The sequence below is a fragment of the Rhipicephalus microplus genome, chromosome X (assembly GCF_043290135.1).
Source record: "Rhipicephalus microplus isolate Deutch F79 chromosome X, USDA_Rmic, whole genome shotgun sequence".
NCBI lineage: Eukaryota > Metazoa > Arthropoda > Arachnida > Ixodida > Ixodidae > Rhipicephalus > Rhipicephalus microplus.
Genome location: NC_134710.1, coordinates 117,870,746 through 117,985,049, shown reverse-complemented (window position 1 = coordinate 117,985,049; position 114,304 = coordinate 117,870,746). Strand labels below are relative to the sequence as shown.

Below are 114,304 nucleotides of genomic sequence, written 5' to 3'. Positions count from 1 at the left end.
CGGCATTTACGTTGCCACAAAATGATGGATCGGTCGCTTGCGAATGACCTCTGCAACGTAACAAAACGCGCTTAATTCTAAAGTGAACTTTAAAGGGGCCCAGCAACATTTTTTTTCGCGTGGTCAGAAAACACAACCTCTTGGTAGTCGGGAATTCTGAGAACACACGAGCGCCCCGCTGCGGTCGGCTGTGGGGCAATCCCGGCTGTACCGGCTGCATTTTCGATGAAGGCGAAAATGTTGTAGGCCCGTGGGCTCAGATTTGGGTGCACGTTAAGAACCCGGGGTGGTCGAAATTTCCGGAGTCCTCCACAACGGGGTCTCTCATAATCATAAGGTGGTTTTGGGACGTTAAAGCCCATATATCATCATCAATACACTAGCCAATATTATAGCGCAGCACGCGTCCCAGAATTTACAGTAAACTCTCGAAGTCAGCGAAAGATTGCTTTCTCTTTTCTCGACAAATAATCTTGCCAACTGCTTCTTTCCTATATGTGCCTTCAGCACGAAGCTCTTTATGCCAGTTGAAAAACACCATGGTTTACCATGCGTACCATGTGCACGCACTTTCACATCGGCTTAACAAAACCGCCCAGCGGTTTGGCTCGAAGGTCGTTTTTTCTGCTCATAACAAGCCAGGTAGACTATGTTGAATGGTCGGCAACAAGCGTTACAAGGCCGGGACGCGCGGTTGCTCCATCAATCACAAGGTTAGATTCGCGTCGTGTAGGGCAACGTCGTCTATTGCATCCCTCTGTCGTGTGGTCGTGTCTACGTGGGCCAGACAGGCCGATGTTTAAATATTCGTCTTAATCAGTCTTCCTTGTAGGGAAGACCCCTTTCGCACCTGGCCATGCACTGCGCTGAGTGCCAGTGTGAAGCGCTATTCTCCGCCACAGAGATATTATTTAGACACGATCACACGACACGAGAACTTTTCGAGGCCTGTGTGTAACGCGAGGGCTCCCATGTTCGTTAGCAATCCTTCTTTGGCCTTATTGGATAAGGAAGTCCCTCTACTCATGCAAAGGGGGTAGACCGGTGGGGAGAGGGGTGCAGGACGTGTGTTCTTGGTATGAGTTATTGCCTTTTGTTTCGCCCACGACGAGCATGCGCGAGATTTAGTCGAGCACCAAGTGCAAGTGTTATATATTTTTGGTTCAAGCATTACAGCTTTCAGTTGTGAGTAAGCACTTGTGGTGTGCACTTTGTTGTCCGTGTCTTTTTCGCGCTGCATTTACGCTGTTATGAATTCATTTCATGGCTACTTAAAAAAGTGTTGCAGGGCCCCTTCAAAAATTTTTTTACATAACCAGTAAATAAGTCACCACTTTTTAAGTACTTACTAATTTATATAATTAGTAACTATATAGTACCTATAATTAAACGTTATATAGGTAGTTATTTGTATTCAGTCACGGTTAACCAGCATACTTTTTTTAACTATTTGGTTCTGCATGCGGGAAAACTCTTGTACGTATATACGAAGAGGAAAAGGAAGGAGAAGTTGGAGTTTATTATATAGAAGCTATGAGCGGCAGCTATTATTAAGTGCATACGAACAAGTCACCTGGAGATTACTATTTTTAGCATTACAAAACTGTTTTCGTTACTCTTAAATAGCTACGTTAATAATATTCTTTATTATACAAAAATGTTTCCTCTGACGGCGCGTTTTACAAAAACAGTGTCATGTGTTAAAGCACTTCGAGGGGTGGTTCTTTTATTTTTTTTTTTGCAGTCTCATTGGTGCACCTGTGCCCATTGTACAGGATATGCTAGATGCACAGGATACGTCCAGGATGTGCCATTGTACAAGATGTACAGGATACAACAAGCGCATATGATGTACATGTGCACATTTCCAAGGCTTTATGATGGAAGCGAAAATACTGTAGGCCCATGTGCTCAGATTTGGGCGCACGTTAAAGAACCCCAGATGATCAAAATTTCCGGAGCCCTCCGCTACGGCGTCTCTCATATTCATACTTTGGTTGTGAGACGTGCAACCCCCCATATCATTATCATCATCATGATCAACATGATCATCATCACTACGTACAGGATGTGCATATCCTTCATGGCCACTTCTGTCAACCATATTCTCATGGTGCGAGCCCTTAGTTACTGTAGGTGGTGATACCATTTGGCGAAAATCAATCGTCCAGTAGAGAAGCCTAGTGTGGAGCCCACGAATGGCGTGAGGGTTTTGCGATATACCGAGCGATAGTGAAAGCATCTTGTTACACAACAGTGCGCTCACGGCCGAGTGCACGGGAACAGGCATAGAAGGTCAAGGTGCGATTTAGCATCAATATGGGATTTGTATGGGCAAAGGCGTATCTTTATCATTCTCTTAGTGGAGCAAATGGAGGAGGCGATGTCATTGCCTCGTTTCTCGCCGGGCGGAACTTGCTTGGAATTCAAATTTGGAAGTTGTAATATGTTGGTCATTCCTTATGCGTGATGGACATTTACATATTGTTCATTATAGAGGTATACTTATACACCTATAATATAATTCGGTCGGCTGTTGGAGCCACCTGAAGTCAGTGGAGCAGAGGTTCTTGCCCTTTTTCTCGTAATTGATGCCTCTGTGCATGTGGATGGATTGCTTATGCGATGCGAAAAAAAGTTTTGTGCCAGACGATAGTCTTTCAATGTTGCTGAGAAACACTGAATAGATGAAGCACACAAAAATGGTATAGACAGAAGTTCGTAAACGGTGGAAGCTTGAAAATATATGAAACATTCGTGAACACGGAATGTCGCTAGAGCCGACGTTTCCAGAGGCGGATTTGTCTTCAAGGCTACAGCCAAAATGGTACAGAATACTCAAAGAGCTTGTCGATCAAATAGCAAGCCCGATACAGAGCAAGCGAAAACTTTATTGAAGAAGTCCGACGATTGAAGTCCGACGTTTTCTAGAAGGGTGGCTTGTCAGAATAATGTTTCTTAGAATAAACACGCTACTAAAAGTGGACAACTAGCATCGGAGCAATGCGTTCGATTGAGAAGTGGTGAACGTTGAAGAATTCGGTTCGTTGAGCAAGTGCAAGGACTTGCTCTTTTTCTTGCCAGCCCCTTTTTACTGGTTTCTGACATCTTTCCAACGTTGTAAACTTAATGCTACAATTTTCAATCTCGTATACGAGAGTGAAAATAGTAGCATTTAATAAGTTTATAACATTAAACCTACAGTATACAGTATCGGATTTTGAGGTTTCATAGTCAGTCGTTTATTTACTGCTCTATTTTTTTTCTTTAAAAATGCTCACCTACCTACCCCTACATCTGTACATTGCACAACATTGTAATTGGCGAAACCGTGACCTCGTGCTCAGCAGGGCACCACCATGACCACCATGATACCTTGGCTATTTCTAAATAATGAACTCTATACCCATCACGGTGGTCTATGAGTTACATTGCTTGACTGACCCAAAATATGCTTGAGGCCAGTGCACATTGATTCAGGTGCACGTTAAAGAATCTCGGGCGGTATAAATCTGCGAAGCCCTTCATTATATACGGAGTCCTTCAGAATCATATCATGGTTTGGGGCGTTCAATTCCAACAATGAATGAGGAACTCTTTGGTGGGTGAATTCGTTCGTGAAAACAAAATGGCCCCGTATCTGCATGTTTTACTGCAAATGTCGTCGAAGGACGATAGTCTTGCGTGCGGAGAGAGTGAACAAAACGTTTATTTGATGTTCTGCGCGAAAAAATGGGTGAATTGTATTCTGGAAGCACTGTGTTAGAGTCTCGATCCGTGAAGCTAAGGCGAACGAGCGCATCGAGGCGCGTTAGACACGAGCGCCATCTGGCAGTTATCTTCAAAAATAAAGGAAGGCGTGAGCACCCGCGGAGAAAGATGCGTGCCTGTCTCGGAAGCGATAAGGAGTAAAACGCAAAGCGACGGGCAGGTGCCACCACCGTGTCGTCTTAACCAAAGCCAGAGGCTTTAGTCTTAGCAAAGCGTTGGAAACACTTGCCTTTTTTGAGCGTCGCGTTGCACTGTCAGCGCAGCGTGATAAACGCTATAGGGTCCATAGAATTACTTGTGTGTGCCTTCTCTAGTATAAAACACACGTACAAAATATTGGTGTGTTGTTATGGTGCCTCAGATATGCACAATATTTGCTTTTTAATTGACAATCGCACAAGTGTGAACGCTGAAATTTTAGCACTATTTGTGGGCAGTGTGGATGGGGAGGCCGTTTGAAGTATCAATTCGTTGGGTGCCTTTAGGGGGATCATCACCACGGACAAACAGACAAATGTACAAACAGAAAGACAGACAGACAGAAATTTTGGCGTCGAAGGTCCCCAAGAAAGGCTATCGTCTTTAAATAACTCACAAGGCACAATGCTAGTGACAGGCACAACCATCGTCTGTCGAAATCTGTTGACGTCCCTGTGGGTCGAGAGCGTCGGTTACACATAACTCATCATTCCGGTGCAATCGCTGATAACGGCGTACGTTCCAGCATATACAGTTGTACACTACTAAAGCACCACGCATTGAAGTTTCTAAGACTGCAAAACAGCGACAACAGTTCTGATAGGTGAAAGCGCGTCATGCACCGGACGATTACGCTATACAGCTGCGTGCCAGGCTAATAAAAAAACAATACCAGAAATTTATAACAATGGGCGCGTCTCAACACCTCCCTCTAAGACCTAACGTTATTAACACCTTACGATGGCTAGAAAAAAATTTAAGATGAAAAAGAAACTCACACAAAAGGATAAAAACGGAGCATGTTGAGAACTTTCTAAGCTTGTGAAGGCGAAAGCTGCCGAATTTGTTGCTAATGTGTTGAATTGTATGATGAAAGCTCTGCTGCTCTGTTGTTGACGCTATAATGTTTAAATAATTATTGATTGATATGTGGGGTTTATCGTCTCAAAACCACCAGATGATTATGAGAGACGCCGTTGTGGGGGGCTCCGAATATTTCGCCCACCTTGGGTTATTTAACGTGCGCCCAAATCGGAGCACACGGGCCTACTGCATTTTCGCCTCCATCGAAGATGCAGCCGCCGCCGCCGGGATTTCATACCGCGACCTGCGGGTCAGCAGCCGAGTACCCTAACCCCTAGACTACCACGGCGGGGTGAACTTAATGTTCAACTTAGTTCTGATGTACTGCTGCCGAACTCTGTAGAGGTATTTCTGTCATAATTTAAATTGAAATTTAGTTAAAATTTCTGTTACCCTTCTGAATAACTTCTCATTAACAATCATATACGTTCTGCGAACGTTAATGAACTGTTCTATTGACGATTGGCGTCGCGAGGGTGTGGATAGTATTTCTTTTCGGGTTTGGGCCTACAGCATCGGGTCGGACATGTCCTTCTTTTGCTGGACGATAGTTTTTACTTGCAATAAAAGACATATGAAATGAGCATATTAGGCATCAAACACTTCCTTGAAGACGTGGTGCGTCTTCAGAAAACTGCCAATTTAAACGGATTTATCAGCACAAAAAAGACGGAACCCTTAGAGAAGAAACACACACAGCGCCTACTGATCACAGAAAATTAGCAATTTTTTATACATATATGATGAAAACTTTAACGAAATGGACGAACATAAGCACCTCAAATTTCCATTGAAACCTCAGTGGAGTCAGTCGAGAAAGTATGATGTTGGTATTGCCAGATTTTGATGCCATGTTCTCCCATTAAATTTATATTTACACAGAACTGGCCTGGCCGTCTATGTCCATTCTGCGAAGAAACAGACACAATTCAACATTATTTTGTATCATGTCATAATTATAGTATAATTAGGAAAATACTTCTGGTTATACCGTTTTTAAAGGTAGATGTTTAACTGCAGAAACTGTTCTTAATATTGGTGTCTCCATTTCGAGATGTCGTCACAGAGACGTATTTGATGCGATGCGGAATATTATTGAAGCCACTAAACGTATTTCGATTTCCAGCATATTTTCTATTTTAATATATTCTCCTGAAATATTTTTAAAATGTGATAAAATGTAAGACATTGCGAATTGATCGGTTCGATTAAACACAACTGTCTGGTCGGCTCAAGAACTCAAGCTTTCATTATATTATTAGCACTTATTTCTTTTCGTTTCTCACTTTTTCCCTCTATTGTTAAGCTTTTTTTTACATTTTTCAATATATTGGTAAAAAATGGGCACTATATGTTTTCTTGGCCAATACTCCAGAGTGATTGATTGATTGATATGTTGGGTTTAACATCCCAAAACCGCCATATGATTATGAGAGACGCCGTAGTGGAGGGCTCCGGAAATTTTGACCACCTGGGGTAATACTCCAGTGTGAGTATATGCCAAAGTTCCAAGGGTACAAATAAACAAACGGCATCAAACGAGTTCAAAAGAAGAAGAGCTAAAGCACTTTTCAAGGCGCACCTTTTGCCAGGATGAACCACTCGCTCTTCATGTCTGCTCATCATAATAACGCCCGACGGAAGCACACGGATGACGTAAATTTTATCACAAAGTATTGCAATGCCATACGTTCAAATCGTTTTAGGCGAATTTTGCAAGCTCATCCAAGCCCATATCAAATGTTTCAACTTTTAAGAGCCCAACACAAATTTATAGTGGGTTATGTATAAATTTGAGGTATTTAAGGTAAAAGAACACACTGGCAAAAGTTGTTGGAGCAGGCCCCAGCATATTGTAAATAGCGAAAAAGTACGTTTTTCTGTTCCAGTCAAAGTTCATTTAGCTCTTCTTGAAAAAAAATGCCGCATTTACCAGATATGGGAGAGGGAAAGGGAGAGCTAGATTGGATTGGGGGGGGGGGGGGCTATATTGGGCCTTAGGGGGCCGCAACACTAGAAGACCAGTCCACCTCACTGGTCTGTACATGCCAATTTATGCTCCTTAAAAGGCCACTCACACCAAATTTAGGAACTCGACATGCTTGTATTATTTGAGAGTCCCGTATGCGGGGGCACGTCTGACCAATTATTAAGGACAAGCATAGCCATTAAAATAATTTTATTTTTTTAATTAAAAGTACGTGCTCGTCCGAGTATTCAGGTGCAATTGGCATTTTTGTGTGGTTTGACGTATACACGGGGCCCCTTCATGACGTTGCAGAGGTCAAGCAAGTATTGGCGTCAGAGAACTTTTGCGGGGTGCGCACAATACCCCGGCTTTCACCCGGCGAAGACTACTGTTCGCCACCCCTCTCGCTCTGTTTTCGAGCTGCTCTCAAGGTCATTTTGGCTGCTTACGCCAGGAATGCTTTCTTTTTTTTCCCAACAATTCAGATGCTGTAGAGGAGCTAATAAAACGATGGAACATGTTCTGATTGAATGTGGCGATATCCACCCAGGTATACGTGTGAGTTGAGCCTGCGTGAGGCCTTGGGTTTCAGGGACAGTCATGGAAACCTGAACACGTCCACTACAGAGGCTAGTAAGAGACAGTTATTGTATTGGTGGCAGAAAAGAAGAGATAAAAGACAGAAATAGTGGGAAGAATGATGCCATTCTGCCTGAAGACGCGGAGGACCGTGAATTCATATTTTTGTTTGCTATAATAAGATAGAATAGAAGTAGATAAAGCAATATGCCAACATGAAAAGAAAGCTTTCTTTTTTCCGAGCCTGGTGGCACACGTTTCACCACCACGTTATAAAGGGGGCGTTGATAGCATCCATATATCGAGGGGGACATGCTCAAAGCATCCATATCATTTCATTCTTCGCCCCCCCCCCCCGCGGGTCCCCATATTCTAAAACAGCCCGTCCAGCGTCACTGAAGCTTGAGCCATGGTCTCCGAGATTAGCTGGTGGAACACCGTTGCTACGGCTGCCCCATTCGGCACGTAATGAGCGAAGAAGTGTAAGCATTGCCTTCGAGATGGAGGCAATGAAAGGTGCGCACGGAACCTTTCACTTAGGCCGTCACAATGGCGCAATAATCGCCTGAAGAGAGCGTGCACGGCCGCTCGATGACTGCGCACTGCACCCCGTATGGTGCGTAGTCATCCAGCGGCCGTGGAGCGTGTTTCCAGAGGTGGGCTTGCGCCTCTCTTCGCACCGCGGCGCTCCCAAACGGGGGATCGAAAAGGCTGTCGCGCTGTTGACGTAGCTTGTATGTGACTAGAAAAAATTGATTTCACGCTTTTGTGTAACTTCGCTTTCACTTGGATATGTCGGGTCAAGGTGTAAGAGAGGCAAAGTCAATGTATATATTCCCAAATGGGCTTTCTTTTTGTTTGCTGTAGATTTGCACCGCACTTATTAGTGCGATGCATCTGCAAGAAATCTGCATGTGCTGAAAACTTACCATACTTCAAAGTTTGCGGGTTGTATAGTATGGGGGGACACTGGTGAAGAAAAAAAAATGACAGCTTGATCCGCAAGCGAAGTCAGAAGAGTGCCCCGTTTTACGCCCTCTAGTTACACTCGATCGATTAAATGGGTTCCTTTTTCTTTCCTTTCACGAAACTAGCGCTGCTTTTCATTGTAAAGCCGTTTCGAGAATTCTTGCAGACGCGCTGATGTAATGAGGGTGTTCGATGGATATGCTGGTCAATGTAAGAACGAACGTCGAGATTTTTCGCTTGTTCAAGAAGAACGCAGCACGCGTTCAGAATTTGGTGTATATGGTATGAAACACTGCGCCTTACATAGCAGTGACAATTTGCACTTCATCTTTCTTCCGTAGCCCCGCCGCAGTGGTCTAGTGGCTAAGGTACTCGGCTGCTGACCCGCAAGTCGCTAGTTCAAATCCCGGCTGCGGCGGCTGCATTTTCGATGGAGACGAACATGCTGCAGGCCCGCAGTGGGCTCAAAATTGGGTGCACGTTAAAAAAACTCCTGTTGTCAAACTTTCCGGAGCCCTCCACTATCGCGTCTCTCATAATTATATATGCTGGTTTTAGGACGTTAAACCCTACATATCGATAAATCAATGTCAATCATTCTTGCTTCGGTAGTCTACCTCAACGAATACTTAGTTTTCTTCAGATATACATTATTCTGCCACAAATGCGACCCTTTGATTTGAATGCAGTCGAGAGTACAGTAAATAAACACAATACTGATATTGTAATTGTGCTACCAAAACAGAATCAAAATACAGAGAACGAGAAAGGAGACGATGACAACTCGCAAAATTTATCTGTGAAAGATGTGGGGAGTAACTGTAGGTCGGCAAATCGAAGCCATTTATTCCAGCAAAATTACTTATCACCATCACCTTACTTCAGTAATATGACGAGGGCACTCATTTGTTTAAAGCGTAACTGTGCTTCGGTTGACCACCTCATAAATATCCAAACGCGATAAAATAGTAAAACGATGTGTCTCAATATGAGGGCAATATGATTCAACGACGATAATTAGCCTAGCTTTCACCCAAACGCATCTCCAGAAAGGAGGAATGCTAGAATGCCTCTATCTTTCTCAAATGGAAGTATTTAGCCCAGAGATAAAATGGACCGTAGTGAAAAAAAAGTTATACTGTCACAAACAAATTTATACCACCGTACAATGATCTATATCAAGAAAATTCTAGTAGTTGTTATTCTTTCCTTCGTAAATTGGACCAAAATAAATGCAATAAGAGAAAAAATCATAGTGTAGCCACGGAGTGAATGATGAGTGGGGCGAAGCGTCCACCCATCCGTTTGTCTGTCTGGCTACGAGCACGAGCCACCGCGGCATTCCGCACCCACCACTCTGCTTCGTCCCACCAACGATCCACCACGTACGGCGGCGATCTAGACGACTGAAAGAGGCGCTCGTTCCCCGCGCAGAAGCCAATCGGAGAGTAGGGGTACAGCGTCATATAAAACATCTTCACTCCACTGCACTTTGTATGTACTTCTATGAGACAGCGTCATCTCTTATACTGTTCGGGAGATACTGCTTCCTTTTTTTTTTCTCGTTTGCTTCTTCCGCTGGTTACGCCTGACGCAGTACTAGGTTAAACTAACAAGAGCTCCACTCCCAACCCTCCAAAAAATATTTGCCTTCAGTGCAGCCAGAAGATTCTGACAGTGACTTTTGCTCGAACGCGGAAAAAAGAAAAACCACGCGCACTATGTGACGTGCATGATTGTGACAGAAACTCTAACCATGTTCTTAACAGTGTTGTCTCCCTTGGTGCTGACGCATGAAGTACCAGATGAGTATTTCATAAGATTCCTTCACCTCGAGCTGTATTTGTCGCCAGTAGGAGTATGCTGGAGCTACGAACCGCGAAGAAATAAACCAGTTCTTCCGTTCACGTCGGCTCACTCAAAATTGGTAGATCATGCGGTGATAAATTCCTGTTTTCAAAATTCACTGGTAAAGTCGTGCCACCACAAGCTTGATGCAAGCTTGTGGGCTCAAGCTAAACGTTTATTGGATTCTGATTACACCATGCGCCTGTTAACCGCCGTCGCCGAAAATATAAGCAGGAAAGGAACGGCAAACGTCAGAGACCAGACAGCCGCCACTAAGGCAGCCAAGGTTGCTGTAGTGCCCTACATACATGCCATTTCGCATAATTTGTGAAGGATAGCGAGAAAGTCTGGTGCGGGTGTCATGTTTTCTGCTCCCGAACGGTTGCAAGGAACGTGCAAAAAGGTTAATGCAGACAGCTGCGGAAAACGGGAGTGTAAGATCAAGCACCGGGAAAAATTTGTGAATTGTTGTCGTGGTGTTGTCTATGGCACTCCTTTGACTTGTGATTGCGTGTACATTGGCCAATCTGGAAGGTGTGTGAACAAAAGACTTAGGGAACACAAGTACAACGTAGAAAAAGCTGTATCTGGTCATTTGGCCCTTCACTGTCAGAGGTGTGGTTGTGTCCCTGTGTTTCAAAGCACCCGTATTCTTTTTATGGCCCGTGACAGAACTACACGTGAAATCATTGAAGCCTTTGAAATTGACAGAATGAAAGAAAAATGTGTGAGTGTGGCATCTATGGCTTTGTCAGCTAAAAAAAATCAGTACCTAGAATCTTCACTTTAACGTTGGCGAGTGCATATTCTCGCAATCGATGATGACGCGTACTTGAGGCGCGCTGTATCTTAGCATGATATGTTCCAGGTTAATAGCGCTGTGTATGTGCGCGTCTCTCTTGTTGCGTCCTTGTCGTGGTGCGCTATGCCCTTATAAATGATGTAATACCGGGCACACTGCTGGCTGCCGCGTTCACTGCTGCCGCCGGAATCCACAGTGAATGCGCCCTCTCGCGGTTGCCGGGCGGGTGTGGAGGTCGCTCGCTGGATTCCGTGCCGACCGGTTGTGCGCCCGCGCGCTCCGCGCGCTCGCGACCTTCGGCGTCATCGTAGCTCTGGCCGACTGGGCTCGCCCTACGTCACCTCCTGTCGCCGACGACCTTCGACGACAGTGTAGCTCTGACCTACTGGACCTGCTCTACGCCATATACAGACGCCGACAACATCTCTCGCAAGGGTACCCCGTCCTCGGACTCCAGTGACCGTGCTTCCATCTTTCCTGTCTCTCCTATCCCCTCAGTTTGTTGTTGCTTTTTCTTCCTCTTTTCTATACCTTTACTCCTAACTTTTATATCCCTCCTCACCCCCATTCCTTGTGAGCCCTGTGGCGGTGTCGCTCACTGAAGCAGACAATAACGGGGCTCACTTTTCTCTTCCTTTCTCTTTCTTAAGAACCACTACGCCGGGCGGGTGAGGCGATACTCGTTGGTTTTGCTGGAGAGCGCGGCCATTGGGACGGCTGGAGATAAACACGCCGCGCGCCTGCCGTCTCGGAGGTAATGGTGCAAGCATGGCCTCCGAGATGGCAGGTGCGTGGCGGATTTCTCTTCGGCCGTCCCAATCACACGGAGAGAGCGTGGTTTCCAGGGGGGGGGGGGGGGAGCGTGGCTCGCTTTTTTCTTCGCACAGCGGCGCACTTTCATGCGATCAAAAAGGCTGTCGTGCTGTAGGCGAAACTTGCATTTGGCAAGAAAAAAATTGTTTTGCGCTTTTATATAACTTCGTGCTGATTTGAGAATGTCGGGCCAAAGTGTACGAGAGGTGAAGTCAATGCTTGGACGTATAAATTCTCAAATTGACTTTTTTATGTAGATTTGCGCCGTCCATATTAGAGCGGTTATAATTGCTATGACCCTGCAAGAAATCCGGATGTGCTGTAAGCTTATTATACATTGAAGTTCGCAGGATGTATAGTAGGGAGGGCACTGGCGAAGAAAAAAAATGAAAGCCCAATCAACAAGCGAAGTCAGAAGAGTGCCACGCCCCATGCTCACCTGTTACACTCAAATAAAAGGGTTGCTTTTTCTTTCCTTTCATCGAACAAGCGCTGCTTTTCATTATAACGCCGTTGAAAGAGTTCTCTCACCAAGCCGCAAAGCAGGATACAGGGAGGAGGATGCAGGCGGTCGCCATGCGTCTAGACTATGTCTAGACTAAAGTCACCGGTTCTGCGCCGAGACGACCACGGGCTGGTTACAGGCACGTTTGGTCGTTTATGGTCACCCATTCGCACTGTGAATTTTACGGTGTTCAATGAATATGTTGGCCAATGTGAGAACGAACATTTAAATGCTTTGCTTGTTCAAGAAGTACGCAACACGCGTTCAGAGTTTGATGCACCTGGTAAAAAACACTGCGGTGTAACATAGCAGTGGCGATTTGCTCGTTTTCTTTCTTTAGTAGTTGTCACAGAACGAGCGCTAAAAATGGGCGCGCCGCCAAATTCTTGCGATAACGGGCGGGAGAAACGCCGCGAGGTCAAAAGAAAAAAAAGAAAACAAACATCCAAGGCTCCCCGGGCGCGCACTCTCCCCGCGGAGCGTGGCTTCGCCGACGAACCTCCTCACCCCACAGCGGCGGCCGGGCAAGCACTGGAAAGTTCCAGAAGCAAATAGGCGTGGTCATACCGAGTTGAGTCATCGGTCGGGGACGGCCCTCGTACAGTCTCGCGCCTCTCCCCAGCCTTCACTGCGTATCGCGCCGACGAAATGACGAGAACCTTCTGGAAAGTCGCGCGGAAGGTATTTAACCGAGCAACCGAGACGAGAGAGCAGGAGAAGACGGAATTTAGTGCCAGAGTGCGTAGGGATCCCGCCATGTAGTCGGCGAAGGTTTTGTCCGTAGGGACGAAGCAGGAGATGAAGAGGATTTCCACCTGAGGGGTGAAGGCTCGAGCTACAGGCAAGAGCGTGTGTCTACCGCTATCGAGCGAGGACGCGTGGCAACAGCTGCGTGTGTGAAGCCGACGTGTTCGGGCGAAGAAGTTTGAAGCTTGGAGAGTGGCCAATTGAAGACGCGAGGTTTCCTGGAAGAGAAACTTCGAGGGCGCGGAACGACAACAACGCTGGACTTTGAGTGAGTGATTCTCGGAAGAGTATCATCCAGACTTTGGATCCAAGAACTTTGGACTGGATAGGTTTTCTATCTCTTTAGTCTTTAAGTGTCTTGGTCGTTCAATGCATGCGACTGCATTGTGGTATGTATTGTTGTCTGTGTCCATTGGTTCGAGTGTGGCTGATTGTACTGTGTAGTACGTTGTTTGATTGGAGACATATTGTCCTCATCTATATTGGAGTGTGCATTCTTGTGTATTGTTTTCGATCTGCCATTTTTGAGAATATAATATTTGTTTTGTTTATCAACTCTCGGCTCTGACTTGTTCTTTGGGCCACAGCCGGCGTCCGCTGGCGCGCCAAAAAGGACCACTTCTAAATTGTCCACGCTTTCGTGGTGCGGTTCGGGGGGCCCATACTTCGGCCCTTGGAATTAGCCCGGCGATCGCCTCCCGAATTAACGGGACCGGTGTGGCAATTAATCTGGCGTCCGCGACAGGACCTTTGGTGCACAGTGTGTCTAAAGTAGTGAGAAAGAGCCTCGAGTTGTGATAGTGCTATCGGAACGATTTTGTGTGTTGTTCAGTGTTCTTGTTAACGAGTGCAGGGGAGTGTTCCGATAGACTGATTTAGGCAGATACTTTTTGCACGCGGCAAGGTTTTATTTGCGAGTTGCGAGTGTCACATAACGAGCGCTAAAAACGGGCGCGCCGCCAAATTGTCGCGACGAAACGCCGGAGTGGCGCCACGAGGCCAAAAGAAAAAGAAAACAAACATCTAAAGGCTCCCCGGGGGCGGGCGCGCGCTCTCCCCTCGGAAGCGTGGCTTCGCCGACGAACCTCCTCGCCCCACATCGGCGGCCGAGATAGCCCGCGATAGTTCTAGAACGAAAGGGGCGTGGTCATACCGAGTTGAGTCATCGGCCGCGGAGGGCATTCCAACCGTCTCGCCCTCTTCTCAGCCTTCGCTGCGTATCGCGCCGACGAAATGACGAGAACCATCTGTAATGTCGCGCGCAAGGTATTTAACCGAGCAACCAAGACGAGAGAGCAGGAGAAGACGGAATTTAGCGCCAGAGTGCGTAGGGATCCCGCCGTGTAGTCGGCGAAGGTTTTGTCCGTAGGGACGAAGCAGGAGATGACGAGGATTTCCACCTGAGGGGTGAAGGCTCGAGCTACAGGCAAGAGCGTGTGTCTACCGCTATCGAGCGAGGACGCGTGGCAACAGCTGCGTGTGTGAAGCCGACGTGTTCGGGCGAAGAAGTTTGAAGCTTGGAGAGTGGCCAATTGAAGACGCGAGGTTTCCTAGAAGAGAAACTTCGAGGGCGCGGAACGACAACAACGCTGGACTTTGAGTGAGTGATTCTCGGAAGAGTATCATCCAGACTTTGGATCCAAGAACTTTGGACTGGATAGGTTTTCTATCTCTTTAGTCTTTAAGTGTCTTGGTCGTTCAATGCATGCGACTGCATTGTGGTGCGTATTGTTGTCTGTGTCCATTGGTTCGAGTGTGGCTGATTGTACTGTGTAGTACGTTGTTTGATTGGAGACATATTGTCCTCATCTATATTGGAGTGTGCATTCTTGTGTATTGTTTTCGATCTGCCATTTTTGAGAATATAATATTTGTTTTGTTTATCAACTCTCGGCTCTGACTTGTTCTTTGGGCCACAGCCGGCGTCCGCTGGCGCGCCAAAAAGGACCACTTCTAAATTGTCCACGCTTTCGTGGTGCGGTTCGGGGGGCCCATACTTCGGCCCTTGGAATTAGCCCGGCGATCGCCTCCCGAATTAACGGGACCGGTGTGGCAGTAGTCTACCTCGGCGAATACATAGTTTTCATTAGAAGGGCGCCGTTATGCTACATGTTCAACCCTTTGATTTGGATGCAGTCGAGAGTACTAATACTGCCATTGTGCTACCAATACATCATCAAAGTTCACATGACGGAAAAGGAGACGATCACAACTTGGGCTATTTCACTGTTAAAACGTGGGTGGTGGTAATGGTTAAAAGAAGAAGAAGGCGCCTAATTTCTGCCGCCCGCTTGAGAGCCCGGCGCAGCGCCTTTAAAAAACGAAAAAAAAACGTGGGGAGTGAATATAGGTCGGCTAATCGAAGCCTTCTACAATATTCCGGCAAAATTACTTCTCACGTACTTTACTTCAATGACATGAAAAGGGCACTTGGTTATCTAGAGCGTAACTGCACATCGGTTGATCACCTCACAAATATCCGTACGCGATATAACAGTAAAATTATGAGACAGGATAGGAGAGCAATACGATTCAATGACAATAATTAGCCCAGTTTTCCCTTATACAAGTCTCCAGAAAGAATGGAATGCTAGAATACCTCTATATTTCTCAAATCGAGGTATTTAGCGCAGAGCCAAAGCGGACCGTAATGCAAAAAAAAAGTTAATAATGCCACAGACAAATTGATATCTCATTACAATTGCCAAGCAAGAAAATGACGCACTTGCCATGTTTTTCTTCGTAAATGGGAGCAAAATAAATGCAGTAACAAAAAAATACTTTCCTTTCATTCAGCCAGAAGATACCCGCGATTATTCTTACTCGCACGCGGAACAAAGAAAACATGCGCATGCTGGAATCCCATAATCCCATGCACTCTGCTGTCTGCCGCGGTGTCCACGGACGGACGGACGGACGGACGGACGGACGGATGGATGGATGGATGGATGGATGGATGGATGGATGGATGGATGGATGGATGGATGGATGGATGGATGGATGGACGGATGGATGGATGGATGGATGGATGGATGGATGGATGGATGGATGGATATGGCTGTACCCTTAGATCGGGCGGTGGCTAGCGCCACCAAGCCGTAATACTTAATGAACCAAAAACTACATGTTTTTTTCTTTTAAATAGTGAGGTTGAGGATTCGTACCTTGCAGTGAAGGGTTTATTTTCACTCGTGCCGTGACTTTAACCACCATTCAGATAACTTTCTTCTAGTTAATTCTACCCGCTTAAAGTCTATTTTGCCCTCCCTGTCCCTAAACCCAAGTGCTTTGAAAAACTCTGCGCCATCATCCTGAACTATAGGGTGAAGCCCTCTACATAACATTATCAAGTGTTCGGCAGTTTATTCTTCCTCTCCACACGCACTGCATACCGTGTCTACCTCTTCGTATTTGGCTCGATATGTCTTGGTTCGCAATACTCTCGTCCTGGCCTCAAACAGTAGAGAACTACCCCCTGTATTATCATAGATCCTTTCCTTGGCAATTTCCTGCTTGAAAGTTCGATAGATCTCTAGGGCGGACTTCCTAATCATGCCGATTCTCCACATATCGGTCTCAGCTTCCTTCACCTTCTTCTTAACCAATAATTCTTTTTAGTTTGGCCCCCTGCTGATTTCCAAGTATTTACCAGTCAATTTTCTGGTTCGCTTCCTCCATTTCGTATCGACATTCTTCATGTACAAGTAGCTGAACACCTTCCTAGCCCAACGCTCCTCCCCCATTTCTCTCAACTACTTCTCAAATTTTATCTTGCTGCTAGCTTCCCTGCCCTCAAATGATGTTCATCCCATATCACATTGTACTCCCTGATTTGGTGTATCCCCGTGAGCACCTAAGACAAGCCTACCTATTCCACGTTGCTTAATTTTTAATCTTGCTTGAACTTCTGATCTCATGCACAAGACTGCATTGCCGAACGTCAGACCAGGAACCATGACCCCTTTCCATATTCCTCTCACAACATCATACCTATTGTAATTCCACAGTGCCCTGTTTTTCTTTACCGCTGCATTCTTGTTACCTTTAGTCGTCACGTATATTTCGCGTTCCCATAGGTACTCGGCCCTATTGCTTATTTATACGCCCAGATATTTGTATTTATCTGTTATCTCTAGCGTGACCTCCTGTATTCTAAGCTCACTACCTTCATTGTCATTAAAAATCATGACTGCTGATTTTTCCTAACTGAATCTGAAATCTAACCTATCTCCCTCATTACTGCAGATGTCCACCAATCTCTGCAAATCTTCCTTGTTGTCGGCCATTAGCACTATATCATCTGCGTACATCAATGCTGGTAGTGCCTGTTCGATGAGTTTTTCTTGTTTGAAGAAAGAAAGGTTGAAGCCCAGTCCACTTCCCTCTAATTTGGCCTCTAATCCTTGTAGGTACATCATGAATACTGTGACAGAGGACACCCCTGCCTAAGCCCTCGTTTTGCCTCTGCAGGCTTGGATACCTGTTTTTCCCACTTTAAACCTACCTTGTTACCTTTATAGATATCCTTTAAAAGATTAGTGACTACATCTTCCACGCCTAGTGTGTCCAGTATTCCCCACAATTAATCTTGAACCACGCTATCGTACGCTCCCTTGATATCCGAAAATGCTAGCCACAGGGTCCTGTGTTCCTTTTCTGCTATTTCGATGCACTGCGTCAGTGAGAATAGATTGTCTTCCAACCTCCTGTGTTTTCGAAACCCATTCTGCAGTTCCCCCAGCACCCCCTCATCATTTATCCATACCTGCAGTCTTTCCTTTAAATATCTGCATCACCAGCCTGTAGACCGCTGATGTCACTGTTATAGGACGGTAGTTGTTTATGTCAGCTTTGTCCCTCTTTCCTTTATAGATCATGCTCATCCTGCTAAGTTTCCATCCATCGGTGAACTTCATCATCGATTATTCTTTTGCTCACTGCCTCTCTCAAAGCCTGCTTAGACTTCGGACCTAATGTCTTTATCAGCCTAATTGGAATGCCATCTGGGCCTGTTGATGTACTACTAGGAACCCTTTTCTCAGCCCTTTCCCACTCTCGTTGTGAAAATGAAGCCATTGTGCCACTTGATTCGTCCTTGTCTATTGTGGTGCATAAAGTACTTCTTTGTTGAAATTTTTCTGTCACCTTTGTTCTTATATATTCAATAGCTTCGTCCCCTTCTAGCCTGGCACCTTGGGCTGTAGTTATAAAACTCTGCTCTAGGCTCGTCTCATTTCTTAGGGAGTTTAGAATGTTCCAAAACTTTTGCAGCTGCTTTTCTATCTTTTTTATGTACTTCTGCCAGCCACTGAGCTCCCTTTCTTCTAATCTTTTCATTGATCAGAAGGGATGCATCCCTTCCACAGCTTAGAAAGGTTTCCCATTTTCTTTCAACATCATCTGTCAGTTCACCCCGCTGCTTAGCATGTCTGTGTTCCCTAGAGGCTTCCTGACGTTTTGCTATGGCTCTCTTAACTTCCTCATCCCACCAACTTTTGGGTTTGTGTCTTCTTTTCCGGGGTGACTTGTCTCGCGTCTTAGCAAGTTCTAGCTCAAACAGTCTAATTAGATTCGTGTATGTCCACACTGTTTTATTATCCTCCATGATTACTTTCTCAATTTGTTTTGTGGCTATTTCAATTTGCCTTTTTGGATAAAAATTTTCCTGTAGTTGCTCATCTTGTCTCCTTCCCACTTTCACTGCTCTTCCAAAACTTATCTTGATACGGTTGTGAGCACTACCCAGATTTCTGGAGCCACATTCATCTATGTGCATTCCCCTGAGCTTATCATACATCCTGTGTGACATCAGTGCATAATCTATCGTCGACTGCAGCCTTCCTACCTCCCATGTTATTTGCCCTTCACACTTCTCGGTACTGTTGCAAATGATCAAATCAAGCCTTTCACACATATCCATGATCATTTTGCCTGTCGGGTCGGTATATTCATCTATATCTTCTATGTGTGCATTCATATCTCCTAGTATAATTATCTCGCACTCTCTTCCTAACTCCTGAATGTCCTTTGATATACACTCTACCATTGCCTGATTTTCCTCTCTGGCCTTTGCTCCCGTCCACAAGTACACGAAACCAAGGAGTGTCATTTGCCCTGCCACTTTCCCTTTTAGCCATAAATGTTCCTTGCACTCCTGCTTGACCCTTTGCCAGTCTGTACTTTTATGAATGAATGCACCAATACCCCCCCCCCCCCTTTACGCTGCCTTCTGTTCTATTACAATATTCCCACGCGTAGTCCGGATTGTTCGGAGGTTGTTCCATGTCCCTGAGATGTGTTTCTACACCACCGCCGCCAGAATCCGCACCCTCTTGCGGTAGCCGGGCGGGCGAGGCGATACTCGTTCATTTTGCTCGGAAGCGCGGTGATTAGGACGGCCGGAGAAATACCCGCCGCGCGCCCGCAATCTCGGAGTCCATGGTGCAAGAGTTTATCGCCTCCTGAAGGCACCGCGAGCTGGCGACCTTTCCCCATAAGTCGAGCTGGGCTTGTTTGCTTGGTAGTGCTTGCAAGTATCCGCGAAACCGGCTATCCGGTAAAACGTAGCAAAGTGAATTCGTCTCTGAAAGCTGGTTATCCAGATTTAATGAAACGAGTATTCTGCTGACCCCGTTTTAGTGAACCTGCACCTGTTATTCGAATATTCTGAAACAGATATGGTGCCACTTTGCGTACATGAAAAATTTAGCTTCTAATGTGAGGTTACCACTAGCCCAGTTCCAAGAGAGGTTATCACTAGAATTTTACAGGACGTCAACACATTTCGCAATCTGAAATGGGCTATTTCAACTAGCCAAAATGCCTAAAAAATTTCTTTTTTACCAGGCCTCCATCACAATGTGGTGACGTTACCACTATTGATTCACGGGTTATCACCCCTCTTGACTTCCATAACCGATTTCGCGCAATCTGCCGACATGCGTATCACAGATTTAGCTTTGAAGGGGTATTTCTCCGCATTTATCACTATTTCAAGTGATCCTATCACTACTGATCGGATCACTTGATATTGCTACTCCTCCCTTCCACGAATGCGCTCGCGCCCCCTACTATCATGCGTGTCTAGCAAAAGAAGCTCGTGAGTGCTTTCTGATGGCACGTATGTCGTGACAACGCCTCCTATACTTTGAGATGCCTGGCACGTCGGCCGCTATCCTATTGTTCACCCGCGGCCACCGTGTTTTACCAGACTGCCGCGAGGCGGCACCAGCTTCTGACACTACGCTCCGCCACAGAAAGTCACTACGCTAGTCGCTCTGTGGAGCTTCGCAGCGCTCATCTTTGTAAAAATTTTGTCCATCAAGGTTTTTAGGGCTTAGCAGAGTAAATATAAAGTCAAGAACGAAAATAAAAAGTAAATCAAGTGGAACTACAATAGCACAATATTTATTCACTGCAGCAAAAGGCCAGCCTAAGCATTCTCTGCCAAGAGCTGGGGTGTGCTGCAAATAACGCAATATCACAGTACGGTAATAATACGAATAGATATTGCTTCAACATAAAAAAGAAATAACATCGATGTAAAGCAAGACCAACTGCAGGTTCATGCACATAATGGCTAGAAAATTGTAAACAAAGAAAAGGGAACATGTATATATTTTATCACAGGAGTAAGTGTCACAGCCATACAAAATAGCAGCAGCCTCAGCTGTGAAGAAAAAAATTCAAAATATTGGTAGTCAAAGAAAGTGTAAAGCAGAAAATCACTTTGTTGTCACAGACAATGGTAAAAAACGAGGGGCATCATCATGCATATTTAGCGAAACTAACAATTTAAAGCGAATAGGGTGGAAGAAGAGTTCCCCAATCCATGACACTGCTATCACAGTTGATGTCTGCAGTCCAAAGAGATCACTTCACTGAAAAAAATCAAAGAACAGAACCAATATATGCCGTTTCAAAGCTTAAGTACTTTGCGTGACAGCGGCTTGTTGTGATACATCTTAGCCACTGCATTTCTGTCACTTATGTCTAATGCATGGTTTGAAAATAGGGGCTTCATAATTTTTTTGCATATTACTTTAACAAAAGCCTCTCTCTGGTCATCATTGCAGCTTTTACATTTCAACACAGGCAAGCCTGTGATTGCACTGACACTGTGCTGCAAACACTGCTCCATTGGTTTCAGGAGAGCTTTTCTGTCTGACAGCATTATGTCCACGTATTTCTTCAGTCCATAAAGAACTGTAATGAGTTCTTGTGTTGGGTAGTAGAGGCCACCCCTGTCTTGGTGGGAAATCAACCCATCCACAGCAGAGTTTCCTTTTGGTTTTCTAACTAAAGACACACAGTTCTCACACGCATTTCTTTCGCTCTCTACGCGAGCTATGTAGCCCCAAACAAGGGATATGGCTGCCATATCGGGAGTCGGCGAAAAAGACTTCGATGACAAGCAAACTTCTCGCAGCACTTGTTGCGCCCTTTTGGCGTTCGCACAGACAGCTGTTGTGCTGCCCCTCACTTCACTTTCACTAACAGCCCGGGAAGAGCAGAAGGAAGTAGAGCTGTTGACGTTGCTTCTGTCGGATGATGCGACTATTCCTGTCTTCAAATTTTTTTCTAGTCCAGAAACAGCCCTTCTCACATCCATGACGTCATTGCAACCGGCAGTCCTTCTTAGAAATCCAAACAATGATTATATTGGATCGCTTGAGAATTTGCTTGTGAGTACAAACGTGAAGTCGCACTCATTCAGCAAAAACTGTATGCATTGCACGTTGGAAACTGGTGAAAACTAGGGCATGGTAGGTTTCCTAGGTGAGAAAATTTTCGGGTGAGCTAACTTCCTTTAGCATTTCAATGTACTCGAAAAAGACGAGCTCCAGCCAGTGAAGTCTGGGATCTTCTGCGTCTGAAAACTGCCTAGTGTCAGGGTTGTTCTGGTGGATATGCTGCTCACAGTTGCTCACATCCATTAGAACAAACCACCTGTACACGTTCGTCATAAACTCCACTGTAGGTGCAACATTTGCAAACTTGGAATCACATGTGTGCCCTGCTTGGTCCTTCAAGAAGCTCAGAGCAAAAAGTAGCACGTGGCACCCTGAGAAAAAAATGACCAACAGCATTAGCGCTCACTCCGAACGAGCTACCGCAAAGACTGCGCGGGCGCTCGCCTGCCGGCAAGGCGCACGATGGATGGATGGATGGATGGATGGATGGATGGATGGATGGATGGATGGATGGATGGATGGATGGATGGATGGATGGATGGATGGATGGATGGACGGATGGACGGATGGATGGATGGACGGATGGATGGATGGATGGATGGATGGATGGATGGATGGATGGATGGATGGATGGATGGACGGATGGATGGATGGATGGATGGATGGATGGATGGATGGATGGATGGATGGACGGATGGATGGATGGACGGATGGATGGATGGATGGATGGATGGATGGATGGATGGATGGATGGATGGATGGATGGATGGATGGACGGATGGATGGATGGATGGATGGATGGATGGATGGATGGATGGATGGATGGATGGATGGATGGATGGATGGATATGGCTGTACCCTTTAGATCGGGCGGTGGCTAGCGCCACCAAGCCGTAATACTTAATGAACCCAAAACTATATTTATTTCTTTCCTTAAAAAGTGAGTTTGAAGATTCGTACTTTGCAGTGAAGAGTTTAATTTTCACTCGTGCCTTGACTTTAGCCACCAATCAGATAACCTCCTTCTAGTTAAGTCTACTTGCTTAAAGTCTATTTTGCCCTCCCGGTCCCTAAACCCCAGTGCTTTGAAAAACTCTGCGCCATCATCCTGAACTATAGGGTGAAGCCCTTTACAGAACATTATCAAGTGTTCGGGAGTTTCTTCTTCCTCTCCACACGCACTGCATACTGTGTCTACCCCTTCGTATTTGGCCCGATATGTCTTGGTTCGCAGTACTCCCGTTCTTGCCTCAAACAGTAGAGAACTACCCCGAGTATTATCATAGATCCTTTCCTTGGCAATTTCCTGCTTAAAAGTTCGATAGATCTCTGGTGCGGACTTCTTAATCATGCCCATTTTCCACATGTCAGTCTCCGTTTCCTTCACTTTCTTCTTAACCGATAGCTCTTTTTGGTTTGGCCACCTGCTGTTTTCTAAGTATTTAGCAGCCAACTTCCTGGTTCGCTTCCTCCATTTTGTATCGACATTCTTCATGTACAAGTAGCTGAAAACCTTCCTAGCCCAACGCTCCTCCTTCATTTCTCTCAATCGCTTCTCAAATTTTATCTTGCTGCTAGCTTCCCTGCCCTCAAATGATGTCCATCTCATATCACCTTGTACTCCCTGATTTGGTGTATTCCCGTGAGCTCCTAAAGCAAGCCTACCTATTCCACGTTGCTTAATTTCTAATCTTGCTTGAACTTCTGATCTCATGCACAAGACCGCATTGCCGAACGTCAGCCCAGGAACCATGACCCCTTTCCATATTCCTCTCACAACATCACACCTATTGTAATTCCACAGTGCCCTATTTTTCATCACTGCTACATTTCTGTTACCTTTAGTCTTCACGTATATTTCGTGTTCCCTCAGGTACTCGGTCCCATTGCTTATCCATACGCCCAGATATTTGTATTTATCTGTTATCTCTAGCGTGACCTCCTGTATCCTAAGCTCACTACCTTCGTTGTCATTGAAAATCATGACTGCTGATTTTTCCTAACTGAATCTAAAATCTAACCTATCTCCCTCATTACCGCAGATGTCCATCAATCTCTGCAAATCTTCCTTGTTGTTGGCCATTAGCACTATATCATCTGCGTACATTAATGCTGGTAGTGCCTGATCAATAAGTTTTCCTTGTTTGACTAAAGAGAGGTTGAAGCCCAGCCCACTTCCCTCTAATTTTGCCTCTAATCCTTGTAGATACATCATGAATTATAAGGGTGACGGGGGGCACCCCTGCCTAAGCCCCCGTTTTACCTCTGCAGGCTTGGATACCTGTTTTTCCCATTTTATAACTACCTTGTTACCTTTATAGATACCCTTTAAAAGATTAGTGACTACATCTTCCACGCCTAGTGTGTCCAGTATTCCCCACAATTCCTCTTGAACCACGCTATCGTACGCTCCCTTGATATCCAAGAATGCTAGCCACAGGGGCCTGTGTTCTTTTTCTGCTATTTCGATGCACTGCGTCAGTGAGAACAGATTGTCTTCCAACCTCCTGTGTTTCCGAAACCCATTCTGCAGTTCCCCCAGCACCCCCTCATCTTCTATCCATGCCTGCAGTCTTTCCTTTATAATCTGCATTGCCAGCCTGTAGACCACTGATGTCACTGTTATAGGACGGTAGTTGTTTATGTCAGCTTTGTCCCCCTTTCCTTTATAGATCATGCTCATCCTGCTAAGTTTCCATCCATCGGGAACTTCACCATCGATTATTATTTTGCTCACTGCCTCTCTCAAAGCCTGCTTAGACTTCGAACCTAATGTCTTTATCAGCCTAATTGGAATGGCATCTGGGTCTGTTGATGTACTACTAGGAACCCTTTTCTCAGCCCTTTCCCACTCTCGTTGTGAAAATGGAGCCATTGCGCCACTTGATTCGTCCTTGTCTATTGTGGTGCATAAAGTACTTCTTTGTTGAAATTTTTCTGTCACCTTTGTTCTTATATATTCGATAGCTTCGTCCCCTTCTAGCCTGGCACCTTGGGCTGTAGTTATAAAACTCTGCTCTAGGCTCGTCTCATTTCTTAGGGAGTTTAGATGGTTCCAAAACTTTTGCAGCTGCCTTTCTATCTTTTTTATGTACTTCTGCCGGCCACTGAGCTCCCTTTCTTCTAATCTTTTCATTGATCAGAAGGGATGCAGCCCTTCTACAGCTTAGAAAGGTTTCCCATTTTTTTTCAACATCATCTGTCGGTTCACCCCGCTGCTTAGCATGTCTGTGTTCCCTAGAGGCTTCCTGACGTTTTGCTATGGCTCTCTTAACTTCCTCATCCCACCAACTTTTGGGTTTGTGTCTTCTTTTCCGGGGTGACTTGTTACTCGTCTTAGCAAGCTCTAGCTCAAAGAGTCTAATTAGATTCGTGTATGTCCACACTGTCTTATTATCCTCCGTGATTACTTTCTCAATTTGTTTAGTGGCTATTTCAATTTGCCTTTCTGAATAAACATTTTCCTGTAGTTGCTCATCTTGTCTCCTTCCCACTTTCACTGCTCTTCCAAAACTTAGCTTGATACGTTTGTGATCACTACCCAGACTTCTGGAGCCACCTTCATCTATGTGCATTCCCCTGAGCTTATCATACATCCCATGTGACACCAGTGCATAATCTATCGTCGACTGCAGCCTTCCTACCTCCCATGTTATTTGCCCTTCACACTTCTCGGTACTGTTGCAAATGATCAAATCAAGCCTTTCGCACATATCCATGATCATTTTGCCTGTCGGGTCGGTATACCCATCTATATCTTCTATGTGCGCATTCATGTCTCCTAGTATAATTATTTCGCACTCTCTTCCTAACTCCTGAATGTCATTTGATATACACTCTACCATTGCCTGGTTTTCCTCTCTGGCCTTTGCTCCCGTCCACAAGTACACGAAACCAAGGAGTGTCATTTGACCTGCCACTTTCCCTTTTAGCCATAAATGTTCCTTGCACTCCTGCTTGACCCTTTGCCAGTCTGTACTTTTATGAATGAATGCCCCAATACCACCTCCCTTTCTGCTGTCTTCTGTTCTATTACAATATTCCCACGCGTAGTCCGGATTGTTCGGAGGTTGTTCCATGTCCCTGAGATGTGTTTCTACAAAACCGTATACCATCGGCCTCTCTTCCCTTAGCTGTTCTTCTATCTCTTCCCACTTCAGCCTGTTCCTACCACCCTGCATGTCAATATACCCTATGTCTGAATGGACTCGGCACTCGTGGCTACGTCTATTTATGCCCCGGACTCTACCTATCTTAGACATTGGTGCCACTTTGGAATCGTATCTGTCCATAACACCTGTCGAAGAGTCTCCCTGGTTGTTTTCCTCGTTACTAGCTATCCTGCACCCTGAAGGGCTCGCTTGCCCCCTAAAAAAGCTACTGCGCGTCCTGCAAGTTGCCAACCCACCTCATGACCTAGCCGCCCATCGAAGTGAATTCTGTCTCGTTGAAAACCACCCCACCTATGCACCTCTCTGTTTATTTCCACCACCTCAAAGCCTTTCTCTCGACTGATCCGCCATATCTCTTGGTTTGCGTTGACAACCGCTCTTTGCAGGTTGCTATCACGCACCGGTACCTCCGGTATCGTGCATATCACTACCTGTACCTTAGGGGAAGTGGCTCGCATGTCATCGACGCCTTTCGCCAGTGTGGCTGCTAGTCCTGCTGTATCTTCATTTAAGACATCATTTAAACCGCCTGAAATTATCACGATGTTTCGTCTATCAGCTGTAGTTTTGAGTTTTGCGCTCGCTTGCCTCATGACTGCTTCAAGCTTGCGTCCTGGGAACGCTCTACTGCAACCCTCTTGTCACCTCTTACCCTCTCTTTTATGGCTTCTGTGCATCGATTTAAATTCGAGTCCCCGGCGATTATCACATGCTGTGACTTTTCAGCTGGAGCGTCCTGCACCTGGGGGCTACTGGCACCTGTGACGCCGGCTGCTTTGTCCCCTCCCAGCCCCACCACTACCTCGCTGAAGCTGGGCCTTGCGACAGTTGAACCGGCTAAACCTGTTTTTTCCAAACTTGCTTGCTCTTCCTTCTCCACCGTTCTGGTTGCCGGTTTTCTACTGTTCTCTCCGTAGGCCACTTCTTTGTTCAGCTTCGCTAGTGTTTCCTCGGTGGACTTCAGTCTTTTTCCCATTGCCCTCGTTTTCTCTTGCTCTGTCGCCAACGCAGTCTCGAGCTCATCGATTCTCACCAGCAGTTCACTTTGGGCAACCATCATTTCCTCCATTTTTTCCTCGACCTCACATTGCCTACACTTCGCGTCAGCCTCTTCTCCATCCGCTTCTACGCTTGGGTCCACTTTCAAACCCACTCCACATCCTGAACACTTTACAGTCTCTTTAACCATGTTTTTCTGACATCAATTGTCCCTATACTCGATAATTACTAAACTCGAGCCGTGCACTACGAAAAAAAAGGAAAGTCTAAGCTCTACTACAAAAATTTGCGTGTTCAATGTACGCGCACCTCCCCCACGGGGTGGCGAAAGAAAAAAAACAACAACAAAAAAAAATTTCAAACACACACACCCGCACTAACTAATAAATACCTGGTGACTGGCCCCCGAAAAAGTCGTACCATAAAATAAGTGCTACGAAGATTTCAACCGCTGCCTTATAATTATAAAGACAAGCTCAAAACATGCAAAAACGCTTATCTGCGCAGTCGATCCGGAGCGCTCGAAAAACACGTCCATCCACCGTGACAACCCAAACAGAACGATGATGGATGGATGGATGAATATGGCTGTACCCTTTAGATCGGGCGGTGGCTAGCGCCACCAAGCCGTAATACCTAATGAACCAAAAACTATATTTATTTTTTTTCCTTAAAAATGAGTTTGAGGATTCGTACTTTGCAGTGAAAAGTTTAATTTTCACTCGTGCCTTGACTTTAGCCACCAATCAGATAACCTCCTTCTAGTTAAGTCTACCCGCTTAAAGTTTATTTTGCCCTCCCGGTCCCTAAACCCCAGTGCTTTGAAAAACTCTGCACCATCATCCTGAACTATAGGGTGAAGCCCTTTACAGAACATTATCAAGTGTTCGGCAGTTTCTTCTTCCTCTCCACACGCACTGCATACTGTGTCTGCCCCTTCGTATTTGGCCCGATATGTCTTGGTTCGCAGTACTCCCGTCCTGGCCTCAAACTGTAGAGAACTACCCTGAGTATTATCATTGATCCTTTCCTCGGCAATTTACTGCTTAAAAGTTCGATAGATCTCTAGTGCGGACTTCTTAATCATGCCCATTCTCTACATGTCAGTCTCCGTTTCCTTCACTTTCTTCTTAACCGATAGTTCTTTTTGGTTTGGCCACCTGCTGTTTTCTAAGTATTTACCAGTCAACTTCTCGGTTCGCTTCCTCCATTTTGTATCCACATTCTTCTTGTACAAGTAGCTGAAAACCTTCCTAGCCCAACGCTCTTCCCCCATTTCTCTCAATCGCTTCTCAAATTTTATCTTGCTGCTAGCTTCCCTGCCCTCAAATGATGTCCATCCCATATCACCTTGTACTCCCTGATTTGGTGTATTCCCGTGAGCTCCTAAAGCAAGCCTGCCTATTCCACGTTGCTTAATTTATAATCCTGCTTGAACTTCTGATCTCATGCACAAGGCCGCATTGCCGAACGTCAGCCCAGGAACCATGACCCCTTTCCATATTCCTCTCACAACATCATACCTATTGTAATTCCACAGTGCCCTATTTTTCATGACTGCTGCATTCCTGTTACCTTTAGTCGTCACGTATATTTCGTGTTCCCTCAGATACTCGGTCCCATTGCTTATCCTTACGCCCAGATATTTGTATTTATCTGTTATCTCTAGCGTGACCTCCTGCATTCTAAGCTCACTACCTTCGTTGTCATTGAGAATCATGACTGCTGATTTTTCTTTACTGAATCTAAAATCTTACCTATCTCCCTCATTACCGCAGATGTCCATCAGTATCTGCAAATCTTCCTTGTTGTTGGCCATTAGCACTATATCATCTGCGTACATTAATGCTGGTAGTGCCTGATCAATAAGTTTTCCCTGTTTGACTAAAGAGAGGTTGAAGCCCAATCCACTTCCCTCTAATTTTGCCTCTAATCCTTGTAGGTACATCATGAATAAGGTGCATCACGATATGTGTCTTCACGATGCAAGGTACATCACGATAGTGTCAGAACACAGCGCCGCGGCGCGGCGGTGGCGTACGTAAACGGGAGAGGGTCGCGCGGAGGAATCGGCGCCGACGCTCTAGGCATCTCAAAGTACAGGAGGCGTTGGTCGTGAACATCAGGTCATATGAAACAGTCATGTGACATCGTGAAACTTGCACCAGTCCAAGGATGATGCCCACACCTATTGACATGCGTATCAAACGAAAGGAGATCGCGAGTGCTTCGCGATTGCACCTGTGTTGCGAACATCAGATCGCGTGAGAAAGTCACGTGACTTATGTAACTTCCACCAGTCCAAGAGTGATCTCCAACTCAATCGATATGGGTATCAAACTGAAGGAAATCGCGAGTGCTCTGCGAAAGCGCGTGTGTCGCAAACATTAGGTCGGGTGAGTAGGTCACGTGACTACGTGTAACTTGCGCCGATGCTACATCGGAGGGCATTCGCTCGTTCACATTGCATGGTGCTTATTTGCGCTTAATCCCAGGGAGGTTTAGCCAGCGCCCTATAATACACTTCAGGCACTTGTGCACTTGCTTTGATCTATCCACTTACAGGCAGTCAGCTCTTTGGAAAATTTTCTATTATGGCATTTACATTCCGATTTCGGATGGACATCCGCGAAATGGGAAGACCGATTCCTTATTGTTTTATTATGTCTGAATGGAATAAACCCTCTTTGTGTACGCTCACTGAACTACTAATGGTCTATTATTATTATATGTGGGGTTTAACATCCCAAAACCACCATATGATTATGAGAGACGCCGTAGTGCAGGGCTCCGGAAATTTCGACCACCTGGGGTTCTTTGACGTGTACCCAAATCTGAGCACACGGGCCTACAACATTCCCGCCTCCATCGGAAATGCAGCCGCCACAGCCGGGATTCGAACCCGCGACCTGCGGATAAGCAGCGGAGTACCTTAGCCACTAGACCACCGTGGCGGGGCGAACTACTAATGGTCGTACATTGAGATAGCTTCAGTAGAAGTTAAACTCTGAGGACTGCATAGCTGTTTATGTAAAAGTTGTCAAATAAGTACACCTATAGACCTATCAGTATTTGTTGCTAGGTTGACAGCACTGTGTGAGACAAGCTGTTTCACCGAGCTAAGCTTCCCTTCACATTGTAAGATTACCCTGTGTTCAGTGTGGAGTCTATGGATGAAAAGGTGTGCTGGTTGAAGGACTTGCAGTCTGCGCGTTGCATTGGCTGCACACATCTTACGACAGCTTTTAGGAGCATCGTCCGCCGATGCCATTTCATCGTCATACACGGTGGAGTCGGAAGTAGTTCTTCGCAGCGCTAGCTCATATTTGAACATTGAAAACACCTGCTTCATCAGGGAGTGTGTTGAGCTGGCCGGGGTGGCATTTTTTACGCCATTGCAAGCTGAGGTGTTATCTAAACGGAATACCACGGGGTTGTTTGGGTCATTTTCTTGGGTTTTTCTTTGCAGCCTACGCAATTGGAATTGACTGAGCACCATCCAGTGAACTTTGTTCGCTGATTTTCAGTGTACGAGTCCTCCTGCAGACAGTCACGCTATAACATTTATCTTTGCGGTTATGCAGTTTTGGAAATCGATTAACCGATGAAGCGAATAATCGAATAGCCAGTTTTGCTGCAAAATCGGTTTGTTGTTGATGCCTAGCTACTGCCTGGCACCGCATGCGATTTCAGTTGTTTCAGTCACGTTATAAGCACGCAGTCAACGTGCATCTGTGCCTTGCTGCAACTACAAAATAACGTTATGTTGCTTCTTGCTTTTACGTACGCAGCTTTAGAGGCCATTTAAAAGCCGATTTGGGCAACAGAGGCTGTTAGCGCTGAATATTTCATTTAGGTGGCATGCAAGGTAGCCGAACGGCATTTTCCAAGTTGTCACGAAATATTACGTGTAGATATGTTTTTTTTTATTTCCTACGCAACCACGAGAGTACTGCAGCAGCTACATTACAGCATAGCTCTCTTAGGCTTAAACACCATGAGATACTACCGCGCTAAAAGACACATCGTTGTCTCTTGCCCAATAAGCAAAATTTTTACAGTGAAATTCTTCAGAATGTTTTTTTTTCCGCACAACACAGAAAAGCTATTTTTTGTTTGTATGTACTTTTTTTCTGGTCGGTCGGAGGTTCTTGTACATATATTTAGGTGCACATGTAAGAACTTACCCGATCCCTCCCCTTTCTTTTTGTTTCAGGTTTTTTTTGGGGGGGGGGGGGGCACATTTATAGGAAAGTCATCGCTGAAGACTTGAGTGGCTACATTTTGGTGCACGTTGAAGAACCCTATGTGGTATTATTTCATACGTCACCGAAGTTTGATGGAGGCTTCATGCTTCCTTTTTTTTTTTTGCAGGAGGCAATATGCTGAAAAAGTAGGGGACCCTAAAACTTCGCCTTTAAGAGTTGAATGCGATAGCAACATCCTGTTCGCAGTGCGTACTTCAAACACTTAGAGCATGAAACCTGTTCGAATTTGCTATGCACCCACTATGTCGCCTTAAGGGAATAGGCACAGTAGCGTGTGTGCCTTTTGTAGTAGTAGAATATCGGCTTTCAACCACTAAGCCATTATAATGATCACACATTCTGATGCCCGTTGGCAATGAACACTTGACCACGCATTATTACTGCAATAGTTCTTGCTGCATCGTTAAGTATGTATATAGGATGCATGTGTTTGCGAAGCATGAAAGCTACTTTCACTGCATTTCCAAACAGAGAAAGTTATTTTCACTGTTGTCACAAGCAGAGGCGTGGCCGTGTGGTAGAACATTTGCGTTTGCATGTGCTTGCCATGCAAATGACCTGTAAACTCAAACAACACTGGTTTAGTCCCCACTTTGCTCCAGAGTTTATTTTTAACATTTATTTATTTTATTTGCATCACTCTTGATTTTTCGGTCACACATAACACGATTTTTCGCTCACAGCCAATGACGCCAACACCGAAATTTTTGCAACACGAGCTCTTTATCGCTACCACATTAAAATCATTGATTGATCATCGATTAATATGTGGGGTTTAACGTCCCAAAACCACCATATGATTATGAGAGACGCCGTAGTGGAGGGCTCAGGAATTTTCGACCACCTGGGGTTCTTTAGCGTGCGCCCAAATCTGAGCACACGGGCCTACAGCCCACGTTAAAATCAAGGCTCTGGTTCTTGTCTTAGTGAATAAAGTGACATGTCCCCTCAAGAGACTTTTTCTGCCCCCTCTCCTCCATTCCGGCTCTGGCACATCGAATCAATTGATTTAAATCTGGGGTTTAACGTCCCAAAACCACCATATGATTATGAGAGACGCCGTAGTGCAGGGCTCTGGAAATTTCGAGCACCTGGGGTTCTTTAACGCGCACCCAAATCTGAGCACACGGGCCTAGAACATTTCCGCCTTCATCGAAAATGCAGCCACCGCAGCCGGGATTTGAACCCACAACCTGCGGGTCAGCAGCTTGTGGGTTCGAATCCCGGCTACGGCGAGAACCTTAGCCACTAGATCACCGCGGCGGGGCCTGACGCATCGAACTACTCTCTTGCTTGTCCAGCACCTCAATTAAAGAGGTTACTACGTTCACCACAATTTCATACATAATGTCAAAAACCTTATGCATTCGGGCTGTTTAGCACAGCTCTACCTAAAACACTATATTAAGGTCGCCTCATGTTTTTCTTCGTCATATGTTGAAGTGGCAAAGTAAATGCCAGATACCAAGGATATGCAACTCGCAGAACTATTTGATCCACATGAAATCTCGTCTAATTGTTATCTTCGTTACTTATTGTTTCCCCTCACCCCTTCCCCAGTACAGGGTAGTAAACTGGATATTTTCTGGTGGATCATTCTGTCTTCTCGCATACTGTCTTTCCACTTAGTGAAGAATGCAACAATTCCACAAAGGACTGTGTTCTGATAATTTTATCAGTCATTACCGCACAAACCTACATCACGACTGGGAGCTGACATCACCTCTCTAGAGAACCAGAAAAAAAAAAATTACCTCGCCTTTTGAATAAGAGGCTTTTTTTAATTGGAACGAAAGGGAAGTAGAAGCTTCCGTAAAAAAAAAAATAGAACTAATTTTACGAGAATTGGGGCATTACTGCCACCTTTGGAAACTGTGGCAAAACCATCTTTTTCTCTTGCTTGCACAGCATTATTAATGAGATCTAACACACAATCATGCCAAGGAAAGTATAGAGGATATTATTAGAAGTAATTGTAATGTAAATATGAAGAAAGAAAAGTGGAAAAAGATAATTTGCTGTGGGCAGGGGACTGAACCTGTGACCTCCAAATAACGCATCCGACACTCTACCACTGAGGTACGGTGGCGGTAATCCCTCCGTCCACTTTATAGAGTACTATATATGTGCATTAAGCGTGGGAGCGTCAGTCAGCAGATTTCTGCAAATGTGAGCTTTGGAGTCCATAAATCTCTTTGCTTTCTGGCTCATTTTACGTTTAATTTTATATATTTAAACTTCACTGCATCAAGCTGTTTTGCAATCAGAGCCCTATTTGATAAAATGGGGTTCAGCTGTATAGAACAAATGTGCACACTGTAAAGTCTATTCTCAAAGAAGATCTGGTGGTGTCATGTTTTGCTTATGTGCAAAAGTGTCAAATTTTGTTATACCATATAGTAAAGAGGGTGTAACAGTAAAATGGTATAAACATTTAATTATTCACACAGTTGTTTCATAAATTCTCCTAACATTAAACCAAGACATGACCTGTAGGCACTCGGCAATAAAACATATATTAATAGGGAAACGGCGAACAATGTGCAAGGCAGAAGTCACCTGTAATGTACAGAAACACTCAACATTTTTTTCTAGTTGGTTAACTGATAGATTTTATGTAGAAGATAGTGTACAAGCATTATTAGCAAGTATTTGAGGAGATTTACATAAAATAACACTAAATACGAAATAAACAAAATGAGATATGCAATGGTAGAAGCCAAAGAAAACCCATACGTTTCCTAATAAATGCATTTACCGTATTTACTAGATTCTACCGCGCCCTCGATTGTAACGCGCACCCGGTTTCGACGACCAAAAAAAAAAGTAAGACATCGATTGCAACGCGCACCCATTTTTCTCGTTGGCCCGCACGATCACACCACTCGAAAAAACGACTCCTTTCAGGAGCGTCTTCCATTTAAACATGAGGTACGGGGGAAGCTTGTGCCCATATGACGTGTAACAGAGCATCGCCGTCACTGCAGTGTTACCGTGGACCGATGTCAGCACGCGAACTTGCTTCGCCCCCTTCTTCTCGACGGATGTGGTGCTAGGCATGTCCAAGTAAAGAGGCGTCTGATCGGCATTCCCGATTTGCCCAAGCAGATAGCTGTTGTTGTGCCGCAAGTTTAGGACGAACCTCTGAAAACTGTGAAGCTTTTCATAGTACTCCTCTCGAAACTTTTCGCATATGCCCGTTCCCCTTCGAAGGGAAAAGCTTTTCCTCTTCATAAAGTTAAGTTAGCCAGCACCTGCTCGCTTTAAACTGGCTCCGCATTAACCCTTTTTCTATTCTAAAGGTAACTGCATAGCCCGCACTTGGAGCAGTTCTGTCATCATGGGCCGCTGTGCCGCTCGCTGCTCAACCACATACTCGCCGAGCAGCTCTTCAGTTTGCAGAAACCGACCCTGCTGTAGTCCACTGAAGCCTTTGCGTGAAGCTTTGCTGTCGACAATCTTCTGCTTTTGTTTCCGCCAGTCCCACACGCACGTTTCGGGAACTCCGAACGACCGTGATGCGGCCCATTTCCGTCCGTTTCTACACACGCGATGACTTTTCTTTTAAAATCGGCATCGTGGTGCACTCGAGTTTTTGGAGTCGGTCCTTTCATATCGTCGACGTAATGCACTACAAGATGATGAACTCCTCAGCACACGTACGAAGTGCCACACATAAAAAACTTATAGGCAAAAATGGCCGACGCGTCATGCCGACACACGTAGGGGGCAGCCATTTTGGATATGCCGATGGCAATAGAATGACCGTATTCAGTTTTTTTTTTTTTTTTTCGTACTCGATTCTAACGCGCATGCAATTTATGAACTCGCTTAACTGGAAAAAAGGTGCGCGTTAGATTCGAGTAGTTACGGTACACTGGAACATCACCATGTGTGCCGTTTACAATGTTTCAGAACTTCTCAAAGGCTGGCATTACCTCTTACAAGGCTTTGAGGCTAAACACTCATCACTTGAGAAACCTGGCTGCACATACAAAGAAATCTGCATTGTTACAAAGAGTTCCAGTATGTGCCCATACTCTAGTTTTTGACAAATTATGCACAAAGAGATAAATCTGTACTCTCAGTGTCATGCAAAGCCCTCCAATGTTCACAAGTCTGGAAAAACCATCCTTTCATTGCCACATGTAGCACACCAATCCCTACAACACCAGCTTTGAGAAGCACACAAATCGTACCTCTGCCTCACCACACATGATGAGTTCCATGGCATGCTCACACTATTGCAATGGGAACTGTTGCAGTAAAGTGGCTCCAAGATTCATCATATAATTCAGTACAAACCTTGTTCACACTGAATTTTCCTTTTAGATTAATGGCATTTTGAGATTACAGGCCAATTAACTAAAAGAAGGCACATCGAAAGGACCGGATAATTATTTATGGAACAGCTATCACAAAAACAAAATGTTCTTCACACTCATTGCCAGTACAACTGACCAAAGCACTGAAAGATAACATGCTTATTAGCTTCGCATGCTATGTTTAGAGCTGCTTTAGGAGATTAAGGTCACTGTTGGATTATCGTCAGATGAACCATCTACAGCTGTCGCCAGAATGTGGTTTCCATTCAAAATCTGAATCTGGTGGGTTTGTTGAATCTGGGCAAGTTGCTCGGCAGTGGCATGAACAACTTGAAAGCCACCATGCTGTGTGCAGAATACCTAAGCAAAAGGAAAAACAAAAGATTAAATACTACTAAATGATAAATTATATTAACAACATGTACAATAGCACAAAATTTACCACCCACAGCTTGTGTTCTTACAAATTAATTCCACTAGTAAAACTAAACTGAGTCAGCAAATACCCTCCAATCAATCACAGTGAAACTAACGATATTAATTATAAGAAATATAGCAAACTTAGCAAGATAGAGCATACTCATGATGGTCAGCGCAAAAAAAAAGACACAAAAGAACAATGAAGTACACAAGCGCTGTCTAGCAACTGAAAGCGTAATGAAAAAAATGTGGCATATACTATAAACAAAAAGGAAGGCACTCAAAAGCCTTATTAACCCCGACCAAGCATATAATCACGAATGCTATAGATACATTATCTAGGGTTTTAAGTGCTAAAAACACAATATGGTTGTGCGGCATAGGAGATTTCAGCCATCTAGGCTCAGGAGATTTCAGCCATCTAGTACTCCTTAAACTGTGCTGGCACCACACACACATGGGCCTGCAGGATCTCCATTGAAATGCGACCACTGCAGCGGGCATCTAACTTGCGACTTTCAGGTCAGTAGCCGAGCGCCACACTGTTACTGCTGTACCACCGAGGTGAATGGTACAAAATTGTAAATTTCTTCCATGTTACCGTTTCTACATTCCTATTTAAAGGAGAACTATATAGAAGCAACAGCACTAGTGCCAACACCTGATGATGCAAAGCATAACCAAAACCACACATAGCATTTGGTATCCCAGTGACTTGCATATTTATTCAACTGCTAGGGCAAGCAAAGCACTGGCGGTGATATAACCACTAACTAATAAAACTTTCCTCAAATTCTTTCAGCGATAATACTGGCGAAACTGAAAAAAAATCACAGCATATTCACGGAGTGAATGATGATGAGTGGGGCGAAGCAGCCTTCAGTCTGTCCGTCCATCCGTTCGTTCTTGCTTTCGTCCGTCCGTGCGACCATCCGCGCATCCATCCGTCTGTTCGTTCGTTTGTTCATCCGTCCACGTGTACGTCCATCTATCTATTTGTCTGTTTGTGCGTCCATTTATCCATCCGTCTACTAGTCTGTCTGGCCATTCGTCCGTGCATCCGTCTGTGCATCCATCTAGTGAACACTCCAAGTACCGCCATCTCGCATCCCCTGTGGCACATACCCACTCTAGAGCGGGTATGTGCCAAGCATGTCACGCAGATGGACAGGGGACATTGCTCGACCCTAAGGAGCTTCACCCCTAAAATTTTTCAAAAGTATTGTAGTTTGATAAAACCCTACACCATGATGCCGCCTGCTCTGCTACTACAATCAACAGCTCTGGCAGCCCAGTATTCACAAATAGTGAGAAAGTTAAAGACAAGAGAAATAGGTATTCTCAGCTCGGTTGCAGAGGGCTTGAGAAGTACAGCTTAGAAAGCGGCCATTGTGCCATACATGCATGGTGTTTCGCACATCCTCAGAAGCATTGTGGGAAATTCAGGGGTGAGCATGGCCTTTTCCACTCCCAAACATCAACAAAAGTTATGTCAACAGATTAATTTGGAGAGCAACAGTGTAAACACTTATCACATTAAACACTTTTTGCAACCTGTGCTCGCGACAATGTTTATGCTATTCCATTTTCTTGTAAAAGTACTTAGAGTATTTACTCACGTAATGAACCCACCTTTCTTTAAAAAAAGTTGACGCCGATTTGGTCCCTTCTTTAGAGGGAAGAGTCATTACGCGGGAAAAAGAACTCACAGGAGTTATATGAGCGAAAATTTCGCATGACAGTTTTGCATGTCTTGGTCCGCGAAATGCACGGCGAATAGTTACTGTAGTCCGAAGATTTTGTTTTCTTCCATAACGAACGCGCACTGATCGTCGCCGAAGAGTCGTCGAGCCATTCAGTTTCCATGTTCCAGCGCATGTTCAACCAACTTAGAGCTTAAAACCAGACGTAGAGATAGCATACCAGCCGAACGCACCCTGCCCAGCAGGCGTCTTAACTAAGTTCAATATGACAAATTCGACAGCAAAAACACAGCTATGCTGGCTAGAGGGGTAAGTGTGACAGGCGAGAGCGTAGGGCTGCAGGATTTCACAATGAAAGATGGCGGCCACACCAGATGGCGCTACCTGCACAATGGGTGCTTGGGGCGGCATATGTCTGCTTTACACATAGCTGCTAGACATTAGTTTCACTAATTTTAAACAACTGCTTACACACCGTGCCCATGGTCGCTACGTGTTTAATTCGCTAAGAAGAATGTGTTGCAAGTTCCGAGAGGCGTTAAGCAATTTAATAGATAGAGCGAAATGCTTTAAATTCTGACATGAAACTGACGAGTCGCACGGACCTGTTCAATAGCTGTCCTGTGTCGTCATTATCACATTGCGTTCTTTTTGTGCTTCGTTTACTGTGTTTAATATGCTTCAGCTGAGCGAAACCACTGGCTCGCATGCATACCTAAACTAACTTTAAAGAGTGTTGTCTCTCTTGGTGAAATGTAAACACTTTACAGACATTCATAACGAGTATATATGGCTCAAGTATTTTGCTTTTTCTTTTCTGTCCCCCTTCCCAACCCCCACCAACCCCTTTCATTTTTTCGTACTTCTAAAGGGTAGGGGTTCCCTTCAGCGTAAAATATTCAAATCATTTGCATTATCACACAACTTTTCCTTAGGAAACTTGGACAGGAGTTGGGGACGTCGTATATGGAGGCTACTTTATACATTCTAACAACATAAACTCTCCAGCTAAGTCATAGTCCAAGATAAATGTTAAGAACTGTGAACTAACCAGAAGTTTCGGGACCGATTCAGTCCCTTCTTCAGGGGGGACTGCTCGGCCAACTCTGAAGCTCGCAATTTTTCTTGACGGTGTCCCCCTCTTCATCATCCTTCTTTCCACCATTGTTGTTGCTGCGGTGCTTTCTCAACTGGTTCTGTGGACCGTGCACTAGACACTGGGTAAGGTTCCAGTTTAGCGGTCAACATTTCCAGGCCTTGTTTGGATGTACCAGGACTCTAATAACTGTCTTTTTGTGTGGCTACCCTCCGTGTCGATGACCAAGGCGTCGTCAAAATTGATGCGTTGAAATTACACACATTATTTCGATGTTGTCATATCCTTTCGGGGCAGTTTTCTGTCTCACCAATGTAGGTGGCAGGACAGTCTATGGAATTTTGTAGACCAGCTCGCGGAACCTTTCTTTTAGCAGTCAGTCTTTTGGCCGCAGCAAGAATCACCTGATTGTTGAGACGGGTTTGTGCTCCACCTAAATGCCCTCTTTCCCCAGCACCCTGGACAGTTGCTCGATGATTCCCGGCACGTATTGAACAAAGATGCAGTAGGAATATTTCGGATAGGCCTCATTGGTAGGGTCATCCTTGGCAGAAGGCAGGTGGGGGTAGTTTTGCGGTCGCCAAGTCGCTGGCGTACTTGAAGAATAAAGCTTCTCACTATTGTCCAGAAGGTTGGCGGTGATCGCTTCTTTTTTTTTTTAAGCTGCAGATTAGCCCTGCGCGATTCAGGAGTGCCTTGACCACTGATGTTTTGTGAGCGGTCGGGCGATTAGAAGTGAACTGCAGGTACCGTCCGGTGTGCGCAGGTTTTCGGTACACGGAGAAGCTTAACCGTCTTCCCCCATCCCTCGCTTTTTGCCTTTTCACTAGCACATCCAGGAAAGGAAAATTTTCACATTTCACAGTGAATTGAATCACCAGCTCGATTTAATTTAAATGAGCCAGAGAACTCTCGATGTTAGAATCTTTGATCACGCAAAAGAAGTCATCCACATATTTCAAAAATATTTTTGGTGGCTCGGCGAACGTGTCCAAAGCTCGTGTCTCGATATGCTCCATCGTCAAGTTGGCCACTGTGGCTGAGATGGCGGCTCCCATGGCGGTTACACTTGTTTGCTGGTAGAAATAATCTCTGACAAAAAATATGTCACACTGAAGCAGAATTCCACCAAACAGCACAGTTCATCCTCTCGCTCAGGTTCTCATCACTCTCCAGGGCGGTCCGGGCAACTGAGACTGCGAGAGGTATGGGCACACTCTTGAACAGAGAAACCACATCAAAAGACACGAGGCTTTCGACACTGCCGATTGTCACCTCCGACATACGCTGAACGAAATGGGTGGCGTTTCTTACACGTGAGGCTGTCTTCCCCACTTATAGTGACAAGGTCCTGTGTAGATGTTCATATAGCATGCGAAGTGGAGATGTTCAGAAGTCAACTATCAGGCGTAGCGGTACTCCCGGTTTGTGGATCTTAGGAAGGCCGTAGAATCCCGGTGCCGAACCGTTTCTGCATATAAGGCGCAAGTAAAGCATTCTTGATTATTGGTGGTTTTTTGAAAATTTCAGCCAATAGCTCTCTATTTTTTCTTCTCTATGGGTGCAAACTTTCCTCCTTCATGGACACCATTCTTCTGTATCACCCGGACTTTTTCGAATCCACTACTCTATCTGAAGTCGTACTTATACGGAAGAATGCAGGCAACTCGCACGTTCCTTAACCGCACAAGATTACGTGTACCAGAAGGACTACTACGATGAAAACCTGCCTTCCCAGTCATATTCACCTAGAACTTTGGTATGACTTCGCATTCTCTCATCTTCTCCTGGCCATTCCACAAAATTACTACCGAAGTATGAAGGCCCCTATCGAGTGATATGTCAAGCTTCCCCGGTCAACTAAATTGTTGAGCCGTTTCAATCATCGACAGACCAATGTCGTCCCGGCCACGAGACTGTTCATGTTAATCGTTTGAAGCCGCACCACGACCCACCCGCCATACCCGTTCCATAGGTCACCAGGATGGCTCCTTTTCTGTGGGGGAGTGATTTGTAGCATAGATATATGGCCCAGGCAGGAGCACCGGCAAAAGAAGAGAAGGAACACTATTGCTGTTGCTGCTCACGCTCCCTCCGCTTGACAACTTGTCGATTCTGTCTCCGCAATTTCTTTAATAAACGTCTCTCCAGTTGTCCGCTATAAGCGTGCTATCAAAACTAAATTGTCTGCATTCTGAAGTAGGTCAGCTCACTAGCTCCTGAGGCCTATGTGTTTTGAAATGGATAGTAAAAAGAAAACGAAAAAAATCAAGAGATCCCTTTCAGTTATGTAATAGCTCAGGAACCGAGCACCATAAAGAAGCTACTATTTTATTCTTGCTAGGGCAAATACTAATCATGCCAGAGTTATTCAAATGGTAACGCATTCAATATTGGTAATAGTGATGTCTCTGAGAAGCCTCAAGCAGCCTGACAGCGCTGGTATGGTCACAATAAAAAAACGGTGATCATAGTTTCACAACCAGCTGTACATGGCCTCGATGCGGATGCAGTGAATGAATAAAAATATAAGCGGGAATTCAAGGAGAATAATGGCACCTTCTATACTCTAAATATGAAGCCATGAAGGAGGGAAAAGGGCAATTGAAGTATGCGGCTGGACAACATGCGACCTGCTCATTTAGGAGCTTCTCCAATCATTCAATGAATGTTTTTTTTACACATGATTCAGCAACTATGACTGTTTACTACAACATATGTATGTTATCTTCATTGCAATGTGTACCTGCAGAGCACATTATTCTTTTGGAAGAGGATATCCTGAGCATAACTAGCAAATCTGGCCTGACCGTGGTACACCTAAAGAGGTGTGCAAACCATAACAAAAATTTCACCAGCACAACAGTCAAATGACATGATCTAGCTTTGTGCAGTTGCTGGAGCCTGAACTTGAGGGAGTGAGATTAAGAAAGAGACAGACAACTGTGTCTTACGTAGATAACACACTGCACGATTCCATGGCAATCAGCTCCTCTGAGCGAATCCTCAGCGTTTCTGACATAGCCAATGCAACACATCACTGAGCATAAAAAAGGTACCTGACTAGCAAGCCTTGGGTGGGACTATATATAGAGTCAGGCCAACACAGAACATTCCATCCGAAATGACAGACAAAGCAGAACAAAATCCATTTACACTGCTGTCAGTTTCTGCTGAAACGTAACCGAAAACGAATCCACAGTTGTCTCTTTTTGTTTTAGAGCAACGTGGCACAATATCAGGAAGTATGTTGATTTTGGAACAATCTGGTGGAGGAAGCCATAAATGTAGCTGTGACGAGCGATAGCAGACGACGCTCGATGCGTGTCTCGCGCCTTTGCGCGAGGAAAACGAAGTAGATTGGCGCCGAGCTCGCGGGCGCTCAAGGAATGTGGAATCAAAAGAGGGTCTGGCAGTCCCTTCCTGATCTTGAAAGAGTGTGAACGTCCTTCTTAGGCCGCCTCGAAACCCAGTATATCTGACGGCCACAACGGCACATCACAGTAGCACTTTGGCACAATTGCTGCAGCTGTACCACTTCTGTGGATAGCCCTAGGCTAAAGAAATGAATTGCCCAATGCTAAACAAAATAATCGAAAATAACAGCGCAATACAGACAATTGTTTTGAAAGAATGCACCTCACGGTGAAGAACAATGAGCTTTCAATGTTGTCAATCTTGATCACCTTTTTTTTTTTCAGCAGTAGATATTATAAGCCATGTTATATGCCAAAAACCACAACTTGAGCAATAGTAAAACAAAATGACCGCACACCTGCCCTTCAGACACAGCAGCAGCAGCTGCTAGCTCAGCTTCCTCCTCGTTTCCATCTTCAATTGTTTGCAGAGAGAAAGTGCAAAACTCTGAGGTTTGAGGAACCAGCTCAATGCTGTTCATGCTATCTTCTGACACATCTGGCTCATTTTGGGGCACTCCGAATTTCTGGGCACTAGATGAGTCTGCTGCCGTTGATCCAAGTATCTGGAAAACAAACCAGTGCAGCAGCAACACATCACTACTTAAAATCAAATATACACTTGATGTTTCCACAGACAAGAAAAACAGCAGTAAATTAAATTAGACTTGCGTTCTGCCAATATTTCTTCACAAAAATTCATATGCTATGAAAATAAACGACATAAACACAGTTTATAAATTATTGTTTGTAAGGTTTTTAAAGAGCAGACACATTTACGAGAACTGGAAAACAATTTCATTTTTTTTTATTACTTAAGGACCCCTTTGAAGGGGTATTACACAAGGCGTGGGTATATACATGAAAACATAAAAGTCATGTTTTCATACATGGCTTTTATTTAAGCTCCCAAAAACTCATGACTGTTATAACCTAAAAAGCAGCACATTTCATTTAACTTTGCCTACAAACGGTCATAGAAACCTCAAATTGAAATTAATGGGCATGCATGCTTACTAAGATTTTAAAAATGTATAAAAATGTATAAACATACAAATATTTCTACAAGAAAGACATACAGATCAGAGTCTGGACACTGTTCTATTCATGCACAGAGAAACTGTAGTATATGATTCAAACATGGTTAGTTGTAGATACTCAATTTGTTCATCAATTCAGCAGGTACAATCTGTGTTGAATAATATGAGGGGTTATCATAAATTTAAAACAAATGTTACGAAGGAAAAAAACAAGTAATCAAACTTTGTATGAAGTTTATTCTTTCTCTACGCCACACTGCCATACTGAATGCAACTTTTAAACTTCAACAAGACACACTTATTGGAATACAAGCTGTTACGTACATAATATGTCGCTGCAACATAATTGTGGTACTGATAGTACAACATTCAGGAACAACAGTCGTAAGTGTCGCAGATTCAATTAACATGGTTATCAATCGATAGCTCTTCCTGCTACACAGCCATCATTGTTTCCATACATACTCACTTATAGAAGCACTGCCGAGAACCAGCCCACAGTTGACAGCAGCCACGCTACACTTAGCCTTCCATATTATTGGTGTCACATACATGTATCGAACACACTTAGTGAAATAGGTTCATGTTTTTTTATGCACGCTGGCATAACAATACCTGTGTCACCATGGCACTTCTTGCTTTAAGTACAGCATCAACACGTGGTATCGATTTTTTACAGCAAAAGCTGTTATGAGATCACAACACAGATCACGTGGGCGCCGCAGTTGTTCGCAGCCGCCGATGTCTGTAACCATTATCGCACAAAATAAAAAAAGTCAGTAAATAAAAACACCAAGGACGCAACGGGATTCAAACCCGGGTCCCCTGCGTGCCAACCCAGTATTCTACCACTGAACCACGAATGTGCTTGGAACTCCCTAGCAAACTGTCCTTAGGTAGGCTTGATGTTGGGAAAGGATTGATATGTGGGGTTTAACATTCCAAAGCCACCATATGATTGAGAGACGCCGTAGTGGGGGGCTCCGGAAATTGTGACCACCTGGGGTTCTTTATTGTGCACCCAAATCAGAGCACACGGGCCTACAACATTTTCGCCTCCATCGAAAACGCAGCCGCTGCAGCCGGGATTCGATCCCGTGACCTGCGGGTCAGCAGCCGAGTGCCTTAGCCACTAGACCACCGCCGCGGGGCGATGTCGGGAAAGGAATCACAATACATGTATGAGTAATAAAGCGTTACAGAACAGCAAAGAAACAATCAGGTGTCAGATAATGCGAATTGTGCAACGAGTGGGTCGTCGAATGCTCCAACCCTTTACAAAAGCTTGATCTTGTTCACCTATTAACAGTGGCGCATACTCACTATGGGGGATTTTGGGCATACAAAAACCTTCTGGTATAATTCTTCATTGTCATCAGCCACAGCACACAAAAATTGCACAAAGTTCCTTGCAAGTGTGCAGCAGGCACCCCACTTCTCTAAAGAATGACGAAGGATAGCAAAATGAATGCCTGCCTGCTAAACAATAATTAATGGCCTAGTAGGTACCCTTCAAGTGTGCTTGCAGCAGCTACCCAGAGTGTTAAGAAAAGGTTCTTAAAGGCCGCTCTTCAAGCTTTCGCTGTGAGAGTACTTTGCATTCGGCGTAGGCCTGGCATTTTTTTTTTCTACCAATTCTTTCCTCATAAACACATGAAAGCCTTGATGATTTTTTCATTCGTTTAAAATATTCTTCAATAACAATAATAATTGCTACATTCACAGTACCTCTCTGCCATACATATTTAAATATAATATAATCAACAATACCATCAATTACAATGTGCTTCATGACAGGAGTGCAACAGGTGTAGTAGAACTTGCTGCAATTTTTGGAGCATGAAAATCCAAATTTGGAGCAGGTTACGAGAAAAAAAAAAACAACTATTTTTTATCATAAAATCACAAATTTGGAGCAATGTAAAAAAATGATGCTTACTTTTTGAAAAAAAAAACAAAAATATGTACGAACCATCCAACATCAACTAAATCATGCACAGTGAACATAAGTACCGTTACTTCAATTAAAACAGTATTTTGAACTACCCCAACATGCAATCAATGATGAAGCCCTTATTGGCATTTGAAGTGCTAGTCAAATCTTTTGACAGACTGCAAATTCAAATGTGCATCTGCCCAGCTGGCGACCTTAAAATTCGGGAGATTCATAAAGCAGTAACGAGGGTGGGTGGCGAAAAATACTGGTGTAGGACTTTGTTTGCTGCTTCTTAGGGCTGCAGAAACGTCATACACTTTTCCAGATGATTGGCAGTATTTTTTAGATGTTGGCAATCGTACTAGTACAATTATGTGACATATAAACACATGAATAATTGATGTTCAAAATGTGTTATTTCCCATGACTAGTGCTAACAGCCCATTCTAAATTTTATTGCACTTTTCTGCAGGTCACTGGTGTACTGAGGCAAAGGTGGCTTAAAAAGACACTTAGGAGACTTTGAATTTGCGAATTTATTGCGAATTCGGTATCTGTGACCTCTTACAACATGTCTACAGAGTTTTTTTTTTTTCGCGAGGTTCGATTAAACTATGGCCCCATAAGCGAGCACGACGAAAACAAAGAGGGGAATGACAGGAGCCATAGAAGAAAAGGCACAGGTAAAAAGTGGATGCTTCTTTGTAGTGTGATGTGTGTACTGTGATATGTGTATGTTAATTGCTAGCAGCTGTGTCCAGTTCTCATATTTTGGCATGCTGCACAAGTTTTAGGTACATTGTAGAAAGTGATCAAATTGTGCAACACAACGAAATGGTGTTGAAATGAACAGCTTGGACTGCGCTGCCATCATCCACTTCCCTAATCCCAGGAACACTCACCTTTGGATTCAAAGGAAGGCCTTTTTTTTTACGCCGAAATGCAGTACGGCATTTCGAGTCAATATTCAGTTTGATTCTGTCCCAGTCAGCATTGGTGACATCAAACAAGTGTGTTAGATGGCCTGAAATTACATATTTAAAATGGAAGTCCTTCATTACAAAATGCAGTAGCACTATAGTCATCCTCGGCTAATAAAGCCAATGTAACACAAATTGTTTCATTCAGTTCAGCCATCATTTCAAGTTTAAAACAGCCACACCACAGAGTAAACTAAACTAATGCAACCAGATGGAGCAGCACTGGTGTTCTCACAAACTACAGATGACTGACCACATGCAAATGTTTATTTACAAAGGCACAACATAAAGTTCACACTTACAGAAGGTGTTCAGAAGGCTAGCATAAAATTCTGAGTAAAAGATATACAGTTGAAGTTTATGTTGTCTTTTTCATTCCTTCTTGTGTCTGTGTTTACCCACCCGTCCAACTTAACGAAAAGTACTATACAATATAGCAATTTTTCAATAATCCTACCCAGCCTATTCAAAATGTTGGATCAAACATCTACTCTAGTCCCTGTTACACTTAACACAATATTTATCTGGGCAAACTGGAACAGCAGCATCTTTTTCTCTAATATTCTGCAAAAAATATTTTTTAAAAAGCTATTCCCAACTTTTTCTTCCAGGCAAACATATTTTCATGAACATGTTTGCATTCAAACTATGCAATTACATATACAAAGTGGCAAGTTGGGCTAGTTGGATTACGTTCATGATTGAAAATTTTTTGTTGAAGCACACTGAAGACAGATCGACAGAAGAGGCTTACAAGGACAGCGCTTGCCTTGTCAGCCTCTTCTGTCCGTCTGTCTCCAGTGCACTTCAACAAAAAACTTGATCATATACAAAGTTTTCTTTTTCTAATACATAACACTAATATTACAGAAAATACTGCTGAATTCATATAAACCAATGTAAGGGCCACACTCCCGATTCCACAGCATGAAATACAGGGGAATATTTTCAAACTGTGGATCAAAATCTAATTTAAGAAAAGGGTATCGGACCAATGCATTACACTTACCAGTGTATCCTAACCGACAAATTTTAATTTGTCAAAGGCACCCACCACAATGGTCTAGTGGCTATGGTGCTCAAATGCTGACCAGAGGTCACGGGATCGAATCCCAGCTGCCGCGGCTGCATTTTTGATGGGGGTGAAAATGCTTGAGGTTCGTGTACTTAGGTTTAGATGCATGTTAAAGGGACACTAAAGTCAAATAACAATTTACGTCAGAGTGAAAGCTCAATGTGTTAAATCTAAAATGACAATATTATCAACAACAGTGCCCCACTTACCCAGAAATTAAGGTAAATGCACAAGAACACAAGCGCCGCAGTAGGACATATTTAGGATAATCCTAATGACATTAGACGGATGGCCTACAATTAATCCCTAGTAATCGATTCAACTGAACTAAATAAAGAGCTTTCCATGCATTAAGAGATGCAATAAAATGCTGCTTGTTTGTTTGTTTCTGTTTGATTCATGAAAAAAAGAACCGCCAGACGTTACTATAATGAATGGCGCGAGTGGTTCAAAAATTCAATTTTCGCGTGGTTACACAGGACAGGCGGTGCCATCTGACGGGGTGCAGCTGAAACAAAAGTGTCTGCAATCTCGAAGCCCAATGGAGGGAAATTGATTAATGGCCGTCGTTGCTGCTGTGGCTCCCGCGGCTTTTGGTCTGCTGCTACTAGCGCAGTGAAGCCCAGCAACAGTGACGTGAGTCGGTCCGGTCGGTTCGCTTCTTGAGGTGGGTAATTTGAAGTGCACTAACCTGATGCGGATCACTAAAACATGATTTTATTTCGAAATAGGGCCTTCCTTGGCACAAAAGTAACACTACGAGGCTTCTGAACTGCCATTTCAACAATCAACTTCAACTTAATAGTTCACTTTAGTGTCCCTTTAAATAACGACAGATGGTCAAAATTTCCGGAGCCCTCCACTACGCGTCTCGCATAATCATATCTTGGTTTTGGGATGTTAAAATTAACCTAATAACTATTACTATAAGTTATCAAGGGCTTTAAAAAAATCAGATCTCTCACACATTGGATGGCACGAAAGATGTCTTAATCTACAAATGAACAGATTCTAAAGATCCTCCTGCGCATGCGTCAAACCAGTGTGACACATTCCCCTTCGCGGTAGTTTAACCAAACTAGGTTTGGTTGGAAAGGAGCTCCATAAGCACAACTATTCCGGACATAGTCACTGCAGAAGCACTACAGAAGTTGTAACAAACAAGCCATCCCAGCCAGCAATGTACTCGCAATTAGCCCTGATGATCTTTTCTACTGCTTTCATACTCCACGGCCCACGGCCACATCACGCACGTGATGCCAGTATTCTTACGAAAGTTTCCACATCCCTCATACGAATCCTACCCCTTGATCAGTCGTTATGAGGTTTAACATTTGACTGCCCACATAGACTTCATCATGCAGCATTCAAGTACATCATAATAATCATGCATGTCTCATAACTAAAACCTTCCATATTTAATAAGATTTTACGTCCCAAAAACACCATATGACTATTTGAGACGCTGTAGTGTAGAACTCCAGAAAGTTTCACCATCTGGCGATCTTTAACGTGCACTAAGACATCGCAGAGTACATGGGTCTCTACCATTTTGCACCCACCGAAATGCGGCCACCACGGCTGAGATCAAACCCACGACCTTCGGGTCAGCAGCTGAGCACCTTAGCACTGATCCACTGTAGTGGACAACCTTTCATATTCACAATCACGGTGAGGCAGAAGTAAGCCTCCATTTAATTGCACTCTTCCTGAAGAAGTTATGTGCACACTAGTTTCAGCCTTTTATTGTTTGTTTGTTTTCGCAAAAAGTGGTTGAGTATATATGGTGCCCGAAAGAATAAACAATAGGTTGTTAGTCAGTGCAGTGGTCTGTGTTCTTTCATTTCATCCTGTCTTACAACGCTGTTTACTGCATATAATGACGATGTTATTACCCTTTTAGTGATTTAGACTAATGCTACCAGATTAAGTAATCCTAGATAATGAGCAATTTATACAGTTGCATGTGTCAATAACAAAATCTACATTATTTCAAAATTAGTCATCTTCAGCAGCTAAAATAAAGAGTTTGGAGCGCATACTATTGGTCTTGTTGGTCAGAAAAATTTTCATTAATTATGCTGATGTAAAAGCTGATTGAACAAATACTTCACATTCAAAGGCTTTCTGAATGCGAAACTGAGCCAGACAAAAGAGGGCCTATGGCATCAATCTTGCAACATTACCACTGGCACAGCTCCAAAAGGAGGCGGCTCATGTATTACCTCCAGTGGGATAACAATAAATAATATTCTGTATTATACATTGGGAGGAATGACATGACAATGGCTAATATGAAATCAACACCTTACATAGATATGTACAATATAACCTCATTACAACAGACCTCTATAGTGCAGAGGATTTCGGTCTGTTGTAAAAGGAGTATGTAAAATCCAAATACTGTTACAACAGACTTTTATGTAAACACTGCATGGGCCTGTTATAAGCAGAGAGAATTACAAGTCATAAACAAATTTACTGTTAAAGAGAGCATAAAAAGAATAATCTTTTGAATATCACACTTAGTTTCTGTGCCTCCCCCCGCCCTTTTTTTTTTGAACTCCAAAATATCTCCACTGCAAACTACACAGAAGTACTATAAAAATTTTTTGCACCTGCGGAGGTGGCAAAAATTATTGTGGAAGGCACAAAAAAACTGAGTTTTTAAAATAAATTATACCTCTTAAACGGCACAACCGTCGAAAACCGCACCACGTAGTGATGTTTTCGCACTCACTCTGTCTTCATGGGTCGCGATGCAGTTAAGGAAGCTGCAAGCACTAGTTCAGCTAGCAGATTACGATAGCGCACTGAACTCATTGGAACATGAGTTCAGTGCCTCTCTAGGTCCGAGAGACGAAGACACCACCATGGGACAACTCTTCACACATAAAATTGAGCATTACATACTTTGAAACATTGGGTACTGCGGCCATGCACATTGCAACCGAGATTTTTCCTCGAAGTTGTGGCTAGGCTGAACTTCGCTCCAAACTTTGTGGGCAAGACCATCACATTAGCAGACACACGAAAGCGAAGCAGCTGTAATGTGCCTCAATGAAAGCGACAAATTACATCACCCGCTGGCTCCTCAAAACCGCACATAGGCATTTTGCGCAACGGCGGCTGACCCCCCGGCCAAGCTCTGTACACAGCGATCACTTGAAGCAGCGACTCCAAAACGCAAAACCAAGCATGCTGCACGCTGATTTTTTGTCGGCTCAGTTAGGCATTACTGACCATTACCAGACCACAGTTCCGCGACCTTCGTTCATAAATCAATATTTCTATTTCAGCAGCGCGCCTTTGCCATCGATGTCTGAGTCGGAAGTTACTGAATTTGGGATCTCCACAGTAGAAAAGCCCACTGTAAAGGAGTCTTGACCTTCTTGCTGACTTCACATTTTAGTCAATTCTATTCAAATGTCCCTTGTACCAGAATTTGTAGTTAACGAAACCCCATCAATAGAATAAATATGATGGTCGGCATAATAACGCCAACAATGCCTCCTAAAAAAAGACTATGCCTGCGACGTGAGCCCCAAGAGCGCTGCCCTACTCTTTTAATTTTCCTCCTTTCCCCCAGTCGACCCCGTACAATTGCTAGAGCCTCTTGCGGTGACTCCTAGCAACCTGAAGCGGTGCCGTTGGTAAGTGGAAAAGACGACGCAACGCACATTGGTGGGAAGAATGCCAGCGTTGTTGGGCGCAACGGAGGAGTTGATCAAACTAGAGCACGATGAAATGCATCTCAAACGCACTAGCAACGTGACGTCATCAACAAGTTGACGATGCTGAGTAAAAGAAGACATCGAGAGAAATAAACTAATGAGAAAAAGTTAAAATGCCAGTTTTTGGCAAGCTTTTGATGTAGTCATAGAAAAAGTGATGTGTTTTCGAGCCTTATGTTCAGCTTGCCAAGAGATCCAGTTTGGCTGCGTGCCCAAATGCTTGCCGAGCCTCAGGAGAAAATTGCACATATCTTCAGAGAGCTATTTGAGTGACACAAGGCGATTTTGAGATGACCGGGCATCAACCCGTAACGCTGTACTATGCACTAAGGAGTAATCGACAGGAATGCTGCCGCAAAGCTGCTCGAAAGAAAACTTCTGTCACGAAAAGCTCTTAAACTGCAATCGAGCTTCCTACCACTATATGACTGGCATTTGTTGAACTGACACTCTTCCAACGCAATTCACGAACGCGCAACCAATCACCCGCACGAAGCAGCCAGCTGCGCCGCTCCATCGACACAATTTTGCCGACATCGTCGCTCTCGCTAGCTCCGGAGGTACAATCACTAGCGCCACCACACAAAGCCCGCTGGAAACATGCGTGTGGCATCATTCCTCTAATGGCAAAGCTGGCGACGTCCCAAGCATAGTATTTTTCTAGGAGGCATAGACGCCAATCGGTCTGTAGTATCGAAAAGTCTGTTGGCAGCAGATCCGTTGTAAAGAGGCTATACTGTAATGATATGTGGGGTTTAACGTCCCAAAACCACTATATGATTATGAGAGACGCCGTAGTGGAGGGCTCCGGAAATTTAGACCACCTGGGGTTCTTTAACGTGCACCCAAATCTGAGCACACGGGCCTACAACATTTCCGCCTCCATCGGAAATGCAGCCGCCGCAGCCGGGATTCGAACCCGCGCCCTGCGGGTCAGCAGCCGAGTACCTTAGCCACTAGACCACTGCGGCGGGGCGAGGTTATACTGTACTCTCCCTATAAATTGCGAAGTGAAAATAACTAAGCAGTCTTCTTATGCATAATTAGGTGGAAGCTTGATCTTTAAAACTTCCATAGCCTGTTTTTAAGCATGAAGAAGCCACAACAGTAAAAAAGTAGAACACTTACAAATGTAATTGAACCAAGAAGTGAGACAAAGCATTGGTCCAGTTTTTGGATTGTTTAGATTTGCACTCGTCCCGACTTTACATAATCACATTACAAGCCAGACAACTTGCACTAATAATTCAACATATGTTTATAATAAATGCTGCCTGAGCCAGTTCACAATAGACGGGAATTCAAGCAGTGCAAAATCAAATGTAGAAAAAAAAACTGTGCTCATTCAGCCCTTATGTTTTGTCTGCTTTTTTTTTCTTTGTATTTATGTTTGATTTTGAGCTGTCTGAATTTCCTTCGTGCATCTATACAAACAAGCTCAAATGCATGCTCTAATCAACTTCACAGCATAAATGTTTAACTGCATCTTTACTAATGATTATAGAGAAAAAGGCCTTTGTTATTTCACTAAGACTATTTCAGTAGGTACAAACTTGGCTCTGAGCACAATTCACTGTAACTCTTTGATTACAACACGTATTCAAATCAATCACCAGTAATTGATGCTTTTAATTGTCCATTTTGGCACGTTAAACTTGTTTCTCTGGGCGGGCTGACCACGAGATGCCTGATGGTAAAAAAATCCGACATTTGATGAGGGGCGTCAAAGAAGAGCTGTTTGCCGGTCTCCTATGCAACCCGCCACAAGCGTAGCGAAATTTATTAAAGAGGCTACGACAATCGAGCGAGCACTGAAGCAACGGCGCCGATACCACGACCAACCATCTCCCAGCCTCTCTGCTTTGACTGCCAGCTGTGAGTGTTCTCTGCGTGAGCTCATTCGTGAGGTCATTCAATAGGAGATCCGAAACCTCCTTGTGACTCCGAAAGAAAATACCGTGGCTTGCGTTGCAGAAGTTGTGCCGCAAGAACTCCGTCAGGCATTTTCGTTGCCCAAATCGCTTTCAGACCAGCTGTCTGTAAGCTACGCATCGGCTGTCCGTCGACCCACTCCAGTGACTTACAACCCGACGCCACTGGCTTATCGCGACGTCAGCCAAGGGCCTTACAATGAGCCGTGAGCGCCAGCTTCCAATTCGCCGCTGCCGTATCCACAGTCTAACATGCCTATGCAAACGTCGCCGATGTACACTCCGCCAACATCTGCATCTTGGTCGCAAAGAATACCCACCAGTCGACCATTCATTCGTAAGATGGACTTGTGGCGCACCGTCAACCACTTTGCTTCCATTGCGGAGAAGCCGATCATGTTTTCCGCATTTGCCCATACCGTGACCATAGACATCAGAACTTTCTATAAACCTCCCCTCGTGCTTGTTTCGATAACCAACGTGCCAGCAGTGCACGCCCGCAAGCACAGCAACCTGATGTGCTGTATCGTCGACCCCGCTCTTCTTCACCTGCAGCTAACTCGCCGCAGCAGCGCAGTTACACCGAGGTGGTCCGGGACAGATCCCCTAGCCCTCGTCAGGGAAACTAACAGCAGCGACCTTTGGGGGGGAAGGTTGCTGCCCGTCGAGATGCTACCACACCCCCAGCATCTTCACTGACACGATACGACGAATGATACCACGGATCGTACGACGGACTATACCAAGGACGATACGACGCCACCGACATTTACGGAAATGATAAGCGCCAATGTAAACATTTGTATAGGCGGACGCCCAATAACAGCGCTGGTAGATACTGGCGCGGACTTCTCTATTATTAGCCGTAAACTCGCCGACCACCTAAAGAAAGTCAGAACAATATGGACGGGCCCAAACATAAGAACCGCAAGGGGTCAATTGATGATGCCGACGGGCTCGAATACCGCTCAAATTAATATCCGCAGTTCAGATTTCGTCGCTACTTTCGTAATTTTATCGGAGTGCTGCAAAGACCTGATTTTGGGCATGGACTTTCTCCATGAATACGGCGCCGTTATCAACATTCCTGAGAGATCGGTTACGTTTTGGATGGCCCCAGGTCAAGTTTCGGATGGGCCCTGTACAGACCAGCGACGTAAACCTTTGCGCGTCTTCGACGACGTGACCATCCTGCCGCAGTCGAGTGCACTCGACGCTGTGACATGCGACACGTCGAGCAATTCTGAAAACATTGCCGAGCGAATTCCAACACTGCTATTCAGCCATGGTTTATCTATCGCAAGAGGCGCCGTGAGCATACAATGTGGACACAGGCACGTCCTTGTTACGAACTTCAGCTCTGAACGCCGACATCCGACGAGGGGCATGGCAGTCACGTACATGGAAGAACTTGCCGAGATGACAGACTGCCTAACTCTTGCGAAAGATAATTCAACTGATCTGTGCCCCGTACGTATATCTGTTGATACTGGCCCAAGTTTGCTGCCGGCGCAGAAGCAAAGTATCCTGCAGCTTATTAACCAGTTTGCAGATTGTTTCTCTTTGACGTCCAGGGTCCATCAAACACCACTGACGAAACATTGAATTATAATAGACGACATGACCAGACCCATCAGGCAAAACCCGTACCGGGTAGCTTCGCGGGAACGTGAAGCCATCGAAAAACCAGGTGCGACAGATGCTTGAAGATGACGTTATTCAGCCGTCGAAAAGCCCTTGGGCTTCGCCGGTTGTATTAGTGAAGAAAAAAGACGGCACCTTACGTTTATGCGTGGATTACCGCAAGCTGAATCAGGTGACAAACAAAGACGTCTACCCACTTCCGCGTATCGACGATTCACTCAATGGACTACAGCATGCGTGTTATTTCTCGTCGATGGATCTAAAGAGTGGGTATTGGCAGATAGATCTCGATGAAAGAGACCGGGAGAAAACAGCTTTCGTGACACCTGATGGCCTTTTTGAATTTAAGGTACTTCCATTTGGCTTGTGCTCAGCACTGGCAACGTTTCAGCTGCTAATGGATACCCTACTATCAGGCCTCAAGTGGCAGACATGCTTAGTGTATTTAGATGACATCGTATTTTCTGCCACATTCGACAAACATGTCAGGTGACTGCACTCAGTATTTCAAGCTATTTGTTCTGCCGGACTAACACTTGAGCCAGAAAAATGCCACTTCGGCTTCGAAGAGCTTCTGTTCCAGGGGCATCTTGTCAGCAGTGAAGGTGTGTGGCCTAACCCCGAAGAATTAGCTGCCGTTACAAATTTTCCAGTGCCAACTGACAAAAAGGCAGTCAGACGGTTTTTAGGACTGTGTGCGTACTACCGAGGCTTCATCGAGAACTTCTCACGCATTACCTCGCCGTTGACTTGCCTTACCAGAGAAGACGTCGCATTCGTATAGAATGTAGAACAGCAAAAATCATTCGACAAGCTGCGGCAACCTCTTCAGAAGCCACCAGTCCTCGCGCACTTTGATGATGAAGCCCCGACAACAATGCACACCGACGCTAGCAATGTCGGCTTAGAAGCTGTACTCATGCAGTGGCAGGATGGCGCCGAACGAGTAATTGCTTACGCGAGCAGAACTCTTTCACGTGCGGAAGAAAATTACTACCCCACGGAAAAAGAGTGCCTTGCGGTAGTGTGGGCCGTTATGAATCTCTGCCCATATTTGTATGGTCATCCTTTTAATGTTGTCAGCGACCATCATTCCCTCTACTGGCTGACAAATTTAAAAGACCCTTTAGGACAGTTGGCGCACTGGAGCCTGAAGCTTTAAAAATTTGACATGACGGTGGTCTACAGATCGGGAAGCGACATTCAGACACCGATTGCCTTTCTCGTGCACCATACGAACCTGCAACGACAGAAGATGACGATACAGCCTTGGTCAGAGTTGTAAACACGGCTACTGTCGCACACCTGCAACGAGACGACCTGGAACTAGAACCCATATTTCGTTTTTTGGAGGGTCGCACTTCAGCTGTACCTAGACTATTTGTGGGAGGGCTTTTGTCATTTTGCTTGCGGAACGACGTCCTCCATAAGATGAACTTCACGTCACTCGGAAACGACTACTTACTCGTTGTGCCAACATCTCTAAGGAGTGAAGTATTACAGGCATGCCACGATGAACCAATATTTGGCCAGTTGGGTTACACGCGTACACTATGCAGAGTGAGGCAGAAACACTACTGGCCAAGACTGACGGCGACCGTTCAACACTATGTTCGGACATGCCTCGATCGCCAGCGCAGAAAAGTCCCACCCGTCAAGCCAGTAGGCCTCCTCGATCATATTGACATGCCTGTTGCTCCATTCGCTCAAGTCAGAATGGATCTTTTGGGCCCATTTCCCACATCATCAGCAGGTCGCAGATGGATTATACTAGCCACCGACTACCTCACTCGTTACGCCAAAACCAAGGCTCTGGAGAAGGGCACGGCAAGTGAAGCAGCCCGATTTTTTTTGGAGAATGTGGTGCTGAGGCATGGCGCTCTGTCAGTGGTAATAATTGACAGGGGAACTGCATTCGCATCCGAACTATTACAGACAGTTTTAATACTTAGTGGCACATCCCACCAGCGAACAACGGCGTATCATCCACAAGCGAATGGTCTTACGGAGCGTCTCAACAAGACACTTGCGGATATGCTCTGCATGTACGTCAATGTGGAGCATAAAAACTGGGACGAGATCTTGCCGTATGTCACGTTCACCTATAACACGGCTCATCAAGAAACAACAAGAACAATGCCATTTCCCCTTCTTCATAGTCGTGAAGTCCCCACTATGCTGGATGCTATGCTGCCGCACGAGTGTGAAGACGACAAAACGGATGCTGATTATATCACCCAGCTTGCTGAAGGAGCCCGACAACTTGCACGCCTACGTATAAGTCGCCAGCAGGACTACGATTGAAGACGGTACAACCTTCGTCACCGACTAGTCTCATACGAGCCAGGAAAGAAAGTTTGGATTTTGACTCCTATTCGGTGCTGTGGCCTCTCAGAAAAACTGTCAAGACGGTACTTCGGGCCCTATAAAGTTCTACGACGTCTCAGTGACATTAATTGTGAGGTTGTTCCTGATACTGTGCACTCCTCAAGGCGTCGAAGGTGTGCTCTAGAATTTGTGCACGTTGTTCGGATGAAGCCTTATTTTTCGAATCAACTCATGCGTTTCCAACAAGTACAACCATTTCGATCATAAAGCATCGGGACAATGCTTCCTTGAATGGGAGGCTAATTTCACGGCTAAAGGTCGGGCAAGAAGACAGAGGACGACGAAGTGATGAGCGTGGACAGCACCCACGGTTGCTCCGAGGAAGACGACGCCGAAACGGCTGCTCTTTTGTTCTGTTAATACAGACCTTGTTTTTCCTGGTCGCACCGTCGTCCTGTATCGTATTATTTTCACGTCGCGACAATATAAATAAACTTCAGTGCATATTTCAGAATGCTAACCAATTCACGAGTAGTTGCTCATGGTAAAAAGTGTCACCCTACAAACTGATAAAGTTTATCAGTTCATCAGATTAATATAAGCACTGTTCACATTCCAACAATGGAACACCAGCAGGCTTTTCTCATAAAAATAGGAAAATTCTGTGCCAAATGTCACAAGCATTGAAGCGCTGCCTCGTTTCAGACTTTTTGTGTACATAATTAGCAACATTGTATAAAGCATTTATCATTCATACCATTTATTTACGGGTTGTTTATCTGCAAAATGTATATTCTGAATTTTCGTTGTTTTGAATGTTTTTCTGAAAATGAAGTGTTTTTATCAGTTGGCAGTAAAAGTTACCCTTTAAAATTTTAAATATTCCATAATATTTTTTTGCAGTACAACTTGTATTTTTTGGAAAGAGCATTTCATTATGTATATGCTGCAATGTGCGCTGGAGTGCTTTTTGAACTGGTAAAAAGATTTCTTATCGAATCCTACAAAAAATTACCATTTTCTTACAGCAACAAGAGTTAAATGGCCACTTTAAACTACTGTTGTAATATTTGCCTTAACAAAGATGCACATAAACTGAACATAAATTTACTAGGAGATACACAGTATTGCCAAGCTTAACTTGGTCACACGACAGCAACCTGCGAACATCTGTAAGCAGCCCTTCCTTCAATGTTTTTCTGATAATAACTAACACTAAACTATATCATGGTACAGTTGTTTGTATTCAGTTCTACTACACCTTTCTTTTTATCCAACAGCAAGTTTAGTAGCCAAGACTTTGCAAATACTATCTGCCAATTTTCTAATTAAAATGCATGTTTGCAAGTCTTATGTGCACCTTTTTGTCATGTATGTGGTTCTTCCCAGACTCTGATCAGCGTTTTATCATCAGTTGCAAACATGCAAACTTGGTGCCCAGTGCTCGTTATTTTCAATGGCAACATCTTAACACTTTGTTGGAATGTCTCAACTGGGTTCACCAATCTCAAATGAAGCAAACTGTCGTTGAGATATCACCGATAGTTGCATCCGCCATATTATACTGCCAATTGTATTAAGTTATCACGTCATTCTGGTCAGCAGCAGTTGAATTACCTACATAACAGAAACATTCACAATCAAAACAGAGAAACATGCCAACAGGAAGAAAGTGGAGCCATCATTTAAAAGTGCCAACTCACATCGAATTCCATATATCATCAATGGGTCCAACTGCTGCTTTTTGTGTTTGCCCGAGCCTGAAATATTGGAGCGAGCCTGTGTCTCTCTGTCGAAGATGTGGTCAAGCAAGGTCAGAGCCATTTTCTCCGGTGTAGTGCAGGTATTGTTGATGTGGAACAATGTGGTTGGATTGATGGGGCATCGCACTCTCATCTCCGGATTCTTCTCATCCCCAAGCCAAGAACCCTGCGGGTAATCCGCTGTGGCCACGCCAAAACACCAGTATCAAGAATTAGGAGGTATAAAGCTTGCACAGCCAAGTGTGACACCACAATGTCGCATCAATGACCAGATATACAGCCGCATATTAAAGAGGTAAAGAGGTAAACAAACTAACAGGACATTTTATGGCCATGACACAAGGTCTATTATTAATGTTGAATGCTACCCTTATACAAGTTCTCCTTTCGTGCATCATGAATCATTTGCACCACCATAAAGCAACATTGGTAGTATAAGTGCCCAATTATTATTACGAAGAGAGGATTGTTACAGAATATGAAATATAAAGACGAAGGCCTCAAAGTATTAAACTATAACAGGAGGCAAAAAAGAGCAAGTAACATTGCAAAAAATGATTGATTGATTGATAGGTGCTGGTTTGACATCCCAAAACCACCTTATGATTATGAGAGATGCCGTAGCGGAGGGCTCCTGAAATTTCGACCACATTACGAAAAAGTGAACTATAAATCAAGGACATAAGAGAGACAAAGATGACAAGTGCGGTTATTGACAACAAAAAGTTTATTAAAACACAAAACACAAAGAAAAGCATCACTGACCATGTGTCAAGAAACCAAATCTGTCCACAATAAAAAGGCCATTTTAGGTGATTCTCCACATAATAAATTGTAACGCTAATTGGCTTTTTATAACATTACCAATGGCTACATGGCACACTCACCAGCTGCCTTATGTATAGAGAACATTTGCGTGATTTCTCGCACTATCATGTCAACAGAACCCCACTGCAAACACTGGTAGTATTGCAATAGTAAACCTGCTTATAACGAACCTCCATATAATGAATTCCTCGATATAACAAAGTTTTTCTATTCTCCATCGTTGTTTCATAGAAGCACATGTATTTGCGACCTCTATGTACCAAAAGTGACAGCGAGAGACAACCTTCATATAACGAATTTTCCTCACGGACAATCTAGAAATTTTGCCCCGGATTCTGACATTTTGGTATGAGCATGCATCTTTTGCAAGTGCCCCACCGCCAATGAAGTGCGAAGCTGCGGCGGTGCGCACGGCGCCTTAAGTGAGAAAGAGCGCTATTATAGACCTTTATTCAAGCACACTAGCACTGCTAACGGGCACGCAAGCCCTTACGGGAAAAGTTGGTACGCAGCAGCAGCTGCCGCTACGAGCGCACGGGCCTCATGCTTCAACTTTCTATTTTCACCGTGACAGCGCTTCTCAGATCAAGTGAACATGGCAAGGTGCGATATATTGCTGCGTGATTCACTCACAAACTCCAGTGTTTGGGTGCGATGACTTGTCTACGATTCGCACTTGTCCCCTGTTCCACCAGCTGAGTGGCTCAGAAGTGTCAGTTAATTATTATTATCCTTTAGCGTCAGTCCGCCTTCGGCATAAATAAAAACTGTACAACTTGGAGGTTTAAGCGCTCCATAAATTCCCGAATGCATTAGGAATCAAATGTCCTTTGACGCTGTTAATGAGTAAACTGTACGGTTCTGGTATATTTAAACAGTGCTTTTGAAATAGGCACAATTTCATAAAATAATAATACATTGACTAGACCACTGCACGCCGCTCGCAGCATATGTATCTACCAACCTCCCTCGACACTGTAACTGTAGGTTGGAATAAAGCCTATAAAAAGAAAGAAGTAGGACCAGGAAAGAAATTTGCATACCGGAAACGCTCACTCACGACTGAAAGGTTAGTCCCGCAACAAGCTCTAACACAGACTCGTATTATTCACTTCAGCCCGGTCACATCATGACATGTGTTTGTAAGTGCATCACCGAATGTAAGGACGAATATAGCTTCTTTATATTGCACGTGTGAGCAACCATATATAAAAAATGGTGGTACATCGCGCATGTCACAAAGAGGTACAAAAAAACTAACCGAGGCGTGTGTTTACAGTTGATTAACAAAGTTAAGTTTCTTGGTTGTAGCGACAGCGAAGGTTAATTGACTTAAACAAGGTGCAGTGTTCTTTATGATATGTCTCCGAGATTTCTTGCGTGGTCTTTTTTAGGGTGACTATGCAAGATTACCAGGCCTTCAAAGATTAAAGTGCCTTTTTATTACTGAAAACGTGATGTGTGATAACATGCCGTCATTCAATGAATTTTGATGCTCTCCAAGGCACATGTTGATACATCAACCAATTTGACCGATGTATATATGTGAACACAAGAGGAATTCGGTTAGCAACTCTTGCACAACCATTAAAAGAACAATTGGCATGCCTCTCAGTACTTTTCTCACTCTACTGCAAACCCCTGTGGCCTTTTATGCTCTACAGAAGAAATGCTACCAAGCATATGATGTGAAAAACACAACCCTCACCTTGTATCGCTTCCAAACTTCTTTTCAGACCCTTCAGAACGTATGCATGGAATAACTGCAATATTCCTGGTTTCTTTGCGGGTGGTGGTCATTCGAATCTTTGTTTGCATTGCGAATGAGCTGTTCACAAACCGATGCAATATGATAAAAGCAGGACACCCCGCCTTCTTGCAGTCAAAACTATTGCTCATGTAATGTGCCCAAGTTTTTTTTTTTCTTCATTGAGCACAAATATGACATCATTATTCCTCATTAAATAATACTCGAAAGCGCCGATGCGATATTTTTTGCGTTGAAAGTGCGCTGATGCTTGCCGAGATAGCAGGCCTGCCAGCGATCGCGAACGCGCCCTTAAAATCAATGTTCACCATTACTACTAAAGCGACCCCCCTTGCCACCGAAGCCCCCCTCCTTCCTCCGCATTTTTTATGCTTGTTCAAGACAGGTGGTTTACTTTCTGTTTGAGCATTCGATGGTTGTTCTAACATGCAGGGCATGTTATCCTATGCACTTCGAGGCAATAAAGATGGGCAGACTCATTTGATCTCTGCTTTAGCAGCATTCTCGCGCTTTTACCCGCTCGTGAAAGTTATAACACGCGGTGGTGCGTTGTCAATTTAGACTTGTTATGAAATGCGGCGACGACGGCGAAAACCCGCTGAGAGTATCGGTAAATTGCTGTCGCAATAATAGCTCAATTTTTTACTGCTCAATAAGTGTTTCAAATTACCTCTGCCTTCAGCCCCCCTTTTAATTTGTGCATTTATTTTCCAAATTTGCATATTGAACCTGCATATAACGAAATCCTTTTTATAAGAAATTTTTGGGGGAATTCATCAATTTCAATATATCCAGGTTTAACTGGAGTATTGAAAGTTGGGCTCACATTGCTCACATGAGATAGAACAAGGCCAAGAAATTTTTAAACCACTACCCACCCACCTCTCACACTCTTTCTTTCAAATACGAAGCATTTCTTAGCGAACTTTGGTGACTTTGAGCATTTCCATGCCTGCCTGTTTGCCTGCCTGCCTGCCCGCCCGCCTGCCTGCCCGCCCGCCTGCCTGCCCGCCCGCCTGCCTGCCCGCCCGCCCGCCCGCCCGCCCGCCCGCCCGCCCGCCCGCCCGCCCGCCTGCCTGCCTGCCTGCCTGCCTGCCTGCCTGCCTGCCTGCCGACCAACCCACACACCCAACCACCCACCCACCCACCCACCCACCCACCTACCTACCTACCTACCTCTAGACGCTTACGTTTGGGTGCTCTCGTGGTCACCCCCTTAACTTGGCGTGAACCAAAATTAGCATGGATGGTAAAATGGTTTGACGAATATGACGCACTGGTCAAGACATGAATAATGTCACAATTTCCTCCCGTACCTCATCAAACACTTCCCCCCAGGCAGTGGCACATACCCACAAGAGGGTATGTGTCTCTGGTACGTGGGTATGTGCCACAGGTGATTAACACTAAGTATGTGCCACAGATGATTGACACTTAGTAGCTACCCAGGAACGACGAGAACACTGAAGGGCAACTTTAATGCGTGGGCGTTAAGAAACACCTGACATAAGTAGCGTCGACCCAACGAAAGCATAGAATAAATGTCAGGGTTCCAGCTGGAATCGAACCAAAGCATTCTATGTGGCAATGAAGCATTCTACCACAGAGCTACGCCAGGTCTCGAAACTACTTTTCAAATAGATGCTAATGTTTGTGAAACGTCAATAGCGGTTGCTGTGCTGCCTACCCAATTTTATAAACATTATATATGAACACCTTTGATACAGCCGTCACAACGGGTTAACGTCAATTGTGGTTAGGTGCCATGCGCTGAAGTTGATTTATGCAGCAGTGTCCAAGGCCAGCATCTTCGCGAGCATCATATCAGCTTCTGGTGTTGCTAGTACGCATGTTCCAGTTGGCATCATTGCACAAGTGCAAACAACTGGTTATATAAATATCTGTAACTCTTCAACGTATGTCTGTGTGTGCAACATTTGTGCATATATTTAGCATCACATCATGACGTGTCGATCAATGAAAAAATTGCAACACAGTCACCTTCCCTCAGCATGCTTCGCATAATGTCAATTTCCAGGTTCGCGGGATTTTTTTCACAGTGTAGTTACGTTTATTGCACAACTTCTTGGCTCACTTGCAAGGCACATCCGATCAGATAAATTAAGAAGGATGCACATCTGTTGGGTCTGGCCGCGGAACCGGATATCTATCAGTGGGACGATGCAACTAGCACGCACTGTACCCAAAAATACAGGTAGTATTGCTAGCTCTTATGCAAGGCTTATGCACACCATCCCAAAATACGGATCAGTGCTCAAAATCACTGTTCTGCTGTTACACTTCTTGCCATGATTACAGCATTACTCGTGTATCTGAACATTCTTTACTATAAATATAAAAGTGTCCGAACACATACAAAATAAAATGCTATCTTTTTTTTTAAGCAAATATTGAACTGCGATTGCGTCAGGAAACTTACTTGCTCTAATCTGTCATCCCATAGCACGACTCCTAGCACTACCCTCCTCATCTCCTCATTGCCATTCCTTTTCTCTCTCCCTCCACCTCAATGTTTTGTCATATAGTTCTACAGCCTTATAGTTTTAATCAACTTAGTGTGCCTAGTCGAAGTTTGAATGCCTTTTTTCAACAGCTAACACTGCATTAATGCAATGAAGCACATCTTTTTATTTTCGCCATCTTCTCACGGCACATTTTTCAATGTATAATTGTTGTACTCAATTCACTGTAGTAATCAATTTAATGAATACTTGCACACTGCACTCATAATGGAAGACACTGTAAAACTATCAACTTAAAGCCAAAATATTTATTGAAATATGGTACACACCACGTAAATTTACTATTATGAAGACATTTTGTTATGAATTGCAATGTCTTGTGTTTACTCAAATTTTTCACAGCCCCTACATTTTGCAACACTTTCAAACAACAAAATGAAGCTCTCCTGAAAGCTCGCCTTACAGCAGCTAACTGCTACAAAAGGCAACTGTAAATTATAAAGCACACCCTGCATTTAACACCTATCTAAAGCACATCTAAAGAAGACAACTTTACCTCTTGCTACTTGCATACTGATACTAGTGACACTCACACAACATGTAAGATGAATCACGCCAGCTATAGATCTGAACAATAATAAAATCATTACCTTCAGTATTGAGAGTTATAAGGGTCACACTTGAACCTGCAGCGAAAGCTGCTACTGGTTCTTCGTCCAAGGAGACAATAGCAGAAGAGCCTACAGCAAATAAATATTGAGCTATATGCCAGTCACGGTAAAATAAAGGTGATAAACAGCATTACCTCCAGAGCTGAAAATAAAAGAAAATGCATTAGTGAAATTATGCACGTGTGCTCTCCACACCTTAAAAGATTAAAAATTTGTTTTATTTACCTGGATAAACGGACGTACCTGCCAACACCTGAGGAAGCTGTCGATACATGCTCTTTCACAGCTGTTGATAGCACTTCAAGTTTGTCTTCCAATGTTTGGCACTGGTCTCTTAGAGCATCCACGCGCACTTCGAGTATTTCAAGTTTCGCAAATATGCTTTCCTTAAAGGACTGAAGCAGAGCCTGAAGATATATTTAAAAATAAATGCCTTAAAGATTGCCAAGAAGCGTCACCGAGCCTTATGACACCGCAACGTAGCATTAAGCTCCATTCAAAATGCAGGGCTACAAGCAAATCTCATGCACCTTACTCAGAGAAATTCATGAGAGAAAATTTGCTAAACAAACTTAACATTAACACAACTATTAATTAAATCTGGCTGCGAGCATCATGAAACATCAAATATATTATCTCTTTAGTATTGAAGAAAAGCAAAGGATTTTGGGTGAACATGATTTTTGTTCTTCAACACAAGCATTATTCACAAGTGAACATCTAATCACCAGGCCAAGAAATAATTGAGCAAAAACATTAACGATCACACTGACATATTAAATAAGAACGATGAAAGCAACAAAAGAGTTACACACAACTAAGTGCATGCAAATGATATCAAACACATCTTTAAGGAAGCTACAAAACCCTTCCTCCTTTCTCACAACATTAGCCCAAAATGTCAAATTATGTCATCAAAACCAACGATCAACTAACCCACCACCGAGAATTTTCACACATGGAGAAAAACACACACAGGGTGCCCCAGCTACCTCCAGCCAGAGTTTAAAATATGCCAACCCAATCTACAACAATGAGATAAATACATGTTGCCAACAGCTGCGCATAGTAAGTCACATTATTTCTCATTTTCTTCTTGACTGCCTAATTAGCAATTTTTATCAGCAATTTTTGAAGCAACTAATTTCGGTAAAAGATTTCAATGAGAAAGCTGTAGATCAGTTTGCAAAAACTCCAGCAGAAGGCTTTCCAACTTTTTATCTATTAAATCTTGCTGTATTTCTGCTTACTACACACGCCCACAGAATACAACAAAATACGTGAAATGCGCCCTTGCACGCCACGATTGCACTACTCCCTAAACGTTTATGTGCAACAACCATAGCATTCGGCCGGGTGTGCTGCCTCAATAGAACAGCAACAATAGTGGTGGCAGTGCGATGACACACATTTTGATAGTTGCTAAAATTATATCACTGCAAAGGAAGCATATAGCTTATACGTGGATGGTTAGGAAGCACTGGAATCGTTACAAACACAGACGTGCAAGCGGGCATATCACATGCTATGTTTTTTTTTTATCTTGCACACAGCTGTAGTAAGCAGGAAAACACTAATGCGTAATGTCAAATCAAATGTTTTGCAAACCAATCTTCAATTTTCTCATTGGAATTTTTCGGTCATTTAGAAAACTGCCTAGTAAGGCAATTGGGAATGGATGAGCATGCATGTGTGTGTGTGTAAGTGCGTGCACGTACAAGCATGCAGATTAATGGGTTAACGCACCGGAGGTGTTGACATCAACAGCAGAACAGATATTTATGTTGTGTGTGAGAAACAGAATAATTTGTCAAAGTTTGAACAGGCTTTGAATGACTATCCGTACGAGTGACCCGCTTGATTTTAACGTAACCTGCAGTTGTGTATTTGTTTATGATGTTTTTTTTTCTTTTTTTATTATGTTATCCTTTCTACAAAGACTTGGAAGAGTGTTAACAAAAATGCGAAATAAATAAAAAAAAGTGCCGAAACTCCCGCAAAACAGTACACTACTTCATTTTCTTTCTTGAAATATAATAATGAGAGCCTCAGAATTATGGTACACAAGTTTTACACATCAGTAGACAGAGTCATAACTTGCACCTGAAGAGGATATTTTATGATATGCTATTCAGTCAGCATTCAATCAGAATTCTTTCTGAACAAAGCCAGCAGGTTCCTATGTTAGATGCGAAACAAACGTAACACGGTGTTATACGACTGCACAAAAAAATTTTGCCATACAAATAGGAGAGAAATTGCAACAATGTACATAACTTATGAGAAAGCACAAAGAAATAAAAACTGTTTCTTAGTCCTCCTTCTTTCGTGGCGTTTCCCTATAAACAAAATGCCAATTTAGTAAAATACAAAAACGCTAGGCTGCACATATTCAACTGCACATTGTGTGTGGGCCACTCCAGTGATGAGTGCATATTCAACTCTCAAACAGTAATAGACATACATGTACGTCATCCACTAACAGCCACAAGACGGTCAAGGATGTACATGTACGTCATTGACTGTATGTCTGAAAGGCATGCCTTTTGCGTTCATTTTTCTTCTTTGGCATTTGCTGCCGCACTGCAGGAATACATAAAATTTTTTTTTCTTTAATCGATGCCTCAGAGCATTTTTTTTTTACGCTTTACTACAGCAGTACACTGGCTAGTTTCGGTTTTATTCTTCTAGTGATTCCAACTTGTTGCGCTTGCAAAACTGACGAGTTACTTGCGATAAGTTATTTACAAGCCAAGACTCCGACGTTGATGAGAGGGCAAAATTTCAAAAGCGTGCACAGTGAGATGATGCTGACTGGATCAAAGGTGGCTTTTCTAGTCCCATGTTTGCACTTGTCACTTTGTGCACTTGTGTTTGTACGCCTGTGAACTTTACAGACGTTTATTCCAATGCATAACTTAACAGTTCTATAGGCTTGTTTTTAAAATTTATATTGTTGTTACTTAGGAATAAACAATGTTTAACAACACAAATTATTTGTCGTTTTACAGTCACCCAAAAAAAAGTTTGACAATTTTTTTTTTCTTAGATAGATTCATCTGAAGAATTTATTACAGCAATAGAAAAATACACAATTTTCGGGATACATTTCACAAAAAAAACTGACCCTCATATGATTAGAAATACTGTTTTTGTACATGGAATTCATGCTATTTCAGATATGTGTACACTACCACCCGTTTGCTAATTATTAATGTCACTTTTTGTACTATTCGAGACAGTCAAGACAATGTTCTGTAGTGTTTTTTGCCAATCTGAAATCCATCTGTTTTTGCAGTTACCTATAGACACTTCTGCCATGCCGCTAGAAGTGCGTCCAAAGCATTCTTAACAAGGTGTTGAGAAAAGGTCTTGGCCTATTCAAAACGTAGCACAAATTTTTCATGTTGGGGTGTATTACTAACTTTTCCAGTGTCCAAAAAAAGCATCCTATATTTTTCTGTCCTTTTCTGTTTTAAAGAAGACCTTTTTGAGATGGTAGCCAACAATTGCAACTATAGGCAGAGAAAATAATGGAGAAGCGAAAAGAAAGAATGAGCAACGATGCTACCTTAAAAGTACGAAGGGACCGTGCCTTCCAAAAGAACAATAATATTAACTTACCTTTGCACTGTAAGGCTGATCCATCTCTCCCAACCTCATTCGTTTTAAGCCGTTGACACCCTCAATGTCTTCGTCATTCAATGAACTGTCGGCACTGTTTGGGTGCTTCATATTCCTTGAAGAGAAAGAAAGTTCATTTTTCAACCAACATTTCCTCTGTCACACCTACAGGCACAAGGCTTCCTCATAGGAAAGGTATGGACTAATACAAAGCAAGTGTCAAAAGTTATCAAAAATTTTAAAAAAGAACAGCAGCTGTTTTGTCAGATTTATTTTACTCTCTTGAATCACATGTAACAATTTAGAGTTAGCACTACTAGCATGAAGCTGCAATATTAAACTTCAACTGCCCTATCAAAACATAAGTCAATCAAAATATCCTACTCTCATAGGAACCAATCTATTAAAAGCCCCAAACCCCACAAATTACCACCTTTCATTAAACCAGAGCCATAAGGTAGTGGCTTAACAATGACCTTTAACATAAAAAGGTAGCCTCATGGGCATATCAGCTGGGGGGGGGGGGGGGCAAGGGGGGCACAAGTCTTTCCACTGAGAAAAGTTGGGGGGCTCAGCCCCCCACTTTCGACAGTGGTCACTCTTGGCTTTACGCTGGAGATACCAACAAGTAAAGCGAAGTTTTCCATCACAACAGTAATAACTCGATGAAGTTCTTATGGGAGAATGAAAATGCAACGAGGCAATGTTACAACATGGTGAAATTTCACCAACATTTCCGCTGTGATAATTTTTCTTGTAGGTTCTACGCGGTGCGGGTCGCCTAGGCAACGTTTTTGCGTCTTGCGCTGTAGTATTGCAGAGCAGGCAAGAGCTGAACAGGGGCCCTATAATATTACATCACTTGTTCATGCTTTTGTTCTGCTGTGACTTGTTGATGCAGTTACGGATGGGAACAAGCAAACTTTTTATGGATCGGTCAAATCATTTGCAGCTTCGGGAAAATAATTTTCTTCGAAAAGGGTATATCATCATCACTGCTCTGTCAAAGCTGTTGCGAGCTGATGATTGTGACAAATCGTTTTTGATGTTTAAGTTTTTCCGCAATGAAACGCCAAAAATTGTTTCTGCTTTAGTCTTTGTAGAACCTGATCAGCCTTGCTTATGATAACTTGGAAGTTGGAGCTAAAGTTGCAATAAAACGCAAAAGTAAAATACGCCTTTACAGAGGTAATTGAATATTTCCTGTGCATTGATGAATTAGGGTTCACCAAATGTATGTTTTGATGTTTGGAAGCTATAGCCCCGTTTAATGTTTATATATTGCTACGATGAAAGATGTTTATTTGAAGACAGGCTGACGGAAAGAGGCTAAATGGCTGCCGCCCTGCACCGATCCACTCGCAAGACAAGCGCTCTTCGTCCTCCCTGTCGTGTTAGCGTGGCACACCTCCCCCCATAGACGAAGCCCGCCGGGTGAGTAATGGCTACGTGAACGTGGAGTCGCGGGGGTGACAGCATTTTAGGCACGCGACGTGAACAAGTTGCGTCTGGCGAGAACGGTAGCCGTGATTGAAGAGACGAGCTGTTGAGTACATCAGGTCACTGAAGCGGTCAACGATGACGAAGGGGCCAGTATAACGAGCCAGAAACTTTTGATACCAGCCACGTTTGCGAAATGGCGCCCAGAGTCAAAGTATGTCGCCTTTGTCGTAAGACACGTCTTTGTGTCGTGAATAGTAGGTGATCTGGAAACGGTCCCGGGATGCCAATGTACAAAGTCGAACTACACGCCGTGCTTCCTCTGCGCGGCAGAGAGTCGAGTAATAGAAAGGTCTGCATGAGTATAGAATGGCGGAATGGTGTCAAGGAAGAATCGGGACGGTCAAACTTAAAAGAAGTAGAAGGAACTGTAGCTAGTGGCTTCATGCCTCGCTGAGTTGTAGACGTACGTAATAAAGGGGAGGATGTCAACCCAATTCTTGTGCCTTGAATTGACGTACATAAAAATCATATTGGTGAGCATTTTGTTCGTACGCTCCACGAGACTATTTGTCTGTGGATGATCAGGGGTCGCGCGGCGAAATTGACAATCAAAGAGACGCAAAAGCTCTTTGACAACATCGGCAACGAACTGGCGTCCAGGATCACTCACAATAATGCGAGGTGGTCCATGGAGAAGTACGACTGTCGACAGGAGGAAGCTCGAAACATCAACTGCCGTGGCTGTTGGCATTGCGGGGGTCTCTGCATAACGCGTTAGGTGATCAACACAAACGATGACCCAATGATTGTTGTTTGATGAGCACGGGAAAGAGTCGACGAGATCTACTCCCACCATTTCGAAAGGTGTTGAGGGTGGTGTCAAAGGGTGAAAAAGTCTGATTGGGGCAGTGTTCTGACGCTTGAAATGTTGGCATTTGTCACAAGTGGCCACATACTTTTGTATATTCTTTCTCATTCTGGGCCAGTAGAATCTACCTTGAATGTGGTGATACGTTTTGGCGAAACTCATGTGTCCGGCGGTCCCGTAATTGTGCATAGCATGGAGCACGTCTCGTTGCAACTTTGTGGGGACCACTAATGATAAGCATGCGCCATCAGCCTCATAATTCTTTTTATAGAGCAGGTCATCTTGCATAACAAAGCCATTGTTGTTTGTCGGCTGAGCAGCTGAGTCAAAAAGGACGTCTAGGGTGCGGTCGTCGCGCTGTTTTTTCCTGAAGGTGGCGAGGTCAGGAAAACGTGTATTGTCAATGGAGGCTAGGAATTCATCAAAATTGTCGGCGTCACAAGTAGTTGTGGGTAGCGGGAGCCACGAAAGACCGTCGGCATCGGCATGCTGGCGGTCATTCTTATAACGGACCGCAAAGTCAAACTTCTGCAAGCGTAGCGCCCACCAAACAAGGCGACCGGATGGGTCACAAAGACCAACTCACCAACAAAGTGATGGTCGGTAACAAGCGTTGTAGGGGTGCTGACACCCCCTGTAGGGTTGTTTGCGCCACATGGTGCAAGTGTCTCGCCCAAAAGCCGCACTTCAGGCTACAACCACCGGCAATAGATGTATTCGCGTTGAGGACCACTATCATCATCATGGCTGTTACAGTGGTAGCACCAGCGGTGACCCCTTGCAGAAGCAAGCCTTGGTGGCGGGTGAGAGTTGAGCGAGTCTCTTCCGACGCGTGGCGGTTGCCGCGAACGGTTGTTTCTAGCGTGGGTCCTCGGCGCGCGGTACCGCGGCCCGCGTGCCGGGGACTCGTGGTAAGTCAAGCGATGGCGACGCCGCCTTGGGTGTGTTATTATGTTTGTCATGTTATTGTGTTTGTCATGAAGTGCATGGTCAGATTGCCACATTGAATATGCAGCTACAAGAGAACAACAAAGAACACGCGCAGCGAGAGAAAAAGACGAGGTTCTCTTCCGATCAGTTTGCCAGTGTTCTGGTACAATTAAAGTGAGTTTCCTGTATTCAACTGCTGCTGTTTCTGCCCTGTGACACTGATAGAGGTGCTGGGTACATGTTCAGGATGCCTGACAACAGCCCCGCATCTAGTCCAGAAAGACTTCCGTGCATCGACACCCCCGTTCACCGCAGCAGCCGCTGCCTGTTAGGCCTCAGCCCGGAGTTCAGTCCATTGCCGGAAAGCGTGACCGTGCCAGAAAGCATGACGGCGCCTGGAAGCACTGGCCCCAACATGTCCAGCCCAAGCACGACACAGGTGAGTGTTTTGAACCCTCGACTTTCGGTTGACATCCACGGAAACGCATTTGAGGACACACATGACTGGCTCGAGGAATTCGAGCACACAGCGAATCTTAACAGGTGGAATACCACACAGAAATTGGGCTACGTTTATTTTCCGCTTCAAGACGGAGCCCGAACATGGTTCACGAATCGCGTGTGGTCGTCTTGGGACGAGTTCCGCCAGAAGTTCCTCGACATGTTCGCGAGCACTGAAAGACAAGAAATCGCACAGCATCTCCTCGAGTCACGGATTCAGAAATCAAATGAATCCGTTACGATGTTTGTTGAGGACATGGCGCGGCTATTTCGTCGAGCAGATCCTAATATGCCCGAAGCCAAAAAGGTTAGCCACCTCATGGTTAAGGAGCAGCTCTTCGTTGGTCTCGTACGAAACCCACCTACAAGTGTTGATGAATTCTCCAAAGAGGCAACATCTTCGAACGCGCACTGCATCTGCGCTATCGCCAGTATGACCACCCAACCCACAGTGCACCGATCAGTCTGGCAGCCACAACCACAGCAACAACACCCATTGAAGGTTCTTCGCACCAACTAATACAAGAAATCGTACAAGAAGAGGTCAAGAAGCTCGTTGCCAAACCGAATGACTGCGCGATCGCCTCAGTAACAGAAGTTGTACGCCAGGAGATCAGGCAAGCGCTCTCGCTTCCTGAGCCGAACACGAGCACTCCCAGGGCAAGCTATGCAGACATAGTCTGCTGACAGCCAGCGAACGTGCTGACACCACATCAGTATCACCAGCAACATTCGCCAGCAGCGCCTTGGTACTACAGAGAAACTGCAACGCCCAGGCGGCCACCACTTCGCAAAACTGAAATCTGGCGTACCTCTGACCATAGGCTCCTGTGCTTTCATTGTGGGGAAGCAGGCCACATCGTTCGGTATTGCCCGTATCACGTCGAGGGTACAAAGGATTTCCTTCCACTATTCCTCGGCGCCATTTCAACGAAACACCTGACGTCGACACGAGTGTCATGACCCTGCGGGATGTTCGTCCTGGGTTTCGATCGCGCTCACCCTCTCCTGGGTGTTATTATCCATCCTCTAGACGGAGCACCACTGACATGCCAAGAGGAAGATCTCTTAGTCCACGCCAGGGAAACTAAAAGCAGCGACCTCAGGCGGGAAGGTTGCGAATCGTCGAAGTGCTGAAAATCCCCCAATACTGCCGAGGGAAGGGAGACACATTTTCAATGAATCCACGAAAGATGGGGTTGTTACTGCCGAAGTTGCAATTACAATTGACGGACATGACGTCATGGCATTGGTCGACACTGGCGCGGACTCCTAAATAATGAGCGAGAGTCTGGCAGACAAGCTCAGGAAGGTTAGAATGGAATGGACAGGACCACAGATTAAAGAGCTAAAGGGCAGCTACTCACACCTACCAGAAAGTGCACTGCAAGAATGAAGATACGGGATGCATCCTTCATCGCAACTTTCATTATTCTTTCTGAGTGTTGCAAACAGCCAATCTTTGGGATGGATTTCTTGCGTGAATTCAATTCATCATCAATATACCGGATGGTGTACTGACCTTTTTAACGGATCAAAGCGCAGCGCTACACCGAAAATCCCTGCGAGTCATTGACGATGTGACCGTACCTCCGTATCGTGCTGCCTTGTTTCGGTCACGTGCAGTGAGCAGAATATTGGAGAAGGAATCGCTGAACAAGTATTGACGCTTCTACTCTCTCACGGTGTTGCAATTGCCAGAAGTATCGTCAATGTTGTGTGCGGTGAAGCGGAGGTTCTGTTGACGAATTTTACCAACGAGCGACGGTGCATTACACAAGGCACTACAGTTGCCTACTTCAACAAGATAACCGAAATCTGCGAGTGCTATGTAGTACAACAGGACGAGCCGCAAACCACGTCAGCCCCACGACCTATTGACGTAAGCACGGATTTGTCACCAGCACAGAGACAGCGTCTAGTAGATCTTCTTCATCAGTTCAAAGACTGTTTTTCATAGACCTCGAGGGTCAGTCAAACGCCACTGACGAAGCACCGGATAATAACAGAGGAGACGGCAAGGCCATTACGACAGAACCCATACCGCGTAGCACCGAATAAGCATTAGGTAATCCAGGAACAAGTGAAGAAAATGCTCGATGATGACGTCATCCAGCCGTCAAGAAGCCCTTGGGCATCGCCGGTAGTGCTGGTTAAAAAGAAAGACGGAAGCTTGCGATTTTGTGTCGACTACCGCAAGCTGGACCGTGTGACAAAAAAAGACGTATACCCATTACCGCGCATCGATGATACACTCGACAGGCTGAGGTATGCACGCTACTTCTCGTCAATGGACCTCAAAAGTGGGTATTGGCAAATTGAGGTCGACGAGCGAGATAGAGAAAAAACAGCTTTTGTAACGCCTGACGGGCTTTATGAATTTAAAGTCTTGCCATTCAGATTGTGCTCAGCCCCAGCAACATTTCAGAGACTGATGGATACCGTTCTTTCAGGCCCTAAGTGGCAGACATGTCTGGTCTATCTGAACGACGTCATTGTTTTTTCAAAAAGATTTGAGGAACACCTAAGCAGGCTGCTATCAGTATTCAGGGCAATAAGGTCTGCCGGCCTGACACTGAAACCCGAGAAGTATCATTTCGGTTTCAAGGACCTCCAATTTTTAGGCCATATGGTGAGCCATGAAGGTGTTCGACCTGATCCCGATAAGATTGCGACCGTCAGAAAACTTGGGATGCCAACAGATAAGAAAGCAGTCAGGCATTTCCTTGGCCTATGCACATACTACCGAAGGTTTATTGCCAATTTCTCCCACATAGCCCCGCTGGTAACACGACTCACAAGAGAAGACATTTCGTTCACATGGGGCGAAGATCACCAGGCGGCATTTGACGATCTCCGACAATGCCTGCAGACACCGCCTGTGCTTGCTCACTTTGATGAAAATGCTCCTACAATGGTCCACACAGATGCCAGCGTGGGTTTAGGCGCTGTAGTCGTCCAGTGGCAAGACTCAGATGAGCGTGTTATCACATATGCTAGTAGGACGCTTTCCCACGTCGAGTCCAACTACTCCACAACGAAAAAAGAGTGTCTTGCTGTCATATGGGCGGTTATAAAGTTTCGTCCGTATCTCTATGGTCGTTCCTTCCAAGTAGTCAGCGACCATCGTTCCCTCTGCTGGCTGACCAACTTGAAAGACCCGTCTGGTCGGCTCGCACGGTGAAGCTTACGCCTTCAAGAGTTTGATATGACGGTCGTGTATAAGTTCGGAAGGCAGCACATTGAAGCCGATTGCTTATCAAGGTCACCAATAAAGCGCGACGATGATGCGTTTGTAGGAGTCGTTGACACCACTACGATTTCGTGCAAGCAGAAAAGAGACAGCGAGTTGCTTCCCCTTATTGAATTTTTTAATGGCCGGACAACAACCGTCCCTAGAAGATTTGCAAGGAGCCTGCCGTCATTCTGCTTACGTAGTGGTGTTCTCTATAAGAACTTTTCTCCCAGAGAAAGCACCCACCTACTTGTCGTTCCGACGTCAATCCGTGAGGAGATACTTTGTGCTCGCCACGATGAGCCAACGTCTGGTCATCTCGGATACACAAGCACATTGGCCAGAATCCAACAGAAATACTACTGGTCAAGACTTCCAGCTATTGTGAAACATTATGTGCGCACGTGCCTCGATTGCCAACGACGAAAATCGCCACCGTCAAAACCAGCTGGCCTATTACAACCAATTCAAGTGCCCACGGTACCTTTTGCCCAAATTAGGATGGATCTCCTCGGACCATATCCGACTTCCCATGCTGGCAACAAGTGGGTAATAGTCGCCACTGATTATCTTACGTGCTACGCGGAAACAAAGGCTTCGTCAAGTAGCACCGCAGTTGAAACCGCACGATTCTTCGCAGAAAATATTGTACTGAGGCACGGTGCTCCGACAATCACAACAACAGATTGAGGTGCCGCTTTCACGGCCGCGCTCCTGAAGACAGTGCTGGAGCAAACAGGAACAGCCCATCGGAAAACCACTTCCTATCCTCCAAAACCAACGGCTTAACAGAACGCCTCAACAAGACTATTGCCGACATGTTGAGTATGTACGTTGAAGTGGATCACAAGAACTGGGACGACATTCTACCGTACATCACGTTCGCCTATAATACAGCGCAGCGAGAAACTACACGAAGAACGCCATTCAGTCTCCTTCACGGCTGTGAAGTGACGACGATGCTTGATGCCATGTTACTGCACGACTGCAATGACATCCATTTGGACGCTGCATCTTTTACCTAACGAGCAGAAGAAGCAAGGCAACTTGCACGCGTCTGGATCACCCAGCAACAAAATTATGACCCCCAACGTCATAATCTGCGACACCGACATGTCGTCTATCGGCCCGGCGACAAAGTCTGGGTATGGAGTCCTATCCGCCGCCGGAGACTGTCTGAAAAATTGCTGAAGAGGTATTTTGGCCCCTACAGAGTTTTACAACGCCTGAGCGACGTAAATTACGTGGACGTTCCCGACAGCCTCTCAACAACTCGCCAGCAAAAACCAGAAATCGTGCACGTTGTGCGAATGAAGCCCTACTTTTCGGACTGATTTACACCATACATCTACTACACCATCTTTTGTAGAAGAGCATCGGGACGCTGCTCTCTGGAGGGGGGCAAATGCCACATTGATACGCAGCACCAAGAGAATAACGAAGAACACGCGCAGCGAGAGAAAAAGACGAGGTTCTCTTCCGATCAGTTTGCCAGTGTTCTGGTACAATTAAAGTGAGTTTCCTGTATTCAACTGCTGCTGTTTCTGCATTGTGACAATATTGTGTACGAATGTCCTAGTGCGTTGATCACGATTCATGGTATTATAATTCGGCGGACGATATCGTCGTTCTGAAATTAGGTAAATAAATGCATGTTGTTTGGTTTGTACCGACCGCGTCTACTGTGTTCGTTCACTCCAAGAGCGTGGCGTGGCGCTCGCTCACCGAGTTCAGCACCCCACACTGGCTGCCCAACGTGGCGCTCTTGGAATATCAGATGACAGTTTTTGAGGTTCGCGGTACAATCTTTTGTTTGAGCCGGGGAAGAGTAGGCCTAGGGGGGACTTCTCATAACTAGCGTCGGCGGTGCACTTTCTTGAGAAGCGAGGAGATGGTTTTTAACGAGTTTGAATTAGTCGGCAGGTTCAGTTTTTTTTTTTTGCTCGCAAGTGTTATTCTTTTTTGTTGGTGTTAGTTTTCAAAACCGTAGTTGAATTCGGACGAGAGCCATGCGGTCTGTATCCTGGGGTGAGCAAGGCCTAAAGCACATGCTTTGTAGGCCAGGCCCGAAGTGAGTGAGTACGGAAGCCTCGTCGGTGGTCCAATTTTCTGTAAATAGCTGCTTCTATCTTTTTGGGCTCAGGGAGGAGCCGGGTGTCGTGACACCGCCCGGGGCGGTGGACGCCAATCGCTCGGTAAGCTGCTGTGTGCGGCGAGCGATAGAGCCACCTCACAGAGTGGATGTCTCCTCGCGGCTGCCTTTTCTGCGCCTAGGCTGGGTGCTGGGTGGATGCCGGTGGTTGTCGAGCGACTCATTAGGCCTAAGGCTCTGTGCAGCCGCCTGTCGCACGTGGCACAACCAGAAAGGTCGTGGCGTTGAGGTGCTGCTCGTTGCTTCCTTCACTTTTTTTAATCTCGCGATACACGAGTCAGCATAAAGGTATTTTTGTTTTATTTTCATGAGCGTCTCGGTCGCCACTGATGTATTAGCTAGCAGTACTGACCATCTTACCCCGTTGCCGAAAAGCCCGAAGCTTCCTTCCCTAGGCCCTGCTCCATTGTTGCTCTTGAGTGTTTCGGAATGTACGCAGCGGGAGTGATACAATCCACGGCTGGCTGTCTTGTGCACATCGTCAGTGCCACTGACCAGGAAAGCGGTCGGGAGGTTGGGCGAATGAGATGCCTGGGACCTGCGCAACTGCCTGCAGTCCAGAGCCCTCGTGAGTGCTGGTCACACCTAGAAGACGTGTCGGCACGAGTGACGGTTCGTCACGCTGACGGCAACGTTGCTGTTGCGGGACCGGTACAGAGGTGAAATCAAGCCGGACAGTGCAGCAGTGTCGACCAGCGGCGGTGTCATGGTGCACGGACATTAAGAAAGATGTGATTTCATTTTTTTGTTAAACTTTGTGTAGCTAATTTATTTGTTTTTAGGAATATGGTTTGAATTAAGATTGAAAGGATGTGGGGGTACTGACACTCCCTGTAAAGTTGTTTGCCCTACGTGGGGTATCTGTTTCGCTCAAAAGCCGCATTTAATGCTACAACCACCAGGCGATAGATGTCGCGTTCTCGTTGAGGACCACTATCATCATCATGGTTGTTACAGTGGTAGCGCCGGCGGTGACCCCTGGCAGAAGCAAGCCTTGGTGGCAGGCGAGAGTTGAGCGAGTCTCTTCGGCGCGTGGCAGTTGCCGCAAACGGTTGTCTCTAGCGTGGGTCCTCGGCGCACGGTACCGGGGCCCGCGTGCCGGGGACTCTCGTGATAAGTAAAACGTTGGCGACGATGCCTTGGGTGATTTATTGTGTGTGGCATGTTATTGTGTTTGTCATGAAGTGCATGGTCATATTGTCTACGAATGTCCTAGCGCGTTGATCACGATTCATGGTATTATAATTCAGCAGACGATATCGTCGTTCTGAAATTAGGTAAATAAATGCATGTTGTTGTTTGGTTTGTACCGACTGCGCCTACTGTGTTTGTTCACTCCAAGAGCGTGAAGTGATTGCTGTAGAGATATGGGCGGCACTTCTGCATAGCAAAAACTACAGCGAGACACTCTTGCTCCGTTACGGTGTGATTCTGTTCAGCCTTGCTCAACGAACGGCTGGCGTACGCAATGGCATGCTCGGCATCACTAAAACGCTGGATGAGGACGGCACCGAGGCCGATTCCACTTGCATCGGTGTGCACTTCCGTTGTGGCAAAAGGACCAGAATGGTGGAGTATGGGTCCAGAAGATAACATGAACTTTAGCTGCCAAAACGAAGATTCACAATCTGTTGTCCAAGTGAAAGGCGTGTCCTTGCATAGCAACGAGGTCAGAGGGTATGCAGTGTCAGCAAAATTGGGTACAAAACGTCAGAAGTACGAGCAAAGACCTAAGAAGCGTCTCAACTCGCATTGCGACTGTGCTTGCTTAAATTTGCTCACTACGGCAACCTTCTGTGGGTCTGGCCGTACGCCTTGCTTGCCCAATAGATACCCGAGTACTAGCGCCTCTAATTGGCCAAACTGGCATTTCTTTGAGTTCAGGATAAGGGCAGCCTGTTCGAGGCACATCAAAATGTCAAGTCGCTGATTGTGTTCTGCAAAAGTGCGACCACAAATTACAATGACATCAAGATAGCCATGAACAAATCTCCCATTTCAGGCCGTGCAGAACCGTGTCCATGAATCTTTCGAACGTTGCGGACGTGTTGCGCAAACCTAACGACATAACATTGAATTCAAACAAGCCGTTTGGTGTCACAAAAGCTGTTTTCTATTTGTCAGTGGAATGCATTAATATCTGCCAGTACCCCATCCGGATGTCCACAGATGAAAAGTGGGACGTCGAGTGAAGACAATGACATCGATACGGGGAAGTGGATACACATCTTTTTTCATCATGGAATTGAAGCGCCGGTAGTCGACGCAAAACCTCCAGGAACTATCTTTCTTTTTCACAAGGATGACCGGCGCAGCCCAACGACTAGAAGAATCTTAAATGACCCCCTTCGTCAGCATGTGATCCACTTGGTCAGCGATAACCTTATGCTCCGACGCGGACATGAGGATGCGCTAACCCGGTGTCGATTTTGTGACAAGCACGTGTGTTGGGAATGCGCCCTTCCTAAGCTTTCTGGCTGAAATCAAACAGTGAAGCATGCTTCCTTAGGACAGTGACCAGCACTTGACGCTTCTCGGAGGTCAGTGACTTGTTGACCATATTTAGGAAAAGGGAGGAGTCTTGAGGAACATTAGGGGTAATATCAGTTGCTTGGGCTCCGTGCGATGTGTCATTATTTAAAGCTGCAACATCAATGCTAGTATCCACTTCAAACGATGCAAGCCTCATACCCCTTGGTAGCCAAACAGACTCGCCAGATACACTGGACACCTACAGCGTGATTGCTCTGCGGGCGAAAGAGATGGCGCATCGAGGTACGAACGTACTTTTCTTCTTTATGATTGAAGACACAGGCTCGGCAATAGCAGCAAGTGCATCAATGTCAACACTATCAGCAGCTACTCTAACTCTGGATGCAGAATGTGCCGGTAGGACATCTTCAAGGACGGCGAGGGTGTGCGAAAAAGTAGAAGGTAAGTCGGCAAGAAAGGGCAGGAAAAGCTCGCCGGTCCCACAGTCAAGCGTGGCACCACACTGCTGTAGGAAGTCGAGGCCAAGAATTACATCATGTGCAGATTGAGCAAGGTTTGCAAATTCAGCTTGATATAACTTATCAGAGAAATAAACGTTCACAGTGCACACACCAAGAGGTCGGAGCAAACGTCCACTTACGGCTCAAAATGTATGAGCGTTGTCCCAGCGAAACATTACTTTACGACCGAGTTTGGTTTTGAAATCCAGACTGATGACAGATACACTCGCTCCCGTGTCTACTAAGGCTGACGTAGCAAAATTGTCCACTAAAACACTAATCTTGTTGTTATGTATGGTGACAGGCGGAGGCATTAGGAAATGTTGCTGAAGATGACTGGCGACCTCACCTCCATCGGTCACACCACCTAGTTTCCCGGCCGTGGGACTTGAGACGTCGCCAAGGTTATGGAGACCTGTACTGCCGTGCAGGCGGCGGTGTCAAGCTCCGCACGGAAGCTGGCAAGTCGCTACGGTGATTCGGCCGATAGGGTGTCCTGCTATCAGAGTTGGAAGGCCAGTTGGCTCCGTCGCCATGGTAACTGTTGCACCGATACAAAGTGCGTGGTCGGTCCCTTGAAGGTGCTGACATGCGTCAGCACTGAGAACAATATCGAGCGACGTGGCCACAGTCACCACATTGGAAGCAGATGGGGTGCTCACGAGGCAAGCTGTAATTGCCAGCTGGAAGATAAATGGCGCGCCTGTCCCACAGTTGAGAGACTCCAGATGGACCGCGTACGAAGCTGTCGTGGACCTCATAGCTGAGATGGGCATTTATTGCAGGGCTTTGTATCGTTGGACGAGGTGCGAAGTTGTATGCATCAACAGAAGCAGTGTTGCTGGACGTCACACCCAGATCGCACGGAGGGAGAGGTTTCCGAACCCAAAGAGACGAAACAGACGCCGCTTTACGTCGGTCAAGCTCTTCGCACACCACTTGGTGGATAATTGACGCGAGGTCTGACGGGGCTGGAGCGACGTCAACGCTGGCGACAGTCATGTTGGTCAAGCGGCCAAACTTCGGTGTGATGCGCCGAGATCTTAAGGTTTCAAATGTGCGGCAGTACAGGATGACGTCACTCACGGACTCCAGACTGTCCTTTGCGATGAGGTACTGGCAGACGTCCTCTACAGTTCCTTTCAGAAGGTGACCCACTTTGTCCTCTTTGGTCCTCCGAGGGTCCTGGGCCTTGCACAACTTGAGTACTTCTTCAATGTACGTTGTGCAGGTTTCCCCAGGATCCTGAGCGCGCTGCATCAGGGTTTGCTCGGCACGCTTCTTTTTGGCCGCCGGATCTCCAAAGTACTTCCTAATATCGTCGACGAACTTCTGCCACATTGTCAAGCTCCCCTCGTGGTTTTCATACCACACAGACATGGCTCCCTTAAAGGGCCACTTACCAGGCCCCATACCAAATTTTAGTTAGACCGTGGAATTTGTTGGGTGTCGGGAGAAGAATATTTTGCCACAAACATATTTTGAATCGGTTGATTTCGAGCTGAGAAAACTGTTGTTATTTTTAATCGGCGCAAAACGAGGATGAGAGGAGGCGAGCTTGGAACCCTTGCCGCTCCTCTGCATAGCCTTCGCAAGTCAAATCTATTCCCTGCCCTCTCCGGCATCCGACCGAGGGTCACGTGCACATTATGTGCCCGAACAAGCCCAGTCTCCGTACACGCGAGCGTTTTTTTTTTTTTACCAGCATTGTTTTGATGCCAACTGCCTGTTTCTGTGGAATGGTTTGAAAACACTCATTTAGACACCGTAAAATAAATGAGGAGGTCGTGAGATGAGCACAATCAGTGCACGAACGCGTAGAGGCGTTCCAGGGTTGTCGTCTGCTCGATGCGCTGACCGCGGAAACGAACACATGCGAAACGCCGGCACATTAACCCTGCATCTCGTTGCAATTCACAGGGGAAAAAATTTAAAAAAAAAGAATGCTTACACTCCTTTATTGCGTCTCATTATTTATCTAGAGATTTATTAATTTTTTCAAGTAACAAATACATAAACTACGCACGTTGTGTTAAATAATTTTTGCCAATCTCATGCCACTGTTGGCAATGTCAGAGGATAGTCGTCTATGCAGAGGACCAACGTCACTACATTGCCTTGTACGTAGGGCCATTCATACACACACGTCATGCCCTCATACTCTGGGCGCGCGCCCGCAAAAGAAAGGGTGAGCAGCGTTCATCTTGAAATTTGACCCATTTACGCAGTGCGTAGCGTTCCAAATTTTGGCAGAAGTGATCATGAACGCCTCATCTACGCATTGCGCTTGTCAGCTCAAAATTGTGAAACTTGGTGAGTGGCCCTTTAAGGAAGAGGCCGACATTGGTGAGCTGACCGTTGGCATGCCAACCATTGAACCGACTTGCCCGTTGGTAGAAGCTCAGCCATGCATCCACATCCTCACCAGCTTTTCCTGCGAAGGTTCGTGACTCGATGTGGGGCTGCCATGGGTGACTGGAGGCGAGCAGTGTCACGAGACCGCTAGCAAATGCCACATGATCTTAGTCCATGTCGGAATCCATCTCTGGCAGCAGACCAGCAATTCATCTACTTCCGCGAATCACCACATATTGAATCTCTGCAGTCGGTGCGTCGTCGTTCGTAGGGAGCGCCGTTGTCGTACCCTGGCACCTCCACCAAACTGTTCCGATGAAAGATGTTTATTTAAAGATGGGCTGATGAAAAGAGGCTGAATGGCTGCCGCCCTGCACCGATCCACTCGCAAGACAAGCGTTTTCTCTTCGTCCTCCCCCTCGCGTTAGCGTAGCAATATGCATCCTCGTTGACGCTTGGTACATCTCCATCCCGCAACTAACATCCATGATAAATTTATTAAACAAACTATTGTGGTATCTGTAGATGTTAACTGCCAAAGCATAATCAGAGAGAGAGAGGCATAATAGCAAGATGAGCGCCGCATATTAAAAGCGGAAATTGGGCTAAGGGCAGCATTCCTGGGCCTTTTAAAGTGTGATTGAACTTCGTGGTATCTAAGAAAGGGCGTCGTGCCACCTCTGTGCATGGGAATTCATATCAAAGTGCGAGCACGTCAATGAAGTTCTCTTTCTTAATATATATATATATATATGTATATAACCGCTAAGCTGCGTCTTTTCCCAAATACGTTTGGCCAATTGGAAAAACTTCTTCGGATATTTATAAATAGATCTCATTAATAGTGTCAAAACACGGAAAAATGAGCCCTTAAATATACACTTTTTTCCCTTATGTATGTAAATATGTATGTATGTATATATATATATATATATATATATATATATATATATATATATATATATATATATATATATATATATGTATGTATGTATAAGGGAAAGAACTGTATACCTAAGGGCTCGTTTTTCCGTGTTTTGGCACAATAATTATGAGACCTAACAGACAGTAATGCCAAGGAATGTATCGGGGAAGTTATTAGAACAAATGGAATGTAAATAAGAAGAAAAAAAATGTGGGTGAAAAAATAACCAGCCGTGAGCAGGAATCGAACCTACGACCTTCGAATAACGTGTTCGATGCTCTAACCACTGAGCTATCACAGCGGCCTTCCCTCTTATATATATATATATATATATATATATATATATATATATATATAGTCGGCTGCACCATTGTAACGAAGAGAAAAGAGACAACACCTGACCCTGGGCCACCTGTTCTTATTCTGACTTCGTCCTTCTCTTTCTCTAGCCGGGTATGCGCCTGTGCCTGAGCACTGCTTTTGTCATCATTACACTCGGCCACGCTGCATGCTACTTACTCAAAGACCACGATCACCGACTCTTCGGGCTTAATGCCCAACAGCACCGCGGACCTGCGGTGTACCATCGCGCTACTCCGCATCGAGACTAACGAACTGACAGCGTTGATCGCCGGGCGAGCTCCTACAATGTTGCCAGCATTGTGTGACATTAACGCAGTGTTGGATGTAGCTGCCTCAATATAATATATTTATATATATATATATATCCCGGCTGACAGACAAGTGAGGTAGGACTGGCGAAAGAGCTGGTAAGCCACTGGGTAGCCCATACAAGTAGGTCAATAAAAAAGCAACTTCCCCCCACAATGTAGTCCATAAAAAATGATAGACTACAAAAAGTGATGTACAACAGCATAAGTCAGCTTAAGTGATAACTGTGCACATTATACAATTACATCTGATTAGACAGACAAACACCAAAACAGTTCTCTAGATATATGGCATTTGCACATCCAAATATACAATTAAAACTTTTGAAGATATTTAATATTATCAAATGTGAAATTGTTATTTAACTGTGTCAAAAGCTCATTAACACTAAGAAAGCAATACATGGCTTATCTACTTTTGGTAAATATTTGCTCCTCATATTAAAGCACATCCAATCTAAGGTACACTGACAAATTATTCAGCTCCAGTCAATGCAGATTCCTAGATATGATAGCTGCACTCTGATGCAGGCAAAATACAACCAGGCCTCTATGCTGCTGCCTTAGTTTGTCCTAACTACAGTTCAAAATTTCAAGCACCTTTGGTGATGTTACGCTGCAGCTGTTCCACTTTCAACCAACCATAGAAAATCAAAAGAAATCAGTGAGTGAGCATCACAAGGTTCAAAAATTATTGTGGTTGCTCCTCAATTGCAATTGTGAAGTTACAGGAAAGGTTGATAGTATTGAGTGCTAACTTAAATGTGGTGCTGTGGCACCCTTGCAACAATGCAACATGCATAGGAACAGTAAGTAAGTGCATTAAATTCAAGACTGTAGGTTAAAGTCACAAGCACTATTTACGAGCTATGGGTCGAAACATGAAACATTCAGCCACGCCTGCCCCATGACCATAACCTCCTAATATCACCACAGAACTCAACATTGTATGCCATGGTAGCCATATTGACTGAAACTGCAGTGGCTTTGGCACAACCTGCTATCGGTTACCCTTTATTATCTTACCCTATCAAACAGTTAGTAAAATATTGTTGCGAGTGACTGTTTATTTACAGATGAGGTGAAAAGGCGTTGTGAAATAGCAGCGTACTTCTGAGACAGGCCAAGAACGCTTCCACCCAACCACACAGTCCAGGCGCCGCTCCACTACTCTTCTTGTTCTTCCACGCCCCGTAGGCTCGCGCATCTTCGTTTCATTTCCCCCGGCGGCAGACGAAGCTCGCCGAGCGAGTTAAATAGGCCTATGATGGTACTGTTTGAGGCGGGCTACGTGAACAACTTGCGTAGTGCGCGAACGCTGGTTATTGGCTGTGACTCGGGCGACAACGTAATTCACGTCACTGAGACGAGTGACTATCACGAATGGGCCGGTATAGTTTGCTAGAAACTTCCGGTACAATCCTTTTCTACGAACAGGAGTCCACAGCCACACGTAGTCTCCAGGAGAAAACTCTACGGGGATATGCTTGGCATCGTAGCAACTCTTGCTGTGTTCTTGCGAAGACAATGTTCGAAGGCGCGCTAGTTGACGTGCTTCTTCAGCGCGACACAACGTCTGAGCGATGGACAGATCTTCCTGATGCGAGAAAGGTAATAGAGTGTCCAGAAAACTCTGTGGATTTCGTGCGTAAAGCAGAAAGAAGGGTGAATGTCCAGTAACTTCATGCTTGGCGGTATTATACGCGTAAGTAACAAACAGTAAGACAGCGTCCCAGTTCCTGTGGTCAGCATCAACGTACATCGATAACATATTCGTGAGAGTTCGATTTGTTCTCTCAGTGAGACCGTTAGTTTGCGGATGGTAAGGGGTGGAGTGGCGATAAGAGGAGCCACAGAGGCGCAAAATTTCTTCAACCACATCGGCCATAAATTGTCGTCCACGGTCACTGATGACAACCCGTGGAGCACCGTGACGCAGTATGACCCGTTGTAACAGAAAAGAAGAAACAGCGGCTGCTGTGGCCGATGTCAGTGCGTCCGTTTCCGTATAACGCGTTGAATAATCCACGCACACTATAACATATCGGTGGCCCGATGGAGTCTTAGGAAGGGGTCCGAGCAAGTCAATGCCGACTTTTTCAAAAGGGGATGTCGGTGGAGGGATGGGCTGCAAATGACCCGCTGGGGCAGTGGTGGATGGCTTGTGGCGCTGACATATAGCGCAGCTGGTGACGTACTGTTTTGTGGTCTTCCACATTTTTGGCCAGTAGAACCTCTCACGTAGTCGATGCAGCGTACGTGTGAAACCGAGATGACCGGATGTTATGTCATCGTGCGCAGAACGAAGGACGACCTGGCGCAGGCTTTCCGGCACCACTAGAAGCAACGGGAGGCCATCGGCTGAATAGTTTCTTTTATACAGCAAGCCATTTGAAATTTTAAAGTTCTTGTCGACGGAGTTATGTGCAGCTCCGAGCAAAGGTTTCAGAGTAGGGTCCCGCTGCTGCTCACGTTTGAAGCTGCTGGTATCTGGGAAGTCGGACGAGACAGAAACTAAATAGTCATCAATGTCATTGTCGTCAGCATTGGTGTGTACTGAAGGAAGGCGGGATAAGCAGTCGGCATCTGTGTGACATCGTCCGCTCTTATAGGTAACAGAAAAGCTGTACTCTTGGAGGCGCAACGCCTAACGAGCCAGCCGGCCAGACGGGTCACGAAGTCCCACAAGCCAGCATAGTGAGTGGTGATCGGTCACTATTGTGAACTCGCGGCCATGTAGATACGGTCGGAACTTCTGAATGGCGAAGACGACTGCTAAGCACTAGAGCTCGGTGACGGTGTAGTTCGTCTCTGCTCTGGTCAGTGTCCGACTGGCATATGCTACGACGTGCTGGCGACTGTTGCAGAGTTGGACCAGCACAGCACCAACACCTAGCCCACTAGCATCAGTATGAAGTTCAGACAAAGCATCAGGATCAAAATGCTTTAGGATGGGTCCTGAAGTCAATAAAAACTTCAGCTGTTGAAATGCTGCCTCACATTTATCATCCCACAAGTACGGTGTGTCTTTATGAAGAAGGGACGTCAGTGGGGAGGCAAGTTGTGCGAAGTTCTTAATAAATCGGCGGAAATATGAGCACAGACCCAGAAAACTTCGCAGGTCCTTCACTGTTCGTGGTGGTTCAAAGTTGCGAACCACTGCGGTCTTCTGTGGGTCTGGTCGCACGCCTTCTTTATCCATGAGGAAGCCTAATACGAGGGCTTGACGTTCTCCAAAATGACACTTCTTTGAGTTTAAAACAAGGCCAGCTTCGCGTAAGCATTCAAACACAAGCGACAAGCGGTGATTATGCTCTTGAAAAGTCTTGCCGTAGATAATCACGTCATCTAAATAGCACATGCAAATTTCCCATTTTAGTCCACGGAGTACTGTATCCATAAATCTCTCGAATGCCGCTGGAGCATTGCACAAACCAAAGGGCATAACGTTGAACTCAAAGAGACCGTCTGGTGTTACGAAGGCCGTCTTCTCTTTATCTGAGGGATGCATAGGAATTTGCCAATACCCAGAACGCAAGTCAACAGAAGAAAAATAGGAGGCAGAATGCAGGCAGTCCACGGCGTCATCTATACGTGACAAAGGGTAGACGTCTTTTTTTGTGATGGCATTTAGGCGACGATAGTCTACGCAGAATCTCCATGAATTATCCTTTTTCCTCACTAGAATGACAGGAGCTGCCCATGGACTACACGATTCTTGTATGACGCCCTTCTTTAGCATGTCTTCAACTTGCTCAGCGATGACTTTCCTTTCGGAAGGCGAGACACGATAGGGCTTCTGGCGTATTGGTGGTGCTTGGCCTGTATAGATGCGGTGTTGCGTACGTGAAGACGGTGGCGTAACGGTAGACGTCTCGTCTTGGGCAAAGTCAAAGACTGAGGCGTAGCGTGTGATCACCTCCTGCAGCAGCGACCGTTCAGTTGATGGAAGTGACTTGTTAATCATACGGTCAATGCTGGCAGAATAGTCGCGGTACGAGTTGGCGTGGGGTTTCTTTCCATCCACCGACAGTTGGAGTGACCGTATGGTAAGAGTACTTTGCTCTTGAAAGCTTGCCAATTTAAGTCCTGCAGGCAGATATATGGGCTGCGCGGAAACGTTCACAGTCCACAAATCGGCACAACCATCGACGATGAGCACGAGGCAACGAGGCACAATAACGTTTTTCTTAAGGGCGTTACTGAAGTTCGGCTCGGCTAAACCATAGTAAGAACCCGCTCAAGAACGCGAAGAGTTTACACGCACAAACATTGCGGTATGTGGGGCCAAGCAGACGTCTTCAGACACGGAAAACACTTCCAAGCAGTCATCAACGGTATCTTTTGTCAATGGAGGCGGCAACACGGGACGAAAAATAATCCCACCACTACCACAATCTATAGTTGCACCACATTCCCGCAAAAAATCTATACCTAGAATGACGTCATGGGTCGCTCGTGCAAGCACCGTTAGTTCCGCTCGAAACGTTTGATTTCCTATAGAAAGTAAAACAGAACAAACTCCAACCGGGCTCAACGTTTCTCCCCCTACGCCGCGGAACGTAGCACTCCGATTCCAAGCAAACATTACTTTCGTCCCTAGGCGATTTTTAAAAGACATGCTAATTATAGAAACGGCAGCACCGGTATCAACTAGTGCAACAGTACTCACATTGTCTACAAAAACACTCACTTTGTTCTCAACCATTACAACACAAGGGGGTCTTGCGGAAGATGATTTTGCGGCCTCGCCCCCATTGGTCGCACCAGTTAGTTTCCCAGTGGTGGTGGCGTCTTCGAGCGGCGACGCGGAGACGGGGATCGCTGTTGGCGTGCTGGTGGTGGGGTAACGCTGCGGTCGGAGCAAGGCGAGTCAGCACGTGCTGTGTGTTGCTGTTGGAAAGAGCCCTGAAATGGTCGAGACTCGCCAGCAGGTACATAGGGCGTGTACACGTTGAAACGTGGAGCTCGCTGCTGGCGACGGTAGCAGTACCTAGCGATGTGTCCAGGTAGCCCGCAGTTGTAGCAAGTACGGGTGTCGCGTCTAGTCGTCCCCGGCGAAGTAAACCTCGTCGGTTGATAAAAGCCAGGCGATGGTGGTCGAGGAGTGAATCGCTGTGACGCAGCTTGCCTGCGTTCCTGGTTTCCGAGTGGTCGTTCACTCCTCCGTTCGAACCGATCGGTGTAATTCGGGCGAGGCTCAAAGTAGCTCTGTCGCATCCGAGGTACCAGTGGTTCACGGGGCCGTTGGTCGAATGCACACTGATGGCAGACACTAGCGGTGTCCACAGCTTGCAGTTGAGCAAGTTCTTCCTTAACTACTCGTCTTATAAGAGAAGAGATCTCGTCCTGCGATGGAAGGTTGACACTTGCAATCGTGGGCACGTTGTCAAGACGTCCAAATTTTGGTAGGACTCTCCTCCTCTTTAGGGTTTCAAACGCTCGGCAGTGTCTCCTAAGTCGGAAGGTGTGTGTAAGTCTTCCTTAGTGATAAGGAAATTGTACACGTCTTCCGCGATTCCCTTGAGGAGATGACCTACCTTGTCTTCGTCACACATGGTCGCACTCACAATTCCGCAAAGCTTCAAGACGGCCTCGATGTAGGTGGTGCATGTTTCGCCAGGTAATTGAGCCCTGCGTGAAAGCGTTTGCTCCGCCTGCTTGACCTTAGCTGTTGAGTCACCAAAACACCTCTTCAGCTCGTCCACGAAAATGTCCCATGTGGTCAATGCACTCTCATGGTTGTCGAACCAAAGAGACGCGGTGCCGACGAGAAAAAACACCACGTTCTCGAGCTGCTTAGCAGTGCTCCAGCGGTTGCTGCGACTCACTCTTTGGTAGTGCTTGAGCCAGTCGTCAACATCGTCATCCGGCTGCCCCGAAAAGGTCCTCGGCTGACGTTCCGGCATGCCGCAGCGATCTTGTCCTGGTGGGTGAGCGTGTTGCTCATCAACAACGAGGTTGTTATGACCTGCTCCCGCGTCCTCCATGTCTGGTAGCTGTCGTGGCAAGCCTGCCAAGCGTCTGTTCCGTCGCAAAATCGGTAGAGCTGGGTCGTCCAGATCGATGTACCCGGCACCTTCCACCAAACTGTTGCGAGTGACTGTGTTTATTTACAGATGAGGTGAAAAGGCGTTGTGAAATAGCAGCGTACTTCTGAGACAGGCCAAGAACGCTTCCACCCAACCACACAGTCCAGGCGCCGCTCCACTACTCTTCTTCTTCTTCCACGCCCCGTAGGCTCGCGCATCTTCGTTTCAATATCACTAGCGGTCATCAATACAAAACATACACTGGGGCAACATGGCACAAGTCATACAAAACTACCTTTTCAGGTAGAAATTTAAAGACAGAACCTCAAAACAATGACAAATACTTGGACACAAGGTGTCAATGGAGTTACCAACTCAACAAGTGATCTTGCCTTCTAACTGCCTTGAGAAGATGAACAATTGTTAATACATAGACGCCATTGTCACCCCGTATTCTATGATTTTTCAACGTTGCATGTACACCCATCGATAACATGTGGGGTTTAATGCTCCAAAACCACCACATGATTATGAGAGACGCCGTAGTGGAGGGCTCTAGAAATTTTGACCAGCTGGGGTTCTTTAACGTGCACCCAAATCTGAGCGCATGGGCCTACAGCATTTTGCCACCTGCATGTACACCCATGAGCAAAAGTAGAGACCACAGAAACGCATGACAAAATTGCTGTCTGAATCATCCAGTGGCAGGCTGTCTGCTGTCGAAAGCGTAGCTCTGGTTGCGCAGAGCACTGCTTTTGACAGCAGATGGTTAGCCACTAGAAGGTGCTAATAGAAATTTTGGCATGTGTTCCAGTGGTGTGCATACTTATACTCCCGTGTGTGCCTCATATGAAGATTGCCAACAATAAATGCTCCCTTCATGTTACAACAGCACAAAATTTTGTTTACAAATGCTGACTAAATCAAGGGAAGACCCTTAAACGGCAATTCTGACTCTCTCACCAGGCAGTAAAGTACGGTCATGCACATTTTTCAATATGACCTGTACATACACATGCAAAGGTGGCTCAGAATAATTTATCTCCTTGTCATGAATAATTGTGAAGGGAAGTTTATTTGCCAAAAAGTAAAAATTTTGGTAATAACGTCGGCTGCTTATGACCAAGCTATTCACTTTTTCTGCAACAATATGTTTTCTCTAGCACTTTTCTCGTCTTGGAACTTAATTAACCTTATTTTCCTTTACAAATATGCAGTAAATACACTTCTGTAAACTTTACAATGTATAATGATGGTCAATTACTTTAGTTTGAATAGGACTTTAAGACTACCCATTTAAGAGAGACATCTTCAGAGATGTGGTGCATAACTGATAAGAAAAAATAGAAGCATGGGAGTATATTTTATATGATACCTTAAATAGACGGTAAACTTTAGCTCTAAACTTCGGCAAATTTCGTTAAAATCCGCTTAGAGACCTTCAAAAAAATACGTCTTTTCCACATGAAAAAGCCGCATTCGTGTCCAATAGTGTCTTCATAGACTTGTCCGTAAATAATTATTCGTATGCTTACTTCTTATTTTCTTATATTTATTTATATATGGCTAATAAGAAAAGATAATAATCGTAGTCAAACTTGTTATACAACCATTGTACCACACGTTTGCATTATTAATAGTAAAGACAATTCAATAAGTCAACATGAACACTACAAAGAGCCAATCCAACAAGCGCGCTTGAACACTGCAAAAATACAATTCAAGTCCGCTTGAACACTACAAGCCAAACTGTAGCAGGTCCGAATTTTGCCAAGGCTTCAAAATCTATTGGCAGAACTAAATACAAAAAAGACGAAACACAAGCGCCGACAACGAAGTGTTGAGTCTCCCTTTAAAGCCATGAACTGCTTTTCACTATCTGCGACCAACTTGGTCCATTGAAAATACTGCTTGAACGGTTTAGTACATCATCATGCAAGTACGAGCTTGAAGAAAGAACGCCCTTAGAGGCACGTCTTTTCCTCACATGTTCATGTGAGGAAAGTACGCAAAGAAGCATATATGCCGTGTTACGGAGCGTCCTTTCCTTGTTCAACAGAAGTCAAACATTTACAGACACTTGGCATTGCCGGCATACTAAGCCTGGATTACGGTACACTTAACCCAGCACTACAAGAGTACCATGACTAATTTGCTAAACTCACTGGTTGATAACACTACCATGCGGTGACCATCGTGTAATCATGTGTAAACGTTAAAAACTGAATAACGGAACACCTACCAGTATACTAGTAGGCTGCTACTACCAGTGACTGAATCTTCTGAGCGAGCCTGAGTCAATTTGATAGTCAAGCCAATCTGAATCAACGTTTTCTCAATTTATTTAACAATAATTAAACTTTTGCCGGGACAATAACCTTAAGTCGTATAGTTGGTCATTTTTTGTTGTCCAAAATAGTTTGATTTGCAGCGTTCAAAATTTCACCAGCTGATTATCAGATGGTAGTTTTTGTTAGGTAGCGCTACCTACTGGCGCAGGCTGCGCTTTGCGACCGATCGCTAGTTTTAATCGTTGTGCGCGGATTTCGCAGTAGCGTTCGATGCGCCCGTGGTAGTGATCTAAATGAAGTTTCGCCGAGGCATTACTAAGCTAAAGAGTCGGATTCTAGTCCCTCTAATGGTTCAAATATTATAGCGGGGCGTCCGAGCAGTCTTCTGTCGTGAACATGCTGCCAGGGGTAGGTGTTTTCGGAACTGGTAAGTCGGTGCGAGTGCTGGTCCCGTGTTTGCGCTCTCGTGGCTTCAAGGTAGAAGCCATTTGGGGCCGGACTATCGACACGGCGAAGGAAGCTGCTTTGGAACTGGGCATTCCGTTTTATACGAACAAGGAGGATGAGGTACTACTACGCAAGAGCGTCGATTTGGTGTTCATCATGTGCTCTCCTCACCAACACGCCCAGATCGCCGTCAAGGCTCTCGGAATTGGAAAGCATGTTTTGTGTGATCGCCCCGCTGGTCTGTCACAGTCGGAAGTACTTAAGATGGTGCGAGCAGCGCAGTACTACCCAACGCTCATATCGGTGCTTTGTCACAGTCTGCGATTCCTACCAGCTTACGTTCACATGAAGCGGCAGATACAGGACGGCTATGTGGGAACCGTGCAGATAATTGAGGCTCGTGTACACTGCGGTTCTCTCGTCCACGACTGCTATGACTGGACGTGTGAAGAGTCCATGGGAGGGGGTGTGCTGTCCACATTTGGTAGTCACATCATCGACATAGCGGCATTTGTGACGGGTCTTCGCGCAGTCCGCGTGCACGGCTTGACGAGGACGTTGACCAAGACGACGGACACGGTGTGTGGCATTCGGCAGGTGAGCAGCGACGACTTCTGCTCCTTCCAAATGGAGCTGAGCAACGGGGCGTACGCAACCGTCACGCTGAACAGCCACTGTGCGGGCCAGTTCAGCCAGGAGCTCCTGGTGTGCGGTACACGCGGCAAGCTGGTGGTGCGCAGCGGGGATTTGCACGGACAGCGCAAAGGCGCCAAGGAGGAAGTGCTGTACCTGGACGTCGAGGACCTGAAGCAGGCGCCTGACTGCGTAGTGCCGAAGCCGCACGCCAAGGGACTCGTCAAGATGGTCACAGCGCTGCGAGATGCTTTCGCCTCGCGTGCCAACGCCCCTGGTTGGGCCAAGGAGCCTACAGAAAGTGCTGCTAGCTTCGAAGACGGCCTCTACATTCAAGCCATTATGGAAGCCGTTCGCCAATCATCGCAGACGCGTCAGTGGGTGCGCGTGCAGTTGTTACAGGACGAGGGCCGCAACAAGGGTGCCTTCTGCAGCCTCTATCAGATGGCCAGTGCTTCCATGTAACTACTCGTTAGCTTTATTTATTGCATTATGACGCACAAGTTCTACACACCTTGCCACCTCCACAGCACAGGGATGTACAAGTGCAGCTTCATCGTGCTAATCATGCAGAGTCCGCACGGGTTCTAAGTGTACATAGCTCTCGTGAAAACGGTGCCACTAAATTACAGTTCCCGCTGGACAGATTACCACCTGCATTTATGCATCCTCTTTTTTTCACTCTTTTTTTCTGCCAGTATTTTCATGCAGGTGTAGCTGCCTTTTCATACTTACGGTGTGGCGAAGGACTGCACACTCAAAGTGTCCGCTGTTCTTGCTGGTTAACTTAGCACAGCATTTGAAGGTGCCTGAGTATGGAAAATTCAAAGCATCTCAGTAGTCATTGGCAGGTAGCAGCACATCATAGTCTTCTTGAGGCTCAGAATGAAGGGAAAGTGCAGCTGTGCATATGCAGGTATACAGCAAATTGTAGGTTGTGCTAACATTAACGTGATGATCCATGTGCCCACGCTGAAGCTACATGTGCATTGTTGGTCCTGTTGTGATTACAAGGTAGCTGACGATCTCAGGTTGCTTTTAATCTCTGCTGTCATTGTTGGTACCTGTTCAAGTTTTGAATGAAATTCTAGTCCTTTTCTACAAATGGCATGTAGTGCTTATTAAGAAAAGGGTGCAGAGGCCCTTTTGCCAATGATCTTGGGCATATTTTGAGGGATTTCACTGTTTGTGCTCACTGCTGCATTTATTTTGTTTGGCAGCTTGTTCTCATTTATACAGTTGTTTTGCGAATCTGTAGGTGCTTCTTTTTCTTTTTTAATTACAACTCTGACATGTAATGTGCATGTATAACACACACACACAGATATATATATATATATATATATATATATATATATATATATATATATATATATATATATATATATATATATATATATATATATATATATATATATATATATATATGAGATCTAACAGACAATAATGCCAAGGAATGTATAGGGGAAGTTATTAGAACCAATGTAATCTAAATAAGAAGAAAGAAAAGTGGATGAAAAAATAACTTGCCGGGAGCAGGAATTGAAGCTACAGCCTTCCAATAATGCGTTCGATGCTCTAGCCACTGAGCTGTCACGACGGCTATCCCTCCAGCCACATTATTGGGTTAATATGTGAATTTAAACGTGGGAGTGTTAGTCAGCGCTATCTGATCTGTAGCCATGGCATCTTGTGTGAAACACCCTTTTATGAGCCTGTGTGGCGTCACGTGGCACGTGAACTTATTACGAGCAGGCAGGGGACCAATATTCCCTCGTATACAACCTAACGGCACAAGTCTGCCAGTACGAGACCCTTGTTAATGAATAAGGGAAAGAAGTCTATACCTAAGGGCTCGTTTTTTCGTGTTTTGACACTATATTAATGAGATCTAAAACTATATTAGATCTCATTAATATAGTGTCAAAACACGGAAAAACAATCCCTTAGGTATTCACTTCTTTCCCTCCTTATATATATATATATATATATATATATATACTTACACACACACACACACACTTGTTTTCTCTCTATACTGTGATTGTCAATTTTCACATTCTTGTTCTAAAATGTTGCCATTGCAAAACGTTGTACTTAATGTAGTGCCTCCCAAGCTAATAATAATAAGTGTAACTGCTAGGCAAATGTTGTAAAACATTTTAGTGTTTTAAATCTGCAGACCTATTAGAATGCAATAAAGTTTGAAGTAATTAGTTAGCATTGTTGACAGTGTCCTTAATCTTCTATGTTATTGAACATATGAGATTGTCCCTGGCTTATTTATTATCAACTTACCTGCCCACTTCTTGCTATAATAATAATAATAATAATAATAATAATAATAATATTATTATTAGAAATGTCTTTTTTATTATGGCTGTGTTTAAGGAATGCTGTAATGCAGGGACCACTTCTCTATGGGCACTGTATATCGTTCATGATTGCTGTCATCTAATATTGAGGCATTTGTTATTTTCTTGATCCTGGTGTAGTCTCATATTTAATTGGCTTTAAGTGTATGGAATAGTCAACATGCGTAATTATCTGAAGATCAAGTGTTTTCTCTCCACTTTAAGTGTGTCAAAAACTAGACTGTCTTTTTGTGTTTGGCAATGTCTTATCTCCTTTTGCCTCTGGAACTTTCGCACAATTTTGTGTTGTTAAATGTCTGTGACATGTGCAACATAATAAATCAATGCACCCACAAAGCATGTGCAAAACAGCATGTACAGATAATCTTGCAAAGCTTATTTGGTAAGAGCAGAAGTTTTATGGCCATGTCAGGTATTAAAAGGCTGTATGTGTGATTCACTGCCTGGACTCTCCATGCTTACCTTAAAATGGTGCAGTAAATAACTTGAAGGGGCAAAATACACATAATACTTAAATTGCTTTTTTTTTAAGTGTCCTGTACAACTTTTCCAACAGAGGTAGAGTTTCTGGCTCAGGCCACGCCAATGTGATTTGGTATAGATTTCCCTGTGGTACCAAACAATTCAAAACGTAACTAAGGGCAAGTCTGAGCATGGAAGTAGCTTAAGCTGTTTTCTGTCTTGATCCAAGGCTTCCAGTGGTGAAATATTAACTGTAAAAGACTCCACTACAGTGAATGCTACTGTCATATAGTTAAAGAAAGTCTTGCATATTGTTTTGAGGTGCCTCCGTTCTTTCTCAGTAGAGCTGCCCTTGATACAGTGGCTTGAGCAGCATTGGCATAAACTTTAGGCTATACGCATTGTTGATGTTCATTCAGTATTGTCTTGTACAATATTTTTTATTAACTTTTCTCATTTTCTGTTTTGCCATTCTGGAAAAACTTCTATTCTTTTTTAGGTGCTTTACTTACAGAACCCCTAAACTACCCTGATGTCAGAATTTTTTATGTAGTGGGAGTTGTGTACAAGTTTACAGAAATGAAAAAAAAAGGCAGGCATAGAATATGAATGACAGTAAAAGACAACACAGTGTTATATGGCGGTGTCCTTGCTGTCATCCCTACTCTGTGTGGTTGGTTCTTTTTATGCAATGTTCAAGCAACAAGCCCAAATCAGTATCCTTCCAGAATGAACGTATAGCTAATGGTAGTTTCTGAATGATACTGCAATAGAGTTACAGCTGTTAGGTGATAATTAATGGGGCTGCTGCACATTTCTCTCTTTTCGTTGCTGCAGTGATGTGGTAGCAAGCGATGAAATTGGCTGGGTAGTACAACTCTCAACTTTTCGCATTCACTTACACTGTCTTTAGGCTGTACAGCTGGCCTTCGTTGTTGTTTTTTATCCATTCAGTCCTCATTTCTTAGTTATTTCAATGCCTACTAAGACAAATTAGCACCAGTGGTTAGAGCATCGAACGCGTTATTCGAAATTAGCACAGCTTGTCTCAAGTCACACCAGTGGCGAATCCAGAGGGGGGTAAGTAGGGGCGATTTTGATTTGCTCGAAGCCTGTGAGCACCCCTCCTTCTCTCTTCAGTGCTTGCCCTCCACTTGCTATCACCCATTAGGACAAATCAGTGGGATGCTGTTGAGCGCACATTAATAGTATTTATGCTATGATAGAGTTTTTGTACTAGTAAAAACAAAAGTAATGACCACCCCCCCCCTCTTTGGTGTTACTTTAAGCGATTGCCCCCCCCCCCCCCCTAAAATGAGTGGCTGGATCTGACCCCGAGTCACACTAGGCTGTAGCACAGCAGATCTGGTTGATATTCGGCTAATCTTAGCTTGATTATACTCAGTGATAACTTATCTTGACATTGGAGTGCAAATTATGGAGGTGGAGCTGCGCACATTTGTGTTACAGCGCAAGTAGTATGGAAGCTTCCGGCTAATTTTGCTTTTTCTCGCTTGCATCGTTAACAGGTGTAGCAAATACATTTACGAAAATGTGAATGGGAGAAACATTCAAATAGTTCAGGAAACAGTTTAGTTTACGAGTAATGTTTTTTCTTTGAACTAGACAGCGAGTTTGCAGCCGCACACTGATCCACTAAGCCATGGGCGTCATGTTTACTTTGGGAAACGGTTGTGCTAAAAAAGGTGGTGCTAGCTAAGAAATAGAAAAAAAAAATGGAAGCATTTCTGCACCGTGAACAATAACTGTATTTTACCTACGACTTTGGGCAATGGTCCGAGTGTCAAAATCAATAAAGTAGGATTTATTTTATTGTCGCGGATGAGAAAATTATCATTAAACTGAAGCACTATTTTTTGGCACGTAGCAGGCATAGGCTGCGGTTCTGTAGCTTCAACAGTGCTGTTGAGAAAAGTTGTGTGCATTCACACACTGTTCCACAACATGTTCGCGTGATCACATGGTAAATCACTAGTACTGGCCAGGTACTAGGCCCAAACGGAGGAAGCGTAGAAGGGGTGAAGAGAAAACTTGGGATAGGCAAAAACCAGATGTATGCTCTAGGGGAAACAAAGACAAGTAACTACCGATATGAATAGGATAGGTAAAATAGCAAAGGAGTTTTTACAGAGATTTGTACAGTAGCCGGGACAACCATAATGTAAGAACTAGCAGTAACCCAGATGACATCCCACCAGTAATGACAGACGAAGTCAGAAAAGCCTTGGAGGGAAATGCAAAGAGGCAAAACTGCTGGTGCGGATCGGGTAACATCAGATCTGCTGAAATACAGAGGATAGATTCTGTTGGAAAAACTAGCCACTCTGTTTACGAAGTGTCTCCTGACGGGGACGGTACCAGAATCTTGGAAGAATGTTAACATCATCTCAATACATGAGAGAAGAGATGACAAGGTTTCGAAAAATGACAGGCTGATCAGCTTGCTTTCCATCCTATACAAGCTATTTACTAAGGTAATTGCTAACAGAATTAATACGTTAAAATTCAATCAACCAAAGGGACAAGCAGGATTTCGGACAGGCTGCTGAACAATCGACCACATTCATACTATCGATGAGATGATAGAAAAATGTTCAGAATACAGCCAACCACCATACATAGCCTTCATAGATTAGGAGAAGGCGTTTGATTCAGTAGAAATATCAGCAGTCATGCAGACACTGCGGATCAGGGCGTCTACAAAGCATATTTATTTATTTATTTCTGCTGGCTTGCTTTGCAAGCCATGAGCAAGAGTTGGTTGTACAAGTAGCTAAACGAAACAATAGTAACGAACTGTGAATACACATCGTGGGAAAAAGAAAAAAAATATTCAGAGTTCTGTCTTGATCAGTATATACAGCGTGTGAAATACTAGAAACAGTATAAAAAAACAAAAACGTATTTCAGTATATAAAGTATTGCAGGAAGTAACATGGATAGAAAACAACAGAACAAAAAAGCGAACCGTAGCTTAAAAAGTAACAACACAGGAATGAAAAAGAAAAGGAAAACGTGACACGAATGCGTAAAACAGCACTTAATTACTGAGCGCTCAGCTCAGCAACAAAAAGAATATGGTTGTGTTGAAACACCTTGTGTCATAGATTAGTAAGAGCATGGACAAAAGACGATATGGTTGGGCTCTGCAGTACATGTTCAGACAATGCATTCCATTCATGGATGGCACGAAGAAAAAAAGACTGTTTGAAGATGTTGGTTCGGCAGGAATATTCAGTTAATTTGAATGAGTAGGGCGCCAGCCACATGGTTTGATGTACAAGTCCTTGTCTATTTTAACTTATTCGTGATGAATTAGGTATAACATTTTAAGTCTTTCTCGATGGCAACATGTCTCTAGAGGTTCAAGGTTCGCATCTTGTAGTAAAGCACTTACGGATGTGTGTCGATGATAGGAATTGAAAATGAGTCTGATTTTCGTTGTATGCTCTTGATTTCACTTGTGGTTGACTGGTTCTAGGGACCCCAGACAGGAGCAGCGTATTCTAACAGTGGCCTAATGTATGTCTTGTATGCCAATAATTTTATGTTACTCGTGCATTTGGATAAGATTCTCCTCAGAAATCCAAGCTTTTTCATGGCTTTATTTTTAATTTTTAATGTAAGCTATGTGACTATTCCACCTAAGGTCTGACGTGATCACTAGGCCAATATATTTACATTCAGTAACAAACGATAAGTTATGCCCGCTGATGCTGTATACAAAGGGTAATGGATTCTTTTTGCGTATTATGACCATCGAAACTGTTTTTTTTATGTTAAGGTTCATCTGCCATTCTAGGCACCATGTAGCTATTACAGATAAAGATGAATTCAGCAGAGCCTGATCTACATCGTTGCGAATTTCTTGGTAAGGTATACAGTCATCTGCAAACAGTCGAAGTTTAACTTGTACGTTTTTTACTATGTCATTATTAAACATCCTAGAAGAAATCTACAGAGGATCGACTTCCACCATAGTGCTCCATAAAGAAAGCGACAGAATATTAATTAACAAGGGTGTAAGACAAGGGGATACAATCTCGCTAATGCTATTTACTGCATGCTGACAGAAGGTTTTCAGAGGCCTAGAATGGGAAGAGTTGGGGATGAGAGCTTATTTAAGGTGCCTTAGTAACCTACGCTTCGCCGATGACATTGCATTGCTGTGTAACTCAGGGGACGAATTGGAAAAACTGCAACTCATGATTACTAGTTTAGACAAGAAGAGCAGAAAGGTAGGTCTTAAAATTAATCTGCAGGAAACGAAAGTAATGTACAGCAACCTCGGAAGAGAACAGCGCTTCGAGATAGGTAACAGTGCACTTGAAGTTGTAAAAGACTATGTCTACTTAGGACAGGTAATAACCGCAGAGCCGAACCACGAGATTGAAGTAACTAAAAGAATAAGAATGGGGTGGAGCACATTCGGCAAGCATTCTCAATTGATGACTGGTAGATTGCTACTATCCCTCAAGAGGAAGGTGTATAACAGCTTCATCTTGCCAGTACTTATTTACGGAGCAGAAACCTGGAGGCTTACAAAGAGGGTTCAGCTTAAAGTGAGGACAACACAGCGAACCATGGAAAGGAAAATGATAGGTGTAACCTTAAGAAACAAGAGGAGAGTAAAGTGGGTCAGGGAACAAACTGGGCTTAAAGATATCATAGTTGAAATCAAAAAGAAGAAATGTATACGGGCCGGGCATGTAGCGCATAGGCAGGATAACCGCTGGTCATCAAGGATAACTGATTGATTCCCAGAAAAGCAAGCGGGTTAAGGGGAGACGGAAAATTAGATGGGTGGGCAGATAAGATTTCAAAGTTAGCAGGTATAAAGTGGCAGCAGCAAGCACAGGACCGAGTTGACTGGCAGAACATGGGAGAGGCTTTTTGTCTAGCAGTCGACAAAGTCAGGCTGATGACGATGATGATGACTGCTCAGGTATCAATCAGGTTTGACTGGGTATCACTTGGCAATCAATGCACCAAAAAGCATAATTAAAAAAAACAACGTCGGTATCTTTCTATTCATTTCTCTCTTTCTTGCTCTCTATCTTTCCGTGTTTTCTGTCGCGGTATTCTATTCCTTTCTCTCTTTCTCGCTCTTATCTTTCCGTGTTTTCTCTCACTGCATTTGTCGCTTCTATTTTCTAGCTCTTTCCTTTTCTCTCTCTCTCCTTTTTTTCTTTTTCTGTCTTGATCTCTGTTTCATTTTCATTTTGTATTTCTTTCTCTGTCTTTCAATCTTTTTTTTTTTTCTGTTTCTTTGCTCTCCCACTTTCTTGCTGTCTCTCTGTTCGGCCATCCGAGTTATTGCATTCCACGCCGGATAAATCGGCGCAGCTGGAGAGTGAGTGCGGTCGAGAAGCCAAGCAGAACATGAAGCTGACGAAAAGAACGTGCACCAGCATATGATGGTGATCGTTTCTCGTTTACATCACAAAACGGGCGAAGGGTGGGTTTTACAGCTTTGCTGTGAAAACCGTTTTCGTTAACTGTTAGTTGGGATGAAAATGATTATTCTCACATATTTGTAAATTACTCTTTGATAATTCCAAAGTCGTCACGCTTACAGAGAGAAGACGACTGGTGTGCGAGAAAGCACGAAACAAAAAAATGGGGGGTGGCGACGCCACGTTGATGTTCCCGCACCAAACGCCGTGGCGTCCTAGATTTAGACGGTGTCTTATAGGTTCTACGTTGTTCCTAATCCGTAAAAATGAAGTGCAATGTCCTCTGAGGAGATCAGCGTACCAAGTTAACCAAGTCTCAAAAAGTTTTGTTGAGCCAACGTCGTTCGCCAAAAAACACTCAAAGTTCAGTGACTGCGCGCGCTGATTTTGGCGCGAAATTTAAAAGGGAAGCTTTGACCCTGGTATTAAAAAGGTTTGCGGTGATGAAATTAACGACACCAGAGTTTTCAAAAAATAATTTATCAATCTAAGCCAATTCATTATTTTACTTCAGTGCCGCTTTAAGCAAGACTGAATCGAGGTTTACTTCAATTGAAATTTATGAACAAGAGTATTCAGCATTTCATCGGAGCTCTTAGCATTACTGACAGTTATGGGCTCGTGCAGCTGTTATGCAAGTAAACTTTTTGATGTAAAGATGTAGATGCCGTGCAATATAAAAAGAAAATGTAATCCATGCAAATATGAAATTGTTTGTTTCAAAATCCTGAAGCACAATACAGTGTGGTTTCAAACACCATGTTGATACCGGCTCGAGACACGTCTAATTGGGGATCGCTCAGAGATGCATTCATAGTGCGTGATAAGCTTATGAATAGGCGTCTTGCTGCTGTGTTTGAAGTAGCAGATTTTATCCCGTCTATGACAGTCTCCATTTAATGGGGTCGGAAGGGCAAAACACTCATGTACCGTGCAATAGGCTCGTGTCAACAAACTTTTCGCACGTGTTCATTTCACGCGCGTTATGCCACTGTCCCGCAGAGAACTATACGGGGCTTCGATGGTTCAGATATCATGGTGCATTGCTTCTCACTGGAATCCTCTCACCTGCTTTTTGGATGCGCGCCGCATTCCACGTGCGGATCAAGGAGCCCTGCAACTGCCCTGCCGCGCCTCTCCTCCAGTTATCCAAAAGGAAATCGTCATTGAAGGGCCAGTCAACAGGCTCCTAAACGCGCATGAAAAGCTCGCACATTTTCCCTGCGCGTGACCAACCTCCTTATACGCGCAGTGACGTCAACTCGACGATCAGTGACGTTGGCTTTTCTTTTCTTTGCTGAGACCTGGTTTAGACCGATCGAAGAGCTGCGTGCTACGTCAAGTCGCCGAGTTGACGTCACGCGCAGGGATAATGCGGCAGCTTTTCCTGCGCGTTTCGGAGCCTGTTGACTGGCCCTTTAATAAAAACGCAAAATGAAATACGCGCGTACATAAGCAGCGGCAAGCAGAGGCCACATATGCCGTTGACGAGAACGAAGCTTCGCTTTCGGTCGGTTGCTGCCAGGCATCGCGCGCACAAAGAGCTGTCGCGAGATCACGGGGGATCGTGTAAAGACTCGCACAATCCTGCTTGCATGGCGAGATCATACACTCGCAAATGGCCATGCATCGGTCATTTGCGAACGTATCATGGCGCATTCTAATTCGCCGAGAGCAAAGAGATTCGGTGTTTGCTTACAAATATGTCCAATAATAAATCATCACACTCAACCCAGCTGTGTGCATTCCTGAATGAATCTTCTCAGTCCATCTCATCTTCATATTTCTCGTTAATGTTCCCTTGAGGTCCCCAACTATAAATGCGCGCATCTGACGCGGGAAATCGACACCAGTCTCATACACGCGGGTCGCATACGGCCCGCCTACCTCTTTTGTGCGACCCGCGGCCCACACATAACAGTCCTCGTCCCATAATGTATGACTGTTCGTGACATTGCTAAATGGTGCGCGCATCATTGTCTCGCCTATAGCGTGCACCGTTAATAATGCTTTGTGTGAGTAAGTCACGCAGATGCGGCTTGCCTTTAGCATTTGTTTCGCGAGGCACCCATGTGGTCACCTCGTGTTGAAGCGTAACCGTGAGACAAAAACTTGATACTTCAGGATCGTTATTCAGATTTTAGCCGGTATGTAGATCGCTATCAATATGTGTCTCGGAACCTGACGCCAAACACTCTTTTAGAAATGATCCATGTGAGGACTTTTCAAATGGAGACATAAGCTTTTATTTTATTGAAGCCGTCTTCAAACTGTCAAAATGAAATCTAGCCAATTCCACCGCCGCTACCGAAACGCGGAGAAGCGCAACTTTGCTACTCATCCGTGACATTAAAAATGAGCGAGCGTCGTTCCGCTTCGTGGTTGTGCGGGTAACACTTGTCTTTATAGGGCACGTGTAGCACACGTATACGTTAACGAATGCAGAAGATCAAGATGAACTAACACCACTGCATCCTTTGTAGTGAACAGTGACGTAATTCCGGTGGTCTGCTCGTGGCGCTCGTCGGAGTTTCAGTTTCACCTGTGAGTTCTGTCGAGTTTCATTGCTCCGAAATAATTTGCAGGAGCCACTTCTTCAGGATCGCAAAGCTGCAATGAGCTCCCCGCAAGAGATCCGGCAATTGTACAATTTGACCCGACCACCTGGCTCTACTAATTAAAAAATAACCTATCATTTATTTCTGTCGTAATTGTTGTCTACTAATGTAAGATGTGAACCACCACAGAAGTAATCACGAAGGCACCAAGCAAATTTTTCATTTCCTTTATTTTCGAGGAGTTCCGAACAAACACCCTGTATATTGCGGTGAGCATTTGCTCACTAACGAAGTCAAGAAACACAGTGTTACGAACGCGCGCAACAGACATAACCCGGTCTGCTCACAACGCTGTTATATACGATGAACAGCGCAGAGAGTGAGCAAACGCTACGCGCGGCCTCTCAATGCATCTCGGAAAATGAGACAACGCGACCCCATGAAGCCACGAGCCGTCTGGTCTACCATAACACAGACTATTAAACTTTATGCTGCTGCAGCGTTTGCAGCCGCCCCCGATTTTGTTTGGGAAACGTAGTCGCGCAGTCCGCACATAAGCCTAGCTAGCGCAGCTGTTACATGACGAGGACACGTACTGAATGCGACGCGCGCTCAGCTGTTCTCCTCCACCGTACAGCGCGCTTGCCCCAAGTCCGCCTGCAGCAGCCTCCACAACACTGACTGCTCCACGGCATTTGCGATGGCATACGCTGACTATCAGGCTACCATCCTTCTCGACTCGTTCGCACCCACAATGCACGCGGAGCATGGTGTATGCTCTTGTCGTATTTAGATTGCATGCTGTGCATCACGGCGACGCAATACGCGAATATTGGTTGCGGTGTCAACAACCACCGCAACCAAGATCAAGGGGGAAGAAACGTTCCCGCTTCTTCACCAGCAAGCAAACAAGGAGCGAAGGGCTGGGCTAAGCGCGTAAGCGGCATGAATACGATGTAGTAAGCTGATGATGATGATGAGTGAGCTCACCTATTTTAGGGGTGAAGCTCCTAAAGGCGTGGGTCTGTCCATCCCTTGTATGTATGTATGTATGTATGTATGTATGTATGTATGTATGTATGTATGTATGTATGTATGTATGTATGTATGTATGTATGTATGTATGTATGTATGTATGTATGTATGTATGTATGTGACCGCATATAGTTCCACCTTTGTCAACTGCCCACTACTTCGTCCTTGCAAACATCCCAGTACACCCCATCACTGATCCACCACTTCACCGATCATAAAGCAAATACTGTTGAGAAGTAGACAATATGCAATGAACAGTGGTCGTGTACTTGTATCCAAGGGCGCGTTAAAGCACCATAGATTGTCCCACTGTGTCCATGCCTTGTTTGTACATGACCGCCTATAGTTCCACTTTTGCAAACTGCCCACTACTTCGTCCTTTCAAACATCCCACTACGTCCCATACCTATCCACCACTTCACCGGCCATAAAACCATTATAATGAAGGGGGAACGGAAGCGACGTATAAATTCTATATACTTACGGATAATAAAGTTTCTTGTATATATATATATATATATATATATATATATATATATATATATATATATATATATATATATATATATATATATATATATATATATACAGTAGATCCTCCGTGAGCGGTCACAACGCGGTTTATTTCGACGTTTCGGCCTAGAGTCTGGCCTCAGGCCAGACTCTAGGTCGAAACGGAGTGAATGATGATGAGTGAGGTGAAGCGCTGGAAGGTTTCAACGCTAAACCGTGAACAATCCGGGAATATTGTTCACTACATCCTCAAAGGCATGACAAACACTGTATATATATATATATATATATATATATATATATATATATATATATATATATATATATATATATATATATATATATATATATATATATATATATATATAAGCACGACTAACGAGGAAACATAATCACATACGTTTCGGCTGGTGGGCCAGCCTTCGTCAGCGCTTCCTTCCTCGCAACGTCTATATATATATAGACGTTGCAACGTCTATATACGTCTATATATATATAGGTTTAGCGTTGAAACCCTCCAGCGCTTCACCTCACTTATCATCATTCACTCCGTGGATATGCTGCGATTTTTTTTTTGGCATACGTATGGAAGGAGGGACCCCCTTTTTAACGTTGTAGTGGCCTGAGAGCCACCAACCTGCATTATTGTTTGTCGTGTAGAGGCATCGAGGCACCCCATTGTTCCTCCGTTATAAGAGTTGGCATCCTATATACTTCAGAACACATATCTTGTCGTCAGAGTGCGTGCATTGGTTCTTGTCATCACACTGGGTGTTTGTTTCAATGAATGCGTCTGGAAGTTTTCAAAAGTAACGGAACTGTGATATTTGTGTGTTTTCCGACAGCGATTGTATTCATCTATATTCGTCATACATTATACGTGCCCCATGCCTGCTACCATTGCTTGGCAAAGATACTTTGAAGTTGTATCTGGATATGATACAATATTATATTCAGGCAAGAAGTATTGGAGATACATATACGAAATATTATTGAACCAATTGTTTGATTGATATGTGGGGTTTAACGTCCCACAACCACCAAATGATTATGAAAGACGCCGTAGTGGAGGGCTCCGGAAATTTCGACCACCTGGGGTTTTTTAACGTGCACCCAAATCTGAGCACATGGGCCTACAACATTTCCGCTTCCATTAGAAATGCAGCCGCCGCAGCCGGAATTATTGTACTAATTGTATCCGATATCGATACTTGCCAATTGTGTCTTAAGATACTTCAATACATAAATATATGGACGGTATACAGCCAGGCTACCCTCGCTGTTATAACCCGCGTTGCACTTTGCAACACATGCTGTGGCCATGTCCTGCCCTGCACGAGAGCCCGGGGTCTCCCTCAACGGAGGAAGACTAGCGATCTCTTCTTGTCACTAGTAAAAAGAAGGAAGACCAGGTATGCGGGCTGTCCATAGAGCCCATAACATGGCCAAGGAGATGCATCTCCCCGTCCCGTCGTGTGTGTGGCCCACCGATGTCGCCCCCTACGGGGGCATGAGCGTCGTCTCCGGATCAATTAAAGTTCTTTGCCTGCCTGCCTGCATTCACGAACGCGTTGTTATAGACCGCATAATGTAGTTACGAACACTTATTAACGAAAAGATGTGCTTGAAAATTGCTTATATTTGGCAGATTTTTTTAAAAATTGTAATGAAATGTCTCTTATTATCTCAAAAGTTTTTCATTCTTGCTGAAAGTACATTATTTGTGCTTGTGAAAGAGCTTATAAGTGTGTTCTAGCTGCTTAATAGGATAGCTTCTTAGACCCGCATAGTGTATAGCTGCACATGTCTATGCATGAAAATGTCGGCTTGAACATTGGTTAAATGTAGCAAACTTCATTTAATTTTAGTAGAATGTCTGTTAGTGACTCAAAAGTATTGTCCTTCTAGCTCAAAATACGACAGTTAACTTCCGAAAGAGAGAAAGAAACCCCGTGTTTCATATTTCGTAACGAAGCACTGCACAGTAGAGCGGCATCACAATTTGCGCGAACATCGCTGCACGCATTGCAGCACGCGGCGCTAGTAAGCGGCTAAGGGTAAGTGTCATGCGATTGACAAAACTAAAAAGGGAAAACAAAAGGCACGTGGACAAACGCGCGAACGTCTACGTTTGCGCACTTGTTTTTGTCGACTATTGCGCGGGCGCTGTCATGTCGCTCTGCTCGACCAAAATGGATGCGCACACCTCATTGCCCGCCGCCATTGGTGGACTCTGGCGGAAAGATTGAATTGTCACTGCCCTTATACTTTTATTCCGGTGGTTTAGTACAGCGTGAGCAGCAGAGTTCTGTCAGCGATTATTGTTTCGCATGGTATAGTGTTGCGAGAGCAGTGTCTTGTATCTCAAGATAAACGACACATTATTGAATGTATCGGTAATACCAATACAGATATTCGTCTTTCGAGGGGTGTCACGCTATAGATACAAGATTCTTAAAGAGTATACTATAACTTGGCCGGGCTGAGCAGTATCGAATTCGATGCTGCCCTGCCCTATCTGAATTACTAATGCAAGCGCAACCCACACACCAAAGAGACGAGTATATAAATCGATGGCTGATAACGACGTGGGTTTATACCGTGTGTCTCGATGTGGAAATCGCCATAAGGTTTCATACGGGTACGAAACACCGTGGGAACTTGCAGTTCCGCCAGTGAAGTTTGTCGAATGTCATCATTACGCAAAGTTTACCGATGGCCGATTCTTGAAAATGTCAAAGCGACTGTGGGGTCTTACCACGAAGGACTTCAATTTTTCCATTTATTTCTATTGCCTGTCTCCTCCAATCGATTGATATGTGGGGTTTAGCGTCCCAAAACCACCATATGATTATGAGAGACGCCGTAGTGGAGGGCTCCGGAAATTTCGACCGCCTGGGGTTCTTTAACGTGCACCCAAATCTGAGCACGCGGGCCTACAACATTTCCGCTTCCATTGTAAATACAGCCGCCTCAGTCGGGATTTGATCCCGTGAACGGCGGGTCAGCAGCCGAGTACCTTAGCCACTAGACCACCGTGGCGGGGGAGTCTCCTCCAATCATAAGCATCTTAATATCTTTATTCATTGCCTCTAGATGTTGGCCGCCACAGAAAAACTAATGGGCGAGGGTATCGAGCACATATCACTGATCCCTTCTTTTGAGAATTTTCGGACCACTTTAGAAACACCAGGACCCCTGGGGTGGACACTACCACACGGGGAAAGGGGGGGGGGGGGGGCAACTTATTCTTGATCGGTGTCGGTGGTTGTTACTTGTCCTGATCGGAGCGTTGCTCGATCAGGAGCAGGAGTGCGCACAACACGATGCTACCTCTTTTGGAAAGAAGTGAAATTCAATATAAAAAACGGCAGTTTGTCTTTCTGTAATTGATCCACACAAGCGACTGAGACAAAACACACAAGAAAGAAGGACGAACCTGCCACCTCCCACGCTCGCTCCGGCCGGGAGGAGGAGGATAGCTTCGAAAACCTTCCATTGCCACTTCGCTCGGAGCGAGCGGCGACGTGTGTTTGCTTTTGCTCTAGTATCTTACGCTCTCACTCTGTAGGGGTGAGTTTTTCCGCGTGGACGCCATGAAATTCCGGTTCCTAGTCACTGTAGAGAGAAAGCAACATTTTGAGAAAGCATTGCGTTTACTTAGTAAAAAAAATAATCCGCTGGGAAATTGCCGTAGTTGCCGCAACATTTCACCCTTTCCGATAGTAGTCAGCGCATTTTGGTGGAAGCCGCCAACGCGGGGCACGCATCGCAGCGTTGGCGGCGTGTCGCTGCACGCAATGAATCGGCCTTGCAGTCTTTCTGCGTGTCTTGCAAGCTGCACATGACGTGACGAGGGTGGCTTGACCATGGCTGAAACAGCGGCCCGCACGCGAGAACTTATTGCATCGAATGACCTAAATGGCAGCTCCTCGCCGTGCTGTCAAAACAGGATTCGCTAAGGCGGTTCGGGTGACGTTTGCGCCGATTGGGGTATTGAGAAAAGTCATGCAGGTCTTGTGTATATCACGATACGATTGTGAGAGTCGCCGTTGTGGAGGGCTCCGTACACTTTGACCGTCTCGTGGAGTGTATACAGTGGGAATAGGTACATTAGCGAAGTTTTCATGAGCCAATAAGGCAACGTGGCACTTTACAACGAGGTATACGCACCGCAAAGCGGATTTCGGTGACCTTATTTCGGCAGTTTTAAAATAGGGATGACATAGCTCTGAGTCAGCGTTTGTCGCCACTCCCCATGCCATGCGTCATAATATGTTATACACTTTAGCACTCACGTTAGGTTACGAAAATAGCATACCGTACCCAACGAACGCTATCTCTCCATACCCTATTTCATAAAAACTGCCTATTCTTTCAAAACATCCTTACCCAAACAACAATTTAGCCTTGGCGGAATGTCGGCCCGTCATCACTCGCCAGCTGCTCTTAGGTTGGCCCAACTTTGATAATCAACGTAGGGCCGGTCTTGGGGATTGACAATAGGGAGTTTTAGTGCTGGGTACGCATTCTCTTGGGGCGTTGCGGGCTTGGGAGCGCGCGGCGTTGCTTGCCCAACTCATACCCAACCAGAATGCACTAAAACTCCCTAATAGGGACTTCCTATTACTAAAACTCCCTAATAGGGAGTTTTAGTGCTGGGTACCCAAGCGGCTAGCGTACGCAGGACGTTGGGGCGGCGGTATATTGGCCTCACGCAGGCCTACGTCCACACACGTCCGAACGCGTTGGCCGACGAGCCCAAATGTGTGCCGCACGCAAGTTATGGAAGGTCGGACCATATGGTCCGACCTTACGTAAGCGACGATGTACCGACGGCTACAGGTCGGCTGCAAACGTTTTTTGCTCTGCTTTTCTTTGTATTTTATGCACGTATCATTGGCCCAGTGCACATGTAAGATGAAATTACATGCCTCTAAAGTCTGCACTTTTTAGCGTGCAAGTACGTAACACGCAATTAAAGAAAGATTTGAACGTAAGCTTCCTCACTTTATATGTTTATTTCGCCGTTATATAAGTTCACCATTTCCTTATGCAACATTGTTAGCATGGAATGATTTGCAGCAGGCCTTGAGCGACTCAACTATGCATGACGATAGTTATCATAGTTACAGCGCGAGCACAGAACGACGACAAAACGACAAGAAGGCGTCGTTCTGTTCTCGCGCTATAACTATCGTCATGTCATGCCAACTAGCCCAAACTGCTACACTCAACTACACAGTCTATGGAGTGGTAATTCTGTTAGATCAGTTCTTTCTTTCGGTCAATGCCCGTGCTCTTGGCCGTCAATAGGTATTCAGTGTGCGACATTTCACCACCGAGATGTGATGCTTTTATCGTTCTGTTGCTGGGAGAAGCTGAAAAGAACAAACAGAATGATTAATACTTAGAGAACGGCCGACTATTTACTTGACTAGTTACACAGTCGCATGCGTTTATAAGCTTTATTCACACACTTCGGTAAAATAATTTTGTCGGTATATACACAAATAAGAAAATTGTCCGCGTACAATAATTATGTCACTGCGTTGATACCTTGAGACGTGCTTGAAGCCTCAGAGCGCACAATTTTCTCGTAATATGTCGCTGTAAAAGAAAAAAATACAACAAATAAATTAAGGACAACACATCTTACCTTCAAAGCGGGCCAGGCAGATATTTTTCAGGTGGCGTTTACAGCTCATTTTCGACCTACTATAACGTATAAAATTGCGTACGGCTTCCGAAACCAAGCATGCATTTTACCAGACTTCCTTTCAGTGCGGCGATACCAGTGCATCACGCTACCCACACTTTTTGCAGTCCTTGTTGCAGTGCTCCCTAAAAGAAAAAAAAGCAATATTTGTCACGCTCTTTCAATATAAATAATAAAGCAAAAAAACACGAAAGGCGTATAAACGATCAACGACTGATACAACAGCCGTTCACCTGAACCATTCTTATCCGTCAGCTAGAAGAGACTACCGGATCAACACACCAGTTGCGCAGATCAAAGTGAATTTCGTCAAGATACATTGATTGATTGATTGATTGATTGATTGATTGATTGATTGATTGATTGATTGATTGATTGATTGATTTGTGGGGTTTAACGTCCCAAAACCACCATATGAATATGAGAGACGCCGTAGTGGAGGGCTCCGGAAATTTCGACCACCTCGGGTTCTTTAACGAGCACCCAAATCTGAGTACACGGGCCTACAACATTTCCGCCTCCATTCGTCAAGAGACAAAACTGTCAATGTGAAAGGAAATAAAATGCCACTTACGAGTACGCATGAAATTCTCGGTGGCGGGACGCAAAGGAAATGCTGCTCAATGTATGCGCGTCACTTTGCATAGTAGTCTTTCAGCTAGTCCTCGAAAGGAAATAGCTGCAATTTGGTGGGAACTCGCGCTCCGGGTGTTGTGTTCTTCCTAGCACCGCGACATAAAAAAAAAAAAACGTTGCAAAAAAAGCGAAAGGCCCGACGCACACACCGCTCCAATCAGCGCACAACGGAGGCCAGTGCATTCCTTTCTTCCTTTCAGGTCTTGTCATTAGACAGATTTAGTTCCGCATCTGCAGCAGCCTACGACTGGCATTAAAGAGCGTCAATATAGCTTATAGGTTATGAATGGTACAGTATTCCGGGGGGCTTTACGCTATTAGCATTCTTTATTACGAGGCCCCATCACTGAGTGGCGACTTTTTGAGCAAAATTTGAACACGCGCGTCCTGTATATATACTTCGCAATGCGACATGAAATATTGCAGTAATATATGCGTGGTCAAGCGTCCATTGCGAACGGGCGTTAAAAAATTAGGGGTCCCTAAAGCTTCGCCTTTAGGAATTGAACGCGATAGTGATATTCTGTTCTTAGTGCGTATTTCAAACATTTAGTGCAAACAACCTTTTCGAATTTGCTATGAACCCACTGTAAGTGGCCTTAAGAAAAAAAGCGCAGTAGCGTGTGTGTCTTTTGTAGTGGGGTACCGGCTTTCAACCCCGGAGCCATTATGATAGTTACATATTCTGACGCCCGTTGGAAACGGGCGCTTTTAAAATGTCCCTTTCATCAACTAACCTTTTAAGCAACGAAAATGGGCCAGGTATTCCAAAAGAAGGTTGTTCATCGGTTTGCAAAGCGTCTGATTAGACAGTTTAGAGCTTTATATCTGTTAATTTTTAGTGTTTTCCTACTAACTGCAAATGCCCGCAAAATGCAACGTGTGTCCTCCCTATATAGCTTCTTTCGTCCTAGCAACTGTGCCACAGTATTTTAATCATGCAAAAACCAATTAGCCCCACACCTTACTCTTCTAAAGTAATGTCTTTATTCTGTCAAGGCTTCGCTCCGCACCCTTGTACGGAACGAAGGACTCGGCTTATGGTGTAAACTCTCCCATGCCATCAGATGGGGCTCTATAGGGGTGGCGGTGGAGCCACGAGGGCCGAGCCAATTCAGACGTACGGTATATTAACATCCAGGGTGGCAGGAACAGGCTGAAGTGGGAAGAGATAAAAGAACAGCTATAGGAGGAGAAGCCAATGGTATACGATTTTGTAGAAACACATCTTAGGGACATGGAACAACCTCCTAACAATCTGGACTACGCGTGGGAATATTGTAATAAAACAGAAGGCAGCTGAAAGGGCGGTGGTATTGGGACATTCATTCATCAAAGTACAGACTGGCAAAGGGTCAAGCAGGAGTGCAATTAACATTTATGGCTGAAAGAGAAAGTGGCAGGCCAAATAAAACTCCTTGGTTTGGTGTAATTGTGGACGGGAGCAAAGGCCAGAGAGGAAAACCAGGCAATGGTAGAGTGTATATCAAAGGATATTGAGGAATTAGGAGGAGAGTGTGAGATAATTATACTAGGAGATATGAATGCGCACATAGAAGATATAGATCAGTATACCGACCCAACAGGCAAAATGATAATGGATATGTGTGAAAGGCATGATTTGTGTCGTCGTTTTGTTCTCGCGCTATAACTATCGTAGTACCGAGAAGTGTGAAGGGCAAATAACATGGGAAATAGGAAGGCTTCAGTCGAAGATAGATTACGCACTGATGTCACATAGGATGTATAATAGGCTCAGAGGAATGCACATAGATGAACGTGGCTCCAGAAGTTTGGGTAGTGAACACAAACGTATCAAGCTAAATTTAGGAAGAGGAATGAAAGTGGGAAGGAGACAACATGAGCAACTACTGGGGAATTTTTATTCAGAAGGGCAAATAAAAATAGCTACCAAACAAATCGAGAAAGTAATCAATGAGGATAATAAAACAGTGTGGACATACACGAATCTAATTAGACTGTTTGAGCTAGAACTTGCTAAGGCACGTGACAAGTCACCCCGGAAAAGAAGACACAAACCCAATAGTTGGTGGGATGAGGAAGTTAAGAGAGCCATAGCAAAACGTCAGG

At 44.8% G+C, this 114,304-nt stretch overlaps 2 protein-coding genes across 2 annotated transcripts; one reads left to right on the top strand and one right to left on the bottom strand.

Annotated features, from left to right (window-relative positions):
* Positions 1 to 35,583: 35,583 nt before the first annotated feature.
* On the bottom strand, positions 35,584 to 92,341 carry LOC119176357 (protein BANP). The gene is made up of 9 exons (XM_037427598.2): positions 92,233 to 92,341; positions 67,963 to 68,077; positions 64,564 to 64,745; positions 64,473 to 64,480; positions 64,318 to 64,407; positions 58,529 to 58,768; positions 46,036 to 46,157; positions 42,517 to 42,723; positions 35,584 to 35,882 (listed from the first exon to the last, which is right to left on the bottom strand). The coding sequence occupies exons 1-9, from the start codon at positions 92,271 to 92,273 to the stop codon at positions 35,715 to 35,717; spliced, it is 1,173 nt and encodes a 390-aa protein (XP_037283495.1). The 5' UTR covers positions 92,274 to 92,341; the 3' UTR covers positions 35,584 to 35,714.
* A 146-nt stretch (positions 92,342 to 92,487) lies between these two features.
* Positions 92,488 to 96,252, top strand: LOC119176358 (glucose-fructose oxidoreductase domain-containing protein 1). The gene has a single exon (XM_037427603.2). The coding sequence runs from the start codon at positions 92,755 to 92,757 to the stop codon at positions 93,901 to 93,903; it is 1,149 nt and encodes a 382-aa protein (XP_037283500.1). The 5' UTR covers positions 92,488 to 92,754; the 3' UTR covers positions 93,904 to 96,252.
* The last annotated feature ends 18,052 nt before the right edge of the window (positions 96,253 to 114,304 follow it).

Excerpts from the sequence above, each read along its gene's own strand:
- LOC119176357 (XM_037427598.2), bottom strand. The coding sequence starts at position 92,273 with ATGATTACACGATGGTCACCGCATGGTAGTGTTATCAACCA. Across the intron at positions 64,746-67,962 it reads ATCAGCCTTACAGTGCAAAG|GCTCTGCTTCAGTCCTTTAA; the intron begins GTAAGTTAATAT and ends ATATATCTTCAG. Across the intron at positions 58,769-64,317 it reads TATAACTCTCAATACTGAAG|CGGATTACCCGCAGGGTTCT; the intron begins GTAATGATTTTA and ends GCGTGGCCACAG.
- LOC119176358 (XM_037427603.2), top strand. The coding sequence starts at position 92,755 with ATGCTGCCAGGGGTAGGTGTTTTCGGAACTGGTAAGTCGGTGCGAGTG.